Consider the following 118,501-nt stretch of genomic DNA (forward strand, 5'->3'; position numbering starts at 1 on the left):
TTTAATTCCAAAGAGACTTAGGCACACTGAGTAAACAGATTTAATAAGCTGAACTCAACCGTGACTTCTCCAGTTACATTTTTTGGCAGAAAATGCCTTTCTGAGTTTCTATTTCAGTAAGATTCACTTAATACAACCAAAGCTGAGTAGGCTTTGATCCATAATTACAAAGTTAAAATATATGGAGAAAGAATAATGCTGGGAAAATGCTCTCTTGGCAAATATAAGCAGGAGCAAATTAATCCAACCAATTTCCCACCTTTAATGAGTTCAGATCTTGCCATCATTAATAATACTGAAATAGTTATTAACATTTATATAAATATAATTAGAGAAGGTCTTTGGACCTCCTGGTAGGATCGGAAGCTACTGTAACTTTTATCACATGAGCAAGATCAAACCCAAAGCAGCTATACTCTTCTTTTTTTTTTTCTTTTGCGTTAACTTCATAGCTCAAGCATCTGACTATGGTCTTGACTTAAAGTACTTGGCTATAACCCAAAGACAGGTTCAAATAAGGTTCTTTGATTCCACACACATGCACATACATTCTTTCAATCCTCCCTCTTTGCATGCAGGAGTCAACAGGAGCTAAAGGCAGTCTGTGCCTAAAATTATGTTAAGCACTTTGCAGGATGCGGCCCTTTATCCTTATTTGCCCCCTTGTACTTGCTTAGTTCTCTTTTTGCCAGTTCTACTAATAATGTTTCTCTGCAACAAAAAATACTGTCAAAAGCCCACTGATGCTTACTATCATGTTTCCTTGTAGTGTTATACAGTCCATATCCCCAAGTTACTAAATGTAGTTTCTACATTCCATATCATAAATTTTAGAAACTAAGGTAATCCTGAAAATAGGACAATAAAATTTTCACTAAAATTTGCAAGACTGGAAAATTCTTCAGTAAATAATTTTTCCCTGAGATATTATTCCAGTAGTCTGTAAGGAGATCTCTATTTATTTTGAAACGTAACAAAAGGACTGAATTCTTATGGCTAGTGATCCTAAAATATGAAGTAGAGTTTACCCATGTCATCCAGCTCCCCTGATTTTGTTCAGACAGGAAAACTGTCAAAACTGAAAGCTTTCTGGCTATATCTTAAGGCTCCCATTCAACATAAATGAAAGCCTTAGATTGACGGGGAAATAGGACTGATATACACCTACATTTTGTTTTGAGAGTCACTTAGGATGAATGTGTATATCCAGGAGCCCACAGACACCATAGCAGACAGTAGTTTACATATAGCAGTTCTATAAATTTAATGGTGATAAGGACTTAGAAAATGAATGAGTTTCCGGACTTTATTTCTAGATCATTAAATGAATTCTATAAAATTTATGGCAAATCAGCCATTTGTACCTGAAAGCTGAATCGTTAACCAATCATTGTAACTGGGAGTGTACTACCTTGTAATTTTTGTGTATAAATGTAACAATGAAATCAGCATGGGGTGTGCTTGATTCATGGAAATTCCACCTAGCATTCAGTGATGCAATAAAGAAATGCCTGGTTCTTAATGCCATATTGGTATTAAGGAGTTTTATTCTCTCAACTTTCTGTGACACTCAGGCCTGAATAAATACTATATCTCTCCTGGGTGTGTGGAATTGGTTTACTGCACGCCAGACACAAATCTGGTTTTTGGACACCAGCACTATATCCTGTATCTGTCTATTATTTCATTAGTATTAATGCATTAATAAATACGGATGTATTATGTATTTTCGTATTAGTAAGATATAGTAGATGACTCTTGTATTATTGTCAGAAAAAGTTACAGTATACACACCAAATTACACAGTACAGAAATGGGATGATATTACAGTGTTTCAGTACATTGTATTAAATACACTCTAGAATAGGAACTGAAATGAAAAGCTGCAATATCCTTTATAAACATTACTTTCCCAAAGTCTATCTTTACAACAACATTTTCTCTTTTTGAGTACATTTTAGTACCTAGAATCCTGCAATCTCTTTTAAAAGACAGATATTAATCATTCTTATTACAGACTTGGAACAAATGTAGCCTTTGAGGAAAACAGTAAATCTGAATGGGCTAAAGGTTCTTTTTAATCAATAAGTTAATGTCCTTATCCTATGTAGGAACTGCATTTTAACATACTTGACAGCTGATTCTTCTAATAAATCAGTGACAGGAATCTTAAAAATGCTGAGCATTGTCTTCCAAAATTTGATATTGTTGCACTATTGCTGACCTCAAAACATGCAACTGATCCGCCTTATTACAAATGTACTTTTTCATTTAACCATATAAAAAAATTACTGATGAGTCACATATCTGACACTAGTTTTATAGCATTTAAGTGTAATCAGTTTCCAAACAAATGGCTATTTTCACTCAAACATAAAAAAACTTCAGCCCAAAGCAATCACAAGAAAATAAAAGTAAAAATACTTCCATCTTGGACAAACCATATTGTTAAGTAAGTCAGAGGCACACACATCCAGAATACATAAGGTTATTAGGTTGTTAGATTTTTAAAAGCAGATGTTCTTTAATCTATAGTTTCTCTCATTCTTCACACCAGTCAGTTTTCAGAATTCTTGTTGTGACATGAAATAAATCTTTGTGTTTCACTGAAATCAGTAAAGAATTCAAGCAATGAAGAGGCAACAGAGGAAAAAACTCTCAACCCTATGCATTTACGTAGACTTCAAATTATATTAAACTGATAGCAAGCAGAATCGCAACCCTGGACTTCAGCAGGGCAAACTTTGGCCTTTTCAAACAATTGCTGGGGGAAATCCCATGGGCAAGGCTGTTCGAAGGTAAAGGGGCCCAAGATAGTTGGCTAGCATTCAAGGACTGCTTCTACCAAGCTCAAGATCAAAGCATCCCGACATGTAAGAAATCAAGGAAGGGAGCCAGGAGACCTGCGTGGTTAGACAAGGAACTGCTGGGTAAGCTCAAATGGAAGAGGAGAGTTTACAGATCATGGAAGGAGGGCTGGCCACTTGGGAAGAATATAAGGCTGTTGTCAGAGGATGTAGGAAGGCAGCTAGGATGGCTAAGGCCTCCTTAGAATTAAATCTGGTGAGAGGGGTCAAGGACAACAGAAAGAGTTTTTTCAAATATATAGCAGATAAAACCAACACCAGAGGCAACGTAGGCCCACTGATGAATGGGGTGGGTGCCCTGGTGACAGAAGATACAGAGAAGGCAGAGTTGCTGAATGCCTTCTTTGTCTCTGTCTACTCTGCTGGAGGCTGTCCTGAGGAGCCCCGTACCCCTGAGACCTCAGATGAAGTCGGGAAATCTGAGGAGTTTGCCTTAGTTGATGAGGACTGGGTTAGGGAGCAATTAAGCAATCTGGACATCCATAAATCCATGGGTCCCGATGGGATGCACCCCCGGGTACTGAGGGAGCTGGCTGAAGTCATTGCTGGACCACTCTCCATCATCTTTGCCAAGTCTTGGGAAATGGGAGAAGTGCCTGAGGACTGGAGGAAAGCACATGTCACTCCAATCTTCAAAAACGGCAAGAAGGAAGACCCGGGTAACTATAGACCAGTCAGCCTCACCTCCATCCCTGGAAAACTGATGGAACACCTTATCCTTGGTGCCATCTCAAGGCATATCAAGGATAAGAGGGTCATTAGGGGCAGTCAACATGGCTTCACCAAGGGGAAGTCATGCTTGACCAACCTCATAGCCTTTTATGAAGACATAACAAGGTGGTTGGATTATGGCAGAGCAGTGGATGTGGTCTACCTTGACTTCAGTAAAGCGTTTGACACAGTCTCCCACAGCATCCTCACAGCTAAACTGAGGAAGTGTGGACTGGATGGTCGGGTGGTGAGGTGGACTGAGAACTGGCTGAAGGAGGGAAGCCAGAGAGTTGTGGTCAATGGAGCGGAGTCTAGTTGGAGGCCAGTATCTAGTGGGGTGCCTCAGGGGTCAGTGCTGGGGCCAGTATTATTCAATATTTTCATCAATGACCTGGATGAGGGAATTGAGTGTACTATCAGCAAGTTTGCTGATGACACTAAACTGGGAGGAGTGGCTGACACGCCAGAAGGCTGTGCTGCCATCCAGCGAGACCTGGACTGGCTGGAGAGTTGGGCTGTGAAAAATGGGATGAAATATAACAAGGGAAGTGTAGAGTGTTAGATCTGGGCAGGAACAACCCCAGGTTCCAGTACAGGTTGGGGAATAACCTATTACAGAGCAGTGAAGGGGAAAGGGACCTGGGGGTCTTGGTTGATAGGATGACCATGAGCCAACACTGTGCCCTTGTGGCCAAGAAGGCCAATGGCATCCTAGGGTGTATTAGAAGGGGGGTGGTCAGTAGGTCAAGAGAGGTCCTCCTTCCTCTCTACTCTGCCCTGGTGAGACCACATCTGGAATATTGTGTCCAGTTCTGGGCCCCTCAGTTCAAGAAGGACAGGGAACTGCTGGAGAGAATCCAACGCAGGGCGACAAAGATGATTAAGGGAGTGGAGCATCTCCCTTATGAGGAAAGGCTGAGGGAGCTGGGTCTCTTTAGTTTGGAAAAGAGGAGACTGAGGGGTGACCTCATTAACGTTTATAAATATATAAAGGGTGAGTGTCATGAGGATGGAGCCAGGCTTTTCTTGGTGACAACCAATGGTAAGACGAGGGGTAATGTGTGTAAACTGGAACACAAGAGGTTCCACTTAAATTTGAGAAGAAACTTCTTCTCACTGAGGGTGACGGAACACTGGAACAGGCTGCCCAGGGAGGTTGTGGAGTCTCCTTCTCTGGAGACATTCAAAACTCGCCTGGACGCCTTCCTGTGTAACCTCACTAGGTGTTCCTGCTATGGCAGGGGGGATTGGTCTAGATGATCTTTTGAGGTCCCTTCCAATTCCTAATGTTCTGTGATTCTGTGTGATTCTGTGATTAAAACAAATTAACAAAAATTTTAAGCAGTCAAAGAAATATTAAGGGAAGTTTAAGAGAAGATAAAATATCAACATTCACAGAAAGAAAAATGGATGTTGTAAGAGCACTGGATTCTTCATTTGCTGACTGGCTGTATACACTCAAAATTCACAAAGGTAACAAAATAAGAAATGAAAGGCCAAAGAAAGCACAATAAGGACCAGATCTCGGACTCCTTATTCAGGTGTTTTTCTTCTGCTGGTAAAACTGAATGGAACAGACATTTTATTAAATACTTTCTTTAATAATCCACCTACTCTAAGACACTTTTGGGGTCACATTTTGTGGTCCAGTCTGTTCTCACTACATTGCTCAAACTTCAAAAAAAAGACTAGATACATCTCTCTAGATAGAATTCCCTGATCACAAAAATTACTTCCATCTGGCTGGAATCCAGTATAACCAATTCCTACAGTCTAAGTAACTAGATGATCTTTAAGGTCCCTCCCAACCCAAATCCTTCTATGATTCTATGAGCTGAGAAGCAAGCACAGAAGATGAGCAAAATATTTCCAGCTGATGGACTGCCTCGTGTGGATCATAACTAAGGTAAGGAGTTTGAGTGATCCCCTTTTGTAATGCTGCAAGGGCTGATGTGAAAGTGAATTTAGAATCTGAAAGTTCTAATCATCTACCCGCTGATCCATGAAAACCAGTCCGTTATCATTACGTGTTGTGAAACATCATTTCAATGGTTTTATCATACAATTCTTACACAGGTAGTGCTTACAAATAGATCTATTTATAGTAGAAAAAAAATGCCTAAAATCCCCCCCCGCTCCCTACCCAGGCATCCCCTTCTATAAAATATCACTGATTCACAATTCCTTTTTTTTTTTTTTCTGTGCAACTCTTGCATGCATTGGTAAATAAAAATCAATTACACTGTTTCTGTAAGTAACATGAGCACTGTTTTACAAATCTCAGTATCTGATCTAATAAATCTATTAGTGCTAATGAGAATTCTGCTTGTGCAAAGACAGCCACATTAGGGACTAATCAGAAATATGGAAAAAGCAGAGTACTGTGACTAATACTGTTAATGCCTCTTTACACAAGATTAGAGAGTCACATTCTCAAATCCAGGGGGGAATTTGGCTTAGTAGTTCACCCTGTTTGATACTTTTAAAGAACAGAATGGAAGGTACTAAAAACATTTATTTGGCAAGAAAACAGTCTGAGACACTTCAGAGGGTAAAATAATTTCACAGTAGGAGGGTTCAGGCATAAGAAACAGTTTGGAAGGTAACGAAGAAACTGAAGAGTGTTGTGATTAACAGACAGAATGATATTATGGAGTCATGCTCTTCATTCCTCAAAAGAAATGTGATCATTAACAAACTAACTGCCTGACATGTTTCAAAATATCTACTTATTTCTTTCGAGTAGAACAGACATTTAATGATAGAATTGTGAGACTGTAGAACCCTGTGGGGTTTTTTTTTAATCTTCTAAAAAATATTAGTAGCAATGAGATTGTATTAGAACCTAATTAAACAAGCAAACACACACTATCTAAGATATTACTTAAATATTTTTGCAAGTACATCATTTGACTAACGTTGCAAATTCCCCTTCCTGCAAGTTTGTATTCTCAAAGTGTAAAGAAGATTGTAGAATTTAATGATTGTTTTTTTAAAGATACGTCAATGAAGAATAGGTATTCTGTCCTGAAGGGAAGAAGGACTGACATAATTACTCAGAAAATTTAAGAATTAATATTATTTTAGACTACTATATGCAGCACCATTTAGTTTAGGCAAAATGCTTATTATTCATAAAGCACTTAATCCTATCACATGCCATTACCAGTAATTTTTGCAGCACTGTTTCCCAGGAGAGAGCTGCTCCAATACAGAAAAAGGCACCCCCTGGAAAAGCTATGTGACTCCTCTGTCTCGTAGCACTTTCATTACACAACATTTTGACCAAAATATAAAACATATTTATAACTCTTTCTTAGCTTAGAACTTTTTTTATGTCATGTCTGTTTGATATGTTAACTTCTTAAAATATAAAAACAGGACCCACCATCCCACACCAATCTATTGATACCTTTAGTACCATGTCCTTCCAGCTGTGTTGGCAACTTCTATTTCAGAGAAAGCCAGTAAAGAGATATGCACCTAGAAATTGTGTCACTTAGAACTTGAAGAAACAAATCCCCCCTCACTTCTAAAGGTTCTCAGTTTAAAACATAAGGCATGAAAATTAATAGCAAATGGCTCTCAGGGCCAGATTATGAATGATTTTGCTTTTCCTTCTTCCTCTGTCACAGTCGTTATTCAGAGAATGCAACTACTAATTTTTCATTTATGTGGACGTGTTCTGGCCTTCTGTTCTACTTGGTAACAAACTAGTAGTTTTATAATCTCATACTACAGACAATATGCAATATTATTTTTAAAAATGAGAAGTAGGAACATAGCTGATTTTTCAATATCACCAGTCAGACTTCTTTTTTTTTCCTCATAGAAGATTTGAAATCTCTTTATCAGCAAATACCAGTCCGTACTCTATGCCTGTGTTGAATCCAGGAAGGAGCTGCCCTTTTCACAAGCTAAATTCTGATTTATACCGTATGAAGAGAAATTTCTTTCAAATATTGCAAAGTGAAAAAATTATGTGGTAATCTTTCCTTGCAAATTATATGACTTACATTGAAAACAGCTTAATTTTCCAAAATTATAGCAAATTAAAAATATGAAAAATACATCATTATATAAAATACAGTGCTTAGTTATAAAATCATAGCTTTTCTTAGTAAACATACTCTTTTTCTGACTTTGTATTATGGGAAATCATAGAATCATAGAATAGTTAGGGTTGGAAAGGACCTTAAGATCACCTAGCTCCAATCCCCCTGCCATGGGCAGGGACACCTCCCACTAAACCATGCCACCCTGTCCAACCTGGCCCTGAACACTTGCCAGGGATGGAGCATTCACAACTTTTCTGGGCAACCCATTCCATTGCCTCACCACCCTCACAGTAAAGAACTTCTTCCTTATATCCAATCTAAACTTCCCCTGTTTAAGTTTTAACTTCTTACCTCTACAGTCCCTGATGAAGAGTCCCTCCCCAGCATCCCTATAAGCCCCCTTCAGATACTGGAAGGCTGCTATGAGGTCTCCACGCAGCCTTCTCTTCTCCAGGCTGAACAGCCCCAACTTTCTCAGTCTATCTTCATACGGGAGGTGCTCCAGTCCCCTGATCATCCTTGTGGCCCTCCTCCGGACTTGTTCCAACAGTTCCATCTCCTTTTTATGTTGAGGACACCAGAACTGCACACAATACTCCAAGTGAGGTCTCACGAGAGCAGACTAGAGGGGCAGGATCACCTCCTTCGACCTGCTGGTCATGCTCCTTTTGATGCAGCCCAGGATACGGTTGGCTTTCTGGGCTGCGAGCGCACACTGAAGCCGGCTCATGTTCATTTTTTCATCAATCAACACCCCAAGTCCTTCTCCACAGGGCTGCTCTGAATCTCTTCTCTGCCCAACCTGTAGCTGTGCCTGGGATTGCTCCGACCCAGGTGCAGGACCTTGCACTTGGCATGGTTAAACTTCATAAAGTTGGCATCAGCCCACCTTACAAGCATGTTGAGGTCCCTCTGGATGGCATTCCTTCCCTCCGGCGTATCAACCGAACCACACAGCTTGGTGTCATTGGCAAACTTGCTGAGGGCGCACTCAATCCCACTGTCCATGTCACTGACAAAGATGTTGAACAAGACCAGTCCCAACACTGATCCCTGAGGGACACCACTCGTTACCGGTCTCCAGCCGGACATCGAGCCATTGACCACAACTCTGTGTGCAGCCATCCAGCCAGTTCTTTATCCACCGAGTGGTCCACCCATCAAATCGATGTCTCTCCAATTTAGAGACAAGGATGTCGTGTGGGACAGTGTCGAACACTTTGCACAAATCCAGGTAGATGACATCAACTGCTCTGCCCCTATCCATCAGTTTTGTAGCCCCATCATAGAAGGCCACCAAATTGGTCAGGCAGGATTTCCCCTTAGTGCAGCCATGCTGGCCGTCACCAACCACCTCCTTGCTTTTCATGTGCCTTAGCATGCCTTCCAGGAGAATGTGCTCCAAGATTTTGCCAGTCACAGAGGTGAGACTGACTGGTCTGTAATTCTCCGGGTCATCCATTTTCCCCTTCTTGAAAATGGGGGTTATATTTCCCTTTTTCCAGTTGTTGGGAACTTCACCTGACTGCCACGATTTTTCAAATATGATGGCCAGTGGCTTAACAACTTCATTTGCCAGCCCCTTCAGGACCCGCGGATGGATTTTACCAGGTCCAATGGACTTGTGCACATTCTGGTTCTTAAGATGGTCTCGAACCAGATCCTCTCCTACAGTGGGCCCAAGGTCTTCATTCTCACAGTCCCTGCGTCTGCCTTCCAGGACTTGGGTGGTGTGGTCAGAGCATTTGCCAGTGAAGACTGAGGCAAAAAAGTCAATAAGAACCTCAGCCTTCTCCAAATCCAGGGTAGCCAGTTTTCCTGATAGCTTCTGGAGAGGGCCCACATTGTCCCTAGTCTGTCTTTTACTTGCAATGTAACCATAGAATCCCTTCCTGTTATCTTTCATATCCCTAGCCAAGTTTAATTCTAACTGGGCCATAGTTTTCCTAACCTGGTCCCTAGCTTCCTATACAACATCTCTGTATTCTTCCCAGGTCGCCTGTCCTTGCTTCCACCTGGTCACAATCACAAGGCTCTTTTATTCTAGAAAGACTGATCAGTTGGATAATGAGTCTAACTCAGCAGAGGATTCTGCTCTCTATATTTCTACTTTACAAAGACAGATACACTGCATTTTATTTAAATTTTAAAATTTTTAAGGCTCTTATGCATCCTGTTAAATTCAAATAAATTCTTAGCACATGCTTGTATGATCTGTCTATTCAATATATACTAAAAAGTAACTCAATACTTTCCAGGTATTTAGTTCAGGCAGTAATACACATAAAAGTGAGTTGATATTGAAAGTTTTGCATCAGATCTAACCCAACAATAACAGAAATTAGAGAAGACAAATTTTCAGACTTGTTGTCATAGCTCTGCCACATAAAGTTGGTCTGCTTTCTCTAACTGGAGATGTCAAGGCCCTTTTTTAAGAGCAGCTGCTTCCAGATGTATGGGATAGTGTCAACAGAGAGAAAGAGAAGGCATACTTCCCACTGGTATGACTGAAATTGTAGTGGAAAAGCAGCCTCTGCAAATCAATCTCTTCAATGTGCTCTCTCAGTTTAAAGCCATTCCCACTTGTCTTGTAAAAAGTCTCTCTCCAGATTTCTTGTAGACCCCTTTAGGTACTGGAAAGCTGCTAGAAGGTCTCCCCTGGGCCTTCTCTTCTTTGAGCTGAACAAGTCCAACTCTCTCAGCTTGTCTTTACAGGAGAGGTGTTCCATCCCTCTGATCATCTTGGTGGCCTTCCTCTGGACTCACTCTAACCGGTCCATGTCCTTCTCATGTTTGGGTCCATAAGCCAATTATGAACATGTGAAACTGCAAATTATAATATTTGTTTCATTGTACTGTTTATTAAGTAAACACAATATTTTTCTTAAGAAAATTTAAAAAGGTTCACTTTTCAAGGCAAAAATATGTACAAAGAAAAGAGAACATATTCCAAAGAGTCATCAAAGTATGTGTTTTTCATAAACATAATATCAAATTGTTTTTAGTAAACAGAAGCACAAAAACACATAGTAACCCATATAACAGTAAACTCCATCTTCTTATGCCCTTACGTTATCACTTTTAGATACACAGTATCTAGCAATACCGAATTCAAGAGAACCAGGCAAGTGGGAATATAAACAGGAGACAGATTCACCTTGCAGTACTGACTTATTGAAGAGAACTTGAAGCAAAAGTTTTGTTGCTCCTCTACATTACAGGTTTATTTAACATAGTTTAAGAGATAAACAGTATTATTTTGATCACCTGTGATGTAGGTCTGTCTTCATGCAACCAGATTGTATCCTGTTACTAACATACAGTTCCCTTTCACAGAGCCTCACTAGCATTTTCCCCAGGATATCTGGCTATTATTTTTCCTGACGTTATTTTTCATTTCTTTATTTACCTGTAGAACACACATAGCAGAGGAAAGAATTCTAAGACTTCTCTGTACTTCCCATTGACAGTTCTCACCTTTCAGAGAAGAACTAGTGGAAAAAGGATAATATAATCTTGCCATTCAAACATCGGTAACAAACATTGCCCACAAAATGACTGGTTGGTGTTTTACATAGTTAGCCAATCTGCAATGTAAATTTTCAGCTGTGTTTTGGGGGACTGGACACATTGTTAGTTCATGAAACACAGAGCTCTGGCATATGCCACTATGTATTTTGTCACTAGCAATGTGAATTTGGGATTAAGCTCATCAATCAGCAACAAAAGACTCCAGTCCCTTGTCCCCAGACAAGTCCCTTGCAAGTAGTAACATCTGAACTCTTCACATGGTATTTTCAAAATAACAGTGTTCATCACATAACTACATCTGACCCTTAGTGGCACTACTTACAGTACTAATACTTTTTATTCACACTTTAAAAAAAGATGTTGTCTCATTCAAGAGAATTGTTTCTTTACTAATCGTTCTGTGGCTACAATTATGTTGACATAAATTTTATGTTTTCACATTGGTGTTTACCACTGTAGTTTATACCATTGTAGCAAACACTGCTAGAGGGAAATGTGGAACAAAGACAAGCCAATGACTTTTCTCTGTGCACATGAACTGCCCAGATCAAGTATCTCCTTTGGTCCAAGCACAGACCTCAGAGGAAAAAAAAAAAGAAGAAATGCTAATATTTTGCAATGTAAATTGAATACTAGGAAAAGGAATACTGCAATTTATGTTTTTATTTTTGCTTTTGGTTTTTAATTAACAATTCACATGAAATGAAGAAAACATTTACCTTGAATTCTTTGTACAGATATCAGAAAAACAACTTGGCACAATAGCAACAAATACACTTGTGAATTAAAGTAAGTTTATAAAGTGCAAGCAACTTTTATGAATTCTGTAATATGTATCAATGTCAGTATAACCTCTTTAGTATCCACTGGTTATGTTTTATGGTGCATTAAGTGGTATCATTTATAAGGTACAATCCCATCTCCTAAAATGTGATTAATGTCATAGGATTTTTTACATAGATAGATTTCCAAACTTCCAGAGCAGAAACATTTTTGGGGCATGAGTGAGAAGTCATGTAATTTTTTGTAACATCAATCTTCACAGTGAGCAACTACACCTTCAGTCTAGACTGATCTGTTTAGTGGGTAAGTTTGAAAAACTGATGCATTGAAATCTCAGAGTTTGCTCTCTCTTTTTTTTTTTGCCTTTCCTTATTTCTCCTTTAAGCTATACACTGGATTTTTGAAATTGCAAACTGAAAAAGAAATTAAGGATATTTCGTGTACTTGTGGATACCAGTGTCTTGAGACACTCTTACCATGAGAATTAGACTTTAATGACACAGTTCAAGAGGAGACTAAAAACCAGCTAGTGATCCTACCATGTTAAACGACATATCCATGAAAAAACTACCATAGCAGAATACAGCTACATAAGTTTGATAGTCTGGAAAGTCACAAGTAATCATATATATAGTCTGGTTTATAGTCACATAAAAATACATATAGTGCAGCTGATGCTGGTGTTGAAGCATATATTATCATCACACTGTATGCAGAATTTATTTAATTATTCCTTGTTATGTAAAACAGAACTCTGAATTTATAAATAATATTGTGGCCAACATACCATCTTTTGAACACACATAAACCAATTCACGCTGATGTAGTTCGAGATTTGTGTTAACACAAAACCGCCACTAGAGGATAGTGTTGCCATATTACTATGCACCTACATTAAGTATGTTAAGCACATGACATTACTGTAAAGTTCAATTTGCTTATTTTCTAAAGCCGGGTGGGGGGGGAAGCCAATTAAGGAATACTTTGCCTGATAAACCATGAAGCCTCTTTCAAAAATAAAAATTAGAGAGAAAAATCACCTGGCATAATTGATAATTAGTTTGTATTTAGTAACAGTACTTAATATGCTATTTGTTTTCAAGTAAGTGGAATTAATTTACCTCGGACTGAGTGTCCCAACCTGGGAATCTCTTGGAAGGAGACAGACCTTGAGCAGTGGTCTGAGATACATCAGATAACTGAATTTTATTGTAATGGTGCTGGAAATACATGATCTGTTTCTGAGGTCCGTGAAATGTCACGCAGGTCATGGCAACCCAAGCTGGTCTAACTACTTGCTGCCACATCTCTACTCTCTTGTCCTGTATTCGCCTTTGCTCTGTACTGATCCTTTCAGCACATGCTTTAGTAAGTCTTCTGCCATATTAGCTCTCTAAGCTGACTCATTATGATCAAGCAAATAGTGCTCAGCACAGACGAAGTGTAGGAATATACTGCCCTAGTGATGTGTGGCACTGAAGTCACGTCAAATTAAGCTGCTTTGTAATCAGAGTCTAGAAAAAGTGTTTCTTGGCTTAAAAATCTATACATTTCTGCTGTAGATAATACCATAATCAGATGGAAATAAGCCATCTTTTATTGAGTTTAAAAACTAATTACAGAAATATTGACTCCAAAAGCAGGCATAAATCCTTTTGACAGGTGTCATATACAATAAAAAGGGCTTTTGAAGAAGCCTACTTCCCCAGAAGGTTCAAAATACTTCTGGATGAAACACTTGTGGGGTTCTGTGCTATTCAAAGTGTCTGGTTTGATTATTTTAGAATGTTCCCAATTCATTGCAGTATTAAAATAATTTCATTTGCTGATGAAAAGTGAGGCTATTGGTGACAGTTACAGTTATCAGACTTGAAAATTGACTGGCAGTTTACTGAGGATTAGGAACCACCAGGTCAGGCCAAGTTTCTACTCACTCATGGCAGTAACAGGGAATAAGAAACTTACTCCTGTAATACATTGCTTACACCTTCACTTGGACAAAACAGATAAATCAGCTGCAGACTTCAATTTAAACATGGAGACAGAACATAGGAAAAAAAGTGTTGTAAGCCATAGTAAATTGCTGTCACCAGGAATAAGAAAGGAAAGGAGAAGAAACTGTCCCAGTCATCCCCTGCAGCTCTACCTGATGCAGTACAGCTGCAAGTTTCTCCATGTTCAGAATAAGAACACTGATTTCTGAAAAAAAATCAAAATCTAAATTTAGTGTGGTGATGATGTAGACATGTAGAAGGCCAGAACATATTTTACACACCTGTTTTCAGCAACTGAAATCTACAGCGGAACACAGTCAACTCAGACCTAGTGAAGAACCTGAAAGAGTGCAGGACTTGATAAATCTCTTCATACCTGAAAGATATTTATAAAAAGATAATCATAACTGCTATTCAATATCTCCACTAGAAGGAGAACTGAAAGAAGCACAGGAAATATTAATTAAGTCTTACATCAAGAAGAATTAGAACATATATCATGACAATTCTGCTGTGGATGGGAAGCCAAGCAACAGACCTGCTAAGGCAGCTGTAAAACTTCCTTAACCTAAGTCTTTTCTGTAAATTTAAATGTGCTTATAATAGATTGCTTAGGAAAAAAAAAAAAAAAAACAAACCAAAACCTGACAAGAGCAATAGATTATCTCTTCATGCCTATTCACCCTTTCCTACATATTTATAATTCTGTTATGATCCCAAACTGTTGTGAAAATCTCTACTTATTTACAAAAATCTCTACCCATCTACAATCTTACTAAAACCAATACAAACTGGGAAAACAGTATTTCATCAGATTGGTCCACTTAAGTTATTAGTAATAGTAGTATGACATTTTTAGGAAAATGCATCTGAAATAGGTCTATACAAAAGCTATTAATAATTAAGGAAAATATGTCCCTTTTCATGGATTTTTTTTTCTTGCTATAAACAGAAGTCCTGAGCACACTTTCTCTATGCTCTTGTGCAAAAATCACCATGTAAATAATTCTGTTATCTCTTCTTAGCTATCAGTCCATAGAATCATAAAATTATACAACAGTTAGGGTTGGAAAGGACCTTAAGATCATCAAGTTCCAACCCCCCTGCCATGGGCAGGGACACCCCACACTAAACCATGTCACCCAAGGCCTCATCCAACCTGGCCTTGAACACCGCCAAGGATGGAGCATTCACAACTTCCTTGGGCAACCCATTCCAGTGCCTCACCATCCTCACAGTAAAGAACTTCTTCCTTTTATATAACCTGAACTGCCCGTATTTAAGTTTAAACCCTTCATCCCTTATCCTATCACTACAGTCCCTGACAAAGAGTCCCTCTCCAGCATCCTTGTAGGCCCGCTTCAGATACTGGAAGGCTGCTATGAGGTCTTCATGCAGCCTTCTCCAGGCTGAACAGCCCCAACTTTCTCAGCCTGTCTTTGTACAGGAGGTGCTCCAAATCCCTTATCATCCTCATGGCCCTCCTCTAGACTTTCTCCAACAGCTCTTATGTCCTTCATCAATAACATCAGGCAACACTCAATCTTGAGAACCCTCCTAACAATTTCTGAAAGTTTGTTCACAGTACTGAAAGTAGTCACTAGAAAAATCAAGCAAGTCACAAAAAAAACCCCAACAAAACCAAACAAAAAACCAAACAAACTCTTCAGCTTTGCCACTCCCCAACTGAAGCATTGCATGAGTCTTCCAAATAGAGTGATTTAAATTCAGTTAGGATTATAACTTTATTAAATTTCATTAGTTCATCTTAACTTAAAATGAAGTCAATCTGAGTAAGTTTGAATTCTGCAAACTCCAATAACATTTAACAGGGATTTTTTCTTGTGAAATGGTTCTTTATGCCTTACATTTGTAGAGATAAAAATCATCTTACTGTGGTTCCTTTAGTAAACTTATTTTATTGCCATTTTAGTAGATTACTGTATCAATGTATGATATTAATCAAGCATTACAGTTCACTGTTTGCAGATGATATTTAAGCAATAACATTCTGTGTATGATTTCCATGCTTTAAAGAAATCAATAAAATGAGATCTTCTATACAAAGAAATGCTTCATTCAGATAAGGGTTTTTTTTCCCTGTGACTGCTGAAACTTGTTTTAAGTTGTAATTCTTATTTTCTTACAAATTAATTTCATTTTCTCTGAAACCCTTACATGCAATAAATAGGTATTGTAGTGTCAGTACATGTGTCCTGGATTGCTCAATTAAGTCATTGTTATTATCATTACATAATATTGTTATATCTTCACTAAACTTGGCTGAAGGCATAAATGTCCAGACACATACAGTTTTGTTTTTAAATGTACATTATTAAGCAACTGTGAATAAATAACTGCTGGCAGATGATCTTTACAGAAATGGCCAAAAGCTTTCATAAAAAGAGTCCAAATACACTGTCAACACACACATTAAACTCTGCCCTATGAAACAGTTTTAACCAGCTGGGTGGTTTGGGGCATGTTTTAGGTAAGGAGACCTAAAACTGAATTTCAGATTCTGGAACATGTCCACTCACACATAACAAGGGGTATGAGTTGAATTTTTCATAAAACTTAATCAAGTTGCAGAGGTATTAAGAAAAGCAAGAACCCCAAATATGTTTTCCTATATTTCACCTTTCAATCTCTTGGCCTTTGTGATACTGATATTAAACATGTACCTGCAACTGCCAGTGACTGTGGAGGACCAGGATTTTTAATGTCAGGGCTGAAAATGGCTCTCCTAATTCAGACACTCATTGCAAAACCTAAAGAATAAAACCAAAACCATTTAATATCCCGCCTTATTCCCCACTTCATCTTTAATACAAAGGCTGTATCTGAGGTTGAGTTTGACTTCAGGATTTACATACACTGCTAAGTCAGTCAGGGTTATGAGACATATCCTTCTAAATGAGCTAGTTGTGTTGATAAAAGTGCTACAGTAGATATAGCAATACTGATACCAGAAAAAATGAGACATGGTTCGTCTCACTTGAAGAATTACAGTATGATTGCAAAAAAATTCCCTCCTAAACCAGTTTAAGATCCATCTGTACCGTTTATTTATACAAACTCTCTTAGTTTCTTCCAGAACAATGAATACTAGAACAGAAAATGCCTTGATGCTGCTGATCCTGGTCCTGAAGGTCAAAAATAAATGAGCAGTCAGACCAGCAGGGAGACCAGTCTGCATGAAATCCTTAGAGATGCTGTAATTCATGCTGTCAGTTACCTATCAGGCATTGGTTGCCATAGATATAGCTCCTCGGTCCCTGTACTGCAGTAATGTAATGTTGAAGCCACAAAGGCATGAAAACTGCAGAGACCTGTATCAAAGATAAACGGCCAAGCCTTTGGGTGCTTTGGCCAGTGATATCACCAGATATAAAAATGAAAAACAAAAAAAAAAAGAAAAAGATTAAAAACAACTTTTACTTTGCAAATATCTTGGATACAGGACTTCACCAGCAAGTCATTTTCTCCCAAGCACATAATTACATTCCCAGTGTATACAAACTGCCTATTGCAAGGAAAAACAAAAGATCAGTACTTCAAAAAAGCAAAATTTTCAGACATTAAGAACTTACTAGCTAATACAGTCTTGTTTTGGCTGCAGGCTTTACTTTTGACAACTTTTCAGATCATATTGTCCGTTAATTTAAAACCAAATCAACTCCCCCAAATGATAAAACTGTAAATTATGGTTTTGAAAGATTTAAGTTCTAATGAAATGATTTTATTGTGGCTGGTAGAATTATTAATTAAAAATGTTAAAACACTGTCCAAACCAAACAAAATTCTCTAGGTGTTTCTGGCCATTTTGCTGGCATTGACATTTCCACTGACTTTGATAGAGCTGCACCAACTTATATCAGCATTCCCCTCCCTAAGTCCAAAACATTATCTCACTTATTTCATATCATTAAGTGATTTATATTATTAAGTACTAGACTAGTGTGGCTATGTTAGCTTTAATAAACTATGATATAAGTTACTTCTTTTTTCTCAGACCCCCTCTTTGCAAAAGTATTTCAAAGCAGTGCTAAACCATATTAATGTAGTATAGATTTTCATGCAAAATCTAAGCAACCTCTACTCATGGATCAATTTTAATGTCACATCATATGTTTTAATTCCTTTTATCCCCTAAACCAGAAAATACCAAGCAACTTGCCATGGCTACTGAGGAGACATTAGAGCTCAGAAGCTAAATAATGCTGAGAATAACTCACACTGGAAAAACTAATAGCAACATAAAAGCAAGAGCACAATCCATGAATACATTATTAATGATGTTTTCTTCTCAAATCAGCAGATGGACACTGAACAGCTCAAGTGACTGGTAAAGGGATACACAGCTTCTCATCTCAGGGTAACTGCCTCAGGTCCGCCTCATGTTATCATAACTGAAAGTCACTATTTGACACGTATTCAGTAGCCAATAAGTAATAACCAGTCTTAGCCTGGCTTTTCCTGTACAACCTGGTTAACAAAGCTGGCATGCTGTTTTCAGACTCAAGGTTGAGTAGGCCAGAAGACTTGAAGATTCGTTCACGTCTAAAGGTTCAAGCCTTCAAAACAAGTTTGAAACCAAGGTGCAAGAGGGATAATGAACTTAGCACACATTACACTTCTTCAGTGGCCAGTTTTAACTAATGTCTATCAGTTTTATTTTTTTTCAGTGACTAATTTAACTTTTAAACAAAACAAAGAGAAGAAAATCAACCTGAAATGAATGGAAAAGTGGATTTTTGAGAGGTGGTAAGTTCAGTTGCTTTGTGTTTAGAAGGTCTTTTGATGGTCTAACATTATTGCTACTGGCACACTGATGGCTAACAAACATATCTTTAAAAAAGCACGGGGGAATGCTCTGAACACAAAGTATTGTTTATATATCTTACATACCTTACCTCATTTACTTACACACTTTATTTACCTTATTACCACTAACCTTTTTACATATATGAAAGAAGCTTTAAATTTAAAGTGCCATGGGAATTACGGAAAGGCAGTTACCAAACTTAAACAGGGAAAGTTCAGGTTAGATATAAGGAAGAAATTCTTTACTTGTGAGGGTGGTGAGGCACTGGAACATGTTGCCCAGAGAAGTGGCAAATGCTCCATCCCTGGCAGTGTTCAAGGCCAGGTTGGACAGAGCCTTAGGTGACATAGCCTAGGGTGATGTGTCCCTGCCCATGGCAGGGGTGTTGAAACTAGATGATCTTAAGATCCTTTCCAATCCAAACCATACTATGATTCTATGATTCTGTGTGCTAATAACAGGGTTTTTCCATTTCAACTTATACTGAAAAGCAGTTAAGTTTCATTCAAATGCCTGTTAATTCTTTCTCTGAAACGCAAATAAAAGGGTCCATGACGTAATCTGGGTATTTATTCTATAAATTAAAAGGCAAATGACTGTGCATAAAAATATTTTGTCATACCCTATGAAAGGAAGGGAAAAACAGCTCTCACAATTGATTCTTGAATCACTGTTACATGTATATGGAACACTTCTCCAAACAGCCAAGAAACATATGAACAGACAGTCTTCTGATAAAGTTGGAAAGAAACATGTAAGATAGCAATAAAAGCAAAAGCAGAGACATACAGCGTGCTGGAGACACAAGCTGTTTTGTGGAAATTAAAATCTGTAAGAACAGCTGTGATTAATCAGCTCTGCTCCCATCAATAAATGACATTAATAAATCCCTGGCAGTTTTCAAGGCCAAGTTGGACAGACATTTGGGCAACATGGTCTAGGTGAGGCATCCCTGCCCATGGCAGGGGCATTGGAACTAGACGATCTTTAGGCCCTTTCTAACCCTAACTATTCTATGATTGTATGATTTTTACAGGCAGGAAAAAACTGTCTGTAGAGTTTTTTGCTGTACAGGACAGCAAGAACGACCATAAAGTTAAAAACTCCCCGAATCTCTTTGCAAAGGGAATGCGTCAAGTATAAAGATTATATGCCATGCTTTTGTGGAAGGCATGCAGGCACAAAATCTGTCAAAGGCCTTGGGTTTTGACTTCACAGTAATTGTCTTCCCATGTTATTGTCTCTCAGTACTTTCATTTTACCTGCCTGGTGTTCAAAAGAAATTCCAACATGCCTAAAAAATGATACTATAAATGTAAACACAACTCATACCTATGCAGAATTTTTAAAATAAATACTAAACACAAGATGCTGACAAAGTTAACTTTGGGGCAAAATCTGTACAGGCATACCAGACAGTCAGTACACACCATGATATAAATACAGATGGAAGAGAAATCTGTAGTTAAGTTTGCTTAACACTTCCTATTATAAGGTTCTAGCTTGAAATGCTTATATACTTTGCCAATATTTAATTGCTCAGTCTATATTCTTTCAGAGTATCTGATTTTTTTAAACCTTCAGTGAAAATGGAGCTAACATCTTTGAAAATGTGACTAAGCAGAAATACTGTGGTCTGCCAAAGCTGACAGTCTTATAACTCTTATGCTGAAAAGCTGCATCTAGGATGATGGACTCAGGAGTTTTGCCACGGGTACTATCTGCAACTGAATTACAGACCAAGGCTCCCAACATAACGCATAAGGAGATTTTGACTGCACCTATACCATCAGTCTGAATCATCACGTTTTGCTCCAAAGTCCTCTTCATTAGATTTCACTCTGTGAGCATGCTTCATTATTCCTGAAATATCCTTTGAAGCAAGACTTTCTCTCAGACAAACCCCAGAAGCCATTCAGCAGCTAGATAGCTCTGGGAAACGGTTTGAGTACGAAGTCTCACTTGGTCCAATCCTCCAACATCATCCTTACAAGCCTTTTGCCTGGCATGTCAACATAACATGCCTCTCTGATAACATGCTATGGTAGCAGGCAAGTGGTATGCTGCAAGCATTTCTCTTTTTATCTTGGGTATTCATTATTAAAGAACTTTTCAAAATTGTTCAGTTGTCTCATACGCAAAGACAGACTTCAAGGTGCAGAGAGGAAGTCAGTGTGGCAGAGGACTATCACAGCTCTTGAAGAAAGGTGAACCTTCACTGCAGGAGTCACCCTGATCAACAAAGGAGATGTGTTAGGGCAGCTTGATGCTGAAGGATTTCAGTGTAGCCTGAGGGAACAATATTAAAAAACAAACATTATCTGTCTTAGGGCACACATTAAGAGCTCGTGTGATCACAGAATGAAAGCGTAGCAAAGGAGTGATACTTGTGCTGTGTACCTAAAAAGGCTGTGGAAAGGCCTGCAGAAGACTACAAGATCCCTCCAAACACCGCACAGTATAGGTGCAGGCAGCCTGCCCTAGGAGGAGCAAGCTAAAAACTGTGTTGATGGTAGTTACTCACACAATCTGACCAGGAAGCACGGATTGCTCCTGAAACATCAGAAATCCAGTATATGCATCATCTGAGAATGAGGACACGTCTGAACATATTCAGAAGCAGACAAACGTATGGTACTTGCAGGGTTAAGTCCTGAGTATGCCTTCTGAGTATGTCTTTCAACTCTTCCCACACTGAGATAAAAATATGTAGCTATATTAGCTATGACAAATCCTAAAAAAAAAAGGCAGAAAAAAGTATGAAGTGTTGAAAGAGAAAATCTTGTATGGCATCAACAGGAGGTACAATTAATTGGATCTCTTCATTCATTCTATAAATACCAACTTAAATATGATAAAATGAAAATGTAGGAGTATTAGCTGCAGTCACCTTTATGTTAATAGTCTCACTCTTCTGATACAAAATTAATCTTCCCTTTGGTATCATGTGGGAAGAGGGAATGGTAGTTTGTAAATAAGAACGCTGCACTTAACACAGCAAAAAGCTGGAATCTACAGACTGCTATAAATTGCACCAAACCACACCATTTTTGAATCAAAACAGAGATGAACTATCAAAAAACCTCTTGTCCCTTATAGCCTCTGAATGCTAGGCAATTCCAATAAATTTTAAGACATTATTAGATAATATTTTAAAGTATATCTTAATTCATTATAAATACAAAAAATAAAACCTAAAAGAATAGTGGAAACATGAAAGCAGACATTCTTATTTCAAATGTGAGACCAGCAGAGTTGCACCTCTTTGAGTTTATTTTCCTGGAAAGATTCAATTACATGGCATCCAATAAAATCTTAGTTTTATGATCTTTTTATTTGCTTCACTGAGACAGAAGAACATCAAGTGATTTGTACAAAGTGTTTTAACATTACTATTTTTGTAACTCCCATCTCTATCGAATTTGAGTACCAGCACTCAAGTGCAAGCACTTTTCATAGGAATTTGCATTCTGCATAAGACAAATAGTTCATCTGGCTTAATAGCCTGTCTTTTACTTTGACCATCATCCAAATTCCCACATGTAGGTCATTTCAATATTTAATTACCAGTATTCAAACTGTAGCCACAAACAGATAAGATGTTTTAACTGTCATTAAATATTATTAGATATTTTTTGTATATATTCCTATTCCACACCTGGGTCAGGGCAATCCCAGGCACAGCTACAGGTTGGGCCAAGTGATTCAGAGTAGCCCTGCAGAGAAGGACTTGGGGGTGTTGATTGATGAGAAAGTGAACATGAGCCAGCAGTGTGCACTCATAGCCCAGAAAGCCAACCATATCCTGGGCTACGTCAAAAGAAGTGTGACCAGCAGGTCGAAGGAGGTGATCCTGCCCCTCTACTCTGCTCTCATGAGACCCCACTTGAAGTACTGTGTGCAGTTCTAGCGTCTTCAACATAAGAAGAACATAGAGCTGTTCGAGCAAGTCCAGAGGAGGGCCACAAAGATGATAAGGGATTTGGAGCACCTCCTGTACAAAGACAGGCTGAGAAAGTTGAGGCTGTTCAGCCTGGAGAAGAGAAGGCTGCATGGAGACCTCATAGCAGCCTTCCAGTATCTGAAGGGGGCCTACAATGATGCTGGAGAGAGACTCTTCATCAGGGACTGTAGCAACAGGACAAGGGGCAATGGGTTTAAACTTAAATAGGGGCAGTTCAGGTTATATAAATGGAAGAAGTTCTTTACTGTGAGGGTGGTGACGCACTGGAACAGGTTGCCCAAGGAAGTTGTGAATGCGCCATTCTTGGCAAGTGCTCAAGGCCAGGTTGAACAGAGCCTTGGGTGACACAGTCTAGGGTGAGGTGCTCCTGCTAATGGCAGGGAGGTTGGAACTAGATGATCTTAAGGACCTTTCCAACCCTAACCATTCCATGATTTTATAATTCTATGCCCGTCGTGGTTTAACCCCAGTAGGCAGCTAAGCAATACACATCCACTCACAGACTTACCTGCAGTAGAACAGGGACAAAAATCGTAAGGGTAAAAGTACGAAATTTCATAGGTTGAGACAAAGACAGCTTAATTTAAAATAATAAAATTTATTATTATTATTAAATAATAAAAAAACAACCAAAACAACCCAAACCACACCACAACAACAAAGGAGGGTAAAAAAGAAAAACACACGATGCAAAAAAACTGCAAACAATTGCTCACTACCAGCCAACTGACGCCCAGCTATTCCTCAAGCAATGGCAGCCCTGGCCAACCTCCCCATTCCTCCATCCAGTTTTATTGTCAAGCACAATGCCATGTGATATGGAATATCCCTTTGGTCAGTTAGGGTCAGCTGTCCTGGCTGCGTCTCCTTCCAACTTCTAGTGTACTCCCAGCCTACTCGCTGTTGCGCTGGTATGAGGAGCAGAAAAAGCCTTAACTCTGTGTAAGCACTGCTCAGCAATAACGTGTTATTAACACTATTCTCATCACACATCCAAAACACAGCTAGCCCCATATAAGCTACTACAAAGAAATGCAACTAACTGTATCCCAGCCAAAACCAGTACTATGCCTCAGTAACATTCTGCATGAGTTCTCCACGTTTATTTTTTTTCATGTTCATTTAAAATTAAGTTGACCCAAACAGAAATCCAGAATCAATGTGTTATTGAACATGGAGAGTAGCTATTGACAATGTCTAATACCATGCCAGTTACCAGCTATACATGACAACATTTCCAACAGGTCCAGGAGCTCCATTTAAGCTCTGGCATTGGCACCCAAGCCTGGCCTGCTTCATCAGATTTGTATCTGTGTCTGACTCTGTCTCCTTCCAGCATGACTTATTGACTGAACTTCCTAGGTGGACCTCAGGCATACATTATAGGTAGTCTTATCTCTGGCCCCAGTCTACTATACGAACTTTAGATCGATAATATAAGCAGTCCTCTCTCTGGGCTTGTCTCCTGTAATTTTGGATCTGCATTACAGGTAGCCTTGCCTCCCATTCTGGTCTTTGGCCCTCTGTTGTTGCTCCTGAGCAGACTTCTTGGATGGCCCCCTGACCTGTTACCTTGCCTTGTCTCAGGCTGGTGACTATCGCCACACTGACCTCACTGGGATGATGCCCTGGTCAAAGAGGTCCTGCCTTTGCTATAGCCACACTCTGCTTCAGTCTGTAAAGAAGTGTTTTAAGAAACAGTCTGCCAATGTTTGACAATTATGTATAATGATGACAGTTCACTGGCTTCTCAAACTTTGTCCAAAAGTGCAGTTGCATAGTTTCAGTTGAACTAAATTAACAGCTTGCTAGCAAAAGGTCTCATTGTCTCCTGTCTTCCCTTTTCAGTCAGTTTTGTGCCATTTTAGCACACTGAACTGGCAGATCACTCAATTGAACTAGAGAAAGAGCATGAAAAGCAGTAAAATCATACAACTGGGGATGGAAGTTATCCCCACCACAGTGATAGTGCTCTGTTGAATAAACTCAGGCCAGAGCATGACTGCTCAACTCTTGTAAAGGGATTAAAAGGAAAAAGAAAGTACGATCCAATAGAGTTGGAAGGGACTGTGTAAATATTCCCCTTTCATTGGCACACTGGACATTTGGCCCAGTTTCAGACTATTAAATATTATACAGACTTGAAATTATTTGGCAATTTCAGACAATTTAATCAATACAGAAAAAAAATGTAGCTGTGCTGCATACATTAGTTAGTTTTTGCTATTTTAACTAGAGAGATAGCCTAATAATTCTGAATCTATTCTGGTTTTTGAAAACATTTAGTTTGCATGAAACATGTTCAGAAGTTAATGCAAATATTAATATAGTCATACACTTGTATTACATCACCTTATTTACATAGTTATTCCTATTCTGCAGTAGACTAATTAGGCCCACAGCGATGTACCACTGTAGTAAAAATAAGATTTCATCTTAGCATCGCATGAAAATGTAAGTCACTTGTCTTATTCTCATTATTTTATGAAGTCACTACAGCACACATACAGATGGAACTGTTTTTCTTGTAAACCACCTTCACTCACTGATTATTTCATATAATACAGCAGGCCTTAAAAAACACAATTGCTTTCTGTTAGTGATGAATAAAGCTCTTTCCCCAGCAAGCGAGGTGAGGGGGAGTCAAGTTTTCACAAGAGTTTCTACATCTGTGGTCACAAAGAAAACCTCCTAAATGTTAACCAAGTCTGTGCCATCTTCTGAAGCTGTATTCAGACACATTGAGTCAAGATTTCCCAAATGAAAGCAAAATAGGGACAGATATTTTTTTGCTGCTGCTATTCAGAAGTACTTGGGTAACAACTAAACTGACAGAGTTTTTCCATTATTTGGAAAAACTATGAGCACTGGCAAGCACAAAGGAGGCCAAGAACCAATAAGAAACTCATTAAGCTGCTCAAACTGATCTAAATCTAGGCTGTTGAGGTCACATCTCACCCCTGCCACATATTTCCATCCCCTTCCTTTGGCCAATGCTAGTGTTTACAGAAGCAGGTGATGGTGTGCCAGTTCAAGAAATTAAAAAAAAACCCACATCATTTGGGGGGGGGAGGGAAAGAAAAGAGAAGGGGGGGGAATGACACGGGGGACAGGGAGAGTTTTTAACCTGATCAATTCTAGGAACTGGTTTAAGGAGCTGCACAGTATCAGCATCAGTGCAGAGGAGGGAGATAGGAACACAACAGCTGGGAATTAAGAGCAGCTTAAGGTTCCATGAAACTGAAACCTAACAAAGAACTGGAAGCTCCTAAGTTTATCCTCAGCTGTACAAACTCTTTCATACACTGATCAAACTCTGAAATACAGGTGGAGGTAGATTTCCCCCCTTTATTGTGTCTTAGTACATTCAAAATCCATGTTGTTCTGTTGTCAGAAGCCTCATTTATTAGTAGTAACTCATTCATGACTGACTCTTAACAGAAGCACACAAGTAATAACTGCACCTCATTTATTAGTAGTAACTCATTCATGACTGACTCTTAACAGAAGCACACAAGTAATAACTGCATCTCATTTATAAATCCTCAAACCAGAGATTAGGGAAAGGCAGGCATAATTTATTTTCTAGCACTGAAGAAGCAGGAAGGGGACTGAAGCAAGAAGAAGCAGTTCTCCATAGTGAGTAGACTTCTTTGCAGTGCTTGGAAAAGGGAGGGTTTCTTTGTCCTTTCACCAGAGCAAATGCGAAGTGTTCAAATATAATGGATACAAGCTGATGTTAGATACCACCATATCAGAAACAAGTGGTTATTAGAAATCCCAGCTCCTAAAAATTAGAGCCCAGCAATTTACTTATGCTGGCTTTGATTCTCATAGGTTGGGTAAGGAAGAAGATCGATCTCACTTTTATGCTGGTATTTATTAGGCTGTATTTTTTCTATCCTTTAGTAGCACAGTACAATTAGCATTTAATAAGCACGTCCAACCTAAATTTCAAATGCTTTATATACTGGCATTATTATGAGTATTAATATTCCCTGTGGTGTGGTTTGTTTTTTTTATTTTCCCCTCAGGTAACAGTATTTTGGGGCTTAATTTGGCCACATTAGAAACACAGTTTGCAGGACTTCCAGTCATCAGATATGCACTTTTCTTCTTTTGTTAAAGCAGATTGTTCTGATTTTTGCATTCTACCTTTAAGAGATTAAAGGGTGATTTGTTTGAGAAAAAGAAAAAAAAATCTGGTACCGGTGGGCATCATGGAAACAACCCATCTGCACCCAGGCTTTTGGAAACAAACAAGGGATCAAGATACTGTTATAAAATCAGGCTGCAACTATGCAAAGCTCACCTTTTCTTTATCCATATACTGCAAGCATATATCGAAGTCCTCAAACTGATGCTGCCCACGCTGGATTTGTATGGGAGGGCCAGCGTGATTCAGATATGCTCTGCTATATCTTTTTTCTTCATTAGACCTGTGCAGCTTTCGAGGGACAGGCTCCCGGACACTGCACGGCGGGTCCTACCTCTCCCTGCAGCCATAGCGGCCAAACCCGCACCCCTCAACTCAAGGGCGGGCTGCGGTTGACATCTCGCTCCCGGGGGGCTGCAAGGACCCCGCACTTGCCACGGGGTGTCATCGGCTGAGGCGGATCCTATCGGTGGAGACACCTCAACGCTCCCCCCTGCTTCCCCTCAGGGATGCGGCGGGTTTGGGGCTTGGGGCGAAACAGCTTAGCCTGAGGGCCCACCTCAAGGCGTGGCTGGAGCCGCGCGGCCGCCCTGCAGCCCGGGCGGAGGGGGACAGCTGGGGGCCCAGCCCGGCCCTGTCCCTGTCGCCGCTGACGCCGCCGCCACCCGTGATCGTGACAGGAGACAGGGTGCTGGAAACCGTCGCAAGCCCGGCCTATGAGGTGACGTTTTGGGAGCCGCGGGTCACGTGACAAGGGCAGCCAATGGGGGGGCAGTGGCCCGCTCACGGCTGGCGGGGGGTGGAGGAGGAAGGGGGCGGGGGGAGGGCCAGAGTCGAGGCTGGGGGGTGCAGCGGTGCGGGCGCAGCGCGGAGCGGGTCCGCGGCGGTTGCGCCTCTCCGGCCGCGGTGCGTGAGGCGGCCATGCCGAATAAAAACAAGAAGGAAAAAGTGAGTCGCTGCTTTCGTGGCTGGGTTTGGGCCCTGCGTGGGGAAGCTGTGGGGCCCAGGCCCCGTGGGGAGGAGGGGCTGGGGCAGAGCGCTGCAGGGGACGGCAGTGGCGAGCGCAGCCCAGCGCTGAGGGGGGCGGCGGCGGGGCGCTCCCTGCCGCTGGAAAGAACCGGGCGATGGGCCGCCCAGTCCCCTCACTGTTGTATGCCGGCCCCTTGACTTCCCCCGGGAGCCGGGCGCTGGGGAAGGGGTACCTCCCGGTGAGGCCTAGTCTGGGGGATGCCGTGGCCGCCGGGGAAAGGGGATCCCGGTATCGTCTCGTCGAGTCCCTGGGGTCTGCCCGGCAAAGTGGGGGAGCGGAGCCCTCGAAGACCGGGCGCAGAGTTGGCGGCAGCCGGAGGGAGGGGGTCAGGGGAAAGAGGCCGTGGTTTTGGCGTGCGGGGGAGTGCTGGAGGGAGGGGAGGGAAAACGTGTGCTCCGCTGTGCCTAGCCGGGAGGCTGAGCTGGTACGTGGGGTCCCCTACCTCGGGTTGGGCCGCGTGTGTTTCGGGGTGCAGGGGCATTTTTCATGGCGGCATGGCAGGGCTGAGGGTGGGGGTGCCCCACAGCTGCTTTCCCGGTCCCCGTCCCGGGAAGTTTCGCAGCTGCGTGGCTGTGGCTGCAGCTGAAGTTGTGCTTGGGGATCACCGTGAACACTCACGGAGCACTAATCGCCACTCGAAATCCTTTCACCTCCTTTGCCTGACAGTGGGAAAGGATCTAGCTTTGGCCCTGCACTGCCTCCGTTTTCCCCGGTACTCCCGGGAGTGGCTTTTCTGGCAGTCACGAAAGGATCTTGCACAAGTAATGGTTGCAGAAAACTTCAAAATCCAACAGCAAGTTAACTGTACTGAATTTAATGTGACAATTAGCCATATGAGTGGAAGTCAGAAACAGTGAATTATTACAGTCTGCCTCATCCAGCTGATCTCCCTCTAGACCTTCTATTTTCAGTTGACTTCTGCTTGTCTTTTAGTTTTTCAACATTTTAACTTTAGATGTAGGGAGCTTAGGTGTTACAGTTTATGGGGGTTGGTTTGTTTTAAGTTTTTCTCAATATTCTTTCCACTCTTGATAGTAAAAACATTGAAACTTTACTTTCTGAGGATAACGAATCTCAAAAATATGCTTTGGGTAAAGGGTGCAAGTTAAATATAATGCTGGGAGGGAGAAATTTGAGTTGTGGCCCTGATTCTATACTAGACTCTCTAGCCCCTAGAACAGGCAAATAATAAAATGTAAAACGGGCACTGATGCTAGTTTCAAAGCTAAACTAAATATAAATACTCCTGAAGTTAAAAACCAAAGACAGTAAGGGTAAGTTCTTAGGCATGGTTCAAATCACTTGCATTGAATTTGTCCATGCCTACTTATCTGCGTGAAAGCTTTTCTTTGTGTACTTCATGGATGAATTTTGAGGCATAAATAAAATTCCAAAACCTTCCTGCAGATGAAAAATCTTTAAAGCAGCTTTGTAGAGATTGATAGTTCAGTATTTAGATCTTCCAATAAAACTGTATAATTTTTGTCCTATCAATTTTGGTATTTTTAGAGGGTGTCTAAAGAAAACCTAATTTCTTGGCTTGAAAAATCTGTCTAGATCTCTTCTTCAAAATAACTGAGACTGAAAACTTTTTTTTTTTTTAAAGGAACCTGCAAAATCAGTCAAGAGTGGAAAAAGTGGCAAAGATGGACAAGATAACCAAGAGCATGAGGTAAGTATTACTAAAATATGTAAGTTTTTTTTCAGTTAAATTTGTCATTACTTCTGAAGAGTGTTCTGAATTTTTCTAGGTGGTTGTAATTTTGACATGACAGGTGGTTTTTAATGGAAAGTGGTTGTTGGAACTATTGCTCTGGCATTTGACAAAAATTAAGAGAACATGCTCTTGAGGAAGTTAATTTTATTTAGAGTAAATGCTTGCTTGCTGCAGCCTTAAATACTCATGTTTTCTTTTTGGTTAAGCTATACATCCATCTTACTTTTCTAGTCTTATTGTGAGGTTTGAGGCTGCGGTTTTTAGCATTTTCTGTAATTCCCAGTGCTCTCTTCTCTCAAAGTATCTATGTTGGTATGTCAGCTAAGTGTCAGTAGCCTGTTTTATTGTTAGGAGACCTTAGGCTTAATCAAAGGCTGCCAGTTGTTTTGTTGTTTGATTTGACTTTATAGATATACAGTGGAGTTTGTTTGGAGTTTGGTTGTTGATGCTGATTCTTCCCCCCCCCCCTTCCTTCTGCATTGCTCTCTGTTTTGCTCACCAGCAAGGTGCAGTGACTTGAAAGAGCTCTATTAAATCATTATTCACTCCTTTTCCCACATGAATCCTGAAACTTGGAACTAATAGATTTGCTTAGTTTGGAAATCCACTGTTCAGAGGGTTTCTGAAATTTAATTTAAAATGTTCACACCAGACCAAATGCAAAATGCTAAACTTAAAAGCTTGTGTATTTCAGCTTCTAAACTACGTCTTGATACTAAAAAGCAGTGTTTGAGAACAAAAATACACGTTCAGCTTTACCATTTTCTCATTCCTGAAATGAGTGTTGGGGGTAGGTGGGTGGGAATATTTAGTACACTTTTTCTGATGCACTTCAATGAGTTCTCATTTGTTTGCTTTGCAGAAAGATGCATGCTAGCATCTTAAAGTAAGATCATTAAAACTTGTAAACTCCATGTAAAAGTATTTCAGCAAATTCAGGTAAGAGTTGATTGAGTTTTGGTGGAGGAATCTTAGCTACTAGGAAAGCTCATAGAATAAAGTAAGAAATCTGTTGGTGTAGATGTTTATAGAGGTGAAAATAGATGTACTTTATCGTGATACATTCTGTCTTTACAGAATATTGCTGTGATGTTAAAGTATTAGGTCTTGGCTAAAAGTTTAGTTCCTGTGCAACTGTAAGACTTGTCATTTTCAGCATCTTTGCTGTAAGTTTGTTGACTGCTTATTTTCAGCATCTTTGCTGTAAGTTTGTTGACTGCTTATTTTCTCAAGTTTCTGAATGACAGGCTGCTGAGACCAAAATTCATTTTCTTATTCCTTGTTGGTACTTCAGGGTAAATTGTAAAGCTCCCGTGGTTGATTAGTGGAGAGCTTTAAATGTTAACTAAAACATATATGCAGTTTTGTTTGTAATTTGTGTTGGCAGATTTGGTGCCTTTTTTCTTATGTAATTGATGACTTGAATTTCAATAGGAGAACCTGTTTGAACACGGGTTCAAACTTAAACAGGGGAAGTTTAGGTTAGATATAAGGAAGAAGCTCTTTACTGTGAGGGTGGTGAGGCACTGGAATGGGTTGCCCAAGGAAGTTGTGAATGCTTCATCTCCGGTGGTGTTCAAGGCCAGGTTAGACAGAGCCTTGGGTGAAATGGTTTAGTGCGATGTGTCCCAGTCCATGGTAGGGGTGTTGGACTAGATGATCTTAAGGTCCTTTCCAACCCAAACTATTCTATGATTCTATAATATGTTGTAGTGTACATGCATTTTTCTTTTTTAGTTGTCCTTCCTGATAGAATTCTCAGTGAAAACTACAGTTTACTTATCTATGATGCTTAATCATATGTGAGTAGGAGCAGAATGGGAAAGGGACTGGGAATTCGGTGTTGGGACTGATCTTTGTTGGCAACACGGCAGTGGGATTGAGGCACCCTCAGTGAGTTTGCTGATACCACTAAGCTGTGGGGTTCAGTTGATACACTGGAAGGAAGGGATGCCATCCAGAGGGACCTTGACACACTTGACAGGTGGGCTAATGTCAACCTCATGAAGTTCAGAGTAGCGAAGTGCAAGGTCCTACACCTTGGGTAATCCAAATCACAGCTACAGGCTGGTCGGTGTAGTGATTCAGAGCAGCCCTGTGGAGAAGGACTTGGGGGTGTTGATTAATGACAAACTGAACATGAGTATTGTGTGCAGTTCTGGTGTCCTCAACATAAAAAGGACATGGAATTGTTGGAACAAGTCCAGAGGAGGGCCACGAGGATGATCAGGGGACTGGAGCACCTCCCGTATGAAGACAGGCTAAGAAAGTTGGGGCTGTTCAGCCTGGAGAAGAGAAGGCTGCGTGGAGACCTCAGAGCAGTCGTCCAGTATCTGAAGGGGGCCTACAAGGATGGTGGGGAGGGACTCTTCATCAGGGACTGTAGTGACAGGACAAGGGGTAATGGGTTCAAACTTAAACAGGGGAAGTTTAGATTGGATATAAGAAAGACATTCTTTACTGAGAGGGTGGTGAGGCACTGGAATGGGTTGCCCAGGGAGGTTGTGAATGCTCCATCCTTGGTGGTGTTCAAGGCCAGGTTGGATGAGGCCTTGGGTGGCATGGTTTAGTGTGAGGTGTCCCTGCCCATGGCAGGGGGGTTGGAACTAGATGATCTTAAGGTCCTTTCCAACCCTAACTATTCTATGATTCTATGAGCTGGCAATGTGTGCTCGCGGCCCAGAAAGCCAACCGTATCCTGGACTGCATCAAAAGTAGCATGACCAGCAGGTCGAAGGAGGTGATCCTGCCCCTCTACTCTGCTCTCATGAGACCCCACTTGGAGTACTGTGTGCAGTTCTAGTGTCTTCAACGTAAGGAGGACATAGAGCTGTTGGACCAAGTCCAGAGGAGGGCTGTGAGGATGATAAGGGGCCTGGAGCACCTCCTGTATGAAGACAGGCTGAGAAAGTTGGGGCTGTTCAGCCTGGAGAAGAGAAGGCTACATGGAGACCTCAGAGCAGCCTTCCAGTATCTGAAGGGGGCCTACAGGGATGCTGGAGAAGGGACTCTTCATCAGGCACTGTAGCATCAGGACAAGGGATGATGGGTTTAAACTTAAACAGGGGAAGTTTAGATTAGATATAAGGAAGTTCTTTACTGTGAGCGTGGTGAGGCACTGGAACAGGTTGCCCAAAGAAGTGAAAATGCTCCATCCCTGGCAAGTGTTCAAGGCCAGGTTGGACAGAGCCTTGGGTGACATGGTCTAGAGTGAAATGTTCCTGCCCGTGGCAGGGGGGGTTGGAACTAGATGATCTTAAGGTCCTTTCTAACCCTAACCATTCTATGAATGTGACTGGCACATATAGTATGATTGCCGTTCCCAGTGGGCATTATTTAGTCTCCATACAATTTGGAACACCTGAGTGCTTGACTCATTAACTTAATTAATAGAGTAATTGCATGCAAATAGTAATGCAGACTTTACATTATAATGTGGCTGGCTGTAATCATGACATATATTAGGTGGTGCTTATGTGATCAGAAAGGAGGCTATTTTTTAACATAGTGAAGACTAGTAAATATGGAAATATGCTGGAACACATTATTAATATGTTTTAGGCCTTTTTCTTTGAATAAGATTGTCTTACTGTTTCCTTGTACATGTGTTTTAACATGGCTTTTTAAAAATCCTTCTAGACTATGAGTTAATTTGGAAATATGCTGGTTCACTTTTTCTCTTTTTTCTGCTTTTTTTTTTTTAAGTGTGTTTAATGCATATGCATTTAATGTAACTGGAAGATTGTAAGGACTGGAAACTGCTGTTCAGAGAACAGGGACAACATAAGCAGCAGCCCACAAATAATTTATTTATAGACACTTATATAGCACTTAACTGAATTAATGATGCCTTGGACTTCTATGGATAAAAACGTAATATTTACAAAAATGAACAAGTGTGTGTTTCTGTGTTGCAGTCAGGGAAAAAAGATGTTAGTTGACTGAAGCTGTACAACAGGTTTGGAAAGGGATTGAAGTGATTCCCAGTATGCTAGGTCATGGATGCCCGTGCTTCCAGTTGGTGAAAATGACTTGTCGCAGTTTGAAAGCTACAGTAGAAGCCCATAAGCATGTACAGAGGTACTAAACTGTAGTTGAAGCATGCACCTACTGAAGTAAATGCCTCTTCATTTAAATCTCAAGGAATGCTATTGTGTTTGAAAGCAAGGTCTGTCCTGCCTATTTTCCTGTCTCTAGTATTCCTGCCAAGCAGATGTTTACAGGAAAGAATGCACATGATTCTTCTTGCACTACCTATGCCTTGGTTACTTGATGTAATATCAAAAGAGCCATGCTACATATGAAGCAACGTGGACCTCTCATATTTGCTGTGTGGTCAATAGCTGATACTTGAGAGATTCAGAAACACAGTAGATATAAGGTCTTCTATCCTGGTATGCTATCCTCCAAGCCAGTGTATGGCTTAGAAGGTTGCTTACCCGAGGTGTTGGGTAAAATTTCTTTCCTGTTGTTAATGATTTAATTGAATTTTTTTATAGTGGCATCTTTAGATGGTTCTTCTTATTTTATTTTTTTTTCCCAAGCCCTGCTTAATCTCCCCTACATGGAAGGAATTCCATTACTTTATCTGTTTCCTTCTCTGTTTCCATATTCTAGTCTCTTTTTTGACAGAGATACCAGAAATGCACAGTATATATGAAGTGAGAGCACCTTGTCATTCTGTACCCTAATGCAATTATTCGAGTTGCCAGATTCACATACTGTTCACTTTTATAACACTTAAATGGAAGCTTAATCATATTTGCTCTTTTTAACTTCAGTTGTAACCTGTTAGTAAACATAAATCAGATTATATAGTTGCCAGAGCAGTTGAATCTCTCTGACATCTTACTTCAGTAGTTAGTCCAGGATATTAAGTGTCTTCAGGTTGTGAACAAAGAATTATTCTGTTGTATACTGGTGTGTTGTTCTTTTGTTTGTTTTTTTTTTTTTTTTTTTCCTGTGGAGGAGTAGTGTCTCTATTCTGGTAAAATACTTGGGGGGGAGGGTGTTTACCAGTGCCTCAAACCTATATTCAATTGAAAAAAAAACCCAAACAAATAACACTAAAAAATGCACGGGTATGGGGACTGGCTATGCCAACACTTAGTATCTTGTGGACATACATGTTCCCTGTGACCTAACCAGCCTTTGAAGAAGTTACTTGCCTCAGGAATAAGCATCGTTGTAGGATTTTGTTTTGTCATAGGGGTGTGGAGGTCTCCTTTTGAATTAAGGGAATAATAACTTATGGTCAGTCTTATTTCTTTAGGAAGAGGTGGCTTGGTAATAGCTAATGATTGTTGCAAAGCATTACCTTGTTCTCTCTCTAGAAAAAAACTAACACTTCTAAAAATTCAAATACTATATTTTAACAGTAGAATACAACCAGAGGGAAAGAAAGCTAAAACTTTAACCTTGTATACTCTTATTTCTTTCTATTTTGCCTCTGGGAAGGTATGTGCTAAAACTTGCGCTTGTTGCCAGTTGCTGAAATAGTCTAGGAGCATTTATACATTTCACTGTTGAGGTTAACCTGGGGGATGAAAGGGTCAGAAGTAACTGGTAACCTTTCATGCAAGGCACTAGTAGGTGACTGGGAGTGATAGCATCTTCTAGGTCAAGCTGGTCTGGCTTGAGAAGGCATGAAACTTCTAAAATTTTACCCCTCTTGATTCTGTGTACTGAGTATTCTGTAGAAAGGAAAGACAATTTTGATTTTTAAGAAAGTATTGGCTTGGTGACTTCTGACAAACAAGAACAGAATTCGTAACTCCTCAAGTTTTTCTGCTATGCAGAAGAACAAATAGAAGACTAACGTGGTTTGAGGAGCATGTGCGTGTTTGTGTGTGCTGTCACATTGTGTCCGTGTGCTGCCCAGGTTGGTTCTTTCTACTTCAAAGGTATTTGTTTTAATACAGACAAATCAAAATATAATAAAATACAAACTGCATTGGCCAGTTTTCATGCTGTGCAAGAAATGGCTTGATTTATTGGCAGCAAGTGTGGCTAATGTTGGACTATAATCACTGTTGAAACCAATCTAAAAAAAAAAATCGAAAAAAGCTTTGTAAGTACTCATCCATGCTCAGTACTACTACTGTGTTGCAGCCATCACTTTTCAGTAGGTTTATTAAACACTGGTAATAGCTTCCAGTGCAGCAGTTTCATCAGGCGTTGTTTTTGGACGTTTTTCTTCCCTGCTTTGTGAAGTTTTTTTTTATTTAAAAGTTGATTTGTTAAGCTGTTCAACATTGTGGTAATACTTTTTCAACAATAATAACAAAATTACAGAAATATTTCTTTAATGGGCCAACAGGAAAAGTAAAGGTTTTCTGACAGAACTTTGAGAGGTGGCTGCCCAGTTTTTTTTGATCACCTTTCGTGTGTTAGCCAGCACACAGGGGGAGGTACCACGAGTATTCTCATTACTTTTGTTACTGATTCCTGACTATGTGCACACATGTAATTGCCACTTTGCTTAAAAATGATGAATATAAAAAGGATGGGGACTAGAAGTGGTATTGATAGTTTTGTGTGGGTTTCTTAGAGATCATATGTAGAAGTATCCTAATGTTTTCCTACTTCAGAATTTTTAAAGTTATACATTAAAGTCTTAGTATAACTAAGTACTTATTAGTCAACTCATTAGAGACAACAGCAGAGGAGCTTGAAGTTTGGGAGTCAGGGAGGGAGAACACTTTTCCAAAATTCTGGCATTGTTTTTTCCCCTTTCCTGTTCAAATGTGTTGGGACTGGGACTGCTCCTAAATAATTCCTAGAAAAACCTTCTTGTTACAGAACATTCTTTCAATCAGCTGAGATGATCCTGTTTTAATTTAGTATGCTAATTTGTACCTGCATGTGACTCAGTGTATAATATTTATTGTCACTTGTAAAAAGCAGCTGTCATGTAAGCTCTTTTCAGCTTCTGTTAGATGGGCAATCTCTGTCACTCAGTGGCACAGTATTTGTGGATAAACTAAGTTCAGTGTCTTTGAGGTATAAGATTCTTCTGTATTTGTTGTTCTTCATAGAAGCAGATGTCTTTTTACAAGGATATATTTAGCATAGATCGGATTTATCTCCCTTAATGCCTGACACTATGAATTTATTTATAATATAACATAAAGTAGTGTTTTAAGGGGGTTGGTAGTACTCCCTACCATACTGTAAGTTTGATGCTGTTAGTCATCTTGATCAGGAATGGCTGATAGCCTGTAATAAAGCATCCCCACATCCTAAGGTTTTCAGTGGATCGAATCAATAAGCTCTGTTTGCAGTGCCTAACAAACCTACCTGTACCCTAGTTGTTTCTTCAGTATGTATTCAGTAATGTATTATTAGGTGGCACTGCCTTAGCAGGGGGGTTGGACTAGATGATTTCCAGAGGTCCCTTCCAACCCTAATGATTGTGATACATCCCAGCTGGACTGGCAGATGGTATAGCCAGTGTCTTCTTGAGTCAGTCCCATGTAGTAGATAAAATTGATTTGAAAGTCACTGTTCTTTCATTTGGAAGAAGAGAGATACTCATAATGAAATAAATTTGAAACTTGAGCATCTAGTTCTCTCAAGTTGGAATCACAGAAGGGCTATAAATGGGCAGTGCTAGACCTTCTGTTTTATGAAGCTTTCTAGTGCTATTGGCTTGGGATTTTACCCCAATATTAGCAAAACAGGACTTTAAACCAAAACTGCACAGAAAATCAGGATGGATTTTCTCTTCTATTGGCCCTGTAAATAAAGTCTGTGAGCCCTCAGGTTGTTTGGTTTTTGTTTTTTTTTTGGGAGGGGTTTTTTGGTCTTTTTTTGTTTGTTTGTTTTTCTCTAAATTGGTGTGCTAGCTTCTTAAAAAAAATATAGTTTGAAAGCTAATTTTTGTTCATGGCTTGCATTTCTGTTTTTCTTTCCTAGAGATTTTTTGAATGGGTTGATATAACCATTAAAAAATACTTCAGTGTTGCGAGTGAATACACTCTTAATACTAAATGAGGTGCTATTTGCTGACTAGAAAGATGTACTTTCTGTTATGCTTAAAGCAGCTGTGCAATTTGTTTGTTTTTAGCTTTTGTAATTTTCTATTTTTAATGACATCTTGCAGTTTTGTTTTGGCAATTGGAATTTCCTTCTGCATCCGAAGTAAATATAGATTAATACGGAATAGTGAAAGAGGTTACCTTAACTATGCCTCTTATGTAACTTTAATATTATGCTTTTAAAACTAATGGAATTGATAAAGTGTACCAAACACTGCTGTAAACAAGTATTTCTTTACCTAAAAGGACATGCTTCTGAAAACAGGATCATATGCCCTTCGAGCTATTACAGAAGGCTGACAACTACTTCTGTAACATGATGTGTGAGGACTTCATTTGTGGTTTGCTTCAGTACTTGCTATCCTCTACTTGCTAATCATGCTTTTAAACTTGCTGAATCCTTCCTGAATGGAAACACAGCAATGAAGGCAAAGGCCTTCATTGGGTAAAGTGGCCTTCAAAAATGGGTATTGGCATCTTGTAAACTGAAAACATAATTTTCATCCTTTGTTTCAGATTGTTTATCTTAAGCTTTTTCATAAGAGCTAGCACCTACTACTCAAACTCTGAGAGGGAAGAAGTATTAAGTCTATATTACACATATACATTAATGATTAATATAGTTATCCCATAGAAAATATAAATAGTAAGAAAATGAGGTAGCCATTGAATGCTACCCATATGTTCACAGACTTTACAAATATTAAATTTCGTGAATTTTTTTTCCTCTCATTTCATTTGAAGTCAGAATAAATCTGTAATTCTACATGTGGGAAGGTAGGCTTTGGCTTTTTGGTTTGTGTCCTGGTTTCAGCTGTATCAGTTAATTTTCTTCCTGGTACAGTGCTGTGTTTTGGCTTCAGTCTGAGAACAGTGCTGATGACACACTGATGTTTTAGTTGTTGCTAAATAATGCTTACCCTGATTAAGGACTTTTCAGTCTCTTGTGCTCTGCCAGTGAGAAGGGGCACAGGAAGCTGGGAGAAAGCAGAGACAGGACACCTGACCCAAACTAGTCAAAGAGGTATTCCATACCACAGCATGTCATGCCCAGTATATGAACTAGGGGAAGTTAGCCTGAAGGGACCGATCGCTGCTCAGGTTGGGCTGGGTATTGGTCAGCGGGTGGTGAGCAAGTGCCTTGTGCATCACTTGTGTTTTCTGAGCTTTCTTCTTTTGTTGTTTTGTATTATCATTATTGGTGTTCTTTCTACTATCACTATATTTGACTTTAGTTATTAGCAGGGAGGTTGGAACTAGATCTTAAGGTCCTTTCCAACCTTAACTATTCTATGATTAAACTGTTTTTATCTCAACCTGTGGGGTTTACATTCTTCCAGTTCTCCTCCCCATCCTGCCCTGGAGAGGATGGGTAGAGGGGTGAGCGAACGGCTGCATGGTGCCGAGTTACCAGCTGGGTCTAAAGCATGATGGTTCCTCTCTCTCTCACCCTCCAGCCCTCAGGTGCTGACGGCCAATAAAAAAAAAAAAATCTAGGAAAAGAATACTGCCCCATTCCTGAATATCATTCTTAAAAGACAACTGCCAAATGCTATAACTTGCTACACCTTTATAGTGACTATAATTTAATATGCTTCTTTGTCATTGCTCAGTTTAGCAGTCTGAAGTCCTGCAAAGTAAACTTTTCTAGTGACATTTAAAATAAAAGCACAGTGAGAGCCCGAGATGAAATGTTTTAGTGTAACAGTTCTTTAGAAGTGGCTAATGTTATGACTGTCCTACTGCCTGGCCAAGAACTTGCAAGGGTCTGTAACTCTCTTACATAGCATCTAATGGAAATACCAAATTGGTGGATAGGGGACAAAGCAAAAAATATTTCAGTATTAGTATGTGAGGTGAGAAACTGCTATAAATGGTTCAGGGAGCACATGAATACAGACATCAGTGGTAAAACCACATATATAGTAGCCTTAGCTCATCAGCAGCTTTATATAATTAAAAATTTACAGTAGAGTATAGGAATTGGGGCTTAAAGTAAATGAGATGAGTTTGTGGGTGTTTTCCTTCAAATGTGGGAACCTTACATATATATATGTCGTGTGTGTGTGTGTGTATATATATATATATATATGTACACGCACACCGAGAAGCACAAAGTTAGTTTTTGTTGATTTAGAGGGTTGGGAGTTTTTTGGGGATTTTTTGGTGTGAGGTTTTGTTTGTTTGTTTGTTTGTTTGTTTGTTTGTTTTTAAGTAAAAGGGTGATTTAGGCTGATGAGAGAATTTAAAAATGAAAGTCAAGAGCAAAAGTAATTTAAGCCAGGATATCATTTATTCAGATTCTTCATCGTGGTATTTATATAAAAGTTTTGAAACAATACTTAGGTCATTATCTGGTTTAATTATATTTAATTAGCTAACTGATAGTTGCAGGTAACAAATTTTACTTTTCAGGGGGCATTTGTTTTTGTAGAGCCTCAAAGCTTTAGGGTGCAGCTCTTGCTATCTTACCAAGTAAAAACATAAGTTATGCTGAGACTATCACTGAACTATCCAGTGTATCTCAACCAAGACAATCTTTAGTGATAATAAACAGACCTGCTAGAAAGGCAGCTGCAAAGATCCTTCTAGCAGGTCAGTCCAGGTATCATCCTAACGAACAGTCTTGTTGAGGAAAACCAATAGAAATCTAAATTATGGTCTGTCTGAAACCAACCAAAGCCTTAGCACCATAAACTGCATCTCCAGAGGCTCGTCCCTAGGTTGCCTGTCCAATCAATCTAGTGAAACTAGTGAATAATAATGGCATAGTAGCAAGAATCCTTATCAAATTGAGAACCTCAGAACCATTTGCCATCCAGATTAGTACCCAGCAAGTATATTGTTTCCCTGTTGGTTTTCACTGGGTTGTTTATGGATTAGTGCCCCTTTTTATGTATCCAGATGATTAAGAATCCACATCAAGCTTTGTATGGCTTGTGCTGAGCCTCTGTAGATGGAAAATACTGATGTTAAAGATTACAGCTAATTGCTAGTTTGCTCCATAGCAAACACCATATCAGTAACTGGGCACTACTTGCATGAGCTACAAATTACTGCAGGCTGTCTGGATAGCTCTGACGATCAATATCTTTAATACCAAAATAACAAGAGTTTAATCTGATGTCCTGTTGGAAGGCATGTTGAACTGGTGGTGTTAAAAACACAGCATTGAAATCAGCTGACAAATGTTGCTCTCCTGGTAGTGTGCTGTCTTGAGGAACTTGCCTTGGTCCCAACTGCTAATCTAACACCACCAGCTACCTCCTGAAAGTATGCTGTGGATATATTTACCAGGTTGATGGCTATTGGGCCATATGCCACATATGATCTGTTCCTGTTCCAACCCCCAAAACAGTAAATGAAGATGTGCAAAGAAGAGCACTTTGTGGCTGAGTTCAAGATTCCCAGAGTGTTCAGAGATTTTCACACTACTTTCAAGTTACTGCATAGAGAAGAAAACTGCATAGAAGGCTATTGACTGCTCTCCGCCTATTTTGACTCCTTGATTTTTTGATTTCAATTCTCAAGAGATTAAGTTCAACTTTCAGCTTAATTATGTATTAGGCCTCAACCTCTCAGCTAAATTATTTTTGTTACATGCAGTTTTGAAAATTGAGTTGTAAATGTCCCTTTCATGTTTTTCATGTTGTTTGTTTAGTTTCAGTAACTTATTTTTCAGTTTCATTTTAAGTATATTTTAGATAGAATCCAGAATGGTTTCATAGCCCCTTCTGGGGCTGCCTTGGCAAGAAATGAGCTCTTTTGGGTGCTGTAGATCAGACCCCTGTTTAGCTTAATGAGAAGTCCTTGGCGGCTACTTACTATACCAAAAGGAAAAGAAGAAAGGGATTGGTTCTGCGTTTATATAAGCAGATTCAGACTAATGATTCTCATAAAAAGTATTCCGTGGTTTTTTCTCTGTGTACGTGCATTTCACAGGGAGTCTTATTCATGTGTTAATTGGTACAAGGTTCACCTATCCAGATTTTGTAGTCCAGAGTTTTTATTAAGGTTCTTGCTGGTATGTGGCTTGCTGCTGCCATCCTAGGATGATGTACACACTGATACTAACTTGAATTCAGTGGTAATACTTGTTAGAGGGAAGAAATCTGCAGATTAGTGTTAGACTAATCTCTGTGAAGAAACACCATATGAGGTACTGCCTAGCAGCATGTTTTCTTCGGGCAGAGAGAATCTCTCTTGCCCTATGCTTAGGAGGAGATCTGGTTTTTGTCACTAGTAAGCCATCCAGTTTTTAAAATCTTGAGTAACAGATGCATCCAGGTGGTTTTATTGTCATCTTCAAATCCTCACCTGCTCTGACCAGTTTATCTTAGAAAGCAGGATGAAAGCTGGCTGCATAGTTAGAGTTGACTGCACTCTAGGGCTCTTGATTTCATGGAGCAGAAGGCTTTGTGTGCTTTGGTCTAATTCAGTTATTAGTGAGTGGCTTTGGAAGATAAGGTCAGGCAGAGTTATTCTGGTTGCCCGTATTGGTCAAGGTCTCTTAAATACCTGTTTTAGAAGGACTGTCAGAAGTGGAAGAATAGGGTCTTCTGAAAGACTTGTTGACGTATATGGGAGGCAGGGTGGACCCTTCTTCCAGATCCTAGTATTCTCTCTTGTCCCTTAGATTTCTGGCCAAAAGTAAAAGTTGTCATGAGGGCTGTTTGGTCAGTTTAATTCATAAAGAAAACTTGGCTGTAACTGTAGATATGCTTCGTCTACTCATATCTTTCTTTCCCTGGTCATAAATTTAGTGCTGTGCTCTGATTTCTACGTGCCCACTTATGAGTCAGGGGTTCAATGATCCGACTTTGCTCAAAACAGTGAGGGTAAGACAAGGAAAATGAATGTACTGCATCCTGCTTAATGGAGGAAGACTCCAGGGAAGAAGGGATGAAAGGACTATCTATCTTGAACTGTTGTGACTGGCAAGAAACCTCCTTCTCTCCTCCCTGCCTTTCACTCTGTTTAATTAATTTTAAGCTTATTCAAGGGCACTGAGGAACATCAACTCTATTTTTTTCAATTGGTATAAGCAGAACTTCAGTTAGAATCACACTGTCCCTTATTGTCTTAATGTTCATAGAACTATGTAAAACTCTAGCTTTTAAAAACTAAATTGATCAGGAAACCAGAGAGTTACGTCTTAATTATGATCTGAAGAAACATGTTCTCAATCTGACAATTTTCAGATTAATTTGTACACATTTTTAGGGGTTTATCAGCATTTTTAGAATTACATCTGGCTATTAGTATATAAATATCTGGGTATTAAAGAGCTGTTTGACAAAGCAAGTGTAAGAATAGGTTTTTCCCATTCTAGTAACAAGAGAACTCATTAAAATGTATCTGTAGTTTGACTGTTCTGGTGTCAAATCAGTTGAGTTGTTCATTGATGTAGCAGGATGTCCATCAGTTATCCTCAGGAATTGTGGTTTCTAAAGTTCTTTGGTTTGTTACTGGGAGAAAGAAACTGGGCTTGTGTCTTTGATCTGAATCAATGAGAGCTGAGCCTTCATAAAAAGTTATTGTTACCTTGAAATCTTGAACAAATTAATACACAGAATTGTTAGTCTGAATTTTCCTTTTTAGGGGAGTGGTTAAAATTGCTGAGATGCGTGGCTTAAGTTGACTTAACACACCTTCTCTGGTACCCTTCTATCCAAGGGCTGTTGGCTGCAGGCTCTGGAGGCCAGTTGTGGTAGCACAATATTACCACTTGCAGAGGTTTGGGGTACAGCTGTGTAATGTAATATTCAACAGTAATGAGCTGGAAACTGTTTTGGCAGCTTTTTGGCATGTGCTGGCTGAATGACTGGGGTATGACTGAAAGGCAGAGATCATCATGGTTGATGGTAAAAAAAGGAGAGAGGAAGTCTGTTGGATAAATTGGCCAGCAGTTCAAGTCTGAATTACTCTGGAGTCATCAGTGCTAGACGGGAGGTTTCCATAGCAACAAAAAATGCTTTCTTTTGCCATTTTAATTAGAAATGTTACCCATCCTCTGAAATAACCAATTTTTGGCTATTTTTAGAATTTATCTGCAATTTAGAATAGTTGGTTCCCTGATGTGTGTGTTACCTGAGGATACTGCACTCTGTGCATGTGTGCAGGCACATGTGAGTACTTGTTAATTCAAAATTGAGAATTTGTTTGGGAATAGAGGAAACAGGAAAGCAGCTTTTCCTGTTCCAAGTAATGAACAAAAAACAGGTGGCAGTGGAAGATAGCCAATGCAGAAAAACATCCTTAGGCTCAAAGTATAACACTGAAAGTACAGAATCCTGTGCAAGAATAGTGTTTATATTGCATCTTAATTAGTTTAATACATGGTAAGTTTTGCCTCCTAATTTTTAGTGTTTTTCTTTCTGCTTAGTCTATTCATATTTTTATTTGGAATGTCAGGTTCTTGTTGGTTTTTGTTTTGTTTTGTTTTTTTGGGGGGGGTTATTGTTTGTTTGTTTGTTTGGGGTGTGTTTAACTTGAATTAATGGAGAGAATTTACCTTGTAGGCCACTTGTATTTCAGCAAAAAGATTTTAAATCATTTAGTGTTTGGGATTGAAATGCGAAATAGTATGAAAAATGCAACATAATGGATATTACTTTTACACAAATGCTTTTATCTGCCAATGTATGTCATTTTTACTGAAACAACTACAGACTATTTTTGGTAACTTAAGGCTTCTAGCATTCAGTGTGTTGTCTCCCCTTATTTGTTCTGTGAGGCTGTAATGGTTTTTGTTATTACAATTTTAAATTCACAAAATGGTCATCTTAAATGTGTTTAATGAAAACTAAATGTTGCTTTTGTATCTTTGACACATTAAGTACTGTGTGTATAATATACAATTGTTAATCTATACTTGAAGCATATACATTTCTTTCCCAGTTATGCTACTAGAACAAAATTTGAATAAAATTACTGTCTTGGAGACTCTAAAGGTAGATAAATTTTTGTGGTGACATTTCCATGTGCACTGAATGTGTACACTCCCAGACCATATGGAAATTGTTGATGAATAAGCTATTCTGGAAATCCTTTTTAGAATATGAAGTCGTTTTTGTTATTTTCGCCATATCCTTATGAAATGCCAATGATGTTATCTCATGCAGGAATGAAACACTGCTTTGATATCTACTATACTTAACAAAATTCTAGTTGAATCGATTGAAACTGCCAAAGCAGCAGCATTACAACTTGATTACCATCCTGAATCCCATTCCCATATGATTTTTTTTTTCTATTGTTGCATGGCACTGTCTGAAAAGAACATGGTCTTTCCTGTAAGATAAAAGTGCCAAGGTATATTTTCAGATGCTTGTGCTTCAGTGTAATTTTCAAATTTTAAGGAAATTATGGTCCTGTAAAGTTAATTAGAGTATATGGAGTAAGATTTCCTGCTCAGCTGTCTCTATCTTTTTAATGTAAGGTACTCCTTTAATGTTTTTATCAATCTTGTAAAGAACACTATGAAATTATTAATATTTAAAAAGTTAACTATTGCCTACTTTAAACTTGCTTTTCCTATTTCAAAAAAGGAATGAGAAAGGCAGCATTACAAGTTCTGACATGCTTTTGCTAATGATGCATTTTATTCAGCTTGAGAGCACTGTCAAGCATTGTCTGGGAAATAACAGCAAATTGGAAACCTATAGATGGGAACCGTTTTCCTAGTTTTAAGTTATAAACTTCATACAGAGGTACAATGGCAATCTGCTTAGGATTATTACAGTAAAAGCAACTTGCTCTGAGTAAGCAGTAAACTGCTACAAATCTTCATGTATGCTTTAGAAGCTGGTGAAGCCATTACAATAGTAGGACCTGATTCTTTCAACTTTATATCAAAGCCTGAATGGCCTAGCTAAGCTTAGGACTCTAGCAGCAAGGCACAGTACAAATAGGCAGTGGGAGGTTCACCTGCTGTAAATAGACCAGATGTTGTGATCCATTTAAAGCTGAAGTTAGGCAGATAGATACCTTGGAGACCTGGACTTCTCAGGGAAAAGGTGAGAGTAGCTTTTCAGTCGGCTGGTAACTTCAAATAAATGAGTTAGAGCATGTAACAAGATGGTCTGTGCCCATCTATATGAGGGCTGTGGTACAGAAATTAACACTGAAAAGGTGGAACAGAATAGATAGCTATATATTCAGAAGATAAATAGAGCAATTTGATTAAAAGCTTATTTTGCCTCATTTATTACTGTAACAATCATTTTTAGAAGATTTTTCTCTCTAAGTTCAGCTGCAATTAACTGCTTTCATTTTTTTTTTTTTAAACAGGTGTCAAACAAAAAATCAAACAGCACTCCTCCCCCAGCACAACTATCTAAAATCAAAGTACCAGCACCACAGACAGTACTGAAGAAAGAAAAGCGGCAGAGTTCTTCAAGGTTTAATGTTAGCAATAACAGGGAGCTTCAGAAACTGCCAGCTTTAAAAGGTATGTCTTTTTAAATCAGAATGACTCTTGGGAGGATCTTGGGCATAAGACAGAGAAGCATCTCAACTATCACACTTGCATCTGGACAGCATACATAATATAGCAAGTATACACATGTAAACTTGCACGTACTTGCATGCTCAAACACACTGGTTTGGTTTGTTTTTTCTTTTCTGTCAATCCTTACAGGAGGACTTACAATGTGTTGCCCTCTTGGTGATCAGTATAGGAAATATTTTTGTTTCTTCAACCCAGAAGTGTCTGTGTGAAAGTATGTTCACTCATCTCACATAAAAGCAGAGTATTTGGGCTCTCTGTGCAAAGTATTAGTCATCTGTCCTCAGTGCAGCATGCTGAAACACTACTTTGTACTAAACTATCTCTTGGCCTTGTGAGAAGACCTAGTATCGCTATTTATTGTTCTTGTTTTTGCGATCATGGGTCAAGCAGAGTGGCATCTTTTTAGTCAATGTGATTTTTCTTTTGTCGATTTTAAGGCTTTGTCATCTTTTATATTCACTGCCATCTGTAATGAAAAGATGATGATAGTTGATGTCTTAATAACACAGCTTTTATCTTTATCTTAGCTACAGTCTGTTATGTAGATGTTTCCATAGTGTGCTTACAGTAGCTTGTAGTAGTGCTAGGGTAGAATTTTCCAGATGTGGTCTGATGTATTGATCTACTGCTTAATGAGCAGCTGATTTGTTCTGAAGGTTTATTTAAAGGAAAAAAAAAACCACCAACCTGTTTTGAAGTGTGATGCATGCTGCTTTCCCGTGTTTACAGTTGGTAGTGAAAGCGTAATAGATTTCTGAAGTGTTGATTAGTACTGATGTAGGCAATGTGAAAATGTCAAGGGATAAGACATTTCCTCCAGTCACTGTTTTCTTGATATAATGCATTAGTATTTCTTGAATATAAGAAACTTAGATTCTCAACCCATCTGAATTACACTGTTTTTATACAGATTATACAGATCAAATTAGACTGCAACATTCATCTCTTCACACAGATACTGTTTTTACAAAATATGTATTAGTATAGCAGTCTATATACAAGATGCTGCTTAATTTTAAGATTTATCTGCTGTTTAATTAGTGAATTTTACTCTATTAAATTTGTAAATGAGAATATTTAGCACCACAGATTATCGATAATATGGCCTATGTTTTAAACTGATATAGTAGGTTCATGCACAAGCTGTCACATCCAGGGTGTGACACAAGCAAATGACACCAAATTAGTGATTTTTGTAAAAAGTTACGCATACAGCCTTATTGACTGGCATGACCTTTTATTCAAAGGCTCAGCTGCAAAGAAAAATGTTTGTTACATGGTTTAGAACCTCTATTTTGTCCTACTGTAAATAGTATGTTTCTGGTTGTGCCTGGGATTGTCAGCTCAGGGTGGCTAGAACTGAGCATGCAATGAAAAGCAGAGTGGACAGTGAGCTGAAAATGAGAAAAAATGAATGCAGGTGAGAGTGGGGGAAGTAATCCATGTTACGGTGGGTGAGGTGAAGTTTTGGATCTGTTGCAGTTTCAACTAGTAACCTATGAAGAATGCCTGCTTGGACTTGGGGGGGGGAAAGGGGGGCGGGGAAAGGTAAGTCTTAAGGTCTGTTCCAAGAGCATTCCAGTGCATTTGACACAACATACCTGGATGTGAAGAAATGGTAGGAGTATTATGCGTATGCATTATATTTGCTTTTCAGTCAGCAATCACTCCCCCTACTCTCAAGTGAAATGAAAGATCTTGAGCTCATCTGTGGTGGATGTCTGATGCTCTGTGTATGTCTCCAGGCTGTTGAGGGTCAAACTTTGTTATGAAATGCTGGTGCAATGGCTGATCTGGATAGATGGTGGTTACTACATTTACTAATAAAGCTACGTCCAGTCTCATGGATCATAGCAAGTGTCTGGATAGTTGCTCACCGCATGTGTTCACTTATACCCACCTAGTATGGTTGCTGAGAATGCTGTTGGCCAGTCACCCTGTTCTAATATACAGAGATACATGACTTGATATGCATTCAGTGGGTCAAGTAAAGCTAAGAAACTTTTTTTTGGACAGCTTTAAGTGTGGTGTTTAATGTCTGTGTCTGGGCAGGAGTAAGAGTGGACTGACATGTAATTTAAAGGACTGAGATTATTAAGAAGGTTTGACTTTAATGAAGTGCGGGGAAGAACATACTGTTCCTTCAGGATAGCTGTGTTTAACCAGCTTTCAAACTCCAGTTACTTACATCAAGTGGCTGTATTTCTATAGCTACAGTGCCTGGAAAATCTTTCTTCTGCCTGTAGTAGACGGAGATGTGTATTTTCTTCATGTTTGTTGGGTTGACTACTGTGTAGGGTGGTGCATGTTACATGAGGTTATACTTTAATCAGAGCATGTAGAATGGGGTTGTCTTTGCATGTTTTAAGGTCTGTATTATATCTGTGAAAGTTTGTAACTGGTAAGCTCTAAATGGCCTGTGGTATTAGAATCATGGAATAGAATCATAAAATAATTAGGGTTGGAAAAGACTTTAAGATCATCTAGTTCCAACCCCCCTGCCATGGGCAGGGACGCCTCCCACTAAACCATGCCACCCAAGGCTCTGTCCTACCTGGCCTTGAACACAGCCAGGGATGCAGCATTCACAACTTCCCTGGGCAACCCATTCCAGTGCGTCACCACCCTCACAGTAAAGAATTTAATCCTCACATCCAGTCTAAATTTCCCCTGTTTAAGTTTTAACCCGTTACCCCTTGTCCTGTCACTACGGTCACTAATGAAGAGTCCTTCCCCAGCATTCCTATAGCCCCCCTTCAGATACTGGAAGGCTGCTATGAGGTCTCCACACAGCCTTCTCTTCTCCAGGCTGAACAGCCCCAACTTTCTCAGCCTGTCTTCATGTGGGAGGTGCTCCTGTCCCCTTACCATCCTCATGGCCCTCCTCAAACTTGCTGAGGGCGTACTCAATCCCACTGTCCATGTCACCGACAAAGATGTTGAACAAGACTGATCCCAACACTGATCCCTGAGGGACACCACTCGTTACCGGTCTCCAGCCGGACATCGAGCCATTGACCACAACTCTTTGCGTGCGGCCATCCAGCCAGTTCTTTATCCACCGAGTGGTCCACCCATCAAATTGATGTCTCTCCAATTTAGAGACCAGGATGTCGTGTGGGACAGTGTCGAACACTTTGCACAAATCCAGGTAGATGACATCAACTGCTCTGCCCCTGTCCATCAGTTTCGTAGCCCCATCATAGAAGGCCACCAAATTGGTCAGGCAGGACTTTCCCTTAGTGAAGCCATGCTGGCTGTCACCAACCACCTCCTTGCTTTTCATGTGCCTTAGCATGCCTTCCAGGAGAATGTGCTCTAAGATTTTGCCAGGCACAGAGGTGAGACTGACTGGTCTGTAATTCCCCGGGTCATCCATTTTCCCCTTCTTGAAAATGGGGGTTATATTTCTCCTTTTCCAGTTGTTGGGAACTTCACCTGACTGCCATGATTTTTCAAATATGATGGCCAGTGGCTTAACAACTTAATCTGCCAGCTCCTTCAGGACCCACGGATGGATTTCATTCAGGTCCCATGGACCACTCTCCATCATCTTTACCAAGTCTTGGGAAACGGGAGAGGTGCCTGAGGACTGGAGGAAAGCAAAAGTCACTCCAGTCTTCAAAAAGGGCAAGAAGGAGGACACAGGTAACTATAGACCGGTCAGGCTCACCTCCATCCCTCGGAAAGTGATGGAACACCTTATCCTTGGTGCCATCTTAAGGCATTTCAAGGATAAGAGGGTTATGAGGGGCAGTCAACATGGCTTTACCAAGGGGAAGTCATGCTTGACCAACCTCATAGCCTTTTATGAGGAAATAACACGGTGGATGGATGATGGCAGAGCAGTGGATGTGGTCTACCTTGACTTCAGCAAAGCATTTGACACAGTCTCCCACAGCATCTTCATAGCTAAACTGAGGAAGTGTGGTCTGGATGACCAGGTAGTGAGGTGGACCGCAAACTGGCTGAAGGAGGGAAGCCAGAGAGTTGTAGTCTATGGGGCGGAGTCTAGTTGGAGGCCTGTATCTAGTGGAGTGCCTCAAGGGTCAGTACTGGGACCAGTATTATTTAATATATTCATCAATGACTTAGATGAGGGAATTGAGTGTACTATCAGCAAGTTTGCTGATGACACTAAGCTGGGAGGAGTGGCTGACACGCCAGAAGGCTGTGCTGCCATTCAGCGGGACCTGGACAGGCTGGAGAGTTGGGCAGGGAATAACTTGATGAAATATAACAAGGGGAAGTGTAGAGTGTTAGATCTGGGCAGGAACAACCCCAGGTTCCAGTATAGGTTGGGGAACGACCTGTTAGAGAGCAGTGTAGGGGAGAGGGACCTGGGGGTCCTAGTGGACGGCAGGATGACCATGAGCCAACACTGTGCCCTTGTGGCCAAGAAGGCCAATGGCATCCTGGGGTGTATTAGAAGGGGGGTGGTCAGTAGGTCGAGAGAGGTCCTCCTTCCCCTCTACTCTGCCCTGGTGAGACCGCATCTGGAATATCATGTCCAGTTCTGGGCCCCTCAGTTCAAGAAGGACAGGGACCTGCTGGAGAGAGTCCAGCGCAGGGCAACTAAGATGATTAAGGGAGTGGAGCATCTCCCTTATGAGGAAAGGCTGAGGGAGCTGGGTCTCTATAGTTTGGAGAAGAGGAGACTGAGGGGTGACCTCATTAGTGTATATAAATATATAAAGGGTGAGTGTCACGAGGATGGAGCCAGGCTCTTCTCAGTGGCAAACAATGATAGGACAAGGGGTAATGGGTACAAACTGCAACACAAGAGGTTCCACTTAAACTTGAGAAGAAACTTCTTCTCAGTGAGGGTGACGGAACACTGGAACAGGCTGCCCAGGGGGGTTGTGGAGTCTCCTTCTCTGGAGACATTCAAAACCCGCCTGGACACATTCCTGTGTAACCTCATCTAGGTATTCCTGCTCCGGCGGGAGGATTGGACTAGATGATCTTTTGAGGTCCCTTCCAATCTCTAGCATACTGTGATACTGTGACTTATGCACGTTCAGGTTCTTAAGATGGTCTTGAACCAGATCCTCTCCTACAGTGGGCCTAGGGTCTTCATTCTCACAGTCCCTGTGTCTGCCTTCCAAGACTTGGGTGGTGTGGTCAGAGCATTTGCCAATGAAGACTGAGGCAAAGAAGTCATTAAGAACCTCAGCCTTCTCCAAATCCAGGGTAGCCAGTTCTCCTGATACCTTCCGGAGAGGGCCTACATTGTCCCTGATCTGTCTTTTATTCACTACTTGCTTATAGCATCCCTTCCTGTTATCTTTCACATCCCTAGCCAAGTTTAATTCTACCTGGGCCTTAGCTTTCCTAACCTGGTCCCTAGCTTCACAGACAACATCCCTGTATTCTTCCCAGGCCTCCTGTCCTTGTTTCCACCTTCTATAAGCCTCTTTTTTCCTTTGAAGTTTCCTCAGCAGCTCCTTATCCATCCAAGGAGGTCTCCTGGCCCTCCTGCTGCACTTCCTTCTAGTTGGGATGCAACACTCCTGAGCTTGGAGCAGGTGATCCTTGAATATCAACCAAGAGTCTTGGGCCCCCCTGCCCTCTAGTGCTATATCCCATGGAACCTTACTAAGCAGGTTCCTGAAGAGGCCAAAGTCTGCTCTCTTGAAGTCCAGGGCAGTGAGCTTGCTGCACGCTCTTCTCACTGTCCTGAGGATCTCAAATTTGACCATTCATGATCGCTGCAACCAAGGCTGCCCTAGAGCGTCACATTTCCAATGAGCCCTTCCCTGTTGGTGAGCACGAGGTCAAGCATGGCACCTCTCCTTGTCGGCTCCTCTATTACTTGCAGAAGGAAGTTGTCTTCCACACAATTGAGGAACCTCCTGGATTGCTTGTGCTGGGCTGTACTGTCCCTCCAACAGATATCTGGGTGGTTGAAGTCCCTCATGAGAACAAGGGCCTGTGAGCGTGAGGCTTTTCCTATCTGTCTGTAGAGTGCTTCATCCACAGATTCCTCTTGATCAGGTGGTCTGTAGCAGATCCCCACAGTAATGTCTCCCATCACTGTTCTCCCTTTAACCCTGACCCACAAACTCTCTGTCGACTGCTCACCTGTCCCCAGACAGAGTTCCATACTCTCCAGCCAACCCTAACATAAATAGCAACTCCCCCTCCCTGTCTGCCAGGCCTGTCTTTTCTAAAGAGCCTGTAACCTTCCATTCCAACACTCCAGTCATAGGAGCCATCCCACCATGTTTCTATGATGCCTACTATACCATACTCCCGTAGTCGTGCAGACATCTCTAATTCCTCTTGTTTGTTCCCCATGCTATGGGGGTTTGTATAGAGGCATCTGAGCTGAGCTCCAAATGAAGCCAGCTCATTGGCTGGAGCAGCTGGAATATCTCTGCATTGCTCCAAGCATTTATTGCTGAGATAGCCACTGTTTTTCTGTGCCATAGGGCTGGAGTTTAGGTCAGTGGGTCACTTGAAATAGTGGGAAGGGAAAGGAGAAGATGCCAAAGTGTGTTTTCATCAAGGTTTCTTATTTAGGAAATCCTTTTTGGTCTTTAGGCACGTTGTGAACTTTCTCTTAGGCATCGCACAGAAGTGCTGATGATAGGGTTCCAGAAATACCAGCCTATATGTCCTGGTGACGGGTATTAGTGTGGTATGATTTATATTAATTGGTGCGGCTTATGATTAGCATTGTGCACCTAACCACTGACACACTCAAGTATTCTTTGCAACTGCCCACTTCAACTTTATGCAAGAAACTTTAATTCATTGTGTTGTTATGGATAACTTTTTCATCATTAATTAGCAAATATCTATGTTAGTATCTCTGATTTAGTTTGTGCGCTGGCATTCATTTCTGGTGATGATTCTGGGTCATATTCACTTTATTTCTTGACTTTTATGTTACCTCTATGAACTTCTGACACCCATATACATTATATACTGGAAAAAGCTCTAGAGCTTGAATATGTGATGCATATGTGCTACTCCTCTACCTGTGTTCATTTGGTTTTGAGAGGAAACTTTTGAGAGTGTCATGGTATGTTATGAATTGCATGCTTGTCGCTTGCGCGCTTGACAGCTGCAATAATACTTCAGCTGCTTTCATGGAGTTAGCATCCAAACACCATCATACAGATCAAGTCTCTCAAATTCTTAAAAGAAAACCAAACCAAAACAACAACAACAACAAAACAAAACAAAACAAAACAAAAAAAAAAAAAAAAAAAAAAAAAAACAAAAAAAAAAAAAAAACAACCTGGGTTTAATGCTGATTTTACTGAAAATGTAGTTGTCCCTTACCACATGAGAGTAGCTGGCAGCATCTGCAGAAATGAGATTGCTGCTGTGATGGACTCGCTGAGTAACTGACCAAGATCAAAAAGGAACCAAAAAAAAAAAAGCAGCCAGCAGTCTGCTATTTCATAACTGGTTAACTAGTAATCTAAATGTTAATGTCTTTCATTTCTATTCAAGACTATTAATACAGAAAAGTAAAATTTAATGATTCAAAAATGTACATTACTGAAAATGGGGATTTATATTCATGAGAACTTACAGTTTTAGTAATACTTCCATTGACAGGTTTTTTCCCTCTGTGGTACAGTCTTGTAAATTACGGATTTCTAAAATGCTCCCTTGCCCATTATGTACACTTAGTTTATATGCTACAAGAGATTTTTAACAGTACATTCAGGTGAGCATACTTGTATTTGTGTAAGTACGTTATTTTGCAAGGACGTGCTGATTTTAGTAAACTGTAAATGTGCAGCATTTAGAGAGAACTGTTGGGCAAAGTGGTGAGATTAAGAATCTCAATCTCTACGATACGTAAGAGAATGTCGCAATGAGAATTTTTAAATACATTAAGATGCAATGACTGGAATAAAGGTTTTATTCACTGTCAAATAAATCGTGTCACAAATCTAACTTTAACCTGCAAGGAATACTTATTAAAAGATAACATTATCTGTCAGTCCTAGAATAAGAAATTTGAAAAAATGAAGTGACTTCAGTGCTCCATATTATTCTGAAGCGTTGCAAAATTTCCCAATGAACATGTGCTAGTCATGCATATGTAAATTTTAACATGATGTAAAAGTATGCGCTTTTTTGGTAGCATTTCTGTGCGTAGTTTTTAAAGCTGGATAGAATGATTTTATATCCTTATAGAGTACTTCTGTGATGCCAGTGTCATGATTTTGTTCATGGGTTTGGGTTTGGGCTGGTTTCTTTTTTAGATCAGGATGTTGTTTTGTGAAATCTTCAAAATGACTATTGCAGTTCAGCTTTTATTTTCAAATACAGTTCCTAATTTATTCGCAGAGTTACTGTTTACCTCCTGGAATTGGATTTATGATCTTGCAAACATGGATAAAATATTCTTGCAAAGGCATATATAAAGATAGGAAGAAATGAGCTATTGACAGTTGTGGACATACATAGTAACTTTTCACACTGGGAAGTATAGAAGATGGAATACTGTGCTGGTTCCTTAATGTAGAATAACTGTATGTGACAGGATTGTAGTGTTTTGTTGTTGAAGATCTTGCTGTGCATGTTGATCAGTCAAGTTTTGACCTTCTGGTGGAGATGTCTGTTCCTGACTTAGCATGATTTCAACATTAAAAGTACTACCAGTTATATCTATTCTTTCTTCCCCCCTCCTCCGCTTTTTTCTTAGTAAAATAATGAACATGGCACGTCATAAGGGTGCCATTTGTCTGAGCACATTTCATGCTGAGTGCATGGTTTCCTTTTTTATTCAAGCAGAGACTGTAGAGCTATGCCAAATTCTGAGTCTTCTGTGCAAGAGAACACAGAGAACATCAGGGTGGTGTCTCAACTTGTCTGTTTGCGATACAGGACTCTGATAGGGAGGCAAGCCTTCTTAAAGCTTTCCTAATGTTTTTTAGACACAAATGGCTGTCTAGGAGATTGTTTTCTGCACAGTATTAAAGTCTGATGAATCAAGATTGCAGATGAAGTGATTCCAGTTTAAGATTCTGATTCTTAAAAAAAAAAAAAAAAAAAAAATTTGAATTACATTTTCATTGATAAAATTGTTGTAACTATGAGGAAGGGGGAAAAAGTGACAATTTCTCAAAATGCCAGAAATATAAGGTGGTTGTGTGTTTGTCTCAACTGTAGAGTACAGATAAGTAAGCAAAACCGATACCAAGATTAAATTAAAAGCAAATCAAGAATTGTTTTCTGTGCTGCAGAGAAATTCAACTATATATGTTGGTAATTTCCACACATTCATATCAGGATAATTTTAAACTTAATCAGAGTGTATTACCTGTTCGTTTAAAACTAGCATCTGTTTTTGTGATACAAAAGAGACTGACTGGATATATGTAATATAATTGAATGTATGGGAATCATAGCAGTAATGGAGAACTGTGGGTTTTTTAGGAGCACTTTTCTTATAAGCTGTTGAGACTGGAGATCTCAATACTTAATATCACTTTCATTGCAGAAACCTGTTCCTGCCAGTTGTAAATTGGGTAGACAAGAAAGGTGCAGTAATTCTGCCACTCCAGTTTGTGCATTTGTGCATGGCAATGAATACGTTTTGTCCATCTGCAAGGTGGAATCATCACTGTTTATTATCTAGAAGTACTTTATGCAAAGTAAGATGGTAGACTAAACAATAATGCTACTATAAAAGATAATTTGCCCTAATAAATAATGCATTTAAAAGGCAAAACACACAGAGAAAAAAGAAAAATCTCATGTCAAACATTGAATACAGTTTTGTGATTCCTTTCTCCCTTGGACATGAACTATACTGGACTAACTCAACATGCGCAGTGCTGTCCTTCTGGTCCTGGCTGCATTCATGCTTTTACAGTATTTTTGGCAGCCCAATATTGTATTGAATTTATCAAAACAAAAAATCTATAATGAAAAATACTGCAGAAGTTCACTCTTCCCTATGTCAGTATGGTTAGGTGTCAGTGAATGTATGAATTGTATCATGTGAAAGAACTGTGGAGGCACTTTGTCATGTTAATTTAGTAACTTTGTCTTTGATCTTAAAAACATTATCGTAGTGTTGCATAAACAGACTTTCCTGTGTGTATTTTTCTTTTAAATGTTCAGAAGAATTACGAAAGTGTGTGTGGTAAGCATATACATTTCTTAAAGCAAAACCTGGCAATTGCTTGGTGTTCATGCAGGAAAAGATCTATCAAATGAGTAAATACTTCAATATTTAATTATTGCCGAAGTATTAATACTTAGGAATGATCCAGTCAGAATTACTACATAACATTTTAAAGATTAAGAAACATGATAGTGAATAACTACTAAAAAGGTTATAGGAAAAAAAATACTTTGCTTCAGTGTAAGAAATTTTTTTTTTTCTTTATCTAGCTTTTAAGTGAAATCATAGGCTTGGATTAATGAGCTGTTTTTCATTTCAACTGCCCTATCAAACACCTACTTGTTAGTCAGCAGCTGAAACTGTTAGAAGAATGCTTTACATCTGTCCCTGGCAGCATTTCCTACCAAACTTGTTTCCACCAAAGCTTGGCTAGATTCCATAAAAATGGGATTTAAAATGTGGCCTTGTCTTATTTTCTAGATTCTAACTTGTCTCTGAATTGAGATTCAGATCTCTCTTAAAATGTCTTTTATTATGCTCTTATTTACAAAAAGAACATTTTGTTCCACTGCACAGGTCTTCGTTATGATCAAACCTAAACAATGAACTTTTCCATAAAAGCTTTACTGATCGAATACTGAATGCAATATTTATACATATAAATATAAGTCAGTGCTTGCTAGATAATTGGCATGTTCTCAAGTTTTTACTTCTAAATTTCTATTCTTCATTTATTGAAAATTACATGTGTGACCTATGTAACGAGGCCACAGATGGGAGGAAGTTTGGTGTTATACATGTTAGCTTTTATACTGGGCTTGATAAAAATTGTGTCAGTATTTGAAATGAGCTTCTGCAGTCTGCTGTGGGAAATGTTGTTTTGCACCAGATGCTATTCTTAAAATACTTTTTTTTTTTTTTTTTTTAAGGTAACTAATGATATTTTTTGTGTTGTACAGGTTTCTGAACTCAACAGATATCTACTGATTCCTCCCCTCACCCACCCCCCACACCCCTCCACTTATGAAACCTTTTGAGTATTGGCTGAAGGAAAACTTGGCACTGTTATAGTCTATGTGCTACAGTGACCTTGCAAATAGCAGGAAATCAATATAGAGAAAAATCCAATTGCTGGCAGATGTTTGTCAATTCCACTTTTAATCAGTTTTTGCTATATTAGAAAGGAATTTTTGGAATGTAGAAGGTTATCTTTTGCCATGCTTCAATCCTAGAAATTCTTTAAGGAAGCCAAATGATAGTCCATACCCATTTCATTTATCCAGGTAAGGAGTTTTTTCTTATCTGTATATTTCTTTTGATAGCTAAGTATTAACATGGTGGTTACCACCCTCTGTTTCCTTGAAGAATTTCCTCTTGGCTGTCCTTTGGAACTGAGTCAGAACTGTGTAGGAAAAGCCTGGTATCTTTCCTTTTGCTGTGATTTCTTCTCCAAAATGCGTAGTAGTATCCAATGCCTTTTTTTTTTTTTTTTTTTTTTTTTTTTTTTTTTTTTTTTTAACCTAGGACAAAGTTAGTGCCTTCAGGTAATTCATAGTTCAGGGTTGTCAAGAGACCCTTGTTTCCTATAGCCTGACATCATTTGTAAGAATGGCAAGTTTTGGTTAGGCTATAACTGGAGGGGAAAAAAGTAAATTGCATTGGTCCTACCAGCAAAAGCAAGTTATGTTTATTCCCACCCCTTCTTTGGATGGCTGTCTGGTAAACCAGATAATGGAATCAATGTGACTCAAACCCTTCCCCCCTTTTCCTTCTCACTTGAACTCTGCTCAGTCTCCTAATCTGGTTCAACCATGCAGCGTGTACAGCAATTTCAGATGGTTGTGCACGTGCACCTCAGAAGAGGTGGGGTGGCAGCAGTAGCTCATCTAGACTTCACTCAGTTTAGGCTGCCATGGAGCACTGTTTTAAGTTAACAGAAAACCAACCTGAGGTAAAGTAAGAGGCTTTATGCTGGATTAGTGGACTAAACCAACTCAGCTGTGGGTCTGATGACCACTGAAGCAGATGAGAGGAAAATAAAGCAGAGGGTAATGCTGGAATGAGACAGAATTAGGCTGCCTTAGGTTGCTGAGGCATAGCAACTTCAGCAGTCGCGGAATTGTGCCTTTAGTTACCTTAGAGTTCAACCTAAATAGTCCTCTCACAATCAGAAAAGGAAAACTCCTCATATAATCTTATAGGTAATCAATTTTGTCCAAGGTGTCTTCATGAAAATAGAAATTAATCCAGTTTTACTTATCTTGTATGTTGTTGATTGTCAGTATCAGAATAGTAGCTAGTTCAGAATGAAAATAAATACAGTCTTTCGGCAGGTGAATTGGGGGGGTGGGTGTTGGGGTTTTTTTAAATCACAACCCAAGTAGAATGTGTGTGTTTTGAAAGCAATACTACATAGTCTTTTAGGGTAAAGAGAATTCACCAGCTATAGTGATGGATCCTAAATGTAACACATTTATATCCTGAGAAATTTATTATGGTGGTTTTCTTCATTCCTATCATCAGGAAGTTAGAAATGATGAGCAGGGTTCGGCGAAAACCTGGAACTGCTACAGCTTTGCTGTGCTATCAGTCTGGTTTTTCATTCATTAAATTCTAAATATGGGTAGCCAAAGTTAACACAGTTTTTGATTGTGTTGCAATGGAAGTGTATTCATAAATTAGTTTAAGTAAGCTCTTCTTCCTCTCACTGATATTCATTAGCTCCATTCCACTTGTACTAATATTCTTTCCCTTCCCATTAGTAAGTCAGTTCCTAACTCAATTTTCTTTGCAATTTTCTTCCCAAATGAGGTTGCTCAAAGTAATTGAACTCAAGTAAATATTTTCCTTTAGTGGCAAATCAAATGTTTTAATGCTGAAACAAAGGGAGGTCATACAAACCTCCTGAGTAGAATGTAGTTCCAAATGTGTACAACTGGTGAAGATACCAGATTCTGTTAATGAGCAAAAGGTCTTATAAAGATTTATGTTCTTCAGCCCCACTAGTGTCCTGTCAGAAGCATACCAGGAATATACTGAATTATTCATTATGGCTGTTTTAACCAGCTTTATACTAAGTACTGACCTCAGATGCAACACAGTCCTGCAAAGAGGAAGAAATGTGAACATGGTATGCATATCTTGCAAAGAAAACTTACCTGAATGTGGCTTAGTGGTCTGCTGATGCTACTGTGAGTACTGTAGATGTCACATTTACTCTCTTCAGTGAAGCAGAAAAAAAACTGTCTAGATGAGGCCATTAGTGACATGGTTTAGTGGTGGACTTGGCAGTCCTGGGGTAAAGGTTGGATTTGATGATCATAAAGGACTTCTCCAAGCTAAGAACATTCTAAGAACAATGTAGGGAGGTTGATTCTGAAACCATTACCTAAAATTTGCTAATGAACGTCCAGCTAAGAAAGCCATGCTTGTGTATAAAGTAGGAAGTGGAACTGTAACAGAAGTAGCATTCCCTTTTTGCCTTGTGTTCCAGTACAGTAGTTCAGTTGTGTGCCATTGGACCAGCAGTCTTCATAGCCATTAATCCTTGCAGGGAGTTTCAAAGGAACAGAAACAGCAGTTGACCATTGAAGCAAAGAGAAGAGAGAGAGAGCAGCTGCCTCTTAAAGATGTGGTTACCAGATAAACTAGAATTTTAAGCCTAATTTTTGCTGCTTCATAGTGTGTCTTATCAGTATAGAACAGCCTAATTGTTACTTTAGATAGGGAAAAGAAACAATTTTCTTAAGAAATTCTGCATATGAAAATAGAGTGAAAATTATCTCAGTTCTTCAGTTTTCTTTTTATCTTGATCCATCAAGATCTGGTAGAAAACTTTGTATGAGGTCAGTCTTGTTTTTTTTAAATCACATTTTATTAAAGGCTCATCTCTGGTAGCTTTTTGTTTTATAAGACTAAAACTTCATATCTAAGGTATACCCATTTTGAGAATGTACCTCCCTTGGTTTTGTCTAGGCTGGAAGGACAAATAATTTGAATCTCTGTAGTCTTAGGAAAAAGGTTTAAAAAGGCATCAATTTCATGTAGTCCATTTCAATGTTCTCTAAAGCAGGATCAGCTACATTTGTATCACTCATTATGTTTGGTCACTTTTTAAATTACTGGAAAGTTTGCAGTCTTTTGTTTCACTGTACTTATTGCAAGAGGATTTCATTTAATATCTCACCTAATCTTCCTTGATGTAGGAGAAATTTACTGTCTATAGGGAATGTAGGAAAAACTTAATTCCATTCATCTCCATAATTACTCTTTAAAATACTTGGATATTCTCAGTCTAGTCTTTCCTATTAAAAAAACCCAACAAAACCCAAACCAAACAAACCAACCCTCCCCAAACAAGTAAAAACACCAGCACCTTACATCACAGCAGCTTTATTTTTTTAACTAAGTAATATTTTCTACATTGGTCATCTTTGGGCTTTCTCATCAGGTTTATATCCTCCTTCAACTGTGACATCTAGGAGGTACTACTTCAAAGTGGATCTTGTCAGCAATCAGTAAATCCAATTGATTTCTTCATGTCTTATAGGTAATATTCCTCTTCTTTTTTTTTTTTTTTAATGTATCCCAGTTATTCTTTTCCTTTCATCCAATTCTGTAATATTCAGTACAGCTCTAAGTCACCTTTGAACAGTATATTATTGTAGTAAGATAAAATTTTTCTAACCAAGTATGCATATGCCCAATAATTTGGTTTTGTTCCAAATTTTCATCAGCAAATTACCTAATTGAAAAGTGGGGGGGTTTTTTGTTCTTTTTTTTTGTTTTGTTTTTTTATGTACTCCCTTTTTTTAGCTGATGGAAGTTAGGTCAGTGCCATAGATCAAGTAATCTAAATATTTAAAGGTGACATACTGGTGCAAGCAGGATTTGGAGAGAAGCAGTATACTGACACTTAAGGTCACTCCCAGAGGTGCAGTACCTAGTGGGCAAAGTGGTTCTTCAGATAGCTAATTATAAAAATAAACGTGCAAGTCTTGTATGATGAAGAAAAGGTTGTTTCAAATAACTTAAGTAATTTAACTAAAGTTTAGAAGTTGGCATGCTGTACTTTCTTGTTTTTCTGGGATTATACAGCAAAACTGTTTCCATATGCCTCTATACTGGTTCTTAGTGCTGCAATACCTTAATTTTTGATAATAGTAAAAAAGTTGTTTATGATTACTGAACTTTCTGGAATAGAAAACATAAAGTTTGCATTATGCAAGCTTAACAACATTAACTTCAGTTCAAAATTGGTCCATTTCTAGAATGAAACAAATATTGAGATGACCATGAAACATGGGGTTCTCATCCCCTGCATGTCAGGTGTTTTAGATTGTTTTTATTCTTAATATACGTAATGGAAACCAACCTAAAACACCTCATGGGGATGCTTATGAGGTTGGTTGTTTGGTTGTTGTTTGTTTTTTTTTTTTATTACTATACCTGTATCTTACTGTGAACTACCTTTTAATAAGGCTCTTGTAAGCTCAAGTGGTAGATGTTGCCCTTAATGCTGTGTTTTTCCACGCTTACGTTGAACCCCTGTTTGGTAATTCCTGGCGGCCGTGCTGAAGGGAAGATTAAGCTTTTGGCTCTTTCAGGAAAGAAAGATACAATTGTTGCGCTCTTTCTAGCAGGTGCGTACAGAATATTATTTGTGGGGGGATAACAGAGCAGCAATAACATCATCCTGGTTTAAAATAAGCGAACGTGGAGACTCGTCACCTCCTTTGCCCGCGGTTTGTCAGGCGCCGCTGCCGCGGGAGGCGCGGGGCGCGCAGGGCGCAATGCCAGGCCCGCGCCAGGCTCCGCTCATTTGCGGCCTCCTCGATGTCATTTGAAGTTGCTGCCGTTGGCCAATGGGGCTCCTCCCGCCCGCTGACATCACTCACTAGCCAGTTCCCTCCAGCTGCAGAGCGCTTCGGTTTCTGTCTTTTTTTTAAACTAAAATGGAGGCTGGTTTCTTGCCTTAAGGAGTACACCGCCTTGCCTGCTGGAGCCTAGATGTTGACATGTAACAGAGCTAGCAGCAGGATGGTGGTTGACGCAGCCAATTCCAATGGGCCGTTCCAGCCCGTGGCTCTTTTGCATATTAGAGGTGAGTTATTGTGCGTGCGAGAGGAAATCGCGACCCTCCGACGGGCTAATAAATGGCTATTGTGATGCTCGGGAAAGGGGAGCAGGAGGCCTCTAGCCCCGACACTTTCTGTTTGGCGATAAAACCGGCACAGATCAAAACTCGTCCTCTGCTCGATGTGTTTAGGGAAGATTTAGGAATTCGCAGAGGCATTGCATGCATAGCTAAAAGCAGGTTTTACTGCTTTCTGCCGTAACTCTCCCATCCCCCTTTCAAGCTGCGCTGATGTCAAAGGATGTGAAGTCATTACCCCAGAAAGGTACTGAGTGGGGGAGGGAAGAGCCAAGTTATCGCTTTACCGTTTCTGTAGAATAAGGGCAGACGGTTGATGTGTTTCAAAGCCTTTTTTGTGGAAATCCTTCCGCTAGAGCTCCTTTAAAACCCATTGCAGCTCGTAAAAGAATTGGAAGTGTTGTTGGGAAGGAGTGGGGGTGCGTGACATTTATTCTGAAAATATCCTTTATGTATTCAGAAAGCATTTCATAGAAGAGATGCAGTTCAGCTTTAACAAGCAAGCTCTTATGTGCCTCGTGGTGTGTGCAGTTCTGAATGTGAAATTTCTGCACAGAATACGTTCTTTTGGGTTTATAGTATTAGTGCATTGCAAATCTACATTTTATATAATTCATTGGGAAAATACATGTTGGTGTGATACTTCTGCGTAATACTGTGTGTGCATCTCTTGATCTGTATTTTTGCAGTTAGTAAAATTTTGCATTGCTGTTGTTTGCTTGTTGTTTTTTTTTTTATTTCTCCTGCTGGCTGTTAACCAATCAAAGCTTTATTTTTTTTTTTTTCTTTGTCTTGAGGTTGTTTTGGTTTAGAACATGTTGTGAAAGCTGAACATGTATTAGCTGGGATCAGTATACCTTGAACAGTGGCATTTATATGCAAGAAACACAGCTAATACAATTCTTAGTTACCTTTGCTCCTCAGCTTTCACTGACCTTGGCTTGATGTTAGTACTGAAAAGCGTATTTTTTTCATTAATATTTCATACACTGAAAAAATTTTTGCTTTGAAAGTTGAAAAAAAAAAACCAAACCACTGAACAACCCAACAAATGCAACTGTTCAAAAGTCTGCTCCTTTAAGCAGTAGCACTGATCTTCATGTATTCAGAAATCACAATTTCTCTTTACCCTTTAAAAGAGGAGCCACCTCTCTTCTCTGTCTGAAGTGGGACTGGAAGTATTTGAGAAGAGACTCATTTTGGTCTGGGGGGTGGGGCATGCGATTAAATTCCCTTGGGTTAGAACAGGGACTGTGCTTGTTGTCTAGGGAATAGAAATGCAACTGCCTGACCTGTAGGTTTTCACTCTGCACAAATCACCTTAATTCTCTGATAGATGCTGCCTTTAGGAAGGGGAGAAGCACCATCTCTTAAAGGTGCAAGTTAGGAGAGCAAAACAACGTTGGAATCATAATGATGAAATGTTATCATGAAGAACCTTAGTAATCCTTTGTCTCAATACGATACTAAGATTCTTGTCAGTGAATTTATCATCCCTGGTTTTGCTCCAATCAGATATGTAATTATGGAAACAATAGATTTTTTTTTTTTTTTTTTTTTTTTTTTTTTTTTTTTTAAGAGAATGTTCTGAAATTTATTTTCTTAAGACCTAAATTCTTGGTGCAGTGTATCTGAAATTTTGGTACACAGCAGTAAAGGTTAAGGGGTTTTGTGGTTTGATTTGTTGCTATGTTTTTGTTAATTTTGTTGGGTTTTATTTGGTGTTTTTGGTTTTTTTTAATGGGTGATGAGAGTGGACTTTCTTGTAAACAATTAGGGAATAACTGGGAGATTCTCTTGCATTTTTCAGGTCCTAGGAAATAAGATGTGGCTCTGGTATTACGGAGTTTCTTGACACTGGGATGGTAAAAGCATCCCTTACATACATGTGTATGTGTATGTAGAAGTTGGGTTGTTTTTTGTGTGCTTCATCTCACTAGCTGCTCTAATGCTCCCTCTACTAATCTGCCTCCAAAATGAAGCCTGTCAGAACAATACATACAAAATTAATAGCAGTAAAAATTAGCTGGTAACTGAAGCCTAATGACACATTTACTGTTTGTCCCAATCTGTGCTGCTTTTGCAGTTGTCCTTTTACATCATCGGTTGCTGTATGGTATTAAATTTCAACTAGAATTTCTTTTTGGAGCTATAAGAGCTAAAACTTAAATGTCAAAAGTGTGGGGGCGCAAGCCTGTCAGTTGGTCTTAGTTGATCTAGTTTATTGTAATGGAAAAGATACTGCTCTATCATGAAATTCATATAATGTTTAAGCTGAATTTTTGAGCTGGTGTACTGTGTTTTCTTTTACCCTTATATTTTAGCTACCATATTTGGTCTTAGTGTAGTCCACAAGGCCTCACAGATTTTTTTAAAAATAAGACTATCAGAACTTCTTTAAAAATTGCAATCATGCTTTTAAAGTTAAATCTGAAGCCCTTTCTGTACCTGGATCACATGGAGTATGTAGTGTTTGCAGAATAAAAAGGAAATCTGATCTGGCATGGGATGGGAGCTTGCTCCCTTTCCTGTTGTTCCTCCTGAACTGCAGACAGCTTTATTGTCTGGGCTACTTATAGCTTTGCTAAAATAACATGGTTGGAAAAACAGATACAGGTGTGGGGTTTTAAAATTATGTTACAAGTCTTGTAAATAAGAAATAAAGGTTTTGCTGCCACTGGTGTCTGCACCATCACCAATAAGGAGGAGCAATAGGTATTTGCAGGATAGGAGGGGTCCTCAGATACCCCATCCTCCAGCAGTTCATTTGGCTGCCAGCGCTCAAGGTCATCTTGGATATGGTGCAGCCATGTAATCCTGAGTCAGAGAGAAAGACCTATGAGAAGTCTTGTCAGGGTTCCACTTTCTGTCAGGAGCTGTCTTTATGGTCAGACCCTAGGCATTAGTCATTGCAGCTATGTGGTTGTCCAGCCATGTACCTCACTGGTCTGGATCCTAATGTGTAGACTACCTAGCTTGGTGTTTCTATTCACTATAGACTTGTTCAGCAAAGTCAACTGTCACTATACTTGCTCTCCTTTCTTCATTCAGGTACTATGCCCTTTGTCACAACCATAGACTGTTGGCAGTTGTTCAAGACCAATGTGTAGAAATCCAGTCTGCAAAAGATGACTTTGAACTTCTTGTTGGAAAATACCAAGTACCAAAAGAGCCTAATCCGTGCTGATCGCAAGTGGCGTGGAGCCATTACTGTGTGTTGTTTGCTTGTGCTGAAAGCACTGGTTCAATGAGAGTGTTTGGTCTGATGGGTAATGAGTCCTTGGTCATTCCAGCTGCCACAGGCTTTCCAGGAGATCCAAGTTATGCTACTGCTGCATTGATCTTTTTACAGTATCTTTGTACTGTGCTGAGCTGCTTGTCAGTGGTTATCATGGTGAGCTGAAGGCTTACCTAGTATTGAAATGATCCAAAGCTTCCAAGAAAATTACAATTCAGTTTGAGTAGCCATTATGGCCATGGAATAACTATTGTGATTTGTAATCCCGGGTAGAGACTTGAGCTTGTATCTGACTGTGAAACAAATGGTGTAGCCAAAGCAACTGGTCATGGGGTATCTGCAGAGAGAGCTCCTGTAGGATCTTTGTGCATCAACAGGTGAGTAGCTATGAAGATGATATTAGGACAGCACAGAGAAGATGTTTATTAGGTAGTACGAATTTAATACTTTTACAAGGAGGAAAGCAGAGCTGGATGGTATTTTCAAGATGTGTCTTCTCATGGAGCCGCTTTGGCAGCTAAACCCCCAGGGTGATGGAAGTGCACTTAGAGCCCTGACAGGAGAATCCACATAAATAAAATGAGGCCTGGGCGAAGGAATTGGGACCTTTTGATTTCCATCTCAGCACTTCAAGCAAAGAAAACAGCTGTAAAAGCAGCATGGGTTAGGAAAAACAGTAAACATTTGTCACTAGGCTTGAGAGTTACCAGTTCATATTTACTGGTGTGAGTTTTGCTGAAAAATGTAGCTGTAGTACAGAGTGCAGTTACAGGTTAAAAAAAATTGTAATTCATTCTGTGGCCAGATAGTAAATGTTTATTCATAGAGGAGGGGGGGCCAAACATTTTCATTGGGAATACAGTTCAGTGCTGTTAAAAAAATCTTAGTACTGTTTCATCAGTACGTAGAGGTAGTTCAAATGCCAGTGTTCTTATGAAATCAAGACACAGGTATTTGAACAAAATACAGATAAAATTCTGCTCTGATCTGTAATGGCAGAATTACCAGAACATAGAAGTTATCTTAGTGGCTTAGTTGCTGACTGGCGGGGAATGGTAATGTCTGTTCATGCTCTTCAAAACTTATTTTCAAGATGTTTTGCAAGGCATACTGAAAGTTATGTGAGAAAGAGAATAACACCCTGATACTGTGCTAACTCAAAGTGACATTTTCTGTAGGCCGTAACCTGTTTCAAATATCTTATTGTCCATCCTTCTCTGCCTTCCAGACCAGCAACTGACAGGTTCAACTTTTTGTCATTATCTAAGTTACTTTAGACTTTTTGAAGGTTGCTTGCATTTTCTTTTTCAAAGAAAAATTATGTTAACTTTGTCCATATTTACGGTGTGTCCCTTGTGTGCATTAATCTTGAGTAAGATTAATATTCTGTTTGCACGTAGGGCTTTTCTACAGGGCTAAAAATGTCAGTAGCAATGTTTTTGTGCTGAAAAGTTGAGAGTGTTTAAATAGACATTTCATGCTTGCCAAAGCCTAATGAAAGATCTTTGCTCTGTTGGGGTAGGTACTAACAGAGCACCAAGCACCTGTCTGAGGTTTTTACCCTGAGATTGGGCCACCTTTGATCTGGAGCTGAAAGGTTACCAAATCACCATGAACTACTGTCAAGTTCTTAAAGCAGCCAGCTGCTATCTAGCTATTGCAAGGTGCATTTCCACTTACATTATATTTTCATAGATGGCTATGAAAGGTCAAGTCCCTTTTGACAATGTGTAAACATAGGAAATGACTGTTAAGTGAGCTGCATATTGCATTTAACCCTGAAGTATGCCATTTATTTCTTAAAGGAGAAAAGCTTGGCACTTCCATTTTAGAAAGAAACTGGCATGTGTTTCTTCTTGGAAAATAATTCATCTGAAGATACTTTTGCCTAACCATGCTTGCAAAAAATCATGAAGGTTCTTGCTTTGCAGGAATTGTTTCTGAGCTAAAAGGTAAAACCATAAAAGAAGCAATTTTGTAATTAAGTGGGAAGCAGATGCCAAAGCTCGCACTTGAGAAGTAATACAGACCAAATTCAGCATGGAGAACAGTAGCCATTAATCTCATGATGTACAAAATGAGGCTGAAAGAACTGCTTTGGGGAAGGGAAGGCTAAGGGGAGATCCAGTCTCCAACTGATGGGAGGGTATAGAGGACAGAGCCAGGCTCTCCTCAGAGGTCTACAATGACTGAGTGAGAAGTAGCTGATAGAAGTTGTAACACAAGAAATTGCCATTGAATGCAAGGCAAAAAAGAAAAAAAATTACCATAGAAGTGGTTAAATACTGGATTCCAAAGGAACTGTGCTTGGAGATACTTAAGTCATTGACTGGACAATGCCGTGAGCATCTGGGCTTAACTAGCTCCCCCTGCTTTGAATGAGGGATTAGACTAGCAGAAATGAAGTAGTTCCTTCTGGTGAAAATTATTCTGTGATTCTGTCATTCCTTGCTGCATGTTGGCCAAAAAAAATGACTAGCCTTACTTTCACTTAAAAATACCAGAGTATGAATTTTGATGTACAAAGAGCAATATTGTTACTGTAAACTGTCTTTTTTTGGTTACTAAGGCAGATTTTTTATTATGTTTAATGCCAGCATGCTTATTAGTAGCACTTTTACCTTAGTGTTACCTCTCTATTTTTGGTGTTACAGTGTTTTAAATTATTCTTATCAAGTCTTTGCAAACTGTTGGGTGTTGGGAACCACATGCAGCTTTAAAAATACTGGTATCCTAAAAGGGTGTTTTGTTAATTTCTTAATATTCTGTTAGGAGTGCAGCAGTATTAAAAACCCATGGCAGGTATGTGGTTTTTTACAGAACACCCATAACTAAAAGTATCTTCTGCATAGTCTAAAACTCATAAATGGGCACAGTCAGCTGTTTAACCCACGTTTCTTTACATTTACGAGCTTTTGGAAAGATCTAATAGACTGAATTCATTTGCTCAGTATTGTGAAGTTTTTCTGTAGTTCTTTTTAACAAGCTTTAAACTGACAATGAATGCAGCATTAACAAACAGTGTGACCTCGCTGTTTGTCTTCTGTGGTGTTTATGAAAATGTTGAGCAGTGTAATTTCTAACACAGATCCCTACAACATGTTTCTGGTTATCTTCCTGCATTATAAAAACATTATGTTAAAGGTCTAAAAATCTGGAGATAATTGTCATTACCAACTTTCTAATACTTTCCAAGAACTTGATAAATTTCAAGCATGATTTCCTTTGCATGATTTTTCCTTTGCATGAATTCCTGTTCTCAGTTTGCCTTTTTTGGGGCATTAATATTTTATTATAGGTTGAAACTGGTTTGCGCAGATTATGAAGTCATACCAAAAGAAATTTCAAAGTCACCTTTCATGCTGGGGTTTTTTTGTAGGCATATACTGCAGGGGAAAATTGATCTGGTTTATTCCTTCTGTGTTTTCTATGTAATGATAATATTCCCCTTCACATGCATCTTGCATTTTATGCATAAATAGATATTTTTAAGGATGATGACTTAGCTGGTCTGAGCATATTTCTTTAAATATAATACTTTAATACATTTAAACTTAGTAACTCTCTGTCGTGATGAGTAAAATCTGCCTGAGAAGAAAGGTACATTACAGTTGTACAGTGTTGTACAGTGTTGTTGAGTTGGACATCCTAATAGTTTTCTTCAGAGATGCTTCCATCACAGTGATAAATTGTGCTAATTCTCTTTCAGTGAATTTCATTTTAAAATTACAGCTGCTTGTAAAATCGGAAGCTTGTTTTGTGGAAATATTCCTATGCAAAAAACCTTCAAAACTTTTTTTCACCCCTGCTAATCCAATAAATGGGATTTCCTAGGGCCAGCACTTCTGTTCTGCTTGTGGGCCATAATTGTTGTTGAGATTGGATGAAATTGTTAAACCTCACCTAAGATTTAAAAGAGTTAAAAATGCTTGTTCTTACCTTTCCTCCCATACAAGCCCATTATAAATTGATAATCCAAAGGGGTGAGAACCAGCTGCATGTTTGGGTTGATACCTGTGCCTTCCTTCCAAGCCATTCTGACTCCATCAGCAGTCAGCCTGACTCCTGGAGCTCAGAGTTGTCCATCTTGCCAGAAGTTTCCTATATTCTTACAGAAAGTTCTCAGCCTCTGCTGTTCTTTTACATTGTTTAACCAGTTACACACTAAATCATTAGCCTTGAAACCCATCCACTGTTCCTTTCTAAAAGTGTTGCCTCAAAAAAGACAAACAAGACCATCTTCCTGAAGAAGCAGCAGCAGTTCTGTTCATAGTAAACCTAGGCATCTTGTTTCTATAGGAATGTGAAATGTTTACTGAAGGGTTTCATCTGTTATTATTAGATAATCGTCTGAATTGTCGAAGGATTTGTACTAATACAAATGACTATTATTATATTCTCTCTTGCATGGTTTTGCTAGATTTTTTCAAAGGACATCCAAACATAGCCACACTACATAGCCAGACTTAGACTCATGGTTTTTTACTGGTATATACTGAAGCAACTTATGGGGAGTGTTTTTATAAGAGTGCACCTAAAGAAGGTTGTGTAGTTACCCCTCTCGTTGCATTCAACATGGTGACATGCTTATTAACTCATCACTTACTGTGTATCATTTTGTATCAGAGGATATATTTTACCTTGCTGCTGCTTTTACTCTGTACTCTGTCATTCCTCGTGCTTCGCTTTGTTGGGTTGTTTCTGCATTTGCCCATATAAAGAGTGTGTAAGTTCTGCTGCTGGAAACAGTGCTAAGTGTTCATACCGCACTTAAAATCTCTGAGGGTATGGCTGTAAAACATCTCTGGACAGGACTTTGTGTTGAGCTGAAAATTCCTTGAAATTATAGGAAAGTAGTCAGCTGGAATTTTAAGCTACATTTACTGATTCGTGGTTTAATTTGCACACCCTTTCAAGGAAGCGATATTAAATATCAGCATAAATGGATATTTTCCCTAATTTTTATTCCTGCATCAAAAATTTTCTGGTTTGGTGCTATGAAATACCTTTTAAGATGAAAACTCAGTGCCATGTGTTTCTGAGGAAAGTATTATTTCTGTGTCTGTTCAAAATTAATAATTGATTCTTTAGTCAGCTAATTTTTCTCCATGTGCTACCAAATACTGTTGGCTACTGAAACCTCATTGTAAATCACACAGGTTAAATGAGCACCAACAGTATTTAATAGCTGCAGGAATATTTACTTCATACATAAACAAGATGCCCCTCTGGTGGAGGTGGCTTTTACAAAGGTTCTAACCTTTATGCTGGAGGTGAACACCTTATATGAGTGAAAGTACAGTCTTGCCAGCCTAACAGAGCTGGTGCTTGGCTTCTGAGACAAAACAGTTAAATGATGCTCTAAGTGTGTGATATTTTAAAGCCACGTCTGCAACTCCTATAATCAATTCCGCTTAATGCACACACAAATCATGCAGTACCATTTCTGCTGTAACTTGCTGGTTAGGTTTTCTTTTTCAAAGGCAGTTAAAATTAAGGGTGGCGTCTGACTCTGGGTTGTTACAAGTGTTGAAAGTGGCAGTTTTCTGTCAGTTTTCATAATTGCTCTTGTTACTGATAACAGTCTTAATTTTATTAAGTAAATATTTCTTTATAAGTTATGCAAGAAAAAGTAATACATGAAATGGAAAAGATGTAAAGTAAAAATAAAGCATTTGGGACTTTTCTAGTAGTTTGTTGCAGTCTACTAATTTGAAACACTTTTCATTTTGAGGAGTTTTATGGAAGGCTTTTAATTTGTATTTTTGGATTAAAGCTACTAGCTGTGTGGTTTCACACAGCCTCTAAAACTGAATTCGTGTTGCTTTTGTATTTAAAGTGAAAGATTAACAATGTCAGTGGTATTTCAAAGATGTTCTATGTTCATTTAAGCCATGTTGGAAAGAAAACTGGAACAAAATTGATCAAAGCCTGAAATCCCTTAAAAAGTTTAAAGAAAAAGTGTGTTGTCTGTTCTTTGGGTGTAATAAGTTTTCTTCAAAAATATTTTCCAAACAAACTGTAACTGGTCTTAACACTAGGATCTTTCTTCTGACCTAATATATTTATATCTTTTGTTGCTCCTGGTGTGTCTAAACTTCTATATAAAGTATCTTAAAATCCAAAACTTGATGCATGGAGTTTTTTGAAGACTGCTGAAAGTTATTTGAATGCCACAAAAAAACCTTGTGTTGTGTTTGTCCTTGTAGGAAGTTAAGATCTTACTGACCTTTGAATTAGAATAAACACATCCTCTTTAAAGCAAAATTTTGAGCATATATGCTTTGCTGCATAACTTTCTCAGTCTCTTATTGGAAGCTCAGTATTCATTAATGTAGCTTAAGGGATAAAGAATCCTAAAGCTTATTTTTAAGTGGAAGAAATTAAAATGAATTGCTTTCATTGCATGTCTGAATCTTCTGTTTAAAAAGAAAATTGTAAATAAAATAATACTTTTGGAAATGTGCTTGGAGTGAAATGTCTAAACATGTCCAGAGCTTCTTGCCCATGCAGTAGCAGATCACTTTTGGATTCAGGACTAAGGAAAGCAGCAACTTGTTTTTGCCTGCTACATTTACAGATGTGTTGGAGGCCTCAGTTCAAATGTAAAACCCACACACAGGAGATGGGACTTCCTGTCTATTGAGGAGAATTTATTAAGAAATTTCTCTCAGGAAAAAACACAAAAAAAAGTCTTGGTGGTACTGGTGATATTTCCTGTGTATCTTGTAATGACTGTTGGAAGTTCTAATGCTGTATGGTGACTTGGGATGATTTTAATTGTTGATCAGCACTTGGGACCTTAGTTTGCATCTCAGCTCAGAGTTAGCTACACTGTTAAAGCTTTTCCTCTGAATGGACTTTTCAAAAGACTTACCCTGTTGCTCATCCTGTTTCTGTTTTGAAAAGAGTGGAAAATTGTCCAGGTTTTGGCTGGGATAGCTTTGATTTTCTACCTACTAGCTGGTGCAGTGCTGTGTTTTGGATTTAGGATGAGAACAATGCTGATAACACACCGATATTTTAGTTGTTGCTCAGTAGCACTTACCCTGGTCAAGGACTTTTCAGTCTCTCATGCTCTGCCAGTTAGGAGGGGCACAGGAAGCTGTGAGGGAGCAGAGACAGGACACTTGACCTAAACTAGCTAAAGGAGCATTCCATACCGTAGAACATCATGGTCGGTATATAAACTGGGGGAGTTGGCCAGGAGCCACCAATCACTGCCCGGGGACAGTCTGGGCATTTGTCAGTGGATGGTGAGCAGTTGTATCACGCATCACTTTTCTTTCTTGGGTTTTATTTCTCTCTATTTTTATTATTATTGTTATATTTTTCTTTATTTCAATTATTGAACTGTTCTTGTGTTTCCTAGTTTTTTTCTGATTGTCCTCCACATCCCTTTGCGGGGTTGGGGGAGAGTGAGCGAGCAGCTGTGTGGTACTTAGTGGCTGGCTAGAATTAAACCAGGACAAGAGTTTAGAAAGCTGATTCAGTGTTGTTATCAAGGAATGGTTATGGAAGATTTTGTTAAGATAAAGACACGTTAGCTTTAGAAAAGCTGGAAAGCACATGCATTTATGCTTTCCAGCACAGCTGTTTATAAACTGTTAGCTGTCTATAACCATAGTTCTTGTGTGAGAGGCTGGGTATTTGGTTTAGGTTGCATTAGGGTGTGAAACATGTTTGACCATAGAAGACCATGGGGGTGCTTTTCTTCCTGCTTTCTAATCTGTGTGTCATCTCTTTCCAAGCCACACATGACCCAGTATTCTTCAATGAATTCTTGTGGTACCTGTAACTAATTATTCTAAAAGTCCTCATTAAATTAACCTATTTTGTCATTCAGAAGCATCCAATAGAAACCAGGGAGTACCCGCCAGGATTTAGAGTATGTAGGGAGAGTGAGGAAAGGAAGAAGCAGGCTGATGTGCTCTGGAGAAGCATACAAGTTATTTTACGTTTTGGTGGTTGATTGCTCCTTGAATTATATTTATTGTAGATGTGTGACAGATAACATTGATTGGCAAGTTACTCAGGCTCATCAGCAGTAGCTGACTAGAGTTATGGGTTGGTATGTGGAGTTTGGGTGTGTTTTGAGAAACAGCCCTTCTGCTTATAGCAGGTAGTTAGGCTTGATTAATGGATACTTCAGCCAGGTGTCCAAAGCAGCAGTTTATTCAGTGGTTCATGGGTTACTTCAATTTACCAATGTAAATCTTCTGAATTACACCGTGCACTTGAATCATGTTCTGTAGTGTAACCAAGGTCTGGTCTCACCACAGGTGTGCTTCATCTTTTCAGAGAAACTGTTAAAAACAATTTTAGTTTTCAAATACAGTAGAAGGTGTTGCATAATAAGTTAATTTTTACGCTATGAGAATGGATTCAGGTACAGTGTAACAGCTAGGAAATAGAGGATTTTTCTTTTAGGTTTCTAGTAAGTCCTTTGTGTTTAAAAATTAGGTTTGTTGTCTTATTAACAGTATGTTGACAGCATATGTGTGCCAAAAAGCTCTACTGAGAGTTCTTTATCTGTTTGATTTCTCTCTTTCCTTGTTAAGACAGGTTTTTTTTTTTTTCTTCTGTTGTTTATTTGATTATCCTCCCTGTCATTTTTCTCCCTAATTTTCAGGTGGATTTTTTATTTCATTAGCTCTAGCCAATTTCGGTTTATTTCACTTGCCATTTCCTCTGTAGGTGTTCCTGTTTTTCTCTTTATGATACATTGACTTTAAAGTATTTATTCAGTTACCACTTTAACTCTTCACTTTCTATTTTTAAACATTTAAATATAGTCTAAAAATTCTTACTTCTCTGAAATACTGTTACAAATATGTTAAGGTAGGTTTTTAAAAATTTCATATGGCTTCTAAGAAAAGAGTTGTCTTCTGATGAGAACCTTCGTAAAGCAGGAGCTTAGATGCGGGGTGATGTTTGTCCTCATCTGAAAAAGTTAGACAATTAGGAGCAGGGATTATTCACTGATCTACTGTTACCATCATTAGGCTTATGATGTATACCTGGAAAAGATGTTATTGGAAGTAATTCCAGTGCCTCGGGTTGTTTAGTTTGTAAAAAATTATGCCAAATAGTATGAAATGACAGCAGGCTTTTTTTTTTTTTTTTTTTTTTTTATACTTCATTACCAGTCAGTCCTTAAAACCTCCCATCTTAAATGTTTGACAGTTAAATGTCATTACTTAGTTTCTCTATCCTCAAAACCACAATGTAATCTTGTAGTTAGGAGATAGCTGCCACTAGCAATAGCCCTCAGCCCTGCGTTCCCCAACAACTGTAGCTTCCCGAGGGGATTAGTGTTGTGAAGCACCTGTTTTGAGCTTCACTCCAGGACTGACAAAACACGTGCTTCACATTCCTTTCAGGCTCTCTTAACTGTGAGCTTTTTTGGGTGGTGGCTTTTTTATTCCCTGTTGCTGTTTAATTAGTCTGATAATGGCTCACTTGATTCTGAAAGCTGCCTTTTCCCCTGTTAATTGGAAGAATGTATTGCTCTAGAAGTCTCATAATCCAATGAAATGCTGTTCATTTGAATTAAAATTTAGACAAGAGATTTTCGTTTTGTAGAAACTAAAAATTTTAAATGTTATGTACCTTCGTACTTAATGAATTCCAATGTCTTGCTCTTGCCTCTCTCCTCCTCACTTCAGTATCATGGTTTATATTGGTTTAATACACATGCTGTTGTAGGTGAAATAAGTTTTTATCATAAGTGGAATTACAGCTTCATCCAGGGTGCAGATTAGCATAGGAGCAAGGTCAGTGCTGTTACTTTGTTGAAAAAGAAATCTACTAACCAGGACTTGTTTGCTTGGGAGGGGGAAGGGGGGAAAGATTTCTTTAAATAAAACCACTGTTTTATTTAAATGGAAAAAAAAAAAAGCACCACCAAAAAACCAAGCAAAAAACCCACCACAACAAAAAAACCCAACCCAGCACTATTTGGAAATAAAGTAAAATGCAGCTTGCTTTTGAATTTTATCTAGAAAACTGGCCACATATGTATGGATTTAAGCATTGTTTTTAAACCTTATTTTCTATCAATATATAGAAAAGTAATTCTCGTATTTTGGATGCTGGCCTTTCAGGTGCATTACCCAATGTGAAACAGCAGCAGTTAAAAATGGTGCAGTTCCTCCAAATGCAGGGAAATGCAGAGCAGCTTTCATTTCCAATTACAAATTTCTGTTACCTGAAGAACAGTCAAAAAGTATTTCTGGCAGCAGCTCAGTTCCTTGAAAGTTGGAGTGGACATAGCCACTGTCATAGCCACTGAACATTACGGCTGGTTCTCATTCCCCCCCCCCCGAATGCCTGGACTGGTACTGAGCATGATGGTGCTGCATGAAGGCAGCTGATGCAGATGATGGTCATGCTTTTGAAATATGTGGGCTGTACAAATACTTTTGTGATTGAGAACTTCCCTTGTGTGTTGGCCTACCATTTTCAGCTCATCTTCTAACTGGCCTTGACCAAAACAACTTTGCTATGATGATAGCTGGTTGGAATAAGTATTTTCTTGTTATCTTTAGGGAAGCTCTAAGTACCTGCAAAATATTTTTAATTATTGATCAAGAGTTGTTTGGGAGTCATGAGCTTTGTTGTTGTAGACCAGACTGAAAGTCCATCTCATCTTCACTATCCTGTTTCTGACAGGAAATACATTAAGTGTGTATGTGCGTGTGTGTGTGTGTGCGTGTATATACATATATAGAAAACTCTTTCACGGACACCCTCTGGTCGTGGGGAAAGAGCTTGCATGCCCTTGTGAGGTTGGGAGCTATACTGGTGGTGTCATATGCTTCTGATAAGGTCTCCCATGCCAGACAGGTCTCTACTGAAGGGTCAAAGTGTGTCCATGGGCAGGATGGGCTTGCTAGCCTTCAGGCAACCATCCTAGGAGAAGGACAACTCTAACTTCAAACCCGGGCAGATGGAGGTCGTTTAGCCCTGTAAGGCCATCCATCTAAGAGAAGGATACTCTAATCAAACCTACGACCTGAGGACTTTGCTGTCACTGTCCAAGCTCGCTAGGCCCTGGCAGATAAACCTCAGGTGTAAAGAGTGGGGCCAGTTCCGCGCATGCTGTGCCTCGCCTAAAAAATCCACTGCACAGGCCTGAAGGGTTTACCCACGCTTGCAAAGCCCTGTAGGGACAGGCGAGGGACAAAATGGCAGGTGATCATATATATAAAAGCAGTTGAGAACTACTCTGTATGAATGTTTAGAGGTATAATCCATCATAATTAGAGAGGGACTTTAAACTGACAGCTCAGTTCTTTTGGACTAAGCCTGCATTCTTTATGACACTTTACACAGCTTACATGTGCATCTCTTTATCTTCAATATTGAGATAAAGAGTGGAAGTTTGTGCCACTTCTATGCTGCTTAAAATGTTTATATATTGTGCTCTCATGAGTCTAATACAAGCACTCCTGTTTTTACTGACCACAAACTATGTTTTGTGGTAGAAGTTTTATGAGCTGTTCTTCCTGTCAGGACATGATCTAAAATCTTTAAACTTCTAGCTTTATTTCAGTTCCAGTCTATACTAGAAAACATCTGTTTTGTGTGACATCTCTGGGTTACCTACTTACCCTGCCTTGCCTTTCATCCTTTACTCGGCAACTATTGAATTACACCGTTGCCATAGAAGAAAGGGCTGCTGCGAAGAAGATAGGGGATGGATCAATCATCAGTGCCCAGTGTTGACACAATTACAATATAAAACTAGAAAAATAATTTTTCGATTTGAGGGAACATAAAAAAATGTTTATGCAGAGAACGGTAAGTTCTCTACACTCCTACAATTTGAAAATTATTCATGTACCATACAATATTGAACATATGTTCAGGCACTTAAAAACTAAAGTTCAGTGTTTTATGGTTTATTTTTACTTGATTTCTAATTTTCTAAAAGCAGACAAAACTTATTTTAGTGTGAAGACAGGAAAAAATCAAGGAAGGAAAGAAACTGAAAAATCTGAGTAAAACAAGTAGCTGATCGCTCAGGCCCAGAAGCCTACCTTGCCATCGGAGTACCTACATTCTTTTAGTACTTTTTTTATCTTGCAAAAAGGATAGTAGGTAAATTATGTGGATTTAGGCATAAAATATGCCATTACAATATTTGTGTCAGGAATTGCTGGGAAACCAATCCAAATGTAAGGCTGAAATTCTTTGAGATTCTAAAAACCTATGCTACTATTCCAGCAGAAGACCAGAAACAGTACTCATTTAAAGTATGATTACTGATAGGGATAAGTGTTGAATACAGAGCCTTAGGATTATACTTCTGCTACTGTTTAGAAACATTCTGTGAAAATGTAAATAGTGGCTAGCAAATGGAGGTGGTGAAGGTGTTTGGGTTTTTTTGGTGGTTTTTTTTTTTTTTTTTAATTTGTTTTTATTTTGCTTGCGAGGTGTTGTTTTTTTTTTTTTTCCATTGGTACAAAAACCACTACTTAGTGAACAGCTCCAAATAATTCAAAATGGAATTATTGTAAGGAGTAGATTCTGAATAACTGTGGCCTTCTCATGGCTATTCAGGAATAGAGCACTGGAGTTGCTCAGTTATGGAAACTTAATGGCAGTCTCTTCAAGTCAGTCAGTTAACTTCAGTAATCGGGAGTTGTGGGTTATCACTTAGTTGAAGTGGAAGGTGATGTAGAAGTCGCCATGCAGTTTACTGAAAGATTGTAACCAGTCACTGTCATGTGGCTGAGGAATAAACAGCTTCTTGGGGCATCTGGAGTTCCTCTGCAGGTGTGCATACATATCTACTGAAGTCAGCTTCTTGGCCACCTTCTGTTTTTCTGTCATACTGAAATCATCCTTTCAAACCTTAAAAGTAGGGGTGATCTTTTATTTGCTGGCAAGTAGTCCAGACAAGTACCACAAGAGATTTGAGGTCCAGACACCTGAAGGCTGTGGATTAAGACTCGGGGGGGTAGGGAACAAACAACAAACCACAAACAAACAAAACATGGTTCCTTAGAAATATGTGAGGCTCTCAGTCTGCATAAAGAACATCTCTCTCAACTAGAATAAGGGTGACTGAGGTACTTAAAATAGTTAAGCCACTTTAGAGTGAAGTGGTGAGGGAGGTGGCTTGCGTGGTTGAGGGTGTTTCTTGACCCTCTTAGTTCTCAGTCTTTAACTTCTGAGATTAGTAGTAATTATAGCTTTAATGCTTCCACACACTTCTGCCCCTTCTTTCCTTTCTTCTACTCCTGGAGGGATGGGAAGCAGAATCAAAAGAATGTAACTCCCACGGGTTGAGATAAGAACAGTTTGGTAACTAAGGTATAACACAAACCACTACTGCTACCACCAGTAATGATAAAGGAAATAACAAAGGAAGAGAATACAACACCTCACCACCTGCCGACTGATAACTCACCCCCACCCAGCAGTGAACTAGCCCTTCTGGGGACTCTCAGTTCTACATCCTGGGCATGACGTTCTGTGGTATGGAATTGCTCTTTGGCTAGTTTGGGTCAGGTGTCCTGTCTCTGCTTCCTTCTGGCTTCCCCTCCTCCCTGGCAGAGCATGAGACTCACAAAGTCCTTGGTCAGAGTAAACATTCTGACCAGCAACTGAAAACATCGGCTTTATCAGTATTATTCCCAGGCCGAAAGTCAAAAACACAGCGCTGCACCAGCTACTAAGAAGGAGAAAAAATGACTGCTACTGCTGAACCCAGAACACTCTCATTTTAGGTCAGTGTACTGTAAATCACTGTAATTTTATGCCCATTATTTGTATGATTATAGTCTCTATTTGGGCTTTGGATCTCGTGGAGCATGATCTACGTAGATCTCGTGCTTTGGATCTACATTCATAGCACAGTATCCTGAAGTGAAATTGTGTTGTTACCATTCAGGTTGAACCACTTTCCATCCTACAGTTAATTGAGAAATGGTAACTACTTTGTACATCTGAGACTTCGTACATTTAGGTCATAAATCTGGCTGACTTTCAGTATGCAAATTACTTGATTAAATACTCTTTTTTTCCAGAAGAAATCACTCATTGCTATAGTTTTCAATCCAGATAGACAAAAGTGTGTTCAGATACAAAATTTGTGTGTCTTAAAGTACCTTCAATTTGTTCATAACGCTGGACAGGAATTTTGGTTTATTTGTCAGAAAGCTGTTGCTGTGTTTAGGGACACCCATCATTTAGCACCTTCCTCCTGGTTCTTGAAGCCTTTACTGTCCCAGGTGGCTTGGTGACACTGAGTTCTGTAGCTGGTTATGGTTTCTTTCACGCATGCTACATTTTTGTTCTGCATGGTCTCCGGGATTATTACTTCAGAAGCTTTTATTCTGGAATTAATCTTCAGAATAATTCTGTGTACATAACTAAAAAAAAAACAAAAAACCAAAAAACCAAAAAAACCCCCACCAAATCAGCCATTGTAAACCAAGTATGTCTTCCAGGTTTATTATAACAAAAGTACTTTTGAAAGCAACTTCTCTTTGAGAGGGAGGAGCTACTCCAGTTTTTGTTATCTTAAGAAGTTTGTCAGGCACTTAAAGGAGAGCAACTCATTGTATGTAACTGATCAGCTGGACTGTAGATAGGTCAGGCATTCAGTTTATGAAATTGTACCTGAATGTGTCAGGTTTTGTGTGTTCGTATTCCGTAGTACTGCTTGAAATACTTCTGTGGTAGCTCTCGCTGCTTGTGTTGAAGAAAATTTTAGCATTTTATAATACTCTAAGGAAAAAGAAAAGTCATTAACTAGAAGAAGTGGGTGTAAACTGCAGAACTATTTACAAAGGCAATCTAGTTTTACTTTGTTTTTTAACATGCTATTAATGTCTCAGCAATTCGTATCTAACAATAAAGTAGTCATTATGCAAAAACATAAAATGTGCTAATTTACACAGCCGTTCCGTGGTGTGTTCACGTTTCTTGTCTTTACCTTGGTGCTGTAGTCATCTAACAGTTTTAATTGGACATGAATTTTGTTGCTGTCAAACGAGGTTACAGCTTTCTTTACCTCTAGCCAGTTAATTGTGTATTATCCAAGTACTGAAAGTTAAGGTTCTGATCGTGAAAGGTTTTGCTGTGTATAATGATCTGTAATTTCACATGCATTAGTCATCTTCACTGCTCATGGGATTACTTAAGAGAAAAATAAAGCACACACAGATTTTTGTGGCAATGAGGCTTAAAGCTCCATAGAGTTTAAAAGGCATAACTTCTGTAACTGTTGAAATGTAAGCTATAGTTTGTATAACAATGATTCAGGCAATGAATTACAGTGTTACCAAGAGTACAATTCTTAAAATATTTTTTTTCTTCTATTTGTTATAGAAGATGAGGGAGTCTGGTCTCAGGGTACCTGAAGCCTGTGAAATATTTTTGATAGGTATCACAGAAGAAGTCAAAATAGTTTCTTACCAGCTGCATCTTAGTGATGATTAAACAACAAGTACATATCAAATGAGATATTTACTTACTTTGTTTTAAAATGTACTGGTATTTTTTTCTTATATTTATCTTGGTTATTAAGTATGGTCTTTTCTAGAAGGCCAGTGTTGTTTAACTTTGCAGTGCTGGCCACAGTTAATCAAACTCCTGCAAGTGGTTAAATTGATTGATATTAATGCAAGCCTAACTCTTGTATGTGTAAAACAAACATTCAAAATAGTGTTACAAATTGGCCAAGTAGTTGAAGATCCTAAGTGTGTTGCCTCAGAATCTCTACATATTTGTGTTAGTGAAGCTTTAAAAAAATCTTGAATAGTTGTTCTGTGCCTGGATGTGGTTCCTGTGGCCTGTTGTGTTATAGGAGGCACTTGATATAAAAATGGACTTTGCGAGGTGGCAGCTGCCAGGTTTAAAAAGCAGCTCTGGCTTAAATGCTTTTTTTAATACTAGAGATTTATGCAAATGTGACATGATATTCTTCCACAAACTGAGCTGTTTGGGGAATTCTGTGAGGTGTTTGTTTTGTTTTGTTGGTTTGGGTTTGTTGTTAGGTTTTTTTTTTTTCTTCAAGTGTATGTTTTTTCCATGCAGTATCAATTCCTGACAAAGGCAAGTATGCATCGCTGTCATGTACAGCATATTTTACTGTGGCTCATAACTCTGGACCATTATATTCCTGAAAATTGTTTGAATATTCAGAAAATTTGCCGTTTAGTCTTAAACACTGCTATGCCTGTGTCTTGGGCAGAGGCGACAAGAGTGAAGTCTACTGCAATATAACTTACAACCAATTATTTTCACTTTTCAGATGTTCCTCCTGCTGATCAAGAAAAGCTTTTTATCCAGAAGTTACGACAATGTTGTGTACTTTTTGACTTTGTTTCTGATCCACTAAGTGACCTGAAGTGGAAGGAAGTAAAACGAGCAGCTTTAAGTGAAATGGTAGAATATATCACACACAATCGCAATGTGATTACAGAACCTATTTACCCTGAAGTAGTACATATGGTAAGTCACTTAACAATGAGAACTATGTTGAATTTTTTAATTCATGGTTGCTTTTTTATCTGTATCAATTTTAATAGTTGTTTATAAAAATATGAAGGAAAGTTAAATACATCCAGCTCTTTAAAAAGCATGTAGATTGCAGAACTCAAAATCTGAAAAAACTGGAGCACCTCCCGTATGAAGAGAGGCTGAGAAAGTTGGGGCTGTTCAGCCTGGAGAAGAGAAGACTGCGTGGAGACCTCAGAGCAGCCTTCCAGTATCTGAAGGGGGCCTACAAGGATGCTGGGGAGGGACTATTCATCAGGGACTGCAGTGATAGGACAGGGTAATGGGTTAAAACTTAAACAGGGGAAGTTTAGATTGGATATAAGGAAGAAATTCTTTACTGTGAGGGTGGTGAGGTACTGGAATTGGTTGCCCAGGGAGGTTTGTGAATGCTCCATCCTTGGCGGTGTTCAAGGCCAGGTTGGATGAGGCCTTGGGTGGCATGGTTTAGTGTGAGGTGTCCCTGCCCATGGCAGGGGGGTTGGAACTAGATGATCTTAAGGTCCTTTCCAACCCTAACTATTCTATGATTCTATGATTCTAAGATTGGAATTAAGATCACCTTTGCAAGTTTGACAGTCTTATATAATCTCATTCAGTACCAGCAGTTGAGTTTCTCCTGTGTTTAAAGGTGAGAAGAGTCAGACTTTATTTAGTCCACAGGATGGCAGATGAGGGTTCTGCTGGAACAAGCTATGTGAACAGTCCAGGCCTGTGCTATTTCTCTCTTCTCACTATCCAAATCCTAGCCAGCTAGGCCTAGGGGTTTTTTTTCCGTGTTGGGCTTATGGCCAGCTCCTTCTCTGCAGTGGACTTGAACTACAGGAGAGTCTTTAAGCTCTCATTGTGCTGACTTGACACCAGTTCCGTGGAGTAGCAGTTGAGGTCTGTAGCTGTTGTCTGCAATACACTGAGAACAGAAAGCATCTTTTGAAAATCCTGGCTACTGAGCCCACAAGAAACTCTTGACCATGTGTGACGTGATGTTTTTCCCAAGACTTTATAGCTTGAGGTGATTTTCCAGGGGACTGAGAAAACAGTGCATCTTTAATATGAATACAAACTTAGTAAAATTTTGAGGCCATCATAACAATTGGGTACTTTGAAGCTTCTTCAAAGATTCTAAGGATTTATAGTATGAAAGACATCGCTTGTTCTGAAGACTGCTTATTCTTGAAGTCATCCATAAATGTTCACTGAAACACAGGTTATTTTCATGAGAACTTCTGTGTATAGTAGGACTGTATAACTGTAGATGTCAAACGTGTACACAAAGCATTGAGGATGATTAATGAGGAGATATAGGATCATGGCTTTTTCCATGTCTTGCTAGCTTGTTTGTATCTCTGGTTTTTGGTAATTGATTGTTTTGGAGTAATTGACACTGATGAAAGGGGAGTTACAGAAAAGAATAAGCTTGCTGAGACTTCATTTAGGTAAAATGGAGTTCAAGTTCTTGAATATCTAAGTCAGACATGAGCATTTGCTCTGTGTAAGAAGTCTTAACTGCCTATAATTCCGTAACTTTTGCCTTATGTGCCTGCATTATCATCTTTCATCAAACAGTTATGGCCAGAATATATTTGGCTGAGGAGAACGTAAACTTTCTTTGCTTTCAGGTACAACTAATGGTAATGAAGTCTGCACTTTGGTCAGTTTACTAAATCTTGGTGCAGAATTTGGCTGCTGTTTTAATTGGTGGTGTTTTGCTTGGAGCATACACCATCTGTTTGACAGCACTTTTGGTGAATTTAAAATGTTTGTTATGTGCAAAGTTCTGAAGGGCGTGGGGTTCCCTTGCATGGGACTTACATAGCCTACTGCAGTGCTGTGTAAGTCCCTGGACTAGTATTTTGAGCTTAAATTCAGAGAGCAGGTTTTCTTAGGCTTCTTTTATGGAACAGGTTTGGGGTTTTTTGGTCGTCTGTTCTGAAACAGCTGTGTTCCTCCTGTAGTTACATTTTTGTTTTGGGTGTTTTGCAGATGTTAGGTTTTGTTTGGTTTCTTTTATCTTTGGTCTAGAATAAGAAATGCTACTGTGAATAGAAACATACTACTTGTGACTCAATTTAGCTATTAGGGTGGCTTTATTCACACAAATATAGAAGACTTTCAGATCATGTACCTTGTCACTTAGAGCTGTTCATGTCAGGCTTCATTCAGGCTGCTCAGAAGGGAGGAGAAAATGTGTAACACTATCTCTGATGCTAGTTATTTGAAAATATTCTCCAGCATTACACAAAATAGGCTACCAGAAAAACAAGGTGCATAACTACCATTACAACAGACATGTCTGTAAAGCAGTAAAATGCAGGTTGTTTGCTTTTCCTTTTTTGTTTTCCCATTCTCTTTAGTTATGTCCTTTGGAGTCAAGTATTGTCTTGTGCTAACAGCACAGAGGGAATTTTGGCATGCTAGCCCAGCTTTCATAAAGACTCAAACTTCATAAATTTGATAAGATGTTGTGGGGTTTGAGGGGGGAGGAGCTGGGGAGGTGTTGTGTTTAAGCTGTGTTTACTTAGTACTTCTGAGGGAAATTTGCCTTAGAGGAAATGAGACTGCAGCTTGTGTCTTGTCTGTTCGGTCAGAAGGCTGAGAAGTTATGAAAAATACCAGGCATTTGACAGAAGGGTAAAAGGCTCACTGATACTAATTCATTGTAAATTTTTCTAAATTTCAATGGCTTAATAGACAAGAGTTTCAGGTTTGTGTTGTGCCTTCACTGGAAGATGATGCACCTTGATTTGAGCAGTTTGATGTTCTGTTGTTCAAGGATATAAAATGCAAGCCAGATCAAATCAGGCTTCATGGGTTCCATTGCTCATTGAACAACTTACTGTAGAGTTTTTTCCATTTCACATCCTCAGAAATAAAAAATACAAAACATTGTACATAGCACCCTATATGACCTGTTTTTAATTCTTTATAGCGAGAGCCTCAGACTTGCTCATCTAGAGAAGGCCATGATTATTCCTCCATTTGCTTAAAAACCTTAGCAAGTTTTAAATTTCAAGTATAGTCTTCGTGGGTTTGTTTTGTTGGAAGACTATTGATTATTGTAAGTTTTTGTTTTTAAATAAAGGTTGGAACTTGTTAATTGCTTGATGGAGTATGCTTTTTAAAAGGGGAACATAAAGATATTTCAGCTTTACTTCTAATTCTCTGAAATACTAATTACTCTGATACGCCAGTCTCTATCTGTATCAGACCTACATCTCAGCTGCAGAAATGAAGGAATATTCTGAAGCATGAGGATGACTTTTCCTTTATGGGAATATGATGTAAGCCTTGCAGATTTAGCCGATACAGTTTCATACTGCCTCCCACTGTCTGCTCTGCCATCTGTCAGAAGTGAGATGGCAGGGCAGCACATACATATGCTCCTTAGCCCTGCCAGTTACTAGATAATTTACAGCATTATTTTAAACTGTGAATGGAGGAGTTAATGAGAAGAAGTCAGAATGTGAAGAGGGAAGGAAATGTGGCACTCTCATGCTTTTCCCAGAGTCCTACCAAAGATGGGTAGAATGCATTCCTCTGCAAAGTAACATCTTTAAAGTGAGACAGCTTAATCTTTCAGAGCTTTTGAGTAATCTTCAAAAGATCAGCAGGAAAACTTTACTTCTATATAGAAAAAAAAAAAAAGAAAAAAATGTGTGTATGGCACATGCGAGTGTTAGCTGCAGTGGAATTTGAGCATAATAGCGTAACAAAGACTGAAATCGAGGCATAAAGAATAGATTTTAAATTTTATATTGGAGTAGACCTTGCATTCTGAATAGCTACATTTTAAGTAAACTCGAACTTGTAGGGTTTAGGGGTTGTTGGTTTGGGTTTTTTTCTGTAACTGTGTATTACACATTTGTTGACAGCGTAGGAACCTTTCAGCTGATGAGATAAGGGAAATGTTCCTTTGCATCCTCAAATGAGGAATTCAGTTCAGTGCTGGTTCCAATGGGGTAATCTTTTTTTTTTTTTTTTTTTCTTTTTCATGCTAGCTGTTCCTGGAGATGCTCTTTACTGGTTTGTTTACTGAGCCGAGTATTGGCTTTCTTGAAAAGGCTCTGTAAATGTTTCTGCTGCTCCTGGTGATGTAGCCTTTTATGAAGAATTTTCTTTTTCCTGACAAATCAGCTTCTCTGCCCTGTTGTCTCTTGCTTTGCCATACTTAGGAAATGTATTCTCCAATTTTCTCCTAAATACTTGTAAAAAGGCACCTCCAATCTCTTACAGCACTAGAATATTTATAGCAATGTGTATTTTAACTATTACCAGTACTTGTGGTACCTATGGAGGATGGAGTAAATGTATGCATTATGCTGAAGCTCTATGCCGCCAACTGCAGCTGACTTGATAAAATACATGTGCAGGATGTGCTCTCCATTCAGGATACCCACCATTCTCATTGTAAGCAAATGTTTACCAAAACTTACTTTTAAATACCTTGATGTTTTTATGAAGCATAAAATGAGCAATGGATTTGAAAGCAAAATATACTTTAGCATTGTAAGAAGGAATAGACTTTAAGAGAATTTCTTTATGAAGCCCAGTACACTCAATGGCTATGAAGGGTGAGGACAGTACACTGCTGTTTCTATTTTGCAGTCTTCTCATCACTTCTGCAATATATTCAAGCTGCTGTGAGACTGAGGCATTCGTCTCAAAGGATCGTTTTGAAGTCATGGAGGTGGTTTGGGACCATATGCTAATTTGAATTGATTTTATTTGGTTTTTAATTCTATTCAAAAATCAGTTTAGACTGCTTGGTACTGGTTTGATAATGAGTATGCAACAAAATAGAGCAAAGTTTCTATTTGGTGCACTTACCTGGCTAAAGAGATGACACTTTTTTACTTGCTCAGCAGTTTGGTTGTCTCCTATCAATGTCTGCCTTTCCTAATACTCTGGATTACAAGTGTAATTGAGGAATTAGTCTCTTTTCAGTACTGATGGCTATAGCTGTCTTGCATATACAGATAAAGGTTTTGTTGGGTTTTCTTACTGACACACTCAGAAACCTGTCCCCCCCCAGCTTGTTCAATAAAGTTTTAATCAGTAATTCTTCACAGTGTGAGAACAACCATTTGAATCACTAGCTAAATGTTCCTTTCTTATCCACAAAGCATCTAGCTGGTTTTGCTAGCTGTCTTTACAGGTGGAGAATTTAAGGTACTGCAGACCTTTTAAATCTTTGCACCATTCTAAGTAAGGTTACTTTTGAGAATTATGTGCTGAATTTATCCCAGAAAATCACACAATATTTCTTTTTTTCAGCTAACAAATGTGTTTTAATTTACATTTGTGATTATATGCATTGTATACACTGATATAAATTTGATTAGTTCTGATTATTTTTTAAATAAAAAAAGCTACGTGAATTTAGTGATAAGGTTGTTTTGACTAAAACAGGATCTCAGAGAGGTTTCTGTCCATATGTCAAGGAATGTGTGTTTTGTCTTTATTAGGGACTTTAGAAACTCTTCATGTTAAAGGGGTTTGTGAAGAGTACTACTTCAGTTCATATATAGTATGACTATGAGTCTAGACAAGTACTTAAAAACACAAAAATAATGTATCTCTGTGTGTGTATATATATTAACAACTTGAAAATCAATTCATCTTTGTAGTCTGCTCCACTTCTGTAAGAATTATGGATGGTTTTCAGGGGTTTGAGAATTCAGACAAAGTGAAAGATGAAAGGATTGGGATATGCATTTCTACCACCTCAGTGTTCCCATGATGTCAGGTAGATGGACATGGTTTAACGGAAAGACCGCTGCGGGGAAGATCTGATGTTGAAGTGTTTCCCCATGTGTATAACTCATGGTGTGAAATGAAACTGATAATATTTTAGAGAACAGGTGCTGGTAATCTTTGTTTTTGCATCTCTGCTTCTGCTTTCCACTTTCGCAGGTTGTTGCAAAGCCTGGTAAAGTGTGTGTGTGTGTATTTTATATGTGTGTGTGTATATTACATACATAAGTGTGTGTGTGTATTATATATATGTATATATAACATGTTTGTGTAAACATTTTATATTCACTTGCTTGGGCTTTTAGAGTTTTGTGTGTGTAAAGAGCTCAGAGTGATACCCTCATAAAATATACCCTGACAGGTTTGTGCTTTAGAGTACTTCATGAGAAAGTGTTCTCCAAGTTAGAAATCTTTAACAAAGAAAGAATGTAGTTCATATTTAAACAACTGGGTTATGTAGCTTGTATTTTTGCAGATATTAATTAAAATAGTTCAAAACAAGTTTCAGTCAAAACCATCAGTGAAGTCTTTTTTTTAATAATCCACTTGTTTCAGAGTTCTTAAAGGCACATATGATTTCAGTTTGCAGTTAATATGTTTCGAACATTACCACCATCTTCTAATCCAACGGGAGCAGAATTTGATCCAGAGGAAGATGAACCAACCTTAGAAGCTGCATGGCCTCATCTACAGGTATTTAATGAAGAACATCATAATCTTAAGAAAATTCTTATATTAAAATTATTGTTTCTTGACTCAGAATTGTTTATGTGTTTGTCTCAGGTCAGTTACATTTCTCTGCAATATTTAAAATACATTTTTTGAATTTAAACTGATAATATTAAAAATCAGTATATTATAGGTTAAAGGTTCGTTGTGTCTTGTGCAGATGTAACTGCTGTGATTTTAAATGAGCTTCTGCTTGACACTATGAACATATGCTTTGATCTGACTCTGGCGCAACTCTAGCTTTCAGAGGTACTGTGACAGAGGAGAACAGAAAATGTTCAAAACACTTCTGGGAATGATGAATATTAGATTGCTGTATGTCATTTGAGTAGAATCTTGTGGTGGAGCTCAGCAGAATTTCAATGTACTTTGAAGAAATTTAAGTTCTTGTACTTTGTTATGAGAGGAAGAGCAACATTTTTACTGTGTGATACATAAAAACAGTGAAGTTCTCAGCAACTAATTAGTAATTTTGGTAATTTACTACTTGTAAAATGATTCCTTGTTTAAAAGACTAATATTTTTTTTTTTTGGTTTTTTTTTTTTCAGCTTGTTTATGAGTTTTTCTTAAGGTTTTTAGAATCTCCAGATTTTCAGCCTAATATAGCTAAGAAATATATTGATCAGAAGTTTGTATTACAGGTGAGGTAAAAAAAGACTTTTTAACTTCAAGCTCTAAATTATTTTTACAATGCATTAGATTCAAGTAAAGTGCATCTCTTCTTTTCCCTTTCTGCAGCTTTTAGAGCTTTTTGACAGTGAAGATCCTCGTGAAAGAGATTTTCTTAAAACAACTCTTCACAGAATATATGGGAAATTCTTAGGCCTAAGAGCTTACATCCGGAAACAAATTAATAATATATTTTATAGGTATGTCAGTATCTTTGTATTATGGTGCATGTGGTCACGTATGCAACTAAAAGTACTTCCAGACATTGCTAGCAGTTGTTTTTATTTCTTAGTAAGTTTATACCAAATACTGCTGCATTTGACAATAATACTGGTCTGGGAGATACAAATTAGGGTAGTCTTGCACACTGCATAAATTTTCCAGCTGAAATTTGAGCTAGTGTGCAATTCAGTGAGTGGTTGGGTTACCTTTATCTGTAAGGGGTTTTTTTTCTTATTGCATAGTGGTGTTTATGTTGTAATAGAGCTTTAATAAAATGTAGTTCTTCATAAGGCAAAAGTTGGGCTTAAGTTGAATGACTGAGAGATCTGGAATTTGCTTGAAGGAACATATTTACTGCCTTTTCTTTCCTCAGAACAGAGATGAACAATTTAGGGCTTGTGAAATATTTTTTTAATTGCCATAGAATGAATATGTGTATTACCCCCAAAGGGGAAAAAAAAAAAAAAGATTAAAAACTAATCCACTCTATTACCAAAGCTCTTTAGAAGTGTGTGTTTTACTGGCATTATGTCAAATGTGAATGCAAAATTATGGTGCCTTAAATTTAGTGGGTTAGTTTTTACATTGTTGTCAACAAACAATATCATGTATCAGTTTTGCACTCCTTCCGTCATTTTTCCCTTTTTCTCTAGCACTGCTGTTTTCATCCCAAAATTAATGTTTCATGCTATCCCTTTAAGAAAATAGCAAAAAGCTGCCACATACTCAGTGCCCTCACATGAATGGCACCCAGCAGTGCCAGCTGTAGAGGGAGCTTATCTTCCCTGCCTGTGGTAACAAGTAAGCCTTTGGAAGTGATACAGAGGGGCTACTTTAACTTAATTAGTAAGCCTGCACTGTTGCTGACAACTGCTCTTGACTAGACATGTCAAGAGCCAGTATGTCCAAAGGATAAAGTACAGGTGTATCTTTCAAACAAAGATGTAAATTTTTCCCCCAGATACAGACTTTATGAAATTAATTCCAAAATGCTCAATTTTATAAAATATCTGAACCAGATAATACAGCAGCATCACAGTGTATTTAAAATTCACTTCTGAAAAGTGTTTTTACTTGCCACTTCTTGCACTTTATTTTCAGGGAGAATGGAAGCAAAGTGTTCAAACACAGATAATTCTGGCACAGGGCTTTTGAAAGACCTAGAAATGTTCTGGTCATTAGATCAACTTTATAATAGTTTGTATAAGAAATGTTTTCAATCTGAAATGTATATTGGAGATTATATGATTTGCACTTCAGGGACTACCTTTCTCTACCAAGTTGTAATGGAGGAAAAATTAAAAGGAAAACCTCACTTAATCATATAATATTTAAAAGTTAGAAGTCTAAAAATTTTGCATCTCCAAATGTAAGCTAATGTTCCTGGACATGAGCACAAGGGAGGAAATTTGTTTCAACTTCTTCTTGAATTAGTGGATTGTGCTCTTCAAGAGCTCTTAGAGTATGTGTAGAATTTTTCAAAGCATTTCTTATACTTTTACCTACAAGTTGTCAGTTTATTGTGCTTTCCTAAGAAATGTGTGCTCTTCATTTGTCTTTTACTCACTGACCAGGATTGCCATAATTCTGTCCTGATAGTGCATTACTCTATTTTTACTATTGCAAAATATTTTAATTATTAAACCTTTATGCTCCTGTTAATTCAGTCCAAAGCTTTTTGTATCATTGTCTTTAGTTTTCTATTTTATCATTGTCTTTAGATTTGTTTTTTCTTTTTGCAATTGTTGTAGTACTGGGTTATATGGAAATGGTCTTTAAGGGGAAAAAGTAGTTGTATCAAATATTCAAGCTTAAAAGTAGCTGTTAATATGTCTGCCTATGACAAATTTTCAAATTAAAAATGTTTTCTGACTAGGAGAATTATTTTTTCAAGCATAAATTTTTGTAACTTTTTGCAAAAAAGGTTGTGCATAGAACTTTCTCAATAAGTTTACACTCAGGCAATTTGGAAAAAGGGTGGCAGGGTGACTGCCTAGGGAATTACAGTACTCTATCAACAGAAAACCTCAAAAAATTTGACTTCCTCTGTTTTTTACAGAGCCTTTTGTTTGCACAGAAGTCTGTAATGGCAAAGAGCTTTTTAGATCCATAAGTAGCAACTGTTTGAACACCTTGTGCTTGCATGTGCTGTAGAAGGCTGAGTTATGGCATTTAATTAATGCCAGATGCTCTTGTGTTATTTTAATATTTAAAGCATTGTTTGCTGTGTTCAGTTTTGCATTATTAAAATGGCATAGAATATGAGTATTGGAAAAAGCTCAAGTGCATGCTGCTTTGTTAAATGTGGGGAAAAAAAGAGCAGGTAAGTAGGAAGATTAAAAGCAGCTTGATGTGTTATTGATTTATCTTTCCACAAAGTTTCTTTTCCACTGTTTTCCTGTTCTCTTTTTACTGAGTGACTAAAACCTGGGAGGTCAAGACTACCTGTAATGTAAGAGAGAATGTGTTAGATTTATATCTCTCATCAGCACTAACTGAATAAAGCTTTTTATTTAGGTTTATTTATGAAACAGAACATCACAATGGCATAGCAGAATTACTGGAAATACTGGGAAGGTAAGTTGTAGGTTTCATTTAATTAATTAAACTTGCTTGGTCTTCAGGGTAGACTTTAAAAATCAAATTGGGAATTGCAGATTGCTTTGAGACAAGATTAAAATAGTTTCACATCATATCAGAGGTGTTACGAGTATAAGGTTTTTGTAGGATTGCAGAAACACAGCAAAAATCTTGAACCTTGTGGCAGCGTTTTGGAATGTGACAAGTTTTTCAATCATATTTTTTAAGTCTTATTTTCTAGCTTAGGACCCCTGTAATTAATATCAGTTGTAAAGCAAATACAGATAATGCAGTGAGTTGGAATTTATTAAAAAGTTCTTCCAACATCACTAAATGCATAGCAGGTACACCAAGGAAGCACAGGTTATGAAATTTCAGTAACCTTCTTTTGTTAATCCCATTATTTTGCAAATTCCAGTGTCACGGTTTAAGCCAGTCAGCAAGTCAGCCACGCATTTTCTACTCTCCCCCGCCACCCGGAGGGATGGGGAGGAGAATCGAAAGAATGTAACTCCCATGTGTTGAGATAAGAACAGTCCAGTAACTACGGTATAACACAAATAACTGCTGCTACCACCAATAATAATAATGATAAGAGAAATAACACGGGAAGAGAATATGATACCACCTGCCGAAAACGAGCCCGACAGAGCAGAGAACGTGCCCTTCCGGGAAACTCCCAGTTACATCCCCCAGGCATGACATGCTGTGGTATGGAATACCTCTTTGGCTAGTTTGAGTCAGGTGTCCTGTCCCTGCTTCCTCCCGGCCTCCCCTCCTCCCTGGCAGAGCATGAGACTCACAAAGTCCTTGGTCAGAGTAAACATTCTGACCAGCAACTGAAAACATCGGCTTTATCAGTATTATTCCCAGGCCGAAAGTCAAAACCACAGCGCTGCACCAGCTACTAAGAAGGAGAAAAAGTGACTGCTGCTGCTGAACCCAGGACATCCAGTGATGTATCTGAAAGTCTTTGAAAATTTTACAACTTAAAGCTGATAACTTCATCAAAACTAGAGTGGGTTTTATCAACTGATTTATGTAGAATCATAGAATAGTTAGGGTTGGAAAGGACCTTCAGATCATCTAGCTCCAAATCCCCTGCCATGGACAGAGACACCTCACACTAAACCATGCCACCCAAGACTCTGTCCAACTTGGCCCTGAACATTTGCCAGGGATGGAGCATTCACAACCTCCCTGGGCAACCCATTCCAGTGCCTCACCACCCTAACAGTAAAGAACTTCTTCCTTATATCCAATCTAAACTTTCTCTGTTTAAATTTGAACCCGTTACCCCTTGTGCTGTCACTACAGTCCCTGATGAAGAGTCCCTCCCCAGCATCCTTGTAGGCCCCCTTCAGATACTGGAAGGCTGCTCTGAGGTCTCCACGCAGCCTTCTCTTCTCCAGGCTGAACAGCCCCAACTTTCTCAGCCTGTCTCCATACGGGAGGTGCTCCAGTCCCCTGATCATCCTCGTGGCCCTCCTCTGGACTTGTTCCAACAGTTCCATGTCCTTTTTATGTTGAGGACACCAGAACCGCACACAATATTCCAAGTGAGGTCTCACGAGAGCAGAGTAGAGGGGCAGGATCACCTCCTTGGACCTGCTGGTCATGCTCCTTTTGATGCAGCCCAGGATACAGTTGGCTTTCTGGGCTGCGAGCGCACACTGAAGTCGGTTCATGTTCATTTTTTCATCGACCAACACCCCCAAGTCCTTCTCCGCAGGGCTGCTCTGAATCTCTTCTCTGCCCAACCTGTAGCTGTGCCTGGGATTGCTCTGACCCAGTTGTAGGACCTTGCACTTGGCATGGTTAAACTTCATAAGGTTGGCATCAGCCCACCTTACAAGTGTGTCGAGGTCCCTCTGGATGGCATCCCTTCCCTCCGGAGTATCAACCGAACCACACAGCTTGGTGTCATCAGCAAACTTGCTGAGGGCGCACTCAATCCCACTGTCCATGTCACCGACAAAGATGTTGAACAAGACCGGTCCCAACACCGATCCCTGAGGGACACCACTCGTTACCGGTCTCCAGCCGGACATCGAGCCATTGACCACAACTCTTTGCGTGCGGCCATCCAGCCAGTTCTTTATCCACCGAGTGGTCCACCCATCAAATTGATGTCTCTCCAATTTAGAGACAAGGATGTCGTGTGGGACAGTGTCGAATGCAAAAAAAAAAAAAAAATGTAATCCATGTGCAAGTGGTTTGGGTGGGGTTTTTTTTTCCTTTGCTTTTGGTCTTTTTTTATGTTGTTTTTTGCAGGTGGGGGGGGCCTGGTTTGGTTAGGGTTTTTTTACTATACATTAATACACTTTAAAAGCTTAGTTAAGTTTATGGTGTTTCCATATCTTTGCACATAACAGTAACACGTCAAGGGAGCAGCTTGCTCAGCATTGTGTCTGGTTGGGCTTTAGGTATCTCCAGGGATGGAGACTTACCCCACTAGCTCCTCTAGGCAGCGAGTTCCCATGTTTAACCATGCTCACAATAGAAAGCTCTTTTTCTTACATTTGAATGAAATTTTCTGCTCCAGTTGACTCTTGCCGTTTCACTGGGCACTGCTGAAGAGTCTGACTTCCTCACACCATCCCTTCCGGTATTTGTACACATGAGTAAGATACCCTTAAGCCTTCTCTTCTCTAGGCTGAAGCGATTTGTCAGCCTTCCTTTGTGTGTCAGATGCTCCAGCCCTTTTATTATCTTTGCGGCACTTTACTGGACTTTCTCCAGTATGTATACATCCTTCTTGTCCTAGGAAGCCCATAACTGGGCCCAGCACTCTAGATGTGTCTCAACAGAGCTGAGCAGAGTTGAAGGATCACCTCCCTCAACCTACTGGCAATGCTGTTCTGAATGCAGCTCAGAATGCTATTGAAATTGGGAAGATGTTTTAAAATTTTTAAGTCTACATGTCTCCCCAGAATAGTTCTTTAATTTTCATTGAAACGTTCAACATCCTATAATCAAGTAATACTCATCAAGATATACTGAAGACTACATAAATAGTAGAATATGGAGCTAAATCTTCAAAATTGTTACTGAAGTCACCAGTGTTTTCAGTGTTTTCATTCTTGGTTTTGTTAGGTTAACTTTAAGTGTTACAAATTTAAAAGTTAAGGTTGTTCATTCTGTTTGGTTTGGTTTTTTTTGAGGGGGAGGGAGGGGGATATTGTTTGTTTGTTCTTTTTTCATTCAGACTTCCAAATCAAAACTTTCAGTAGTTAAATGAGGTTTCTGAGCTGTAACTGTTCTGTATTGGTTATTCTTCCAGTCCAATAAGGAGTAACTAAGTTTTTAGTTGGGTTCTTGAGTTTTGACTTGTGAGAAATAGAGGAACTGAGTTTCATGCTCAAGTACTCCATTTCATGTGTTTTCCTTTGCTAAATACTGTATGATACTGGACAAATGAACAATTCCTGTAGAAACTACTAGTGCGGTTATGGTGTTTCTGACAATCATCTTTTGACAGGATTGCAGAACTTCTTCATACTCGATCAAGGCCAAACTCACCCCACGTTTTTGCTCCTTTCTGTTTAACAAGCCTTAAAACATCTTGGAGACACATTTTTTGTTTTTTAATTAAGTTAATGTATATTTTTTGAGTATGTGGAAGTTCTGGCAAGAAACCATAGAAATGTTAATGTAGTAATGGGGGTTTGAGATTTTGCATTGAGAGACTTCAGGAGGAATAATTCATATCCTCAAAAGTAGTTGTGCAGTCATTACTAATGAAAATTACTTTAAGCATGTGCATCAAGGATACGCAAGTGTTTATTAAGCTTTAATTTTTGGACATCATCTGATTTCCAAGATGTGAAATAAATGTAACTTTGTAGCTTTTAATGGTTTTGTGAGGTTCTGTTTTTGGCTTGTTTGGTTTTGTTTCTTTTTTTAAGAGGAATATAGTAGGTTCCTTTTGCCTGGGTGCCTTCTGTCCTTGTTATTGAAAAGCATTAGAGTAATAAAATAGAATTTAAAATACTAAATGGGCAATAGGATTCTCGATATTTTAACTGATGTTAATGGTGTACAGCAGTGCAGATCTTGTGTAATTACTGACTTCTATTTTTAAATTTGTTTCCCTGGCAGCATAATTAATGGATTTGCCTTACCATTAAAAGAAGAGCACAAAATATTCTTATTGAAGGTTTTGTTACCACTGCACAAAGTGAAATCACTCAGTGTCTACCATCCACAGGTAAATTTTGTTCAGCACTTTTCATACTAGTGTTAAAGTAAGTTTGCCTAGAGAGGACAGGGGGACTCTAGTCATACTGATATGAATTCTGTTTAAACTATCCCAACACTTGCCTAATAACTGGCCTTAGGGAAATTACGTAATATATGTACCTATAATGCCTCACTTGTTGAGGGAGGAGGGAAGGGAAATTACTTCAAAATACGTGTTTTGTGTATAAATAAATACCTTTTTAAAAATAGCACTGTAATGTTTATAGATGAAGCGCATGAAGTAGTTCCTTAATGTGAAAGTTCTTGATATATATCCACACGCAGAATTTTTTGTTTATTTTATCCTTGTCTGTAATATTTAGACATACAAAAATTGCAGAAAAGTATGGTTTTAATGATTGTCATCTATAAACAGATTTTTTTCTAAACTACATGGATCATTTCAGCTGAATTCAGTGTTTTGCAACTGTTAAAGAATTGGGCATTTACTAGGACATCATTATTTATAAGATCTTTTTAGAAGTAAAAATCAAAAAAGGGTGCATCTGAGTTGTAGCATGCTTATAAACCAGCTGTGTGTTTTCTGTGCTGAGTTTGGCTCCATTCAGAATTTCTAGAGAAGTGGGAAATCATACAGTATTAGAGAAAATACAGTATCATGATACACTGAAATTTTTCTCAGTGAGAGGTTGTTACACAGCTTTGGTTTTGTTTGGTTGTTTTAAATTTGAAAGTTGAACATGTCTATGTAGTTTCAAGTGCTCCAAGTTTTAAGTACCGTTTCTTCAAATAAAACCACTAACAACTTGTATTTTTAAGAACACCATTTCTGTAATTACAGTTCTTTAGCAATTAGAGATGCTTATAAGCATTTACTTTAGATCTTGCCTACTGGGGCTCAAATCAGTTCCTGTTGAAGTAGTAGGCTAGAGTGGCTCCCATTTAAAAATATTTTTTCCCATTTTTTCTAATGCTATGAACACAACCTGTTGGGATGTGGCAAATTAGACCTTTCTTGTAATTTCAACTAGTGCAGGCATCTGTGATAGCCACCTTTTCTTCTACCTACCTGAGATGGCTTGGTCTTTATATCTTCCCCTTAATTCACAAACTAACTCTCCAAATCCTTCAGGTGATCTGCATTTCTCATTACCATTAGTAAAAAGAAGACATAGGAAATGCCTCTTTTACGTATTCCGTTGCATGAGATAGGAAAGCTTTTTGAGTGAGTTTAGTGTGTGAAACACCAAAGTAAAACCACAAAAATTCACATTGAAACAGTGGCAGATATTCAAAAGGGTGTGCTGCCAAATCCAGATATACATGAAGAAAGATAATTTCTACATCCAATTCAAGTTTACTGTAAAATAATGGAGAACACTGAGTGTAACCTTTGTACATTCCTCGAATTACTTAGGGACATTCTTGGTAGAGTCATCAGGAAGGAACTGGGTTCATCAGCTGAACTTTCATAAGTTGAGAGACATTAGAAAAAATGGTTAAGTAGTGAGCCTCTCATTTACTTTGGGACCGTTGGCCCATAAATGAAACAGGTGTGTGTAATAGTTCACTGTTCAGGCATGGATAGACAGTCTGATTCTCGTAATTGAAGTTGGTAAATACTGTAATTCAGCCTCAGCTTGTATCAGCTTTATATTGACATGCACAGTTAGCATTAGTTCTCATGTCTAGAAAATTCTAAGATTTATGACTGTTCAATGCATTTCTAATTAGGGTTATGAAATATAAAATACTTAACTAAATCAGTATGGGACACCAAAATGTTGGCAAGTGGAGAGCACTTTAAAGGACAAGATAGTGGTTTTTAAATCCTGTGTTTGAAAAGATGAAGTGTACTGAAATGCGAAGTACTAGATCTAAAAAGAAAACATTGAATTATGTGTTTGCCCAGAAAAAGGTGAGGGCAGACTTGGGAAGGTTGGGAAAAATTGGTAAAATGTATTTGCCCTTTTGTTGTTTAAATTGTCTGCCAAATAATTTCTGAAAAATTACAGAAAAACTGTTGTGTTTTTATTTGAATTATTAGTGTTCTCCACTTACACTAGTGGTTTTGAAGTAGCTTAAAAGAACATTAATAAGTATCTCTCTCTCTCTTTCTGTAGCTGGCATACTGTGTAGTTCAATTTTTAGAAAAAGACAGCACACTTACAGAACCAGTAAGTTTATCTTCCATTATTATATGTTTTGGAATATTAATATTCCTTTAATCTGTAGACTGTTTAAGGGGGCTTGAGGATCAAAATATTGATGTGTAATTGTTTTTATTAGGAAGAGTCACATATTTAATAATTTTGATGTATCAAATTCAGGTTTTCCAACAGTTGGTTGAATGTCCAAAATGAATTAAAACAAACGTTAAGAGCATACCTTTTACTAACAGAGTAGAGTTTATTCTGCTTGTTTTCCTTGAGGATCAAAATATTGATGTGTAATTGTTTTTATTAGGAAGAGTCACATATTTAATAATTTTGATGTATCAAATTCAGGTTTTCCAACAGTTGGTTGAATGTCCAAAATGAATTAAAACAAACGTTAAGAGCATACGTTTTACTAACAGAATAGAGTTTATTCTGCTTGTTTTCTTCTGGCTGTCTGGATATGAGATGGTTGATGCAGGAGCAGTTTAGTCAGAAATCAGCTTGCCTGAACTGTGCTCTATTGAGAGACTGATGATGATCGAGCAGAGATTTCTGGCACACAGAGCTACCTACTAATGCAAGGCTTTTGAGTTAGATCCTGTTCATGTCTATGAAGTTTGGACCATAGACAGAAGCAGATGTTAGTCTGGCTGCACCTAATTGTGTAGATGAATACTTTTAATTGTCCTTCATAGCATATAGTGCTTTGCCTCATTAAACCCAATATGAAGTAAGAAAGAGCTAATGTGTTTAATCACTAAGTAGCAATCAGTAAAATGATTGTTATTAATGAAAGTGTGCATTATTAGATTACAACCATTTTCATTGTAAAATGGGAACTGGGATTCTTTAAACAAATGGAGTATGCAGCTGAGCATGAGCTCTCTTTGAATTAGAGCTTTTAATATTTGTTATCAAATGTCAGACATTCTGTCACTTGTGCTGTGTGAGATCTTGAAAACTTAGCTTGCTTCCAGAAATCAGCTAGGATGTTGCCTGTTTCCTAGTACAAATCTGAACTGATACATATGCAAGTCTGTTTTCTTTTTTTGATCCCAAAGTAGTATATGATGACAACATTATTTAATAATTTAGCACATGCATCACAGAAGTGCTAAGGTGTCCTTCAAAAATTCTGGTTATTACAAAAAACCTCTGTTTTCCCTTCCCGTTGTTATATGAGACTTTTTTATATCTTATTGAAAAAAGCTGCATAAATTTCCCTAGGACATACTGTGTGCTTTCATACAAAAAGTTGGGCTTCTGTAAAAATTTCAGAAAACACAAATAGAAACTGGTTTTGTTGTTGTTGTTTTTGTAAATGAGAGCAAAAATCATTGTTTGAGAGACGCTAATGAGCCATTGCAACTTTTAAACTACATAAAAAGACAAAATATAAATTTTCTTTTTAAAGAGTTTTTCCAGAAGTCTGTACTGTTCTGGATTTTTCGTCCACTGCTACATAGCTTAAATATCCTTTAAGGGAAATTGTCTTCCTATTTGAATATTCTTTGGCACCAAATTGCCACAGATAGAAAACAGGTTTTATGGTTAAAAAATTTATAAAATCTTACATTTTGGTTTGAAAACTAGCATCTTTCAGGAAAAATCATTGTCCTTTCATAACAAACATATTTGTGTTTACTCTTATTTTTCTTAAATCAGAAATAGCTAACAGCACAAGAGTTATTATTCCTTCATTTGTATATTTACAAAGATTCTTGAATAAATTGTGATGTAATCAGTAACACTAATAAATACAGTGTCTAAGTATATTTTAACTGCTAAGCTAGTATCACTTTTCAAAGTGAAATTCTTTGACTTATATATTCAGTACTTGAGAGAGTTCTGGTTTTCAATTAGATTTGAGAAACATTTCCCACAGATGTATAGACTCTTTTTGAAGAGTTGTGAGCTAACTGGCAGACAACTTCCTTTAGATCATATTTTTATGGATCCCACCCACCTATCTTTTGAGTATTCATGGTTTACTAGGCAAAAACTGCTTCAGCAAGCTGGGTAAATAATAGTCATGAAGAAAGTTAAGTCTCTAATTATAGTAATTTAGTCATACAATCATAGAATAGAATCATAGAGTAGTTAGGGTTGGAAAGGACCTTAGGATCATCTAGTTCTGCCATGGGCATGGACACCTCACACTAAACCATGTCACCCAAGGCCTCATCCAACCTGGCCCTGAACATTTGCCAGGGATGGAGCATTCACAACCTCCCTGGGCAACCCATTCCAGTGCCTCACCACCCTCTCAGTAAAGAATTTCTTCCTTATATCCAATGTAAACTTCCTCTGTTTAAGTTTGGACCCGTTACCCCTTGTCCTGTCACTACAGTCCCTGATGAAGAGTCCCTCCCCAGCATCCTTGTAGGCCCCCTTCAGATACTGGAAGGCTGCTCTGAGGTCTCCACGCAGCCTTCTCTTCTCCAGGCTGAACAGCCCCAACTTTCTCAGCCTGTCTCCATACGGGAGGTGCTCCAGTCCCCTGATCATCCTCGTGGCCCTCCTCTGGATTTGTTCCAACAGTTCCATGTCCTTTTTATGTTGAGGACACCAGAACTGCACACAATACTCCGTGAGGTCTCACGAGAGCAGACTAGAGGGGCAGGATCACCTCCTTCGACCTGCTGGTCACATTCCTTTTGATGCAGCCCAGGATACGGTTGGCTTTCTGGGCTGCGAGTGCACACTGAAGCCAGCTCATGTTCATTTTTTCATCAACCAACACCCCCAAGTCCTTCTCCGCAGGGCTACTCTGAATCTCTTCTCTGCCCAACCTGTAGCTGTGCCTGGGATTGCTCTGACCCAGTTGTAGGACCTTGCACTTGGCATGGTTAAACTTCATAAGGTTGGCATCAGCCCACCTCACAAGTGTGTCAAGGTCCCTCTGGATGGCATCCCTTCCCTCCGGAGTATCAACCGAACCACACAGCTTGGTGTCATCGGCAAACTTGCTGAGGGCGCACTCAATCCCACTGTCCATGTCACCGACAAAGATGTTGAACAAGACCGGTCCCAACACTGATCCCTGAGGGACACCACTCGTTACCGGTCTCCAGCCAGACATCGAGCCATTGACCACAACTCTTTGCGTGCGGCCATCCAGCCAGTTCTTTATCTACCGAGTGGTCCACCCATCAAATTGATGTCTCTCCAATTTAGAGACCAGGATGTCATGTGGGACAGTGTCGAACGCTCAGTGTCGAAGTCAGTTAAATAAAACTCAATGCTTTAAGAGCAACATTCTTAGAGTTGTTGGTCATCTGTATTGTATGTACATATATGTTATTATGCATATATTGTATATACATATATGTATATACAATATATGTATTGGGTATTTATAGTAAATGCTTCTTAAAATATAATCATAAAACTTAATTTCTTGAGCTTAGGAGTACAGCTCCAAGAAATTAGAGATCGAATGCTGCTTTCGCTTAAATGACAGATAATTTTCCCCATAGTGTAATAACAAATTTGCACTTTGATCATGCTAAGTTAGGGGTCAGGTCATTCTCTAGTCTTTTGATTATTATTTATAAACATGTCTTTTATGTGCATAACTTTGTTTTCCAAAGACGTGGGTTTAGATCTATTAACAGTTAATTCTGTGACACTAAACCATATTTGATTACTGCTGTCACGTGGGACAAAATATTTGAGTTGTGTTGTGTTTAAAGTACCAGACTTCTTGATGAGATATAATTTAATCCAATAAAGTCAAATTACTGTGATGATTTTGTTCATTTTGTCTCTACAGGTTGTAATGGCGCTGCTGAAATACTGGCCAAAGACTCACAGTCCAAAAGAAGTCATGTTTCTAAATGAACTAGAAGAAATTTTAGATGTTATCGAACCATCTGAATTTGTAAAAGTTATGGAGCCTCTTTTCAGACAGCTAGCCAAATGTGTGTCCAGTCCACACTTCCAGGTCTGTACCTACTGAGTGTACTGTAAGAAGAGAATTTTTATAAAGCATGTTTGTTAATGATATTACCTGTTATTATTCAATGGGATTTATTTATTGCTAAAAAAAAAGCATTTGATTCTGTGTTAAAATTTAGGGATCCAGATGTTAGCTTTATTGTTTTTTTTCAAGAGTGTGTATCTCCATTTGTATTGGGTGATTCACTTCAGTGTTATGCTTAACATAAAAGCTTAAAAGCTCACTGTTTTCAGAACTACGTGAACCCTTCAAGTACACAGTGTTTGCATTTCACTGCTAGAGTTCTACAAATACTTCCTTTGGGAAAACGTTTCTTTGCTTGCACTTCAGAGTTTGTAGATTAGAGTTTGAATCGTGTTCCTATCAAGTAAAAAGCAATTTTTCTGTGGCATTTTCCATAAGCTACATGTCTCCATTTGCACTAGAAAAAATGAAATCTAATCTGACCTTTCCCTTATTTCTGTCAAATGTTTCAATTATTTGCTCTTAATAAGAGGTGGTCTGAAGTTTTCCTTTTTTCATGTCATCTTAGGTTGCAGAGCGAGCATTATACTACTGGAATAATGAATATATTATGAGTCTAATTAGTGATAATGCAGCAAAAATTCTACCCATCATGTTTCCATCCTTGTACCGGAATTCAAAGACACATTGGAACAAGTAAGAAACACTTGTACAAATAAGATTCTGCTAGTTCACTTATGTCTAGTTTTAGGCTTAAAAGTGGTTAAGATATTTGAGTTGCTATTTTTAAGTATGTTGAGCTGTTTATGACATTCAAGTTGCTGAATGAGGAGGAGACTACTGTTGGCAAAATTTTTAGGAAGTATGAAGAACTGAGAAAGAAAAGTTTTCCTTTTTTCATTAAATGAGAAACAATATTTTTAGTGCATCTTGTCCGTGATGTATTTTTATTAATATGAACCAAATTTGTCTGAATCTGTAGTTCACATACTTCTAAAGACTAACTTTGATTTTTGATCTTTAACATCTTTGCTGTTTTGCATTTTTTCTGCATTCTAATGGAAATATATTGTAGACCAAGTCAGTATTTCCTTCCCTCCTCTTCCTCCCCCCATTGTTTATTGTTTTCTCTTCTTTCTCCATTGACTATTTTAACTTTTTTTTCCCTCACAATAACATAGTATTGACGTATGAAAACAGTCCTGGTCAGCTCCTTTCTGCAGGTGTTCCATTGTAAAGTGCCTCTTTGAGCTATTGTGCAACTGCTGGGATAGTGAAAGTATCACAATCTAGTGCTGAGGACTGCTGATGGGTTGGCCAAGAATGAGAAATCGATCTGCCACTAAACACAGGAAAAGAAATGGAAAATAAAGTGATGTTAAAGTAATTGGTTACTGTCACTGGATGTAAGCAGTAACAAATAATATACTCATTAATAAAACTCTGATTCAGTGTGTCCACAGTAAATTCACAGTAAATGTGGATTGTTGTTGACTGTTTTTACTGGCTTTCAAGGCCTTGCATTCATTTTACTCTGAGCAGAAGTTATGCTACCCAGTACAGCTGCACTCTTACTTGTAGCTCACATGTGTGGTACAAAATAATCATTGAATGGATTGCTTTTTGGATTTAATTATCAATAGTACATTACAAATTGGAACTGTAAATTACTTTGTAAAAGTGCTTCATAAAGCAGATGATTTTGTTTATTTTCTGATTTTTTTCCACTTTTCTAACACTTCTCTAGAGTGTGTGGCATAATTGTGTTAAAGTGAGTGCTTGTTGCTGTGTGACAGTTCTTTAAATGAATGGTGTCTTTTCCATGCTCCTTTTAATCATTAATGTTGGAGTTTTTTTTCCTTGAATTTGTCAGCTGCCAGTAAGTTACTTATATCAAGATCAATGTCATCTTGCATTTTCTCTAATAACCCTAGTTTGATTAGTGTCAGTTACTAAATTTCAAAACTAATCCTGTATTAACACATATACTGTTAAAAATGAAGTTCAAATATATCAAAAGTGATGAGTAGTGCTGTAGAGAATGAAAGCTGCATTCAAGTTGGTAATTTTAGTACTTGCATTAGCCCTTTTGAGGGTAAACTGAAACTTCCACTAACTAGCTTTGTTTCCACTTATTCTGAGGTGATGTAATTTTCCAGTTATGTAGGCTATTGGCTACTGTTGACCAGAAAAAAATAGATTTCAAAGTTTAAAGTACTCTGAATATCAACCAGAAGTTTTACTTATAGGACAATACATGGCTTGATATACAATGCTCTGAAACTCTTCATGGAGATGAACCAAAAACTGTTCGATGACTGCACACAGCAATTTAAAGCAGAAAAACTGAAGTAAGTTTTCATGTCAGTGTGTCTGTCTGTTTTTGAATAATTTGTTCAGAGTGCTTTAGCTCTGAAAAACTACTGTCTTTAGCGGGGAAGTTGCCCATTCATTTACAATGCAACAGCCTTTGAATTGACTTGGTGAAACTTATTATGGGTGAACTGTAAAATCTCCTTAACAGTAGGATGCCTCATGTAGTCTTATACTTAATACTGCTGGGGGTCCCAGTCTTCCTAAAAATAAACTTGAGAGGAGTACTCGTGAAGCCCAGTGTAAAAGACTGTTAAACAGTTTAGTTTACATCCTGTATTTATTTTAGCATGCTTTATTTACCCAGTGTTATTTCCTTTCATGTTGTCACTCAGTTCTTCCCAAAACACTTTTCCAATATTTTAAAGCATTGCGTCTCAGCATATGTGAATGTTTTTCTAAGAACTACCCAAAATAAAGTTATTAGTCTATTGAAATAGAGGGCATTTGTACATTACCTGCCAGAAGACTCCTGCTGAATTTGTATATTCTTGCATAGGCCAGTGAACAGAGCAGGGATTTAGAAGCTAGAATTTTTCTGGTTTATGCCCCAAAATGCAGATTTTATGATCATAAAGTCACTTCTGCTCCTCCATGTCTAATTTTGTTAGACATAGTGTTTTGAATATTCAGGATATTATAAAGTCTACTAAAGTGAGATTGAGAAGTCAAAAGTATTAATGTTTTCACTCTCACCTTAGGGGCTGGGGAGTATAGTTAGAAAGTGCATTCTGGATTTGAATTCTAGTTTTAATTTCAAAGTGAATAGGGATTCCTTCAAGTGGTGGCTGAAATTATACACCCATTTTAAACCAATATACTGGAAGTAGTACTGATTCTTGATGGGGATTGATTTGCCCAAGTTTTGAAGTTCCTTCCTACAATTTAAGTAGAAATGAGCTTGTGTCTAAATGGTGTGTGTTTATAGATAATGAAATGTGAACATTTGCTTTTTTAAAAAAGTTCATGTAAGTCTCTCCTCCCTCATAGCAAATAAGTTGAATCCTTTTTAAATGTGAAAGCAAACTTTCCTTCTCTGTTTTTTGGATCTTTTCTGGGTGGCATTTTGGGTGTGAACTAAGGCAGGCAGGGTGCTGAGTGATGGTAGTAACAAAATCAAAAAAAATCCCTTACCACACAAGAACTTAATAAAGGGGAGGGGAGGGGGCTAAAGAGTTCTTCCCTTTAGCTGAACCTAATTAAGAGTTGGCAGCAAATTTTGTATGTGCTTGAATATAACTTTCTTGTCTGATTGAGTTTTTTTTACATTTGGATTATCTGTTCTGTGCATTCAAGCCTGAGAGCATTTTCAGCACTCTTAAGCTCAAAGCCCTTCTAAAACTCTACCAGGTTTCAAAGATAGATGTTGATTCTAGTCTCTGCAATAAGTTGTTTATCTGTAAGAAAGAAAGAGTTAAAAACAAGCCCCTACATTTCACCATTTTAAACTATGTTAGGCAGCAGGAAACAAACCTTTCCTGCTTTAATAAGGAGAAAGAAAAAAAGGCATTCGATGTCATCCCCTTTGGCTTGGGACTCCCTTGAATGAATGTGTTTGTTGGGTACTTCTAACGTTAAGTTTGTTGGGTATGGCTGTGTTAAGTTCAGGATGTCAGTGGACCTTTTCTTTCAAACTATTACCTTAAGCCACTGGGCTGACAATAAGAATTTGTGCCCTTTTTTATGGCAAGTTACTAGTTTCTTATATTTCAATGTAGGATTCAAATATTACAGAGTTGAAACACAGACACTTTCGACATAGATCAAGAATTATGTTTTCATTGTAAGTCTTTTAATGTACAGTTTTTAAGCAACAAACTGGCTCATATCAGCTTATTTTTCTATGAGAATTTTCTTTTTCCTTTGTGATCATGGGGTATTGAAATGATGCCAGTTATCTTGTCAACAGGAAGTGGTATTTTGGGCAGTAAGTTAAAACAGGCGTAGCTAAATAATTTATTCTCTTGACTTCTAGTGAATTTCTTAGTGCTTAAGAAAGTATCCAAGCTGTGATACAAAATTTACCAAGCTCCTTTTGCTATTTTTACTTCTATTTCTTTTTTTCCAGAGAGAAGCTAAAATTGAAGGAACGGGAAGAAGCATGGGTTAAAATAGAAAATCTAGCCAAATCAAATCCCCAGGTATTTAGAAAAGATTAACATGTTCATGTTTAAATACCTTACTTTTGTTAAATATCAGAGGGGGAAACAGGTCTGACTGATCATGAAAATAAAGCAATTTAACTAATTGTATTATGAAAATATATACAATAAAAATACTTTAAAAATTTGTAACTTTCACTTGTGCAAGTAATTGTTTTTTAAAAAAGAAAGTTTCTGAAAAGTATGGTATGAAGTACTTTTTCCTTTTCTTAGGAGATTATTGTATGCAGGAGTATAGAGGAGATACTGTATTGTGGTTTGAAGTTATTGTGCAAAATTATGGAAAACAGAGAGAGATGCCATAATTGGTTTCTCTTGAAAAGCTGTTTTACAAACAATATATTACAAAAGAGATCTTTCTGCAAACTGTGAGTTATGACGGTCAGTTTTGCTCTGTGTCTAATGGATTAAAGTTATACTGTTCATTCTTGTCTGCTGCATTTGTTCTCCTGCTTGCATTGGGCTGGTCTTCTGGTGAACCTGCACCTTAGGTTCTTACTAAAAGGGAAATGGACTTTTTCCTTTTAGCAAGTAACCTACATTACTTCATGTTAGTGAAATTTTAATACAGAAACAAAGATAATTTGGACTATTCATTATATTTTGAGACTATGGGAGAGGGGGACGGTTTGGCTTGGGTGGCTTTCGTTTCATTTTTGTTTGGGGATTTTCCCCCTAATTTGCTTGGAGGGTGCTGCCAGTTTTCCTTTATCTCTGTCATACTGACTACTGCTATCTGCAAAAAGACCCCAAGCATTTCAGTTACTTAGCAGCCATTCTACTTTGCTGCAGCAAGAAACTTACTGTATTGTATCTTTATTATCATCTAGCTGAGTTTCAAGAAGTGGAAGAGGGAGTAGTAGTACTCTCTGTACAGAAGTGGGACACTTCATGATCTCAGTGCTATTTTAAAACAGACAATAGTGTCATTTTTTGTCTAAGAAGGCAGAATTTCATAAATATTTTTGTTCTTGTGGTGTTTCTCAGGGGACAGTTCCTAAACTGCTGAAATAAAATTTGTTAAACAAAACATCAGCTGACAACAGATAAGCTAAGTTAATCAAAAAAGATTCGTATGAAAGTAGTGCTTGACCTTCAGTGATAAAACATTCTGCTAATCAGATAAGCCATATGAAAGCCTTGCTTGAACACTACTTGATATGTGTGGTCATTTGCTATTGCATGTCTGGCTAAATAATGGGATTGACTTGCAATAGAAAATCTGTTTTTGCAAGTAATTTTTTGTAACCACGTTTTCTGAAACTCATTAACACAACCTGTATACAAGTATGTTCTGCACAATATGTTTGAGGAGCATTTAAAACATAAAAAATTTTAAATAAATACATTTTAAAAAATATTAATTTGAACATGAAGTGCTCCAGTGAATTGGCATAAGGTTATAAATGCTTTTAGCACTCTATATAATGGATTTTTAAGGGGGTTTTGAGTTGTTATTTTTTCCCCCCCCTGGAATTTGTTAAATTTGTAATTTGTGTAATTACTGACAGTTGCTGTTCAGAGTTGTTCCTGACTCTGTGTGACACAGGGAATACCTTTTAAGATTTGAGATCATTGTAATTGGATTCATTAAATCCTTGCTAGTTTTTTTTTCTATTTTCTCATCTGCACTGTTACTGCTACACTCAGATACTAGCGTATTATGAGGAAAAAACAGATGAAAAATTGTGTGTGTTTCTAAATTAGTTTTGATTTCAAGATCCCGTACACTTCATCTGAGTTAAACTAGCATTTAAATTACTGAGTTTGCTGTACAGTAAGCTTATATGCTATACAAGAGGCTGTTTCCCAAGACAGAAAAGTTTAATATTCTGTTTTGAAATTACTATAAACTTATGTTAACCATATTTGGTGTTTTAACAGTGTATTTTCTCTTCCAACATGGAACTGCACCAGAAAGTAAAATCACTGTGTTTGGGTTGCTACACTGTTCACAAATCGCTAGACAATGTATTAATAAGGTTTCAGATAAATGTTTGCATTCAGTTCAGTACTGGCAAAATCTGAATATTTTAAAATTCAACCTCAGATAATCAAAGCATAGTTTGTGTGTGTGTGTGTGTGTGTGTGTTCTGACTGTATTTTTTGACAGGATATTTCTGCCAAGTGAAAGTATTGGAGTTTCATTTTAAAATTTATTACTTGGTGCCTGGAAGCATAAGATGTTGAAGCTAATCTCAAATAGCTAATCCTATTGTTCAAATGTTGAAATACACTATTTAGGTGTTACTACTAAGAATGATTATTTTAACACTTTGCATTTTATTAGTACCCAACATATAGTGACACAAGTTTGCTGAACAGTCCTGTTGCAATGGAAACAGATGGGCCTTTAATTGAAGATTTGCAGATGCTGAAAAAGACAGTGAAAGAAGAGGCTTGTCAGGTAAAGCCATGTGAAGATAACAAAGTACTCTAAATCATGAATTGCCTTTCCCCCTACCCCAAGTGACTGCTAATCATAGCCATAAATCTAGGTTCTGTTTTCAGCCCCATAACCATTTATCCTAGAGTAATAATCTAGGGTCAGAGCAATCCCAGGCACGGCTACAGGTTGGGCAGAGAAGAGATTCAGAGCAGCCCTGCGGAGAAGGACTTGGGGGTGTTGGTCGATGAGAAAATGAACATGAGCCGGCAGTGTGCACTTGCAGCCCAGAAAGCCAACTGTATCCTGGGCTTCATCAAAAGGAGCGTGACCAGCAGGTCGAAGGAGGTGATCCTGCCCCTCTACTCTGCTCTCGTGAGACCTCACTTGGAGTATTGTGTGCAGTTCTGGTGTCCTCAACATAGAAAGGACATGAAACTGTTGGAACAAGTCCAGAGGAGGGCCACGAGGATGATCAGGGGACTGGAGCACCTCCCGTATGAAGAGAGGCTGAGAAAGTTGGGGCTGTTCAGCCTGGAGAAGAGAAGGCTGTGTGGAGACCTCAGAGCAGCTTCCAGTATCTGAAGGGGGCCTACAAGGATGCTGGGGAGGGACTCTTCATCAGGGACTGTAGTGACAGGACAAGGGGTAACAGGTTCAAACTTAAGCAGGGGAAGTTTAGATTGGATATAAGGAAGAAATTCTTTACTGTTAGGGTGGTGAGGCACTGGAACAGGTTGCCCAGGGAAGTTGTGAATGCTCTGTCCCTGTCAGTGTTCAAGGCTAGGCTGGACGGAGCCTTGGGTGGCATGGTTTAGTGTGAGGTGTCCCTGCCCATGGCAGGGGGGTTGGAACTAGATGATCTTAAGGTCCTTTCCAACCCTAACTATTCTATGATTCCTTAGAGCTGCTACTTTTAAGTGGTACTATAGCAGCCAGGAATACAGTGTTTTATTTCTAATGCCTGAGAATCTCCTGTATGGTCTCTTTCGATATTTCTTCTGTAGGAATTTTCATTTTCTTTTCACTTAGAAATAACTTTCTGTGTCATAATGGGAACAATGATTTTGCTTTTAGGATAGTTAAAAATAAAACTGAACTCTGCCACATCATAGTCTGTTCTCTTACCTATGTAAGGTTGGGGCTTTTTGCAGGAAAATGCATAAAGTATGTACAAATATATAAAGTCGGATTCCATTGTTGACATTTTTGTTCAAATCCTTCTTAGAGACTAAAGCTACTATGTTTTGAAAAATACATAAAGTATGCCTTTGTCTTGTTCGCTTAATGGATCATCTTCCTCAGCCTACCATTTGGCATGTTCCATTACCTACTACAGTGTCCTTGGACTCTCATTCCAGTCTTCTCATCCTTAGCTAATGCTTAGTAATCTTCAGGAATTTTTAATGTAACTTCAGTTAAACAGAACTAGAATCCTGACATTCAAACGAGAGATTTAAACTTGGAGCTAATGGAAAATGGAGAGTTGCCAGGGAGCATTGCAGTATCACCAAGATGTCTGGTAGCAGTATCAGTAATATGAATATCTCTAAATCCAGCAAAGTTGTAAGACCAGAGAAATGAGCTGGAGGTGGAAAAAGTGGTTGAGATCTGAGATCAAGTGTGTTAATTTCATGGAATCATAGAATCATAGAATAGTTAGGGTTGGAAAGGACCTTAAGATCATCTATTTCCAACCCCCCTGCTATGGGCAGGAACACTCCACACTAAACCATGTCACCCAAGGCCTCATCCAACCTGGCCTTGAACACCGCCAGGGATGGAGCATTCACAACCTCCCTGGCAAAACTCCAGTGTCATTGTCCTGCAAGATTATTTGTTACTTGTACTGTGGGATTTTGAATGGAGATTGACATCAAAAGAAATACTGGAATGCATGAAAGGCATGTTCAGTGATTGCTGTTTTTTAAACACTTTTCTCTGGAGTGGAACCCTATGCATTCCATGTAATTCAGCCACCAAGAATTATATGCCTGTTGAGAGCAGTGAATGAGGGTAGCATTGCCCTTAATGGGAATGCTGGTTAGAGCTAGTCAGTGAGGAGTACTGAGCTTAATAAATTTCTAAAGTGTTGTACAATACAAATGTACAAAGAGTAATGGCAGCCCAGACTAAAACCAAGGACCCAACCTAGGTCTTGACTACTTTTCCACAAAGAGCTCAGCATCAAGAACTATGATGTTGAGACTATATACAGCTTCATTGATAGTGTTTCAGCTGGAAAATGCATGTATCACATTCCTGTTTGATGAGCTCGATTGATAAGTCTGGGTAACAAGGAAAGCAAATAATTGATTAAGGATTAGGGTATTTCAGAAAGCAAGCAAGGTAGCGTTCTTGCATAATTCTTTGAGAGGGTACTGGAAAGACAGTTGTGTATCCCTGGCCAAGTACCATTAGAAATTGATGCTAAACTAAGAAATACTGCAGTTACCGGGGGTGGGGGGGGGCAGGGGCAAGTCAAAATGACAGCTTAATTTATTTTTTAAGTAAAACTGCAGAAGTGAGGAGCTGTGTAAAGGTATATACAGTTTCAGTGAAAGTAAGGTTTGTGCTAGAGGTTAGCAATGTAACAGAGTGTCCATACTGAAGAGGTGATGGAATGACTGAGAAAAACACAATGTTTTTCTGTACCAGACTCTCTGAGGCTTTGTAGGGTATACTCTGCTACAATAAAATTTGACTGGCATGACTTACTAACTTTTTGAACATGCTAGTAAATCAGTAGCTAAGTAAAAGCCAATCAGTTTTCATAAGGATTTTTTTAATAGAAGATGAATAAACATCATTGGTCTAGTGGAAGGTGCCCCTGCCCATGGCAGCGGGGGTGGAACTAGATGAGCTTAAGGTCCTTTCCAACCCTAACCACTGATCCTATGGTCTAACAGGCACATTAGGGTGAGACAGACACAGGAACTATATAAAGACACCATTATATAGTTTAAAGATACTTTGACAGCGATACTGTTTGGCTTTGAGAGAGCATCAGTAAAATAATAGAGCGGAAGCTTATATTTTCAGATATGTGAATAGTGCAAGTAATTAGAAGCATGGAAAAAAAAAACAAAATAATTTCTCTCAAATGTAGAGACAAAATGAAAAATAAGTGAGAAGATAATTTTTTAAAATGTTATCAAGTGATAATCATGGTAGTAATGCCATAATTGCTAATATCTTAGAATTTCTACCTGTTTCTAATATTGCCTCTCAGCAAAAAAAGAGGGTCAGGACTTGAAACTAGGTAACTGGTGGGGTAAAGAGGAGAAGGTATAAATTTTTTCCCCGTATGTTTTTTTTGTTTGAGGTTTTTTGGGGGGGAGGGAGGGTTGTTGGGTTTTTTGGTTTGCCTTTTTTTTTTTCTGTAAATGAGCCTACTGATGTGCAAGAAATACTTTAACTGTTTATTTTGGCCAACTTTATTATATTTTTATTTCAGGCACAGAAAGATCAGAAAAAAGATCGTCCCCTTGTGCGACGCAAGTCAGAACTGCCTCAGGATATCTATACCATGAAAGCCTTGGAATCACATTGCAGAGCTGATGAATTAATATCACATGATGGGCATTAAACTATTACAGTGAAATACTATTTTGGAGGAAAGGTTGGGTTTTTTCTGGACTCAGTTCTACAGTAGAACTTACTTTTTGTGCCATACCAATCAGTTACACACAAAGTCAAGGCTTTCTTCAACCCAGTTCTGTAGGCAATAATAGAGTATGCAGCTCAAGATTAGTAGTTCAAACAATGGTAAATTACCCAATTCCACATATAGAATGTTGGGTTGACTATAGTCAAGTGGACGCAATTTCCTGGAGGTGGTGTTATAGCACCAGCTAGCTGATATCATGCAGTTTTTATAGTCATTTTTGAAAAAAGCATTCTATCGACTCTTTCCATCTAAGTGAATGACCAACAGTTGGTACTAATGATAAATGTGTGTTTTCAAAAAAAGTAAAATTATTTCAAATTTAAGTATTAAACTTTTTCTAGGATTTCTCAACTTTACAGTTGTTTCCACATTGTTGCTGTCTTGTAATTTACCAGCAGTTTTGAAAATACACAGTTATTCTTTTGTACTATAAAACATGGCTTACAAAATGGTAACTTTCATGACAATCCTCAATCGTCGTTCCTTTCTAAGAATTCTGTAAATTTATTTCTCATTTACTTAGGATAAAGAGATACATATATATATACACCATGTCCTAATATTTTATGTATATTTAAAGCCATATTTTCCAGTCTTTAGTGTATAATATGGCACCAGTATTCAAGATATGAACTGGTAGAAGAATTTTTCCTAAAATTAAAATTTGTTTACTGACTGGAAAAAGACTGAATATAAAATTTCATTTTAAGTTTTTTTTCAAGTCAATAAAATACTCTTTCATTGTTTTCTCCCTTATCTGAGCTTTTAATACTCAGCATTTTTCTTGGGCTCTAGGAGTTCAATATTCTGTGGCAGATACTACATGTGATTTCAGTTGAATCAGTTTTCATCTGAAAGATGAACATAACCTTTCAGGAAACACAACATCACAAGCTTATTAAGTAAGAAAAAGAACAGACCCTTGAATTCCATTCTGCTTCTTTTCAAATGAGTCTAAGAGCTGAGGAGATAGTGACCATAATTTTACAGTGAAAATTTTTTTGTTGTTGTTGTAAAGAGCACATGTGCTGCAAATACACCTCACAAGTGAACTGAAAATGCATCTGAGTTGCTGATGATCTTCAAATGCTGCTATATATTCCACAAGATTACTTGCATGTAATGAGCTTTTTGTTGTAGATGGGAAAGCACGGGAGGAAAATCTCTAAAAATATAGTGCTTTGTCTTCAATATTTGATTTCTCTCAGGGTGGCCAGTATTTTGACTTACTTTTCCTGCTTACGAGCTGTTTGAAACGTGTTCTGCTATTCTAAATGAGTGATTAGTTTCTTTTGTCTCTGGCAGTAACATGATATAACTTAATGTTTAATGTCTTAATGCATAAAGAGATAAAAACGCAGCTTCTTTAAAAATAGTTTTTGTTTACTTTTTAAGGAAGTATAATGTCTCCTGCATCCATTTAAAAAAAAAAAATGCACAAAGCAGACATTCGTAGTAACCTTGTGCATATGTAGTGCCTGCTGTTTGTTGGTTGCATTTAACATTCAAATTCCAATATTTGTCGTGTTGTCTATTGGAAGACAGTTGAGGGTGGTAAATATTGGCTTACAACAACTAAACTTAAAGACCAGCCCAACCTTTAAGTGGAACGTCCACTGTGTCTGAAAACATTTCCTGTAAAACTTGAAAAAAAACATGCTTTACCATTAGGATAAACTATATTAAAACAGTTTAAAGATGCCTTCTCCTTTTGAGGGAAAAAGGGTGCTTTTTTAATTGTGTAAAGCAATGTCAGTGTATTTTGATATACCATTGTTTGAACTTCCATCTTTAGCTGGTAGATCATCAGTTACCTTTGATTTTGGGTGTTCAGTATGTTTGTGCAAGAAGTTGCTGAAAGGAATTATATTACCCAAAGGGGTAAAAAAAAGAAAAAAAGTGTATCAATGTTTGATTGTGTGATGCTCAACATATTAGAACATCTTTCACTGTCTAGATTTTATTTTTGTTTTTTATTGAAGATAAACACTCACCAAAAAGGGAAAAAACTGTGGTATTTTTAAAGTTCATCATGAAGTCATATTTGAAGTTTTGGGCTACTGAAATTTGTTTAGGCAATATTCCAGAATCCATCACCACTAGCGGGTTGGCATGTTTATTATCAATATTTATAAAGTTCTAATAATCCTGTACAAAACCATTCTAAAACTAAAACATCCAAAATAAAAAGAACTAAAGTAGAATTTTGGTGATTGTTCTTCTTCATAAAGTTCTGTCTGACACCTGCCCCAGTTTTCCAAAATTACACCTGTACATCAGGAATGTCAAAAGTAATATTACAAGTGTCTTTTTAGTGTGGCTTTAGTATGGCTTCATTTTAATATTGTACATACATTGTACCTTGTTTTATGGTAATAAGTAATAAAAATGTAGACTCATATTTTGTACAGATTCGTCTTATGTACAGAATAAAAAGTTCCTAGAAACAGCAAAAATAGGTAAGTGGCACAATTATTTTTCATTAGACAGTATCTGTAACATTATGCATTAGTGGAATGTTAAGTTCAAATGTACCTACATTTTTTAACATTTTGTAATTCAATTTTTTGTTCTGGCATTGTTTCTGAAGAACTTCATACACCTGCCATTTAATATGCTTTTATCTAATTTTAGAACTTATAAAAAAAATGGTGTATTATATGGACAAATAAAGAACATGTGAATTTTACTTGTTCATCATGAAACTAAATTTAGCACAGGGTGCTTGGGGATGTGTAGATTGTAATTGTTTGCAGAATCAGCCATACAAATTACGATAATACCATACATTTCACCCCCCAAAAAAGGTTTATTGTAAGGAAATTAGTAAAAAAATGGGAATAATGGCTATTTGGTAGAAAAAGCAGATACATCTTTTGGAACAACTATCAGGACTGAAAGAAATTTTCTGAATCTCCAGTCTACAAATATGAAAGATGCACCTTTCACACCACAGTGGTTTTCCCTGTAACTTCTATCTTAAGAGGCTTCAAGCAAAGTAACCATAAATTCAGGGATTATTGTGTGGTAGGTGGTATGTGGTCAAGGTAGCAAAAAGGAAAAAAGGTAGGAAAAAACATTCAGTCTGCAGTAGAAGTTGTCTTCCCTCTGGAATCCATAAAAGTCTTCAGAAGAGCTAAGGCAATTACATAAAGCTGACTCCGGGTGGGTGGGGTTGGGGGAGGGTTCTAAGCGTGGTGGGGTCAGTATCTGACTACTGCCTTGCTACAAATGTTAAGATTTGAGTTAAGCTGTTGCATACTGAAAAACAGGTTTTTGCATGAGCTCAGAAGTAAACTCATTGCATGCATTCCCAAGCTTAATCATGAATCAAGAACTAGATTCTGAAACAACTGAGGGTTCAGTCATTCAGTTTATAAAATTAAGGTAAAATGCCTCATAATGTTTTAAAATACTGACAGTAGTGACTTTTTTTTTTTTTTTTTTTTTTTTTTTCCCCTATATAAATACCTTACTGAGTTACAAGTATGTTCAGGAATTGAGCTTTAATCTTTTCTCCCCAAGAGAATTAAGCTCAGGGGCTTTGACCAGCAACCTTTTTAGGTATTCCTTCCTTTGGCTTTTTAGCCATGGAAGGGAAGGTGCTAGTGTAGCACAGGTACACTTGTGTGTGGAGGTTTCTGGTTTCCTTATGGAAACTGTTTCAGTACCTTACAAGTGTACTTACAGGAGATAGCTATGATTCCAGGTTATCCTGAATATTGTTCTAGATCACATTAGGGACATGCTCCACTTTCAGGGGTATTTCTGCACCTTGGATCTTGTCCTTACTGTGTGCAATGATTGTGGAGACTGACTGCATATAACTAAGAAATGCCTTTCTAATTACCGTATCACTGTCTCCCTGTATTATAGTTTATATGATAAGACTTGGCTTGAGCTGTCTCTACCTTATGAAATAAAACTGACGTAGTTAAAAAGTTTGTATGAAAAATTTCCCAATGGAGAATTTACTGTGGAGCTACATTATTCCTTCCTCATGTAACTGAAGAGCAGCATGACTCCAGCTGCCTTTCTCTGAACTCAGCCATATCAGGACTGCATTTACTCCTGCACAAGAAGAGGACTGCACACATAACCCATGAAGTCTCATAAGCATCAATCCTATGGTGTTGAAGGGAGAGGGCTTACACTGTTTCACTTCAGGAGAGGAGAAGAGTATTCATATAATTGCCTCAAGCTATTTTAAGCACTTCTGTGATCAAGAAGACCACACTAAAGGCTCATGCTGCATGAAGGGTTTGCCATTGTGATTTTTCTAGTACTCTGCCTTTAAAGAGAATTATAGAGGGGAAAGCAAGTGATTTGCTCTGATTGTTACTTGTTCAGGGATTTTGCTTTGGTTTTGGTCTCTAATACTACCAAATCATTATTAAATATAGGGGAAATAAGATTTTCTTTTTTTCTGAAGTTGCTTTTCTAACTTACTCAAAATACTTCTTCCTACGTATTTTATATGGCATTTGCCAGGAGCAAACCTTGTCTGTCTTGACAAGTCCTAGTTCTTATTCTGATTCTCTGACATACTTCTTTTTAGTTAAACTAGAGGTGAAATGTGTCATATTGGCAGTTCTGCCTTTTGGATGGCTGACTGAAATAGCTTCTCACGTACCTGTAGAAAGGACCAGGTCCTTTGTGTATCCAAGAAAAGGCCATTCATGATTAACTAGGGGTAGATCAAGGCAAATGATTTTTCACCCATATTGAGAAAGCTAAAGCCTTTTCTCTATAGAGAGAACATACGTTCTTTAGCTGAACATAAGAACTTGTGCAAAAAGCTAGTTTACCTTGTCTTTGCTTTGATTTCCTTTAACTTAATTTACAAGATCTTCCTGTTACTTTGGCACAGCAGACAAGGCTGGAGAAGGAATACCAAGTGTCTTACCTATGCTGGCTTGTAGTTGCAAGTAGTCTAGCGCTTAAATATCAGAATCCTTGACTAGTTCTTTATACAATAAAGTGTTGTCGCACATGGAGTATTTTTAGAACCGACAGTAATGGGACGTGTTGGGATTTTTTTGACCCTACTTTCTCTGCAGGTTAGCAGCAATGCATATATATAATTACTTGAATTCCTGTTTCCTGTCTCTGTCCTGCTTTCTTGTCCTTAATTCCTTACTTTACTTTCCTTATTCATATTTTTTCCTGGCAGCAGTTTTACAGTAACGTTGATTCTTGCTTTGTAAGCTGCAAAAATTTTGTGATGTTTTGGTGCAGCAAATGACAGCTGTTTTAGAAGAATGAGTATGCCAGCACTTGGAACTATAGCTTTGAACTAACCTCCAAAGAGATGTTTTTACACTTAGATATTACACTTCTACGTTGCAGAAGAGAATTATCAACACCCTTTTATTGAACATCCTGGAGACCAGTATGTTAATTTAACCTGTGGGTTTTGGATGTTTAGTCTGTACTGACAGTTACTACACAGATGTAAGAAGTAGGTAA

The 118,501-nt window shown here is 38.4% G+C and overlaps 1 protein-coding gene and 1 long non-coding RNA gene across 8 annotated transcripts; one reads left to right on the forward strand and one right to left on the reverse strand.

Moving 5' to 3' along the window:
• Positions 1-16,834: 16,834 nt before the first annotated feature.
• LOC308221754 lies at positions 16,835-27,128 on the reverse strand. Its single transcript, XR_013956977.1, has 3 exons — positions 27,049-27,128; positions 21,297-21,506; positions 16,835-21,004 (listed from the first exon to the last, which is right to left on the reverse strand). It is a non-coding gene; the product is annotated as an uncharacterized lncRNA (long non-coding RNA).
• A 590-nt stretch (positions 27,129-27,718) lies between these two features.
• Positions 27,719-115,721, forward strand: PPP2R5C (protein phosphatase 2 regulatory subunit B'gamma). 7 transcript variants are annotated; one of them, XM_080619010.1, is made up of 19 exons: positions 27,786-27,840; positions 29,529-29,594; positions 30,502-30,578; positions 45,971-46,130; positions 60,743-60,841; positions 62,272-62,395; positions 81,955-82,154; positions 88,536-88,646; positions 89,232-89,324; positions 89,422-89,552; positions 92,092-92,151; positions 96,256-96,364; positions 98,481-98,534; positions 102,292-102,462; positions 103,010-103,137; positions 104,691-104,792; positions 106,883-106,955; positions 109,267-109,383; positions 112,820-115,721. In XM_080619010.1, the coding sequence occupies exons 6-19, from the start codon at positions 62,302-62,304 to the stop codon at positions 112,949-112,951; spliced, it is 1,575 nt and encodes a 524-aa protein (XP_080475136.1). In that variant the 5' UTR covers positions 27,786-27,840; positions 29,529-29,594; positions 30,502-30,578; positions 45,971-46,130; positions 60,743-60,841; positions 62,272-62,301; the 3' UTR covers positions 112,952-115,721. The 7 variants fall into 7 exon arrangements, with proteins under 7 accessions (XP_080475133.1, XP_080475134.1, XP_080475135.1 ...); XM_080619013.1 differs by lacking the exon at positions 62,272-62,395 and having other exon boundaries at positions 27,789-27,840; XM_080619007.1 differs by lacking the exons at positions 30,502-30,578; positions 60,743-60,841; positions 62,272-62,395 and having other exon boundaries at positions 27,719-27,840.
• The last annotated feature ends 2,780 nt before the right edge of the window (positions 115,722-118,501 follow it).

The sequence above is a fragment of the Psittacula echo genome, assembly GCF_963264785.1.
Source record: "Psittacula echo genome assembly, chromosome: 5".
Lineage (NCBI taxonomy): Eukaryota > Metazoa > Chordata > Aves > Psittaciformes > Psittacidae > Psittacula > Psittacula echo.

Coding starts and splice junctions, on each gene's coding strand:
- PPP2R5C (XM_080619007.1), top strand. CDS start 27,814: ATGCCGAATAAAAACAAGAAGGAAAAA. Junction 82,155..88,535: donor ACCCTGAAGTAGTACATATG/GTAAGTCACTTA, acceptor ATATGATTTCAG/TTTGCAGTTAATATGTTTCG. Junction 103,138..104,690: donor TCAAAGACACATTGGAACAA/GTAAGAAACACT, acceptor TTTTACTTATAG/GACAATACATGGCTTGATAT.